General features: G+C 43.7%; 1 protein-coding gene across 1 annotated transcript; it reads left to right on the top strand.

Annotated features, from left to right (window-relative positions):
* The first annotated feature begins 15,147 nt into the window (after positions 1-15,147).
* Parm1 (prostate androgen-regulated mucin-like protein 1) lies at positions 15,148-118,099 on the top strand. The gene is made up of 4 exons (XM_006993507.4): positions 15,148-15,547; positions 82,291-82,989; positions 103,421-103,499; positions 114,329-118,099. Exons 1-4 carry the CDS (start codon positions 15,505-15,507, stop codon positions 114,411-114,413), a joined length of 906 nt encoding a protein of 301 aa, XP_006993569.1. The 5' UTR covers positions 15,148-15,504; the 3' UTR covers positions 114,414-118,099.
* The last annotated feature ends 26,080 nt before the right edge of the window (positions 118,100-144,179 follow it).

Consider the following 144,179-nt stretch of genomic DNA (forward strand, 5'->3'; position numbering starts at 1 on the left):
CTTTGGTCCCTGCTACTGTCTCTGGAGACGTGATATTTAACTTTTCCTTGAGTTTGAGTCACTTATACCTTTCAAAAGAATTCATTTCCTTGCTTGAATTAACTAGAATCAGTTCCTGTGGTTTGAAACACGAGAACCTAACAAAAGAAGACTTTAAAATTTGTGATCAAATAGTCACCCAGATGTGAGAATTCTGAAATACTATAATGTGATTTCTTTTCACTTTTAATAGTTGAACAAGTTTGCCAAACAGACAACTCTGAAATCAGATCAGTCAAGTATAAAGTCACATTAAATGGCAAAGAAATGCCCAATTCAGTCAAACTGCTTTGCACAGAACCAGAGATAGTGAAAGGTGCTAGTCATGGTTAATGATCAATCTGTATGCATTCTATTCTCTGGTAGCTATGATTCAAGTAAGAAAGTAGATGTGGAAGCTTTCCCAAACTCATCATTTCTACAGAATGTCATAGCTCAGTAAACTGGACCAACTGGAAGTCATATTCCCTGTCCCTCGATGATACCTCATGCCATCAGCAAGCAATCCTGGTGCTTTTGCTCTCAAAGAGTATCTCAGATTCTTTTTCCTTTCTCTCTTGACAGTCATTCCTCTGCGGAAACTCTATCAACCTCTTCAGAACCATCACCTTCCAAACATGGAGAAGATATAGTAAGAGATTTGTCTTTTTGAAAACATTATTACGTTTCTTCCTGACCACATTTATTTCTCATTACCCGCCTGAATGAGAAAGAACAAGAGAACAATACATCAGAGACAACGCTGAAAATGTCTGTCAACCTTCCAGGCCTTTGTTTGTAAAGACCTGATCCCTAAAGCCCAAAGATTAGGGTGCAGACATGGTATCTATGCCAGAATCATGAGAAGAACATAATATCCCCAAAACAAGGAAATTCCTGAGGTTAGGAGAGTAGGTTGAATAATAAACAGAGACAGTCTGAGGGTCTAAATAGAGAGGGGATCTGGGATCTACTTCCTAGGCAGATCCCCTAGAATAGTTGAAGTCCTTCAGTAAGGAAATGACTATCTTTGCAGGGATTTTGACACCCCAACCATTGCAGACAGCCCCGGGATCTAAAGACTCATATGGAAAATAATGGCCAATTTTCTGTGCTAACCTGGGATTGAGATGGAGCAGATGACTCAACAGTTAGGTGGTTTCATTCATACTCAAAAGCTTAGCATCATACAAGATCCTAGGACCATTGACAAAAAAAAAAAAAAGAAAGAAAGAAACAGAAAGATAAGAGTGACTAATGTTAAAATTTTCTACCAGCCTAAGAAGATAGGAAGCGTAAATTAGATGTGAGCTTGAGAAGGTAAAGGAAATAGTAGAAAAGGGGGGAAAATATAAAGAAAGTATAAAGGACATCCACTTCCTTAAGTGCAGAATTTCTAAAAACCCACCTGCTGCTACAAACTGTCCTTAAAACGCTGGAAAACTACTATAATCTTTTCATAAACATACAGTCTGGTCTAAAGAAAGCAAGGGAAAACCACAGGGGTCCAAAAAAAGGAGGAAATGGAACTGTAATTAGAGTGTCAGCAGCTGTTAAAGTTGTAGATGCCCTGGGTTTAATGGTCACCTGGGAGACAGGAGATAAGAACTTGGCCTGTGTGAACTGAAGTAATAGAGTTGTATTCCTTGTCTAGCACTAAGGCCTGTGCATTAAGAGAACTTCAGTGAAAAGGTAGGCTATAAAAATATAAATATACATAACGCAAAAGATGACACACAACATAATTGTAAACATCTCAACTCAGCTCCATGTGCAAAACAAAGTATATTGGCTGTAACAAAATTTCCGAGACTGGGTGATGGGCAAGGCATGAAAGGAGGTTTAAGGCAGGCGGTGGTGATACATGCCTTTATAATCCCAGCACTCAGAAGGTAGAGGCAGGTGAATCGCTGTGAGATCTACAGAGCAAGTTCCAGGACAGCTAGGGTCGTTACAAAGAGAAACCCTATCTGGAAAAACCAAAACAAACAAACAAACAAAAAAGAGTTCATGGTTTGGAAGGCTAAACATTCTGGCCCTATTTGTTCAGCACCCTTGATTGAGACACATCATGAAGATGACATCACCATGGGACCTCAAGCATGAGAAAGAGATCACACAACAAGACCGGAAGTCAGAAAGACTCAGGCACACTTGTTGTAATGACTCGGTTTCATAGAATTCTAATCTTTTCTGAAGGTAACCCCACCAGCAGCAGCAGCCTAGCCATCCTCCTCTAGACCCTACTGTGCCAAGATTTTCCCACCTGCAAACCACCACACTGAGAGGCAAGTCTTTAATGCCTGAATCAAGGTAGGAAAACTGCATCCACACCCCAAGAGAGCATGAACAGAGAAAACAGACTTCCTTATGTCAGGACCCGAGCCCTAACTGCACAATGATCTGGAGTTGGAATTTGTCGTTACCTACTTTAGAAAACCATTGATCATTGTCGTTACAGGTTCCAACAGATTTGGGCAGAATCTAATGTAAGTTCCCTGAGAACACGGCCTGATAATCTATGTTAATTTATGCAAATTTGTTGCATAAATTCTATGATCTCAGAACCAAAGCACTTTTCATGACACATGAAAATGATGTGAAATTCAGATTTCTGTCTTGAATTAAAGTTTTATTGAAATATCCACTCATTTATGATGGCTGATTTTACCCTGTAACAATAGTGTCAATATGAAGTAGCCGAGACAGACAATATATAATCCTCACTACTTCCAGGTGCACTACACATCACAGTGATAAAGGTGCCAATCGGACTGCTACACTCTCTTGGTCCATTTTGTGCCACTGCCTCCCAAGTGCCAGGATTTCAGGTATGCACCATCATTTGACTTTCTAAAATGACCCTACTCCCATGATCACAGAATTAATCATTCATTCTGCTCTCGTGGCATAATTGTGTCTCATTCAGTCCTACCTCTGAACATTGATGCATTGGGGATTGATTTTCAAACAAACCCCGTTTGGGGACACATTAAAGCCATAGCATAGACCAATTCATCTTATTTTACTTGTTACTGTACACTCTTCATGTAAAAACGGGACAAACAACAAAGAAAATGAATAGAAAACTAGACTTTATCACACTTCTAAGGTAGAATGGAAAGTGGATTATTTGTTACCTAAACTGAAAAACATTGTTTTATATCCTTTAATATATTGCTGCTCTGTTAAAAGAATAGAATATATATTCACAGAATAAGACTAAATGTCACAGTCTGCATAATATGCAGTATTTTCAAAGTTATAAAGTTTAGAAATTTAATCCTACTAGGGAATAATTTATCCCAATGATTAATTAATCAACTAAATTAATTCTCCAAGTGTTTAGCAGGTGTTTGACTATGAACTGACCCCCACAGGTTTATTATTTGAACACTTGGTCATCAGCTGATGGCATTGCTTTGGAGGGCTTTGGAATTCTTTGGGCATGGGGCCTGGCAGTAGATAGAGGGCCAAGGGGGTGGGGGCTAATGGTCCTGGGCTAGGTGCTGCTTGTTGACCTGCTGGCTTTTAACAGGCCATGCTGCAGACTCCTGCCATCACTGACAGAACTCCAGCAGTCAAGCCTCCTAGCCACAAAAGTATGAGCCAAGATAGACCCCTCCTCCCTCAAGCTTCTTCTTCTCGAGTATTTGATTACAGCAACAAGAAAAATAACTAATACACCAAATAGGAAAATCTATTTACCATGTGTGACTTAATTAAAGTAGCCAAACAAAGGATACTGCGAGAAAGTAAACGCCGTTTAGATAATTAGCATCCATCTGAGAATAGTTGCCATAGGTTAAGAAGATAAAAAAGAAACATCACAGTGAAATTAAGATACAAGCAATTAATTGTCAGTACTTTCCCTGAGTCGATGGCATTACCAATACTGTTTGGTTATTGATTGCCTTAGTTGGGAGTACTTTTGCAATGATGAAACACTCTGACCAAAACAAGCTGGGGAGGAAAAAGTTTATTTGAGTTACACTTCCATATTGCTGTTCATCATCAGAATGAAGTCAAGACAGGGACTCAAACAGGGCAGGAACTCAGAGGAGGAGCTGATGCAGAGGTCATGGAGGGGTGCTGCTTACTGGTTTGCTCATCATGGCTTGCTCAGCCTGCTTTCTTATAGAACCCAGGACCAGCAGCCCAGGGGTGGCACCACCCACAGTGGACTGGGCCCTCACCCATCCATCACCAGTTAAGAAGAATGCCCTACAGGCTTGTGTATAGCCCTTACGGAGTCAGATCTTATGGATGGATTTTCTTAATTGAGGTTCTCCCCTATCAAATGACTTTAGCTTGGGTTAAGTTGATGTAAAACTATTCCAGCACATTGTTGTTTGGGAATATAATACTAAATGTTTTAAGAGACTGAAAAATCAGCCTCTGTGAATTTTCTGATTAATGCTACAGTTAAGAACACTGAAAGTTGAGAAACCAGGAAGTCTGTCCAACTGGAAGTAGAATTTACTAAGGAATGTACAACTTGTGGTTAAAATGTACAAAACAAAATAAGACAAAACAAGACAAAAAGAAGCATGTCCAAGGGAGATGGCTCAGCAGGTCGAGGGGACAGCTCAGGGCCTTGATGACCTGAGCGCTGTCCCTGGATCCGTATGGTGAGGGGGGGAGAACCAAATCCTGAGAAGAGTCCTCTGACCTTCCTGTGCATGCTGTGGGACGTGCACATAGATATACCTGATTTGTAAGCTCAAAATAGTTTTTATGCTAAGATAGTATTTAATATTTTTATGTTGTCTTTTTCTTTATTTTCCTTAGAGCAAACGAAAGCAATGAAAGGAAGCTATCCTAGTAACCACCGAGTGTTCTAACCGAGTGTTACTAACCACAGAGTGTTCCCAGTTTCAAGGGAAAAACAGTCAGTTTCATGTTTTAATAACCTTGCTTCAGAAGAACAGGTCACTGATTTTATTAAATATTCTTGATACTTTATGTTAAAAGTTGGGAAATAAGGCTGGGCGGTGGTGACGCATAACTTTAATCCCAGCACTCAGGAGGCAGAGCCAGGCGGATCTCTGTGAGTTTGAGGCCAGCCTGGTCTACACAGTGAGATCCAGGAAAGGCACCAAAACTACACTAAGAAATCTCTTGAAAACAACAACTACAACAAAAAAAAAGTTGGGAAATATGGATATAATACAACAGTAATTTTGTAAATACCATTGTGTGCTGACTTTCAAGGTATAGTGATTGCTTTTTTTCATGAAATACATTGGTTTTACTTGGAAGAAAAAGTCATAAACTATGATTATTTAGACACGGGGATCTGTGAGATACTTTCCCATGAACTTAGCTTGTCATGTCAGAGAAAGCAGTTGGCAGTATTTGCAGCACTGGGAAGACTCCGTATTTCAGGGAGAAATTAAAACTTGAAGAGACAAGTATCATTTATCAATAGATTCATAGTTTCCTAACACTTACTTTCTGGTGGTGTGGCTTAAAATTTTACAAATGCTTTATACCTTTCAAATGTGGTGTTTTTGATAATGTATAATAAAATGCTTTAAATGTTTGGATAATCTGTAAAACTCAGTGAGCCAATGTTTTTCATGTGGCCAAAGCTTAATATATATGTGTGCGCGCGCGCGCGTGTGTGTGTGTGTGTGTGTGTGTGTGTGTGTGTGTGTGTGTGTAAACCCTGTGTAGATGAAAAACATATTCAAAATATAGAGAAGTCTAATGGACTTTAATGTGTCACAGTATGAAAATGGCATTAACATGCTCTTAGGTTCCACACTGTGGCTAACTCTTAAGAAGCCTTGCCTTGTTGAACACACGGATGCGGCAGAAAAGAAGAAACTCTGCAGTTACCTGAAGGGCTATGAAGATGCTGTTCTTACATAGACATTTCAGAGTTCTTATAGGTTTCAGCAGTGCCAAGGGTCCTGAGACCACAATGTTTGGGAAACCCTGCCATGAGCTGTGCCTGTGTAGACTTAGGGGGACAAATGCCACTGCCAGTGGCTTTGGGTAGCAGTGAGTCTAATTTGTCTAAACACTGTCATGATGTTTGTCAGGATTTCACTATTGATCCTACTTTTTCATCAACATCATCATTGTCATCATCATCATCATCATCATCATCATCATCATCATGTTTTAGCCTACACAAGCCTCGTTTGCTGAAATTCTTTGTCTAGGCTCAGTCATAACATTTTCTGTGCACTTACACCCATCTGGAGTACAGTCTGCAGATGGAAAACTGCAAGTTCAAAGGTTAACGACTTTCTTTTGGCCACACATCCTTCAGTCTCATTCACACTATCCCTCACTCTTCCGCTGTCAATCTGTCGCTGCTCTGCCCATGGTGGCACCTGCTGGTCATATTTACCAAAAAGCAGCTAACCAATTTAAATGGCCTGCACGTGTAAAAGCCTAAAATCTACAATGGGATGCAAAGGATGACAAGAATGTGAACTAGCTCGATATATTTACGTTTGGTATCTGTTGTTATGATAACTAACTAAGACATCTTGGGCCAGGTAAAATATATTCTACAATAAATCCTGGTTCTTTCTTTTCCTTTTGAGAAATGTGATGTGGGCTGGAGCTGAAGCTCAGTAGTGTAGTGGGTGCCAGCATGTGCAAGGCTCTGGGTTCCAGTCCAGTGCTAAAATGAGAGAGACAGAGAGAGAGAGAGAGAGAGAGAGAGAGAGAGAGAGAGAGAGAGAGAGAGAGAGAGAGAGAGAGAAACAGAAAAAGAGTATTAAATGAAGCTACTCAAAAAGTTTAAGATATGCATGTGGCCAGGCCAGTATTTTATTTTTATTGGACGGCACACACCAGTCTAGCGTATTAACTCAATTAAGTTTTAACTAGTTTGAATAAATGGTTCCATTGTGTGCATAGCCTCCAAGCAGCCAGCTTCTTCCTTCTTGAGATATTTAAAGAGTTTTAATCCTTAATTAAAAATTACTGACACATGGTTTATTGTTCTCAGCGCGATCATGCAGCTTCCAACGCTGCTGTTTAAGTCAGGTCAACAACCGCGCTTCATCCTGCCCTTTCAAAACTGCCCCGTTCAGGCACTCACTTCTCAGCGAAGTTCTACAACCGTGCCATCGCTTTTCATCTATTTTGTCCTTAGTCTTAAATGCCAAAGAACTATAGTTCAAAAGGGAAAGCAAAGCTTTGGGGACGAGTGATGTAGACCCAGAGGAAATGTGTTTGCCGTTCAGCTTGTGGAGAGGAAGTGAAGCAAAACTAAAATATAGCGAGGTCTCGAGGCTGCTGCCTCCCTGCCTTGGAATAGCAGCAAGGGCGGAAAGGGGGCTCTAAGAGGCAGGAGAGCCTTCCATGCTGTTTATTTGCAGCACTAACCATTACCCCTCCCAGAGGTCCCGTCCGACCGCTGTCTATGACCGCAACCATTGCAGCGGGCAGTAAGGGGTTCTCACTGCCCAGTGGCTCCCCAAATGTTTTTGTATGAACTCTAAAGTTTCTTCTCCAGACATTTACTGGCCCTCAGATTGTGGCAAGCCTTTCATGTATAGTATGTGTTCTGTCCTTGGGATGAGGTTTAGAGGAAGCTCCCCCAAGTCTTCCCTATCTTGTGCTTTGAAAGCACATCACTGTTGGTTTCTCAGTGAGAAAGTAATTGGACTCAGGATGACTCACATCTTGGGTCTTCATCATACCTGATTTAGATGACAGATGAGAACTTGGATGTGGAGCTGGTGCTACAACAGCTTAAGACTCTTGGATCTGTTGGGGGTGGGGTAATGTATTTTGCATGGGAGAGAAAATAAGATGGGATTTATGGACTAAGTAAGTGCTCCATGGCGGGTGGTCATGTCAGAGGAGCTGAGCATGGCAATTGAATTCAGCAGATTGGCCCACTAGGAAACAAAACCCTGACAGGCAAGGCCCGGCGGCCTCGGCCCCAGAATGTCTCTTGCTACTGCTGTGTCTTTGCAGGTTTGCCGCTGCTGTTTTCCTCTGGTATCTGGCACAGTGTGAATGGTATGGGGAGATCCCCACTGCCCTTAATGTAGTGTGATCATCTCTTGGAAATATCCCATTCTACTGGGCATTTTTACCTGTGGATTATTATGAAGATGATTTCCTCCTAAGCTATACTGTTTAACTGAAGCAATGATTTTATACAATAGTAGTGTTAGTTTAAATAGGATTTTGATGATTGGGGTTTTTTTAAATAAATATAGTAAGGAATTGTGATAGGGGTTAGTGGAAAAATCAACATAGGTAAAGGTGGGATAAAATGTTGCCCCTGCCTCTGATAAAGCAGAGGATAAAAAATAAAACAAGGAAGTGTCACACAGCTAGAACACATGAGCTTCTATTGAGGAGCTGTATAGACTGTGGCTTAGGTTAATGATTAAGAAGAACAACTGAGTCCCAGTAGCCCAGCTAGTTGAAATTCTTTTAATCTTAATTTGGGGAGATGTGTTCACATGTTATGGCGTACATCATAGCTGAAACAAAGCTTTGAACATAACTTAAGTTTAGACAAAGAATTTTTTTGTCAAATAACTTTGAGGTGAAAAACCCCTAGAAAACAATCTAAAATTCACAAGGAGACATAGCTGAGTGATGGATTCATTAAACTTAGACAGAAAAACCTAAGCAGCCCAATTATTATTAGTTGACATACCTTCCTTGCTAGGATTGGTTAGTGATCAAGGATGATGATTAATTCCTTGTACCCATTTCTGCCCTCAATCTCCTGATATATGAAACTATTGATGAGTGGGTATGCACCCTAAAGATTTAAAGTAGAGCTGACTGGTTGTTTTTCATATATAAATGTTTAGGTTTGTGATTCTTTTAAGATTTCTTATAAGATTATCTTTCAAGATAGGTAACAAAGTGATTGATCCTTTGTGACTGCAACATGCAGCCTGCCAGTAAAAGAACTGGCTGAGAAAAAAATGCCCTGCTTACTCACATTCTTTTATAGATCTATAACAAGCTGCTTAGATGTAATGTATATGAGTTCTTGGGATAACTTTGTTTTAATCATGTAAGGGAAATGGAAAATGTACTTTTACCTGTATTCATTATAATCATTTCACTTGAAAAATAGAATGTAACCACATTGTAATTTTTATATTGCCTCAAAGATTTTGTTGGGGTATATAAGCTGTAGAGGAAAAATAGTCATAAAAAGACAGAGTACAGTAGAAGGAAACCATCATGAGAATGCATGTGTGTCTTTTCCATTACCCCCTCAGATTAAAAAAGTCTTAGTACACCGAATCTGTGCATCCCCTTTGAGGCCCGCACTGCTGGAGGCTGGTCCTCATGGCAGCAGAACTCCACACACATTTCAGATTCATACATTGAAGCTTTGACTGCCAGTGTGACTTCCGAGTTTGAAGATAGCATTTTTAAGGAGGTAATTAAGGATAAATTAGGTTATAATAGTGGCACCCCAATCCAGTAGGACTGGCGCCCTTATAAAGGAATAAAACCCATGAATATACCACAGATAAAAGGTCATATGAGACTATAATCCAGAGTATAGGCATTGTCAAACCAAGGGGAGAAAAACAAACAATCACAAATCAACTCTGCAGCACTTTTGTCATAGTAGTCAACTTCTGTAATTTTGGAAAATAAAATTTGCTGGACCTGGTTGTGTAGATCTGTAATCCCAGCTACTTGGAAGGCTGAAGCAGGAGAATAACAAGGCCACCATGGGCTACAGAGAAAGTCTAAGCCTAGCATGAGCAACTTAGCAAAACCCTGCCTTAAATAGAGAGTAAAAAGACAGCTGTGAATGCTGCTCTGTGGAAGAGCAATTACCTAGAATACCTAAGGCAATTCACTCTTTAGTACTCTGCCACTGGTGTAAAAGCCTCCAAAACCTTAGCACAACTGGCACCATGTTATAGGCTCTAATCTGACCTTAGAATCCAGCACACAGGCCCCAACACCTGCCAAAATGAGAACAAATACCTAATCTATCAAAGACCTAGTCTGTAGATGAAAGTTTTTCTGTGTCCAGCCCAGTTCTGGACATAGCCGCTCAGATCCAAGCAAACACACAGAGGCTTATATCAATTGCAAATTGCATGGCCATGGCCTATGGCTCAAGCTTCTTGCTAGCTAGTTCTTATAACTAAACTCAGCCCATTTCTATTAATATATATGTCACCACATGTTCCATGGCTTTACCTGTGTGCCATTACATGCTGCTCCCTGGATGGCAGGATGGTGTCTCCTCTGCCTCTGCCTTTCTTCTTCCTGTCTCTCTCTTGGATTTATTGCCTGGCTATATCCTGACTCACCATAGGCTAAAGCAGCTTCTTTATTAACCAATCATAGCAACACATATTCAAAGCATACAGAAAGACATCCCACAACATTAGTCCATAGTTCCAGGATCTGGGAAAGTGCCTAACTGGACTAACCTTGCTTTTTGACCTCTGTAGCTTCACCTCTCCCTAACTTTTCTTGCTAATTGAAGTGTGTCAACCAGATGTAGTTTTTGTGTATATAAGGCAAGGAATGGTGAGGCTCGGGGCTGCATGATTTAGGCAAGTTCCCCATGCAGTCACCACCCAGCAATACAAACTTTCTATTCGGCTTTAAGAGTGTCCATGTGTTCTCTGGTGGAATTACCTTACAACACTGGGATAGAATTGAAAGGAAGGGAGGGAGGGAGGGACAGAGGAAGGAAGGAGGAAAATACTCTGCTTCTTAAGACATTCAATGTATAGTGTATCATTATGGCAGACTTAGAACACTAATACAGAATCTGACAGGTACCAAGAGAGTAGAGTCCTTATTTGGCCAGTGGTAGAGAGGAGATGCGGACCACATCTCCAGTCACTATTACATTATCTCACACAGCTCTATCGGCCAAATTATTTACTCTTTCCTTAACCATGAGACTAAAGTTCTCGAGATAATATTTCTATGAGTCTGGCATATCTCACCTAACATTGTCTATAAAGTACAATACATCCAGGATGTCTAAAGCTCAGCCAGTCAAGGGTAATGTTTTTGCAAAATGTTGAAAGTCAGTAACACTAGAAATTCATTCTAACAATGATCAAAATGGAATGAAGTCAATAAACAGCTGATTTTTATCCCACTGGAACACTATAAAAGGATCAAGAGAAATCTCTGAAGAAATCTACTTTGGATATAAAGGCACAAATAAACAGTTACATGAACATTTCATCCCTGACCCCACTGACCACGATGTGTTCCCTGATATTATACAGCATAGCATCCTTCAGTTTCCTTCAACTCCAAATGTCTTAGTTCCTTTACTTTCAAATAGAGGATAGTAGTATCATAGAAGAGAAAAATTAGTTTTGACTTTATTAAAAAGAAGGTCTTAGCTTGGGCTCCCTGTAATGAATTATATGGCATATTAATATGAGAAAAAAGTTTAAGATGTGTAAGTGTTACAGCTCTGGAGGGTAAGGTATCCTGGCTGTCAGAAGCCAGCCTTTACCTACAGCTCAGAAGGGGAAGGTATCCTGATTGTTGGAAGCCAGGTTCTATATATAGCTCTGTTCTGGTGGGGGATGGTTTCCCCACGGGAATGTAGCAATCTTGCTCCTGCTCCAATGAATATTGTTACTTCTCTAGTCTCTGCTAAGGGGTGTTCCTCTACACACACACACACACACACACACACACACACACACACACACACACACACAACACAACACAACACAGAAATGTAGCATGAATTGTTAGAAGGTCTTGTTAATAAAATCAAACCCAGAGCCAGGTATTGGGGTGAATACTGGAAGATCAGAGAGACAGAACAAGCCACCTCACCTCACCAGTTCCTCAGCTGATCCTGTTTCCTCAGACTGGAAGCCTCTGTGTCCTCTTTCAAATGGATCTCAGCTGAACTGCTGCTAGAAGCCTAAAAGCGTAACCAGCTAAAAGCTTCTAGTTTCGGGTCTTCACGCCTTATATACCTTTCTGCTTTCTGCCATCACTACCTGGGATTAAAGGCTCACTTTCTGGGATTAAAGGCATGATGAGTCACCATGCTTGGCTGTATCCTTGAACACACAGAGCTCCAGGTAGATCTCTGCCTCTGGAATGCTAGGATTAAAGGTGTGTGCTACCACTGCCTATCCTCTATGTTTAATACTGTGGCTGTTCTGTTCTCTGACTCTAGATAAGTTTATTAGCATGCACAATATTTCGGGGAACACAATACCACCACACAGAAATGTAGCAGTTTGCTCTTACTCTGGCAAAAGTTATTACCTCTCTGCTCTGCTTCACTCTGGCAAAAGAAGGTCTTCACCCAGAATTTGTTCAACAGATTTATTGGAAGGGAGGAATCCAGGAGAGTGGCTGCCTCTGCCAGGGTGAAAAGGCGGCTCCCAACTGAACAGGTACAGGGCCTGTATAGGAATTCTTAGGGATGGAGTTTTTCCAGGATGAAGATTTTCAGGGTAGGATTAGGTCAGTTTTCAATTCCTGAGTTTGGATAAACTCAGAGATTGGCTGGATTTTGTGCTCAGGGATTGGCTGGTTTTCATGCTGAGTTGGTCAGGGGCAGAGTGTGTTTTTTTGGCTCTGGTTTCACGGCCAAAGTGTGTTTCTTTCACTGGCTTTGTTTTCAGGGTCAGGTGTATTTCTTTGACTGGCCCTTTGGCCTTACAACATGCACAGACAATATATACATGGGAGATGTTCATTAAATGAGTAACTCTCAAAGGGGAGGATTTAGTTTAGGCTGAACAGCCATCTTCAAGCGAATAAGTTGATGATAATATAATAATAATAATTAATAATAATAATAATAATAACAATGCTGTTGGGGAAAGCAGCCAGCAAAAGCTTGGGAAAGCAGTATAAAGTTTTTTATATAGACTTATACCCTCTGCTCTCCCACCGATCAATGTGTCTAGTAATTTAGTCATCTTTTTTCTCTTAATACTGACATAGAGACATCCTTACAAATGGGCATGTCCTTTACAAATTCCCCTCTACAGGAGAGTAACTTCTACTCTTCTCCTATTTCTCCCCATTTCTCAAAGTAATTATTATTCCAGAGAGGTATATTTTGGGATGGCATATCTGGTCTCCCCCAGTACCTACCTCATAGTGCAAACAAATGCATGTTTTCTTGCTGCTCACATGGAGTTTTCTCCTCTTATAGAAACATAATGGTTTAATTACAGAAAACAGACTTTCAATATTTTCCTACGGTTAATTCTTCAGTACACAAACAGCAAGTTGTATATGTTTGGCTTGTATTCAAATGTTTGTTTTCTTTTTAAATTGCTGTTAGAGTTTCTGGATAGTTTCCTTAAAATATCATTAAATGAATTTTGGCATGGAACAGAATCTCCAACAATGTTTCAAGTGGTCCTACACATCAAATGGTTCTGCCGTTTTGTGCTGTGTGTTTGTGTGAAAGGTGTTTTCACCGAAGGGTTACAGCAGGAGGAGGAGAGGGGGTGAGATAGGGCATGAGAAGGACTAAAACCCATTACCTACGTGTATGACTCATAAACAATAAAAGGTACCGGTCCACTCTGAAATGCTGGAGGTATTCTGCAACTTGCAGGAACAGTGACAGTTTGATTTTTTTTTCAGGAAAAAAAAAAAAACTATGTTATTTGTATGCAACCTTACTTAAATCAGCCCGTATAAAGAGAAAGGCACCAGCAGTGCCTCCAAGAGTGTCGCTGTCAGGTTCCACCTGTGTGTGGCTGCAGACTCCATGACAGTCAAAGCCCAGATGTCGAAACGCTTCACAATCACACAGGTCAGGTAGACACCGGAAGGACTGAAGACCAGAAGGCTTAAGAGAAGTGTTTAAGACATTGAATTTGACAGTATTTCTGGCCAGGGAGGCAGGAAAGGGGTTCAGTGCTGACTTGCATTATCTTTTGCTTCATATCCCAACAGGAGTCATTACATTTGTGAAGACAAAGGACGATTACGAGTCCTGTGTAATCTATTGTCCAGCCGAGATCTGCAAGTGGTGACGGTGAGGTGAGGCATAGAATTGACCTGACCACAGCTAAAGTGATGAACCCTGACTGAGAAAGAGGAGTCCCTGGCACGAGGAAACGACAGAGCAAATGACAGGAAATCGGTGCTGTAGATGGCACCAAGCTCTTCAAGTCCCTGTAAAGGTTCCTTTGCTCTCCGACTCTCCATTCTAGTTAGCGACTGAGGGGCTACCAGGCTCACACTGTACCAAACTGAAAAGGGAGTGGCATGTAACCGGTATGAGAACTAGGCAAGGCTGGGGGGGGGCGGGGCTAGGTGAAAGGTCAGTTTTGACCCCTCTTTGGAGAAGCCCTGATCTTTGGAGAGGCATTCAAGTACACAGACGGAGCCCATGGAAACATCTGATTACCCTTTGGTAACTGTGAGGCCTGGGCAAGCAAATACATTTATTTCCTACCCCCCAAATGAGGATACAATGTACCCACCTGGGATGATTGTAATGGGAAGTGAATGACTTGACTTGGGTCGTATGTGAATGGACATTGTCCATTGCCTAGCCTATGCCAGTTCTCAAGAAATGTCAACTATTATTATTATATAACAATATAGGATTATATTGTGGTTATGGGCCTGCTGTACAAAGCATTCTTAAACAAGCTATATAAACATAGCGCGTTCCTTAATCTCTCATGCCTTTAGTTTCTTATCTGAGAAATAATTTCATGTCTTTGGGTTAGTACAAGGAACTTCAGCGCAGTAACTAGTCAGACACCTGGTTTCAGTTACCCAGCGATCACGTCACCAGACAGTGGCATTTCTTCTGGTGTGAAGCTGAATAGGGTAGCTCAGGCACCAGGAAGTGCCGCGGGAGTGCGGGGCTGGTGAGGATTTAACGTACACAGAAGGTTGTTTGCAGAAATGAAGGGGAAGGTCTTCATCCCATACTTGGAAAGAAGTGTGTTGATTCTCTGAGGTGACCTCTTAGTCACCTCTCTAAAGGTAATGCGTTTTCGTAGGCAAAACTGAGTTGGATTCCTGAGGGCAGGGACCCATTAGCACTTCATTTTGCCTTGGCTTCTGGAACAGTGCAAGGATCTCTGAGCGGCGGCTGAAGCCACTGAAAACTCGGGCTTAGCGCCCACTGTCCAGCAGAGGCCGCCCTGGGCCGGGACTCCTGGGACTAGTGCGCAGGGAGGGGGAAGGCCAGTGGGTGGCCCTGTCCTCGCAGGAGGGCCAGGTGGGAGGGGTTTGGCGACGGTACAGGCGGGCCCTGGGCTCCGGCAGCTGGGATGGAGCAGAAGTGTGCCTGGCGCCGCAGGGCACACAGCTGACTCTGCGCACCGCCACCGCTTCGCCTAGCGCCGCCAGACACCAAAGCTGCCACCGAAGCTGCCTGGACTGATCGCGCCGGGCGGTCAGCTCCACCCGCTCCTCCCGCAGCCCACCAGGCCAAAGAGGAGCTGCCCGTGACCAACGCACTTGGTCAGCCCCAGGAAACTCTTCCCTAGCCGCGTCCAGCTCGGTACCGAGCGCCGGAGTAACATGGTCTGCAAGGCGCTCATCGCTCTCTGCATCTTCACCGCAGGTACTTGGCGCGCTCCGCGGAAGAGCCAGGCGTGGGGAAGCCGGCACCAGTCTCCGGCTCCGGGAGTTGGGGGGAGGGGGTCGGCGAAATCGAGAAATAAGTCTCCACTGGAAGGTGGTGGGTCTGCAGGGGTGTGCGCACTTAGATTTGAGATGTGCGGTTTTGGTCGTCCTGGAGGGGAGAAAAGACGGGGTCTTTGTGGCGGCAGCCTGTGCCCCCCACAAATTCAGTCTTTGTGAAACAGGTGGCTGGTTAGCTGGCGCGTTAGAACACCGAACCCCGCAAGGAGAGGACTGCTCTCTGCGGCTTCTCTTCTTCGCTGGGGGTCTCAGAGCGCACCTGCCACAGTCCCAGACATCACTTCCTGCCGTGGTTTGTCCTGCCATGGGATACAGAGCCAGGGCAGGGGTCTGATAAAGCCGCTGCTGAGAGGGTTTCAGCATCATGTGCGCTCAACCGGGCTGATTGGCGCTCCAGGACTTAGAGGTCTCTGGAACTCCCGCGTCTCTTTTTACTTAGGCTTAGGATGATGATGCGGCACAGTCTTTGGGGCAGCGGCCCAGGCTGGGGTCAAGCTTGCGATCACTGCTGGCGAACTGCCGGTCTACTGTGGCCAAGAGCCTTTAAAAGATGTGCTCCCTGAATGAAACTAGTAACTTGTCTAAAAGTAAGACACACACCCCCTTCTGCCTGTGCCCTATCCCCAAATATCGCTCTCCGGCTCCACTAAGCAAGCCCCGGATGGTCTAGGGACTTCTAGCAGCCACGACCTTGGGCCGACAACCCAAACCAGCCCGCGGACTGCAAAGATGAAATCAGGCACCACCGTCTCGGGTTGGAAACTTAGATTTTTATCCAGAAAAAGTGTAGCCCAATAAAGGACTATGGATAAGGGACAAGGCACGCGGGGGTGGGGGTGGGGGAGTGTGGGGAGGGGGGAGTAACCCAAGAGTCTGGTCTGTTTAAGAACAGATCCAAAGCCGCATACAAGCCGATTCAAGATTCAAGCGTTAGTTCAAGTGTTTCCCCTCTTGAATTGCTTGGGTTCCTGTAAATATGCCTCCCCACCCCCACCTCCACCCCCACCCCGCCCGAAAGAAGTCACAACTCCTTGAGAAGAATCTGGAAGCTTCCCTGCGGCTCTCAGAGGATAATATGGATTTAGGGGAAAGTTCCCCAGCTTGAGCCAATGGCGTGCCATTTTCTCTACATGCTAACGTCTGGGAGAGCCTTTCATCTGCAAGGTCTAGAGACCTGCTTGCAGATCTTTCCGGAACAGTCAGGCAGCTTCCGTGGCAGTGCTCCGGGGAGAGGAGCGCTTAGACCTGAAAGTGGAATAGCCTTCCCAGCTGGACTGCCTCCAAAGGTAGATCCCTGGTCCACAAAGGGGAGATGAGGACGGGATGAAACGGGAAGGGAACCCATTTAAGAAGCTTAAGAAACCTGCAGTGGGCTAGGATAGATTTTGTTTGCTAAACTGATTTTGCACCTTTATCCTTTATTTATTATTTATTTATTTGTGTACTTAATATTTTTTTGAACAGCTCTGACAGTTGGCAAAACAAAAACAAAAATGGATTAACAAGGAGCTCGGATAAGATGGTTTACTGATGGATTGATGATTGATTGATTGATTGATGTCACTAGTGTTAACTGTTCAGCTGTGCTCTGCTGAGAGAAAAATATTGCCCATTGCCATTCCCCTCCCCCAGAGCCAGGTGGCTGGTGTTTCAGAGACTGGCTGAGCAGCCTCAGCTCTATGCCCTCCAGGCTTCTGCTGGGATCAGGGCCATCAGGTCACAGGTTCCGGAGGCCTAGGAAGATATATTGCCTCCTAATTCATGTTGCTATCCCATACAGGCAGCCATGAGTCTGAGGGCAGCTTTCTCTGGAGTTTGTAAATCTGAATGAATCTTTCCATGGACAGTTTGTTAATAAAACTGCTTACCATAAATAGGCTGGAAAATAATGTCAAAATTATCATAAATACCTCACGAGAGTCTCCGCATTCCAAAGTAAAGCATTTTCAGATTGACATATTTTTCTAGAAGGTTCTGGATAATGGCAGGCATGTTCCGGCAGCTTGTGCTGGAGCTTCTCTGGCAAGCTATTCACCAAAGGATGGCTTCTTTTTTTCCTGTTCTATTTTCTCTCCAGCTTTAGAGGCTTCAGAAAAACTTGAACAAACTCTTAAAGTGATACTTGATTGAGTCAGAGACAGTGTCCAGTAGGGCTTTAATTTTTAGCTTCACAAATCCTCCTGATATATGCGTAGTGTTTATATATATATATATAAAATATATATATTATGTATTATATATATAATATGTATTATATATATATAATGGACACCTGAAAATATGCTTGCATTAATGGCATTCTTGACAGGAGACAGCTCAATATTTGTTCCCTGAATTACCGTTGAAGGGATGTATAGGAGTGCCCCAGTCCTGAGTCTCCAAGGTTTGGCACAGGAACTATGCAGGGAGCGGGGACAGAGACCACTGAGTAACTTTTGCCTCCTCCATCCATTGTCATTGCTGCCCCTTGGGGCTGGGTGGCACCATTCATTTCAAAAACCCCTCAGTGAGATAGATATATAAGATATATAGAAGCATTCAAATGGTCTTTTTAAACACTAAAGAAGACAAAAGAAATTCATTACATAAGAGTAGTCCATATATATATGGAGCCTGTGATCTGGCTTCTCTTGCTCTGGGTTTGCCCTGCCTACCCCAGCACGGGATCAGGAAAAATACAGTGCACCCCATTCCCAGGCACACCCGGGAACACTCATTGGTCCTCTGGTAAGCAAGACCAAGAGAGTTAAAATTTCATCAGCAAGGGATCTGTGTGTGTATGTAGGTGTGGGTGTGTGCGCGTGTGTATACGTGTGTTCTGGACCCATCAGCTCTCTCTTCTCTGCATAACTAACATTGGCCACTGCTCTTAGCCTATGCAAGTCCTCATGTGTGGCAGGCAGGTCAGTGGCTGTATCACAAGCATACTGCAAAAATAGCAGCCCTTTTCCAGGAACGTGTGTGTATCGGAGTGCCAAGGGAGAGCTGCCCGCGTTCCTTTCGCCTGAAATCTGTGGTCCCGGTGAAAGACATGGCATCTTCCTTTGTATGAAGAGACCTGAAAATTGCAAGCTCTTTATATTGTCTTCTGATGCATTCACAGAGGCAAGGAGAAGCAGGTAGATTCTGCAGCCTGACTATTCACAGTACCCAGCCGAGTTCAGACCAAGTACCCTAACCACCCTGCATTTTCTCCTGTTGAAAATTAGAGGAGGGGGTCATCTCATGGGGTTGGTGAAAATGCTAACTGACTGAGCATGCCTACCAGTATGCAGTGCTGGGGACGTGGACAATGCTCAGTAATGTTAGCGCTTGCTGCTCTTAAGCTTACTAAAGATGACCAGACCCGGCACTGAACACACAGGCCACCCTCTCCAAATGCAGAGCGTGTGTTTGCACTTAGACTCTGCAGATCACAGACTGCAGCTCACATGCCAAGGCTGACTGTTCCAGCAAACTCAGTATGCAAATTAGGAAGACAGTCAGTCGGCTGAGCCACTAAAGGCCTAATTTAAAAGGTTAAGACTGTGTTGGTTCAGCCATAGCGCAATGACCAGGAAAGGAAAAAAAAGGATTTAGTTACAATTAAAGTAAAATGAAGTCCTCACCAAGGATTTTTGCAAACTGGTGTATTTAGAAAGCCCAATTCAGCTAAATCTAAAAGGTCAGATCCCCAGAGCAACACATTTGGGGATAATTCAGAGTAAATGGGTCATTTTATCTGATGGTTCTGAGTGACTTTCTCCAGCACCCAGAGTCCTCAATAATGGCCAGATCTCCAAATGAACCTTAGCACTTGGGCATGTCTAATGTGCTAGTGTTTATATGGAGAAAATACTGGTCCAATATTCATACCGTCTAAGACAGCTGTCTAAAGCAATCATTTCACTCAAGGATCGGGGAGCATAGCACCTACAAAAACACACAGAGTGGCATTTTAAAAAATATGTATTGCCTGGCAGTGGTGGTGCACACCTTTAATCCCAGCACTCAGGAGGCAGAGGCAGGCAGATGGCTGCAAGTTCAAGGCCAGCCTGGGCTACAGAGTGAGTTCCAGGAAAGGCTCCAAAGCTACACAGAGAAACCCTGTCTCAAAACAAAACAAAACAAACAAAAAACATTTATCACTTCAGTGGGACTCATGGCAAAGGAAAGATCCTTATGAGAGCAGTCAGAACTCAACTCGTCTCAAGAGTATCTGTCTCTAAATCAGTGTTGGGAAGTCAGCTATTTGCCTTGCTCATGAACTATCAAGTGAAAAGTTAATGTTTCCTGGAGAAGACAATACCAGCTCTAAGAAGTAGACGGGTCGTGTCTGCCTCACCCTATGGTGGTTTTGTCATAGGAAATGTGGAGTCAATAGGTTATCACCCGGTTAAAACAGCGTGACTACAAAGCCAGACTCAGGGTGCATGCAGTTTATCACATCTTAAATGATTTAAATGACAGGAACTGATGTAACATTTTTCTAGCACATGTACCTTTAAATATTTTATAATCCTTCACACCAGCACAGCCCATTTCTTTTAATGATACGTTTTTAACATTGCTTACAGATCTTGAAAACTTTATCATTTTTATAAGTAATAAGAACCGTTAAATGAAGTGGAGAAGTATAGCATCCTGCCCACGGATGCTTTCACTAGGTGTAGGTACAGTGCCGATGGAAAGCATATCATCTTAATTTTCCTTTGCCTCATGTTGTCACATTTAGCAAATAAACACTCAAGCTGTCCGGTCACACTTGAATTTCAAGTAAACAGTGATTCTAAATATATCCCGTGTGATATTAAAATTCAAGTTCACCAGGGAATGCTGTATTTTATCTGGCAATTCTACTCTGGCCTTGTCTCCAGACCACCTATGCACGGGGCCGCTGTAGAATGACCTTCAGTTTAAGCCTTGTTTCCTGGGGCCTTAGCTGACCAGCGCCTCTTCAGTCAGACTGTAAGTGGGAAGGAAACACATGGAGATTTAACAGCAGCTCTCTTTGCACAGATTAGGATGCAGGAGCAGTCTGCGTTCCAGTGAGATATTTGGACTGTTTCCACACCTATCAACTGTGCAGGGTTTTGTGTTTCTGACCAACAGATGGCATTTCCATGGCTTCTTTAACCCATTTTAATGAACCTTTCTGACCCTTCCTTTTAAAAAGAAATAGTATATTTCTAATAGTTAGCCATGTTTTTGCCTAGTGCTGGATTTAGAAACTGTCTGGAATATAGCTGGCAGCTGATTCAAAGGGAACATTATAGAATAGCTTTGGATTTCAGCACCCATTTTCTCGCCAAGATCTTAAGACAGCTTACAAATATTAATTATATAAGTTTTATATAATTCCTGCTGGATAGATGTATTGGTATCACTTAAAAAGCTGTAGCTATACAGATCCTAAGGCAACACATTAGACAGAATTTTAAGGTAGATATTAAAAAGTCTTTTAAGCTATTTAGCTTTGGGAGAAATTTGCACTCTTTATTCCCAGGGAGAAATCTGTGACTAGCTAACTGTTAAGTAAGGGAAATTGTGGAAAATTACCAGGTGTGATATTTAGAAAACATGTCTATTTGATGTGAAAAGTAAGTAATGGAATTACTTACTTAACCTCTACTTACATTCTAAATTCTGGTTTTTCTCTTCCATAAGCAAGAAAATGAAGATATAATGTTCAATATGGGTGTTGATCTTGAAAGGAATTAGGTGGGAGAGGGAATGTTTTTTCTACCTGTGGTTGTAAATTTGGGACTACCAAATTTAGATCATATTGTATTTCCTAATATATAATTAATAAAATATATGCTATCCTTTACAATTGCGATAGTCTTCTCTGCTTTGTATAGCTCCAAAGCGTAACCTCATCATTGTGTTCAATTACCCATCACTGCATCCTTGATGGAAAACTACTAATGGGTCTAAGATCTTAATCCTCTCATTTGGTTATAATTGGGGAACTTCTGAATAAGTATCTATTTCTCAGAAACTCTAGAGGTTGAGTCAACGATCTAGGTGCTAGTGGGTTCTGCATCTTGAGAGTATATGGAGCCTTCTTTTTGTGTAACTGCATGGTAGGTGACGCAAGGCAGCCCCTGGCAACATTTTATAGACACTATTCCATTCATGATGGCTTCACCATCATGATCTAACCACCTCCCAGAGCCTCTGCCTCCTAATACTCTCTTTGGGAATTACAATTTTTTAACACACAAATTTGGGGGGACTGGAGGACCAGGGAGATGGATCAGTAGGTAAAATCTTTGCCATGCAAGTGTGAGGACTTAGGTTCAAATTCTTGGTACCCAGGGGCAGAGACACAGGTCTGTTACAGAGAGGAGGGGCTAAGATGGAGAATGTGAGGGACTTGTATGCCACTTGCTTGTCAAAGAATCATGACAAAGTCTGGGAAACTGAGGACCTCTTTCTTGGCCTAGTAAGGAGGCAAGGCTTTGGTAGGTGGGATGCATGTCTGTCATGGGTGTTCTTGTGTCCATGTACCCATGAGAAGCAGCAGCAAAGCATGCCAAATAAGAAGGAATCCTGGTTGTTTTGACTTAAAATTTGCAGCGTTGATGGAGGTGATGTTTAGAGGAAAGCCCCGAAATTCTCCTTCTTTGAAGCACTGATCAACTATACCTGAGCAGGGACAAATATCAACTTTCAAGAATGAATGATCACTCGTTATTTATCTTCTGGGAAATGCTTGCAAGGGAAGTGTGTGTGATGTGAAATTACATATGGAAACCGGTCAGGTGTGATGTGAACAGGAAACAGGGTTAGGGGATGGGAAGAGCTATTCAGAACTTTACTAGATGACTTGGGCATGGCAAGAGGCACCGAGCTGAAAGAAAGTAAGAAGATTATCAGATGTTTGAAAGATAGGAGTAGATAATGTAGATTTAGAACTAACCAAGGCCTTTTTTCTCTCAATACTCTTCATCAGTCCTTCAAGACAATGTGTTTTATTTTCCTTTAAGTATTATGCCAAGTTCAAACACAGTCTAGCACTTTCATTGCTCTGGTCCTGAGCAGAGCCGCTACCATCTTTTCTCTGGAGTACTGCAAGGGCCTCCCAGATGTCAGTCTCCAGACTTCTCTTCCTGAGATCTGCTTTGCACAGGGAAATGTCACTGGCTCTGTTGGAAATGCATCAGGAGTGTCACTGCTCTGTGCTAAGTCCCAACCCCATTGCACCCAACTGAAGGTCAAATCCTTAAAGAGCTAGTCAAGATCTGCCCAAGGGGTCCATGTGCTCTTGACCTGGGTGTTCTCCCCGGAGTCCACTTGCTCACTGTGCCCAGCCACCCTTCCTTCTTGCTGCATGCTGTGGTTGGCTCCTCTATCTGGAGCAACCTTTCTTCAAGGGGTCACCTAGCCAATGTTGTCTGACCTTCTCTAAACTGCCATTGTTGGTCACCTTTCCAAAACTGTCCCAAACACTTAAGATAATTGAGAGAGCAAGAGAGTGCTTGATTCCTTTCGACTCAGTTTGGCAGGTTTTAATTCCCAAATAATTGACTTTGGGCCTGTGTTGGGACAGTACTTCATGGTATGGACACAGAGTATCAGAAACCTGTTTACCCTCTCACTGAGCATAGGAGAAGGAGAGGAAGGAGACACTGTCCCATCATCCCCTTGGAGGGCATTCCTCCAGTGGTCTAAAATCTCTTACGAGGCCACTTCTTACCATCCCACCAACACTCACCAGCAAGGAACTGGGGACCAAACCTTTAACAAGTGAACCACTGGGGGACATTGCAGGGCCCAAAGGTAGCACACTTGCCTGACTTTCACTTCTCAATAAACCCTACCCTAACCAACATGCTAAAATCACAGCACAGTCTCCCTGCCAAGTCTGTGCCCCTGGGGTACTGACCTGAGCCTGGCCTGTTCTTACTTCACTGCCCGTATCCCTCCATCCCTTACTGCCTCATCTCACTACAGTACAGCCTCACACAGGGGCTTTTTGTCTCTCCTCCTTGTTCTGGCAGTCCTCAGTGAAAGAATATTTTGTGGCACACAGTAGGTGGTCAAAATACATTTGCAATATTGGCAAAATACTGAGTCGAAAATTTCCCGTAGGTCACCTGAAAATGAGACATTGCAAGCTAGCTGACCATCAGCGCTTATGTCTGGTGCAGTGCTTACACACGGTGTTTTAGAAAGACAGTAGTCAGACCTTTGGTCCTTACGTTACAGGAAACAGACCAGCAAACAGAAACCCAGCTAAGCCTTAAGATCCGCTCTTTGATAGCTAGCTGTACACATACGGAATTCTGAAACTCTTCTTCTAAACTGTGGTGTCTCCCCCTCTCCCCCAACACTATGAACATCATTTTGGAAAAGTTGAAACTTAACTCTGTGGCCAATTAAGAAAATGTCACCTTTGAGCTCAGCTAGGACGGATGAAGATACGATAGAGCACTATAATTTGAACCATTTTGAGAATTTTCTCAATAACTAAAAATAGCTTGTTGATGAAACGTGGTTTGAGTCTAAAGGAAACACAACTGGCAATTTCCCAGTGAAGCTTGAAAAAGTTAGGTAAATTCAGACCCTGAGCGTTGACAATGTAAAAAATGTAAGTCAGTCACTAATGTGCTCGAGGATATAATAGGGGATTTTCTTGGCCTTAGAGACTATGCATTATAGCTTTCTTAATGAGTCTGAAACAGGAGCTATGTTTAGTCCAAGCAGTAGCTAGAGATGATGCTGAAGTTCCAGCTAAAATCAAACCTATATCCTAGAACAGAGAGGAAAGATGGGAGGGTGCTTGTTATTTATCCTGCAGTAGATACACTCCTTGACTCGGTTGGTGTTAAATTTACCCAGCATGGCACATGCCTCAGCTTTATCATACCCCCCCCCCCAAAAAAAAATCTGGTACTTTCTTTCTTATTCAAAATAGAAATGATTGTTTATGTGGTGGCTGCCAGCAAGAACATGATCTTTATAATACAAGCATCCTGATCTTGATGATATCAACTTGGAGAAGCAATTTATAAGTGAGGGAAAGATAATGCTTCATTTCAAACATTAGACTTACTTATTTTATAAGTTCTATTTGTCCATTCTTGAGAAAGGTACACTCAGTGCCATCAACGTTCAGCAGCCTTGACTGTGGAACAGAGAGGTATCAAACTCACGTGACCCTGGGCTTGCCCTGCAGCGTCTGCCAGGATGTGTGGTGTTGAGACCCTGGCATTGCAATAGAGGTGACACTCCCCCCCCACCCCCACCCCCTGCCTCCCAGAGCAACGTGTGGAAAGCAGGTGAAATGTGTAAGATGAGAAGCAGGGCCTAATACCTTACTGGGAGGAAAAAGATCACACAGCATGAAGAGAAGGTTGGGGGACCCCAAATCTCAAAATCAAGTGTGGCTGCAGATGGAGTGAAGTTCTGTCAGAGACCAGAACTGGTCAGTGACGCCACCCTGTGCTCAGCATTCATCCTGAACGGTAACTGCGTTCAAGAGTGAGCTGGCTACACCACTGTACCAGCATGGCTACCGTTTATAGTTGCCAATCTATGGGGAAAAAAGCTATAGGATTTGTGCGTTCCTGCATAAAATGGGATTGGAGGGATGCAGGGAGTCGCGCCCTCCTCCCCCCCCCAACCCCGCCCCACTTCTCTCAATTTTCAGTAACATATTATTTCAAGTCCATCTTTTGCAGCAGTTCACGTAGTCTAGTAACGGCTAGACAGCTGTTGCAACTCTCAGCATAGTTGACTTAAAAGTCCTTCTGACAGGACCTCAAAAATAAAATCATAGAGAAGCAAGTTACCTCAGAAAGGTTTGCCAGGCAGCACTGATGTTATGGGCGAAAGTTCCAACAACAAAAAAACGACTTAACATAATAATGTTATATTTTCTAAAACTCAAGTGTTGTATAAGGTGTCGCTTAGAACTGCCATCTTGCATCATTTTTAAGTGACGCTGAGCTACCAGATCAATACTTAAGACACAATGTTATAATTCTCTTCTAAAACCTAAAATCTCCTCAGCATTTGTTACCATGGGGTCTACTTTTTTTTAAAAAACACATCCTAAGTTTCTCAAAATGAAAGTTGTTAACTTAGATAGCAAATAAGAAAAATACCCTTCAGAAGACTATATTATTTCTTTCCTTTGGCAACATTCAATATATGATATCATATTTTCAACAAAGTAATCGATAAAATGTGGTTTAGAAAGATGTTGGAGGAGCCATTATTAATCCTCTGCAGCATTTTCAGAGAACAATGCAGGTGTGCTGGGGACACTGCTGAACAGGCAGATGGGGCAGGGAGAAGCTGAGCTCCGACTGATTCCAGCCAAGCCCTTCCGTTTGGACAAAACTGTGCACTTTGCTGGGGACCAGCCTGTTACCCTTTTAGCTCTACGGGGTACCACCACAGATCACTCTGTGTGCTTCCTCTACATCATCATCTGCTCCTCCAGTAGCCTTGGGAGGGATGCAATACTGTTTGCACTTTGCAGTTGAGGTCACAGGGTTTCGAGAGTTAGGTCGTACATCATTCACGTGTAGTTGGTAAGCAACAGAGCTACGATTTGAACTGACAACCTTTATCTTTACCCATTTCAACCCTCACTGTCGTCAGCTGTCCAGATGGCTGCTCAATCAGTTCGTGTTCCCAACTTTGATTCTCATCTCCGTCCCACACAGTCCAGCTTTGGTTGAGAATCTGCCTTGCATCAATCTTTCTTTAAGCTGCAATGCTTAAGTGGTCTCTTTCTTCACACAGGATCATCTATCAGGACCTATTTAGGCCTATTCCCATAGTAAGAAAGGTAAATGGACCCAAATCTGCTTAAGACTCTCCCAGTGTTCATAGCATGGTGCGGGGGTGAGGGGCTAGGTTCCATTTTCACTAACAGAATGACAGGTCCTTGTGGAGGAAGCTAATTCCAGGCAGGACTGATTAGATGACTACAGTATTATATCAGACCAGAAAGTAAAGACCTTCTCATGACGTCAGAGGACTCACAGATCCTTAATGAAACTCTAACTGGCTAAAGATGGTGCAATTTAATTATCAATGGGAATAATAATTGGAATAGACTGAAACTTACTAAATATGTTTGCTCATGAGTACAAAATAATTTTGAAACCACAACAGTGAAATAATACAGATGTCATTATTCTTCACTAGAAGATGCGAATAAACTAACAGATTATTTTGAAAAGTAATACATAACTACGGAGAATCAAGTCTTGTTTATTGATTGATTTTCAAGTCTCGCTGCCTTTATATTGTGAGTGTACCACTGTGTGGTGGAACATTTGATGAAGAGCTGATTGGTTGTCTCTGCAGAAGTATTGTAGCTAGTAAGTCTAGAAATGCATAGAAACAGTTACTTTAATGCATAGGCTTGGGAGTTAGTGACATTCGATCATCAGTGGCTACCTTCTTCTTGAAGTGTGGCAGTGTGGCATAACCAGATACTTGTCCCTCTCACACGATCCCTTTTGATACAATCCTGCCACATTCAAAGGGAACCTACATCCCACTGAACTTCTTCAGCCAACTGGGAAAGGCAATAGTGAATCCCATGGGAATGAAGTCAGAAAGCTCCAGAAAACAAAAGAGTCAATAGGATCAACTGCCTGGTTTCTTCAATACGTAGATTTTTAGGGAATAAAGAAAGAAGGCAAGAGAAAGATGTGCAGAGGAAGGAGAAATCTGCAGACTGAAAGGAGACTTGAGAACAGAGTAACCAAACCCTACCACACAACTTATTCAGGTTCTGACCAAGCCAAACTCTAAATTAAATAATGACATTCATGACACATTTGAGAATAAGAAGATTGACTTACTCTTTAATGAGGCTGAGGTTTTGTTTATTTTAACCATGATAATGATATACACATTATTTTCCAACAATCTTACCCTTTAGAGGCCCTTAGGATTATAGTTACCAAAAAAAGTGCTATTGTTTCTAAGATTTGCTTCAAAATAATATGTGAGCAGGAAAATAGGTTGGGATATTATCTGAAGAAATGGTTTTCAGTTAGTAATTGTTGAAATTAAGTAAAGAGAACAGGGGGATTCACTGCACTCTTCCATTTAGTGGATGATTCCATTTTTGTTGCAAAAGGTTTTTAGAAAAGATCCTCATCCTAACCATAGCCTATGTCCAATTGATAATCACTCACAAAGGAAAAATTAGTTTTCTCTGATGAAGTTTCACTGGGTATGCAAACCACACTGACGGGCAGGCCCCATACCCAACAGTAGATGGCCAATACACAATGAACTCGGTGGTATTTTTGGAGATTTATTTTGTCTCACAGTGCTGGGCATTTTTTTTTCACCATATAGCTCTTTTGCTTATATATTATGGTTTCCAGTTTTGCATCTTTATGGGATTTCTGTGTGTGGGGGTGTATGTGTCTCTGTGTCTCTGTGTGTTAATTGTGCTTTTTCCTTGTTTCTTTCTCCTTTTTTTTTCCTGTTTGTTTGTTTTGTCTTATTCTGGCTGGTTAGTTTGCTTTAGTTACCTGTTTGTTTTCTATTAAGAGAGAAAGACAGAAAGGGTGTGGATTTGGGTGGGTGGGGAGGTGGGGAGGATCTTAGGGGAACTGGTGATATGGGGAATGATCAGAATATATTGTATGAAAAAAATCTATTTTCAATAAAAATTAAAATTATTTTTAAAAGGCTTTTAGAAATGAAGTTTGTCAGACCTCACTGTTGGGTACAGACGGAAGCCCCAACCATTTAAACAAGTGCCTTGGAATCCTACTCGAGGACAAGGCGGTATGGGTGAGCATGTCAATGGGAGCTATAGAAGCACATGCATCATCCTTGGTGAGTCAGCCTCAAGAAAGGAAGGCCTGTTGTGTCCCTTCGGAACCCTCTGGCCTTGCTGGTGCCATTCCCCCACTCCTGTACACTAATCTCCACTGTCCTCTACCAACCCAAATTCTCCAGCTTGCAAGCTCACATTTGAGTTGTTTGGGCGTGTGAGCCTCTGGAGAGCAGGGGCCATGTCTTGACTTCATACCCCTCCATTCCGTGCATGAACTCATGGGGCAAATGCTCAATGCTTGTCCAGTTGAACTAAAGAAACTGAAGCTTAGAGATGTGGAGTCCAAGGTCTCACAGTTGTTGATGGATGAATGTAAACTCATGTTTTCATGTAAACATTAAGTTCCCTGGCTTCAGGGAACCAAAGCCCATTCAACTTTGCCCTTTTCTCCTTAGGAGGTAAGACTTGAAGGCTTACTCGGTTAGAGAAGTGACATATTAACATGGAACAACAGAGAGATACTAATCTACTGCCGCTCACAGGAATGTAGATGAGCACAGAGCCCAGCAGGACTAACTGGTGGGGAAAATAATCTCTTCCTAGAAGAGAACAGCCCAGGATATACAATACCACATGAATTGGGAGTTGCTCAGAGATGGGTACCATAAGGACCTAGAGAGAGCACAAAGGACAGATGGGAGGCTGGGCAGAGCCCAGTGGCCTGCTTCATCTGATGACACAGGAGCAAATGATATAGAAAGGAATTGTAATTGCTTTCCAGAGAAGCTTGTTATGTTTGGGCAGTCACACCACCAGCACATTCTTATGAAAGGAAATTCTGCTCTTTCTATTCATGTGAAGGCAGCAAGGATTGTCTTGTAAAGACTCTAGGAGTTGAACTAGGGCTATCCACTCTGGAGAGTTTTAGAGAAAGGAGGCAATCCAAGAGCATCCTCTGAAAATTACATTCGTCAGGAAAAAGGGGAAAAGGCCTAAGTTGTGTTTCTGTATGGGTGTGTGTTCTTGTTTAAACACCAGATTGTTCTTGCAATTCACAGTCCAACCTTTGAAATGTGTCATCAAAACAGCCTATAAACACCGCCTGGAATTCCAGCACTCAGGAGGAGAGTGGGGTGGGGGGTACTCAAGGCTCCTCAGCTACCGAGTGAGTTCAAGACCAGCCTGGGGTGTAGAAGACTCTGTCTCAAAACAAAATAAAACGCACACACAAACACACTAGTTGAAGATGATACTGTTTTAAAATACAATTATAAAGAAACTGTATCTCAAATGCTAAAGATAAACCAAAACTCCCAGAACCTACAGAGGCCAGCAAACAGCTTCTAACAGCAGGTACCCCTGTGGAAATGAAGGAGGGTTTCAAACCTAGTGCTTGTCTGTGGCTGGCCCCCTTTCCCTTCTCACCTTCACCTGCATCTGCGGTATAAAGGATTTGTTAAAGAAGGGAGCGCTTTCCTTTCTTGGTTTTTAATGGCACTAGAAAGACATTTCTTTCCTTTGAACTCGGGACACCGGGGATCTATCCTGGCGTCATCAACCAACACTGGAGAGATCCAGGAGGATGTGCGCCCTCCTGGGACACATTCCCCTATTTTCTTCATTACCCAGCAGCTGAGGTTGCCAAACGTCCGTCTTGCCCCTGCGAACTGTTGGGAGCTTCTTGTCCCCCTGAGCCATGCCAACTGCCAAGCCTGGTATAAATATAGATTAGCTATTGTCTCAGTTTCCTAAGGCTCCGTAATAAATCACCACAAAATTGTACGGCTTAAAACAGCAGCCGTTTATCCTCTCGCAGGTCCGAAAACTCAAGTCTGGGATCAAGGGTCCTGCTCTCTCTTGCTCTTCCTCCCTCCCTCCCTCCCTCCCTCCCTCCCTCCCTCCCTCCCTCCCTCCCTCCCTCCCTCTCTCTCTCTCTCTCTCTCTCTCTCTCTCTCTCTCTCTCTCTCTCTCTCAGAAGCTCCGGGGAAGTGCCCTTTCTTTCCTCTCCCAGCTTCTGGTAACCCCAGGCTTTCCTTGGCTCTGCTCCCTGCCTCTGACTTTATGGAAACTCCCCGCCCCCCCATGCTGCCTGTGTGAATTCTCTCTGATAAGGACATTGAGCCAATGGTCCGTCATAAGGGCTAGCACCCACCTTCATTCAGTGTGACTTCATCTTAACTTGAGTCATCTACAGAGACAGTATTCCAAGCATGGCCACATTCACCATTCTAGGAGTTTGGGTGACTAAATATGCTTGCTTGCTTCCTTTTCTTTTCTTTCTTTCTTTACTTTTCTTTCCTTTCTTTTTTTTTATTTTTTATTTTTTGTTATAATAGCAAGGTGGGATTTTTTTTATTATTCTTATTCTTATTTACTTATTCCTCTTGATTGAGATGGCTTAGATCAGATGTTTCTCAGTTCGGTGGGGATTAGAAAAGGATATTTCTTTACCACACAGAGACACCCTACCTACCCCCTGACCACTAAATAACAGCAGCACACTGTGCATTGTGACAAACAATAGAAAAATTAGGAAAAAGAACCAGGAAGGAAATGTCTTTATACATTTCTAAAATATGAGACTTACTGGAAACCAGCAGTCTAAATTAATGAGGTTTTCAATGCCTCTCATTTCAGCTCCACACAGATGAGTGAATTGTGCTAAACAATAGCAGCTCTGATTGGCCAGGCATCCTGCCAAGTGTGAGAGGTCGTAAGGTGATTCTAGAACTTTCTGATTTGGACAAGGCCATAGCAACAGCATGTGTGCTATTTTGGATGCCTATGGAAGATTTTGCACAGCATTTCACTTTTTCTCTGTGGCTTTTAAATGCAATGTTGCCATCTACAGCTGAGAAGGGGGCTGCAGGAGGTGAAAATTGGCCTTCTGCTGGTTCTCAGTGTAGCTCATCGCTGTGTAGAACCGTACCTGCACTCTGTGTGGGACAGAATCTATTTCTAAAAGCAGCATCCTTTTCTCAGCCCTACACAGTGTATTGTGAGATGTGGGGACGTAAGAGGTCAGGAGAATCCTTTCTGGAAAAAAAATGCATAAATTGTGATACTTTAGGAGAATGGATACCTGTTTGCCATTGTAAACTCTATGTGTGTGTGTGTGTGTGTGTGTCTGTGTGTCTGTGTGTATCTGTGTCTGTGTCTGTGTCTGTCTGTGAGTGTATGTGTGTGGGTGTGAGAGGGTATGTATGTGTGTGCCTGTGAGTGTGTGTGTGTGTGTGTGTGCCTGTTAGTGTGTGTTTATGTGTGTGTGTGGATGTGAGAGGGTATGTATGTGTGTGCCTGTGAGTGTGTGGGAGGGTGTGGGGGTGTGCCTGTTGGTGTGTGTGTGTCTGTGTGTGTCTGTATCTGTCTGTCTGTGAGTGTATGTGTGTGGGTGTGAGAGGATATGTATGTGTGTGCCTGTGAGTGTGGGGGGGTGTGCCTGTTAGCGTGTGTATATGTGTGTGTGTGGGGTGAGTGTGGGGGTGTGGGTGTGGATGTGAGAGGGTATGTATGTGTGTGCCTGTGAGTGTGTGGGAGGGTGTGGGGTGTGCCTGTTGGTGTGTGTGTGTGTGTGTGTGTGTGTGTGTGTGTGTGTGTGTGTGTGTCTGTGTCTGTGTCTGTGTCTGTGTGTCTGTATGTCTGTGTGTGTGTCTGTGTGTGAACCGGGGTCGGAGAGAGGTATGATATGTATGATGTACTGTCTCCTTTCATCTTCCTCCCTGCTAAAATAATTAGAATTTTCTAAAGGTTATCAAGTAACAGAAGAATGTCTTATTACATAAAATTAATATTCAAAGGACTCATTTATTTCTAGAGAATCTAAAATTTACTTTCCCGTCCATAGACAGGTAAAACCTGTATAAGACCCATAATCATACCTGTCTCTCCTGAGTAACAACTAAGATGCTGTTCTACAAACATGAATATTTATTTGGCTCTGAACCTATGCACTTGAGGACCTTTTGTAATTACAGCTATTCAGAATGAAAACTAACACTTGAAACTCCTCGAAAGTGCAGTGAGATTTAGGGACTTACAGCGTTCACCTGTGTAGGTAAGAGAAGCAAGGGGTCAAGCTCTGGGTCTATAAACGAACCTCTTTGAGGAGAAGCTGGTTCATGCCCAGATGAGGAGTTACAAAGTAAGAGAACTGTGTCATTGTATTTTTAAGATCTCAGAGAGAGTCATTGAGCCACCGAAACAACACACAAAGAGCCTCGTAGCCAGCGCCGGTGCCTGAAAGACTAGGAGTACAGAGTTTAGAAGCTTTCAGTGTTTGGTTTGGTTTGGTTTGCTTTGCTTTGCTTTCTGAAACAACTAAAATGAGAAGAGTTAATCAGGAGATCTATGGTTACCCAAGGGTGAGCAGGTCAGATGGCTCATATATCTGGTTTGGGGCACATGTTTGGGATGACCAAACTTTTCCATGGAAGATTGTACCGGATGATAACTCATAGAACAGAAGAAATGATGAGAAACATTGAAGTCTGAAAGTGAGCTTTTCTGCTACTGACATCTGAGGACATCCTGGCTTCTCCAGGGTCATGTGACCAAGGGGGTGAAGCAGAGAAGCTGGCTGGGGTCCCTCCAGCCCTAGAGGGCCTGAGGAGGCTGGAAGTGGGTCACAGCTGGCGAGGGAGGCTCTGTCTCTCTTGGCAAACCAAGACTTCGAGTTTACTAGCTCCACTCCCCCAGCCCCACCCCCCATGGTTGGGCTGGCTACCTTTTCAGAGGTAGCATCCCTGACAGCTTGAGAGCTGACTTGAAACTTCTGAAACAGGAGCAGGTCCCGAATACACCCCCAAAGCTCCAGGCTCAACAGCCACAAGGAATTCCTCTAGAAATGATTAAAATGGAAACATCCACTGTTCAAACAAGAACTACCCAAGAAGCACCAAGAGCCTGACATGGTTGGAGTTTTAGGGAAAATAACTAATGTCTCCTTGACAACCAGCTTGGGTTTTGGGTTTCTGAGTAGGTGCAGAAAACTTGAACTAGAGAGTCAAGTTGGTATTTAATGTTTTCTTTCTTTCTTTCTTTCTTTCTTTCTTTCTTTCTTTCTTTCTTTCTTTCTTTCTTTCTTTCTTTCTTTACTTTCTTTCTTTTTTCCTTCCTTCCTTCCTTCCTTACTTACTTTCTTTCTTTCTTTCTTTTTGGTTTGTTTGCTGTTGTTGTTTATTTTTTATTTCTGTTTTTATTCTGGTCTTTTATCTATCTTGGTCAGGCTTTACAAAGAGCAGTAGTTTGGATTTGGAAAGGTGCCTAAATTCTTTGTTACATTATCGATGCAAGTTGTCCTCTTATTATTGCTGTTGTTTGACTTTTAACAGAGTGTCTCAGATATCACAGACTGGCCTCCATCTCTCTATATAGTCAAGGGTAACCTTGAATTTCTGATCCTCCTGCCTCCACCTGAGTGTTGGGATGACAGGCATGTGTTCACCATGCCCAGTTTATATGGTGCTGGGGATCCAACCCAGGGCTTTGTGCATTCTAATCATACTCTCTACCAATTGAGTTACATCCTCAACCCAACTTCAATATTTGTAATCACCCTGATCTGACCTATGCTTGACTAAATGACTCCATGCTCCCAAATGCAGCTCCAGCCTTAGAATTATAAGAACAATACAAAGCTCTGCCCTGGTTATATTGATAGGACTAAATAGTCCTATCAATGCAGATGACCGACCCTAGTATGTTCAGAAGACACCCACCAATCCTGCACCTACAGAAAAGCAATTTCCTCTGGCTGTGATCACAGAGGAGAGGTTGTGGGTCTTGGCTCCCATCTACAATAGTGATGCTGGCCCTCACTGTGTTTCTGAATGCACATATTATACTGTTTGTATATTTTTTTTTTATTTTATTTTCATAAAAATGTTTTTTAACATCACACCTAAGTAATGCTTAATTTCTTTTTCTTTGTGATAAGGAATTTGGCAGAACACAGGCAATTAGCTGAGAGCTGTGTAAATTCAGGTGACCTAATTAACAGATCAAAATCTATCTGAGAAATTTAGGCTGAAGCCATGTAAATTTACCTTCTAACAGTGTTAGGCCATATGGCTTTCAAAGAATACTGGATTAACTCAGTCAATGCTTTCTCCTTGTATGGCACCATTTTGAAGTAAAAACATAGCTTCTACTGTGGAAAATTATTAAGATCCACAAAGGCTTAATTTAACATAGATTATAAATGACAGGTTCTGGTGACTGCAATTAAGTCCAACAAACAATCTTACTTCTGTATGTTTGCATGTTTTGAAAAATGGAAAGAAAAACTTTATTTTAAAATGTATTGCACAGTTATAATAAGGTCACTAAGAGGAACCATACCTCCATTGCCATTCATTAAATAAAAGGATTATGTGGTCATTTTGGGTCTCTCTTGTTTGTGATCTAAAATGACTTCTTAACCTGAGGTTTTTCCAAACACAGTTGACTCATACATGAACACCTGGAAGCCCATGAATTGTATAAATCATATCAAACATGGTGTGTTTTCTTATGGGCACTAATTTTCTTGGGAGAAGACCTGTAGATGTTCCCCACTACCTAGGTTCTATACTTCCAAGGAAGCTAAGAATATCTGATATTTATTCTGTGATCAATTTGACCATTAAATGATTTAGACATAAAAAAATACAAACTCATTAACCTCCTTAGGATGTTTTAATAATATTCCAGTTTGCTTGGGCTATGGCTTCTACCACATCCATTCATTTTGCCCTCAGATCACCCTCAAAGGCAGAGGTTGACCTTTCAAGTTGTTGATCAGAAAGTGGAGAAGGCAAAATGGCTCAGAGACATGCCATTCAGCATAGGAGTCAGTCATGGCTGTTTGGGCCTGTGAGCTTTTCACCAGAGTCCAATATAAAGAGTATCTCAAAAGACCTAATTTAAGGGTAGAGAGTGTGGTAGAGAGCTTGCTTACCATAGTGAAGTCTTGAGTTTAATCCTCAGCTCAAAAAAAACAACAAAACACCCTCCTCTCCCACACACAAAGCTCAACAACTTAGAAACCACTTTGACTAATAGAGTTCTTCAGTTGATGGCAGGGGAACACAATTGAGGGACACCCATCACCACACTGTCTCCAACAACAGCCTGAGGACCTCTTTTCAGAGTTCGTTTCTATGCAGGTGAAGCCAAGATTCTTGATTCCACTGCAGGAAAGAATTTCTGAACAAGTCAGTATGAAACAAAGTTGGAGTTTATTGAAAAGCTTCTTTAACATAGATGTAAGGAGAGTTGAGAGATAGGCTGTTCTAGTACACTTTCTATGGCTATGAGAAAACATTGACCAAGACCAACTTGGGGAGGAAAGGATTTATTTGGCTTATATGTTAGTGTCCATCATCAGAGAAAGTCAGGACAAGAACTCAGGCAGAGACCATGGAGGAATAACTGCTTACTGGCTCTCTCCTTCTGGCTTCTCAGCTTGCTTTCTTACACGCCCCATGACCAACTGTCCAAGGGTAGCACTGCCTGCCATGGGCTGGGCCCTTCCTCATCAGTCATCAGTCAAGAAATGCTCCACAGCCTTCCCCACAGGTCAGTCCGGTAGGAAGCATTTTCTCAACTGAGGTTCCCTTTTCTTGGGTGAAATTCTCTTTTCTCAGAGAGGTTGTGTCAGTTTGACAAAAAAAAAAAAACTAACCAATGAAATTGACCAAAACACACACACACACACACACACACACACACACACACACACACAAACAACAAACAGGTGCTGAGGAAAAGGGAAGTACACACCCACAGGCATGGTTGGAGGCGTCTCAAGAGTGAGGCATGCTTAATTGTCTCTACAGCAACCATACATACCATTTGGGAGGCTTCTGGTATTGTATCGCACAGAGTTGCTTAGGAACCTGGATGAGATCACAGGTGATTACTAAGGTAGGAAAACAGCTGATAAGGAAAGACTATGGGTCACAAGGTTCTAAAAAGGGAGAGATAACACCACCGTGTTACCAGAAACCAAGTTTAGAGTCTCATTTATGGGAGTCCTCAGAAATTTCAGGTTCACATCTGAGAAAGGAGCAAGAGTGCACTCAAGGGTCATCTATGCTTAGGCCTTGAGCGTGTCTCATTGCTATTTTAATATTCCTGTTTGAAATACCTCACCGTAGAAGGAAGATTGTCTCTGGGGAGCAATCTTCATAGTAAATTTTGTTAACTCTGCTGCAATTCTTGACTCTTGACTAGCAAAAGACTTCATCCAGACTCCAGCCCCCTCTGTTCCCCTGCTTCTTACTGTTCCCTGCCTTTTCATCCGGCCTCAAACCAAAAGAAACCCGACCGGGATAAAGCATGAATTTATAACTACAACTGTTCCACAGCAAACAGAGTTCTTCAGGCTCTTTCTCTCTAAATTCTAATAAGAAAAAAAAAATATCATAAGATACCGTATGGCTTCCTCAGAGCATCGGGGTACAATGTGCCGGTTCTCACAAGATTCTGATTATCAACCAGTGCTCCCGTTACAGACACGAGAGAAAGCGGGACACAGAACTGAGATGACATGTACATAGGCTACAGAGCCAGGACTGCACATTGATCTTATGACTGTAGCTTGTGCTCGCTCGCTCACTGCGTGACAACTGTCTCTGTGGTGCTCTGAGGGCATCAGGCAGAAGGGAGGTTGGGGACACAGGTGGCCTTTATCCTCTGGGACCATCTTTAGAGAACTGTGTTGGAGAGAGCTGCTTACAAAAGACATTCCTGGTGAAAGTAAACAGGCCAATGCCGAGAGTTTAAACTGGAAGGGCGTTTCTAAGAGTACAGAATGTTTCTCCACACACACCAAGCAAGAAGAGACTAACCAGACCTGTGACGAGCCAGAGAAGGCCTGAGCGTGACATCTTCTCAACCTGAAGGTGCAGCCTATGACTTTTAGGAGACATATTTTGTGTGTGTGTGTTGGGGGTGGGGATGGGGCTTGCATTTACTTTTCCTTCCAGAAGCAAACTCAACCTAAAAAAAACAAGAGAAAGAAAAAGGACAGCAAGACAGATGAAGCATCCCTGTGTCCTCATTGGCTTTTTGCGAAATCTCATAGAAATTAAAGCACAGTAATTATTATTATTTCTAATGTTAAATCTTTTTTATTAGATGGGACCTTGATATTAAGTAAATGGAAGAGACAGGGTCTCTATGGCAGTAGTTCTCAACCTGTGGGCTATGACCCCCACAAGGGTTGTTTATCAGATATTCATTACAATTCACAACAGTAGCAAAATTATAGTTATAAAGTAGCAATGGAATAATTTTATGGTTGGGTGTCAGCACAACATGAACTACTGTATTAAAGGGTTGCATCACTAGGAAGGTTGAGAACCTCTGTTCTATATAGTCCTGGCTGTCCTGAAGCCCTCTATGTATGGCTATAAAACTGGCCCCCGACTCACAGTGATCCATGATCTGCCTGCCTCTGTCTCCTGAGTCCTAGGGTTACAGGTGTATGCTACCATGCCTGGCAAGATTTTTTTATGGTGTATCTATTCATTTATTTAATCTTATCTTTTATTTTAAAAACTGTCCAGTTCCCTCACATTGTTTTTATTGGCAAATATTAATTATCCATAATAAGTGGCTTCATTATGACATGCTCATACATGTACATAATGTAATATTTAAAATTCCTTTCTAAAATTATTTCTTTTAAATAAAGTGTATTCCTAAGTGTTACTTTTTCCATCTGCATTATGTTACTTGTCTGTTTTTATGGCTGACCATTGGCAATGAATAACCAGCTAGTGTGCTGTTCCCTAGGGAAGACTGTCTCTTCTGCTCTCAGCATTCCTTAGTTGTCTGTGGTTCTCCATATAGGGCTAAGGCCTTATATTCTTTCCCCATCCACTTTATCATGTCTCTTGTTTTCCTTCCTTGTTCAGCTCATGTTTAGTGTCCTGTTGGTGAGACTTCATGGGTGTGGCTCTGATATTAGCAGAAGGCATCGTCTCACAGAAAACTCCCTGGTCCTTTTGCTCTTCCCGTCCCTCCTTTGAAAGGATCCCTGAGCCTTAGGTGAGGGAATCGTGTTGTAGATGTATCCCTTGGGATCAGGGCCCCACAGCTCTGCATTCTGATTGGCTGTGGTTTTCTGTAATAGTCTCGGTCTGTTGCAAGGAGACGTTTCTCTGATAAGAGGTGAGGATTAAGTTATCTGTGGGTATAAGGACAAATATTTAGAAACAGTTAGGAATACGACGGTTTAGTAACGTGGTGATTGTATGTTCTCCTCCAAGAGCCATGACCTCACTAGCCCAGGGTAGGCATATCACTACTGCACCCTTAGACTTTTCATGCCATGCTAGTAGTTGTGGTTCATAGGCATCATCGTCGGTTAAACAAACTCCACTAAGTGCTAAGAGAGCAAAGAAGGAAAGACTAGAATAGGCTTTTTCGTAAATGAAGTTTGTTGCAGTAGTGACAGCCGTACCTTGGCAGTAACCAACAGCTCTCTGACTGGACTTAAGACGAGATCAACAAGAGAGAAACGATGCCTGGTACTGGAAACCTCACCGAGTGTTGGTTGCTCACCTCCTTCAGAGGCTTGCTTGGAGATATTTTTACAACCAGGCTCTACTGGAGCTTCACATTTCAAAATCCACTGAGAAATGCCTGGTTCAAGGGTCTCAATTTTATCTTCTATAAAAGATAAAGTGATGGAGAATGGTCTCCTGACACGAGGGATTGTTCAAGTCTTCAGTCTGACTGGGAGCTCCAGTGACGGGGGAACCTCTCAGACAGGACCCTATTACAGATGTTCAAAGGATGTGGGCTTGAGGGCCCTGGCTCTGCTTTAAATTCCAACTCTTCTATATCCCAGAGAAGGAAAGAGGTGCCTAATGCTTATTAAACATGACAAAGTGCCACCTGCTGTGTTGGGCACATTAAACACATTGTCATATTTGCATCATCTCTGAAAGGTTGGTGCCACTGGTCTCTGTCTGCAGGTGAGAAAACAGATTACATAGGGCACAATAATCTGTCCTCAACTATAACCAAACACAGTGCACTCAGCCTTTGGTGAGTGCAAGCCCAGTGAGCAAATACAGGCGATGACGAGTAATGAGACACTTTACAAGTCATGCCATAAGGGGATGACTTCTAAAGCAAGTTCTTCTCAAACAAAAGGAAGTAAAGGACTGGTATCATGCTGCATGTCTGCAGTCCCAGTTCTGGAGAGACTGAGAGGCAAAGGCTGGTGTCATGGTGCATATCTGCAGTCCTGTCTCTGGAGAGACTGTGAGGCAAAGGCTGGTGTGATGATGCATGTCTGCAGTCCCAGTTCTGGAGAGACTGAGAGGCAAGGGCTGGCTGGAGTCATGGTGCATGTCTCTACAATCCCAGTACTTTGAGAGACTGAGAGGCGGGGGGGGGGGGGGGGGGTACCTATGTTAAAGACTCTACAAGGCTACCTAACTGATTATAACTTCTGTGATTATGGTGAGTTGGAATGTTGGAAATCCATAGCCAAATTACCATGCTGTCTTTAGTCCCTTAATAGTGGCCATTCATTGCTTGTCACTATATCTGACTTGACATCAATGTGACAATTATATGAAACCTTTTGGGTATTGACAGATCACCAGCTTCCACCAACCCCAGAGCCAAGATTGTTGTCAGATAGCAGTTGAAACCTATTCTACTTTGTGGAAAACCTAATGTTTCTACCAGTGTTTTTAAAAATGTGCTAAGTTATAACTTTCTTTTGTTCTATAATTATAGAAATTTCATGAAACTACTACCATGCTGGGAAAAATGGTATTTTAGATAGTCTGAATGCATGTTCCAAGGCTATGATGACTCATATTTAGCTATAGAATAAACTACCTCTAATTCTGTTTGAGGTACAAGGCCTGTGTTTTTGCATCAACACTAATAGGATCCAGGCCAGCCTGGGCTAGAAAGTGAGCCTGTCACAAAAACAAGAACAAAAAAAGAAGGAAACTGAGGGAGGAGAGAGAAAGGAGAGTGTGAAAGAATGAGGAGAGAGAGAGAGAGAGAGAGAGAGATAAACAGCAAGAGAGAGAGAGAGAGAGAGAGAGAGAGAGAGAGAGAGAGAGAGAGAGAGAGAGAGAGAGAACGAGAACACAGGGGGTCTTCATTGAGGTAACTCATGCTGGTCATATGGAAAAAGCTCATCATGACCAGTAAAGGTGAAAACATTCCTGAGCATGCTCAGTTTAATATTATTCCTCTTCAAAAACAACAGACAGGACACTGGGCAGAGAATGTAGCATTAATATAAAAGTATAATGATCATATGTTACTCTGGACCACCCACTAGCATACATCAGTGACTGGGGATACTTTTTCCTGCTGTTCTCTAGGGGTCCTTTTATGAAACAAAATGAATAATTTTTATTTTCCCCCAACTCCCATATACAAGCATAGTAACCTCCCCACAGAAGTTCCTGCCTTGCTGTTTACAAAACCATAGGGCTAGTGGTTACCATGTTTAAACTGGTATCTCTCTACCATCAAACTTGTGCTTTTCCTATTTATCTATGTTTTGTCTTTGTCTTTTAAGAGGCAAACATCAAAATCTCCATGTGGACTGTTGGATGATGGGAGATTAATTTACCCACAATAATCCTGATATGCAGGGATAGTTCCATAAATAAATCCCCCCTTCCTACACTTCATGTTGGTAGTGGCATGATTTTGCCACTTAATTTGCTTACTGGGTTGGTGGATTAGAAAGCTATTTGAGTATTTGAGTCTGCTCAGCTTTTTTTTTTCTAAAATGCAGAAGCTAAAAGAAAACTCCAAGTAGAGGTTCCCATATAAATGTGGGGACAGGGACGGCCAGAATAACACTTTATTCTTCAGCCATTTGTCTCAAGTGAGGATCTACAAGAGAGCTATGGCGCAGAGAATTGTGTGGCGCTGATATACTCCTGAGAGACTGTGGGTGGCTGCCAGGCGTCTGGAACAGTGTTCCAAAGTGCGATGAACAGCTATGGTCCATTGTTTTAGGAGAAATGGAAGAAAGACAACAACCAAGCTACATCCAAACAGGCCTGTAGTACTTCCAATGGGCTCAGCCATTGCAGGCAGGAGGCCCAGAGTGCTGTCCAAGCCTGGGATGTGGTAGATAATGTGGGCAGAATATCATCCAAATTGCTAGGAGCTGACAGTATCTCAGTGCTTTAAGTGACAAGCTGCTTTCAAAAAAATCGTAGAAAAGACTCTTCACAGAAACGCTTGTTTTTATTTGGCTCTTCGTTTGGTTTACATTACTCCATCGCTTGCAAATAATTGAGTGATATCTAAACCACCCGGTATGAGAACAGTAGCAAGCATTCTGATAAGCTGGAGTGGTGGGAAAATGTGTCATAAAAATGAGAAATAGTTCCTACCTCAAAGGGATGTGAGGATTAAGTCAAAATGGCCTTTAGCACATTCTAACATGCAGTCACACTCAATAAATGTCACCTCCTGGTAGTATTCACGACAGCAAGAGTTAGCTCTGCAATAAAATCAATAGCAGTGAATACATAAGTAGTATCCACATGAAACGTCTCAAGATTTTCTTTTAAAGAAAAGGTCTACAACAGGGATGGGCCATAAAACTGTCTATGATGTTGGAAATCATCCCCCTCTCTGTTTCCTACTCAGCAAGCCATGGGCTGCACCTGACTACTGAGCATTTGAAGTGCAGCTAGTACACATGAGAAACCTAAAGTCTTGCTTAGCTATACCCAACAAGTCACTTCTGTATCACACAGTGGAGGTCTAGCATTATGAAGTCATATAGTGTTTCACTTATAAGAGACTGTAGCCAGAACAGGTCTACCTTGGGTCTTTTGTATATATATTATGGCTTCCAGTTTAGTGTTTTATGGGATTCCTAAGTGTGGAAAGAAAGAAAGAAAGAAAGAAAGAAAGAAAGAAAGAAAGAAAGAAAGAAAGAAAGAAAGAAAGAAAGAAAGAAAGAAGGAAGGAAGGAAGGAAGGAAGGAAGGAAGGAAGGAAGGAAGGAAGGAAGGAAGAAAGAAAGAAAGAAAGAAAGAAAGAAAGAAAGAAAGAAAGAAAGAAAGAAAGAGAGAGAAAGAGAGAGAGAGAAGAGAGAGAGAGAGAGAGAGAGAGAGAGAGAGAGAGAGAGAAAGAAAGAAAGAAAGAAAGAAAGAGGGAGGGAAGAAGGAAGGAAGGAAAGAGGGAGGGAAGAAGGAAGGAAGGAAAGAAGGAAGGGAGGGAGGGAGGGAAGAGAGGGAGGGAAGAGAGGGAGGGAGGAAGGAAGGAAGGAAGGAAGGAAGGAAGGAAGGAAGGAAGGAAGGAAGGAAGGAAGGAAGGAGAGAGGAAGAGAGTTTAAAGTTTTCACTTTACCTGGCCTTAACCATTGTACAGATGTGCCTGACACACTCAGTGGGAAATAGACTTGACCAGGGTCATATAGTAAGTAAAGGACTAACCTGGCACTAGGGCCCAGCATTTCTGGCTCCTGGGAGAAAAGTTGACATTATTCACAACTGAAATCCAATTGGATTATCTTGCACTTCAGAAAGCGCCTGTTGCCCAAGCATCATGAGCTTCAATGTCCTCATTATCCCCCTTCCCACTCCAGGCACGGTTCTGTTCCTTTGGTACCTGTTAGGACACACCTGCTGTTTCCAGTAGGTCTCGAGTCATCCATCACTCATTAACAAGTATCTATTCTCTTACTTGGACACTAGCTAATTGTAACAGAACGAATCCCTGCACTTGGTCTACTACAGTGATCGGCATCGCTGTTCTCACAACTAGTCCTTCATATCGTTACCTTTCCTGAATACTAAACTTCTACCAGAAAAAAAAAAACCACTGATCTTCTTAGCTATTTATAAAACAGGAGATCAGATGCTTCATCCTTGAAAAGTTGAAGATGTCACACTATGTAATCAGGTCATTAGTTGAGAAGTGGCCATCAGGGAGGTCTGGGGTGGTAGAAAAGAGGGAAATGTCAAGAGTCAATCCCCCCACATAGACAGTCATCACACTGGCAAAATATGTCTCCAAATGCTGGAGTCCATTAGAAGGATTTCAACTTCCAGGAGTATGATTGGTTGGTAAACTCTGGGGAGTTCCAGTTGATTCCAGTACCTAGGTACTGAGGAGCAGCTCTCCAAAGCACCTGGCGGGCAGCAGAGGAGCCTCAGGGAGCCAAAGGGATTCATTCTGTCTTCCAAAAATTAAGGATTCATAACCTGATTGCTACTTCTGCCTTCTGACCTTCAAGGGCAGCTTTGCTGACATTGCTAAGGTAACTTCCAGGGAGTCTAAAGGACACACATCCTATTCTTTCCCCACCCACTTCTCTTCTTTTTTCTAGTTTTCCTCTATCGGGAGACACATATTTAAAGTCTAGGACATTTGAAAGCAACTGTATATATGGGGAATTCAAAAATACAACCAGGAAAAGGCACAGAACAAAGAAATCTACTTGTTCAGGCTAACAGCCAGCACAGAAAAGGCCTGCCCAGTTCAGAAGTCAAAAACAACTGCACAAACCTGGAGGAAGAAAAGGTATACTTTCTAGAGTCGCTGCATGACTAGATTCAAACGTCTGATTCTTACCTAAAGAAAATGTACTCATCTACAAATAAGTGGGAAGCCATGGCCATTAAAGGGATGAAGTAAGACAATGAAAACTGCCCGTGAAAATGACCCTGGTTGAGGCTCTACTTAACAAATACTTCAAAGTAGTCGTCTTAGAGACATTCAAAGAACTCAGCCGGGCGGTGGAGTTCAAGGCCAGTCTGGACTACCAAGTGAGTTCCAGGAAAGGCTCAAAGCTGCACAGAAAAACCCTGTCTCAAAAAACCAAAAAAAAAAAAAAAAAAAAAAAAAGAAAGAAAGAAAAAAAAAAAACCTCAAGGGAATGTGGAGAAAGTTAAGGAAATTAAAAACACAGTATAACTGTCAATAAAGAGATGGAAAGCCAGAAAGAAACACAAATTCTGGAGCTGGAAGGTGTAGTAGCTGAGGTGAAAAGTCCCATAGACTGACTCAAAGGTGCATTGAGGCTGACTAGAAATGACCAGTGATTCGAAAGTAGAACAATCAAAATTATTCATCTGAAAAAATTACCAAAGGACTTTGAACAGAGTGTGAGGGATTGGTGGGGGCAGGAGAAAAAAAGGGGGGGATTAGGGGAAAATTACCTACTAGACCAGCATATATGTCATGGAAAGCCCAGAAGGAGAAGAGAAGGAGAAATGAGCAGGGAGATTAGTCAAAGAAAAAAATGCTCCTAAACTACCCAAATTTGGTATCAAGTGTGAGTACAAATATTTAAGAGGCTCTAGAGAGGATGAGCTTAAAAAAATAAAAATAAAACACCCGTGCCAAGACACATTTCTAATCAAACTGTTACAGGACAGACATAAAGAGAATCTTGAAAGCAGCAAGAGAGAAGTGACTCATTATACAAGCAATCCTTAATACAATGATTATAAGAAATCCCAGAGGTCAGGAGGCAGGGTGATACATACAAGGTGATGAAAAGAATACTGAATTCTGTACTGGGGAAAAAAAAACTGCTGCAAATATACAGAAGAAAAACATTCCCACACAAACATATGAGAGGAAGTTCACTAAGGCTTGATCTTCGTTGCAAGCCTGGGGATGCCCTTTATGGGCAGACTTTCAATGACCAAAGGACCCGTGAAAAGAGCTCTTTCAGACTGATGTGAAATGACCCTAGGCAGTAACATGAACCCTATGAAGAAATGGAGCTCACAATAAAGGTAAATGCATGGCTATATTAGTGACCATTATCTAGAGGAACAGAGCTGATATAATGAATATATGCACATATATGTTCATGAATATTCATATATATGAAAATATATACTTGGGATTTATTAGAGTAGCTTACAGGCTGTGGTCTAGCTAGTCCAACAATGGCTGTCTATCAATGGAAAGACCAAAAAATCCATAGTTGTTCAAAGAGGCAGGCTGTTTCAGCTGGTCTTCAGTCTACCGTACATGTGAGAATCCCAAAGAAGTAGACTCTAATGTCAGTAAAGGAATGAACTTGTTAGCAAGAGCAAGCAAAGAGAGCAAGCTTCCTTCTTCCATGTCCTTTAAATAGACTGCAACCAGAAAGTGTGGCCCAGATTAAAGGTGGATCTTCCCACCTCAAAAGATCAAAATTAAAAGTAGGTTTTCCCACTTCAAACAGTTTAATTAAAAAAAAAATCCTTCACAGATGTACCCAACAGCTTGGGTTTTAGTTAATTCCAGATGTAGTCCAGTTGACAACCAAGGACAGCCATCACAATGAGCAGTTGTAAAAGCAATGTTTTAGCTTTGGTGTGTAGCTTTATTTTTCGTGTTCTCTCTGGTTTAAGAGAATAATGTCTTTTTAAAAATCATGCATTAGTCAGCTTTCCATTGATATAACAACATAGCAGAGTCACCCCACTTATTAAAAGATAAGACTTATTTTGGATGATGTTCCTAAAGGTTGCAATTCAAGATCCAATGCTCCTTTGTTTGGAGCTCCTAGAAGAGAAAGGGCCCCACATTCCCTTGAGGGCTGTGTTAGTCAGGTCATCTAAGGAAGGAGAGCTGACAGAATGGCTACATATGTTAAAAGGATTTATTAGAACGCTAATAGGACGCAGTCTGGATAGTCCAACAATGGCTGTCTCCCACTGGAGAAATCAAGTCCAGTAACTGCTTGGTCCACAAGGCTGTATGTCTCTGCATTTCCACTCTGGTGCTGGAGGCCTGGAGGATTCATGGAGAACAGCTGGTCCCCAGTGCACATTTGAAATCTAGAGAAGCCAGTTCTAATGACAGCGAAGGAATACTCCAGAAACAGGACACGTGGACTTGCCAGCAAGTGTGAAGGCAAGCAGCCAAAGGCACAGTTTCCTTCTTCCATGCCCTTTCCCCCAGGCTCCCACCAGAAGGTCCTGCCTCACAGGTAGTGTGGGTGTTCTCAGTCCTGTGGAATTCTTTTTCAAAGCCTCTCAACTCTGTCCCATTCTGAGAAAAGCACTGGAAGAACTCACACTGGAAACATTCTACCAGAGAGCTGGCTATTTTTCTCCAGACTACCAAAGTGGCACAAAAAAGGAAGGCCATAAACCAGGGAAGGCTGATAATGAATGGCAGCTGAGAGCCGTGCGGTGCCTAATCAAACCCTAGATCAGAGAGGAGATGGCAATGGAGAAACAGGTGAAATCCAAATAAAATCTGGAATTTCACTTAATGGCAATGCACTGATGGTGTTAAAAAAGAAGCTTGTCAACAATGTCAATAAGAGAGGATGCTGGTAAAGAGTGGATGGCAAGTCTGCATTATTGCTACAAAGTTTCCGCAAATCTAAACTTATTACAAAATAAGTAGATAACATAAGGGTTGTAACACAACTTCTAATAGGTTCTTTAATTAAAAAAAAAAAAACCTGAGCTAGATATTGGGGTAAATACTGAAAGATCAGAGAGACAAAGGAACAAGCCACTGCCATGTCTCACCTCTAGGACTCCTCAGCTTGAAAAAAATGTCCCAGTTCCTGTCTCATCACACCTTATATATGTTTCTCCACCCAGCCAGCCATCATGTCCTGGCATTAAAGGTATGTGTGCTTCCCAAGCAAAGACATGAGATCTCAAGTGCTGGGATTAAAAGTGTGTGCCACCACTGCCTGGCTCTGTTGCCTCTCCTAGACTGAGTCAATCTCATGTAGTCCAGGGTGGCTTTAAACTCACAGAGATCCAGACAGATCTCTGCCTCCCAAGTGCTAAGGTTAAAGATGTGTGCCACCACTGCCTGGCATCTATGTTTAATCTAGTGGCTTGTTCTGTTCTCTGATCTTTAGGCAGATTTTATTGGGGGCACACAATATATCACCACAAGTGTAGCCTCAAAGCTTAATTTGGCTCCTTGTTAAGGGAAGCAAATAAATAAATGGTTTAAAGAGTTCAAGATGGCCAGGATCAGGGTGGAGGGATTCCAGTGCTCAACTGACCTTCCCTTTTCCCCTTTCCGTTCAATCCAGAACTCACCCAAGGGATAGAGACACCCACATTGAGAGTACATGTCTCAGTTAACTCTCTCTGGATGCACCTTCATAGACACTCCCAAAGGTCTGCCTCATTACTATCCAAGGTGTTTCTTAATCTAATCACACTGGTGAAGTCAGCCAACAAAGAATAAAGCCAAGCATACCGAGTCAATCCCAGGTATAGCGCTATGAAAGAGTAGGGATTTATAACCAGTGTGCAGAGAGAGGGAGTCAGTGGGAAGAAAATCACAGGGAAGAGACATCAAACATGGAAGGATTCCTGCCAACTCATTTTAATAGGATTTCCCTTCAAAGCTGGCCAAATGCTGGCACAGCAAAGGTGGGGAGTGGAGAACGTGAACGGCTATACATGGCAGGAGTCTCACTAACCTGATGTGGGAGGATTCTCCTTAAGACTGGGCCAAGCAGACCAAAGACAGGACAAGGTCCCAAGAGAAGGCCTGTCTGTGACTGTGGCTCAGAGGGGCTTCGTGGAGGTTGGGTGGAAGAGAACATCTGTACCGCCACCAGTCGCTGTAATGTCGTTTGATTCCAATCTGAGTGGCTCCTGCGGTGCCAGCGTTTGGAGCGCAGCTTGACTCCTCTCCGAGTGATTAGTTGTATCTGTTGAGTTGGCAGGGAGGGAGCCTGGGCATAGGTCCACCTGTGATTTCATGTCCAGCACCTGAATCTTGGCCTTGGCATTACCAGCATTGGTCAATTTCCTCTCAAATTGATTGGCATGTGGGTCTGAAGACAGCAAGCTTTGGCATTTTGCATGTGATTTGGCAAATAATCTGGTACCTACACTCCACCAGGCAGTTCCTTCTCTCACAGTTAAAGGCCTTGGAACTGTCTTTCTAGCCAAAAAATGGTTACACAGATGGAAGAACTTTATAAACTTGAATCCCATGAGCCTACCAATGTAGGTCAGGAGGATTAACAATAATAAGACTTTATATTCTTGTGCATTCTAGTACAGCATGCATACACCCGGGTGTAGAGTGCTTCACAAAGCCTATAAGCCCAGTTTCTACTCTTGGTGCAGGATGTCACATTTGTTTGACATTTGGGTTATTTCTGGAGTGATGTCCTCCATGCAAAGCCATCTAATGTAATGAAGCAACCTCAGATAGAACAAGTTCTGGGTTTGGGCCCAATTCTGACCTAAAATGGTTTGCACAATAGGCCCATTTCTCCAGGTTTTGGCCATGGAGACATCTAAGAATTCTGTCTGCAGGGAGACAGATTGTATCACAAGGAGTGTTAATGCAGAGGGATTGTCAGGGGGAACCCAGCAGAAGTTGACATTGGCGTGGAGGCTGAGCTGTTGAAAACTCAAGTTCAAAGTTTTCTGGGTATTTTTCTTCCAGTGGCTTAAGTTCCAAAAAAAATTTCATAGGCTAACATATCCTGACTCTCCCAATTCCATAAATATCCTGAAGAGACATGGAAAAGGTCTTAAAATCCAGCTAAATACATGTCTGCCTCTAAGGTCTTCTTGTTCTGCAGTCGTTTGACTGGTGACTTCCCCGAGGAATATTTTGATATATGGAGGAGGTAAAACGGTGGCTAGAGTCTTGGGCAGAATGCAGCCATTATTCACAGCACAGACAGATTGTCAGCCAACACCCCAGTGCTTAGATGAGTTCCTTGGTGAGGCTGCAAGCACAGAATTCTGTAGCCTGCCCAGAAAACATGATACGTGTTTCATTATTTCTGAAATATTAAAGGTTTCTCCCTCCTTTCACTCTCGATCCTTACAAAGTCCTTTAATTTTAACACCAGCTCCTAGCCAACGTTCACAGTGAAATTAATGTGTGCTATGACTTCATTTCTTTTCAGCAGTTTATGATATTTAAGAGCAGGCCAACCATAATTTATTTATAGAGTTTGATCCTGTTTCTGCTCCTCCATTTCCTCTCCTGGAAAGCAGAAGGTAAGAACTGTAAATATATCAAAGAAATTAGACATTGAACTTTACTTTCCCCCAACTGCTGCACATAAAATTAAAGCATTTGTCTCAAGACGAAATTAAGAGAAAAGAACATTGTATCATCTAAAAATCAGATTACAAAAGCATCAGGTCTACATAATGATCTTTGTACAGGTCAGGAAATGCAGAAGTTGATTTATGCTGGTTTTGAGCCCCACTAACTTTCTGCGTCTACTAGACTCCATAATAAGCCCCTTTCCCCTTCCTGGATCCTGCACCATGTCATCTTCAAACAAGACGTGGAAACTTTTACATTTCTCATCCTGATTATTTGTTACTGTGCACAGAATGAGGAAGAGGGGAGAAAAAAATAACACTGCAGCTCTGCTCATTAATTAAACCAGAAATTAAGTGCACGGTCAGCCTCGATCCCTTGATGCTGTCCTGGTAACTGCAGAGGAGGGGCGATTTGAGCTCCACTGTATACTGTGCATTCTTTTGCCATCAATCATCCCTCTGTCCATACATCCATATATCCACCAGAAGGAACTTTTCCTTTTGGTCATTTACTTCTGTTTCTCCTATGCCCCAAACCGCCAAAGTACGTGATATAATGTGTTTAAAAATAATTAATAAAATCTGAAGGCTATTTGGTTTCTAGTCATTCTGAGAGTATGGTTCTTTCCCACTATGAAGAAATGCTTCAAGAGACAAAAAGCAAATTATAGATTTCTGTTCATGATCAAAATTAGCAATAGTTTTCCTGACAGAGAACCTACCAAACTAGACTGAACGGAAGCACGCAGGAAGCCAGGTTTGGGCTGCTAGTCATGCTTTGCTTAGTGGCTACTGGGAAGGTGGCCAAGGCACACATCTAGAGCTTCTCCTGAAGCTGAGGGGAGGGAAGAACAACTGATGTCTTCCTGCTGTTTCCTCTCAGTTCCAGAAATGCCATGGATCACAGGACATTGGCAGTGTGTCTTAGTTGCTGTTCTGTTACTGTGAGGAGACATGATGACCAAGGTGACTTATAAAGAAATATTTCATTGGGGCTTGCTTACAGTTTTAGAGCATGAATCAATGACCGTGATGGCAGGGAATATGGCAGCAGGCAGGTAGGCATGGCACGAGAGCAGTAGCTAAGAGCATATGTCTAATCCACAAGCCTGAGGCAGAAAGAAAGAGAATGAATTGAGAATGACTTGGGATTTTGAAAACTCAAAGTCCACCCCCAGTGACACACTTCCCCTCAACAAGGCCACACCTCCTAATCCTTCCCAAACAGTTCCACCAGCTGGGGACCAATGATTCACACACACACGAGATTCTCATTCAAACCACCACACAGTTATATATTGGGGGATCCAAACCCACTTCCTGAACTCATTAGGTAGTACATCTGTTGCTTTTATTGTTGCGATGACCAAATATTTGACAGAAATAATTTTTAAAAGGAAGTTTTTATCTTGGTTCATGGATGCCTGGTCACATGAGCTTGACATATGCAGGAACATCTGGCAGAGGCTAGCTGCTCAGTTCATAGCAGATAGGAAGTGGAAAGAATGACTACAGAAAGAAGTCAGGGTAGGATACATCTCCCACCAAAAGACACACCTTCAGTGACCCACTTCCTCCAAGCAGGCCACCTCCCGCCTTTCTGAATCTCCTTATGAATTATTATAGTGTTATAAACTAATTTGGGGGAGGGGAATCTACTCATTAGATTTGAGCCAAGGAACCAAGGCTCTTAGAGACTCCATCACAGACACACCCGGAGGTGTGTTTCTTTAACCTTCTCAACACAATCAACTTGACAGCTCACTCTAACCGTCACAGACCATATCACCTTCAGATTCTAAAGAGTTTACAGACATTCAGGGAGGAAGCACAAACTTGAGCAGCTACACCAGGGCTCCAGTATCAGGGAGTGCTGAGCCACACCCAGAATGCCATCTTGCTCAAGCCGAGTGCAGTTACCACCATTTTATCCTGTGTGACATGTGTGTCTCCCCGCCCCCAGCCCCCCAGATCCACACAACGGCCTTGAGCGGTCAGAGGATGGCAGTGAGGGTGCACAGGCCCTCACATTTCATCACAAGAGTTAAAGTCTCCATCTGGCTGTAAAAACAACCACGTCTCCAGAGGAATAGGGTGTTTGAAAGCACTGGGTCAGAAGGCAAGGCTTCTTTGGGACTGCTCCTCCTGTCCTCAAGCAGTAAAAGCTAAGAAAGGAAAGGTCACCAGGTAGAACATGGTGTGATAGAATCGATTCCCTCCTGGGAAGGCAGTGCCCGACACCTTCTCTTTCAGCTGCTCCTCTATCCAGCAGCCAGAGCTTTGTTTCTGAGAGAGGTCGTAGAAACTGATAGTTTACTGTACTTTCATCTTGAGATGTATCAGCTGAGCTCCTGGGCCTCCCAGGGGCTGGAGGAGCCTGGCTGCATCTTTGGTTATTGTCAAAGTCTTCGGTTCACTCAGAAAGTCAGGGCAGTTCACGGCCGGATGCCCAGCCTAGGCGCAGAGATAATGTTTGCAATATTCTCACTGACATGTATTCCAGCCACTATTCTGGGTTGTAAAACTCAAGTCAAAAAGAAACTTCTCTCAGTACGAAGTTTCCACAGTTAAACTTAAAAGTGACAATCTGTGGACAGGGGTCAGAGTATCCAGAGGTTTCTAAGGCCTCAACCATACTAGACATTCCAGATGATTCTTTCCAAACCTTATTTTGCCTGGAGCCATCCGAGTGTTGTCCTGTCACTCTTCTCAGGTGTGAGGGAGTCTCTAGGTGCTGGGGACAGAAGATGTCACATGTCAGTCACCAGCAGTTAGATTTGGGCACGGTAGACCTTGCCTCCTAAGCAGGGCACAACTGGTACAAAGGAAGCTCAGTGCTCCCACCGAGCAGTGGGAGGAAAAACTAGACCAGGAAAAAGAACACCATTCTCATGCCTGCCCCTGACTCCATTAGGTGTAGATCCAGTAGGCATCCAGTCCAACTGTGACGGAGCTGTTCAGTCACCTGGCAGGTGCACTACCTGCTTTGGAATTTACAGAGCATGATCATTCTAGAGACCCTCTCTTCCCCAATGGCAGAAGTCTAGCCATGCTGCTCCCAACCTGTCTGCATGTACTGGGGCAGCAATTAGATTTCTGTGTTGTCACAAGTAAAACCTGATCCGGAGCCAAATGCTTGGCCTCGTCATTTGCTTCTATTTTCCAGAGCCAAAGATAAACCCTTGGGGTGAGAGACCATGCCTTAGGAGGCAGCATTCAGGAATCAGAAGCCTGTTCTGAGCTCTTCCTCCGCTGCCAGTCCTTAGCTCTGTGACTTGAGTGGGTCATTCAACCTCTGGACGTAAGGTTTTGCATCTGCAGTGAACAGTGGGATACAGAGATCTCAGAATTGAGTACTGGACTTTTAGGGGCAAGATACTTACTATAGCTTACCAATTCTAAAATAGTCTTTCCAAAAATTCTTTCATTTTTTTTTTACATTTAGCACATATGAAGGATGTGTCTCAACTAATACATCATAAGTTATCATCAGCATGTTGCCTCTCCTTTTCATTATAGTTTTTTTTTTATTTTTTGAAACTATAATGTATCATTTCCCTTCTTCCTCTTCCTCCCTCTGAATCCTTTGATATACTCCCTTTCAAATTCATGGCCTCTTTTTCTTTGTTGTTACATATGTAGGTATGTATGTATTTATGTATGTATGTATGTATATATATATATATAAATACATTACATATATATTAAATGTATAAATACAACTCACTTGGTCTTAATAATGCTACTTGTATGTATATTTTCAGTCTGATCATTAGGTACTGGATAACCAATTCCGTGCTCCTCCATGAGGAAGGCTGTTTCTCCTGCTCTCAGCTCTCCTTAGTTGCCTGTTCTTTGTTGACACCTCCTGAGCTTTCTCTCTTTCATATTAGCATGTCTGTTGGTATTGTTCTTACTCAGGTCTTACTGGTGAGACTTCATCGATGTAGCTTCTCTGACATTTCTAGAACACAGTCTCACAACAAACCTCTAGTTCCTCTGGCTCTTACAATCTTTCCATCCCCTCTTCTGGAATGATCCCTGAGCCTTAAATATAGGAGCTGTGCTGTAGATGAATTGTCAGTTGGGAGCCACAACTCCACATTTTGATCAGTTGTGGTTTTCTGTAATGGTCTCTGTCTGTTGCAAATAGACATTTCCTTGATGTTGCCTCTTCTCCACAACACATGGAAAGAAGATTCGTCTGAGAGCTGTACTTTCTAGATTTGGTTCCTAGACTGAGAGTGTTTATCAGGAAACATCTCAGGCTAGTCAGGCCAGTTCTCAGGCATCCTCCTTCTCAGACGTTCTGAGTTCTGCTTTGTGGGATTGTCTGTTCCACACCTTCCTCCATAGCAGGGTAAATGAGGAGCTGGCTTGGCCTTCAAGCACCCTTGTCTGTAATCCTAATATTCCTCCAGCCTAGTCTAGACTCTTCTTTCCAGGAGAAAATCCTTAAGGTTTCTGAGGAGTCTGAGCTATTACAGCACATTTGCTGGATGGTGCCTGTCCCTCTCAGAGCCACGGGACACCTTGTACAGCCACAGCACAATGATTTTATGTCATCGGTATTTTTCTGTTCCTATAGAGTTCCTTGGGGTCACTGGTAGTGACGTTGTCTCTAGGGGTTGTGCAAGGGTGAGCAAGAATATGGAATGAGTGTCCTGAATGTGAGCAGGACAGAGGTGAAAACGTAAGAATCCCTGAGTCATGCCTGGTGGAGCAATGCTGTCTGCTCCTTGTGGCCAGCCAGAGGCAGACGGAGCAACTACTCAGGCATCTCTATAGCCTTGCTCTGCTGTTGGAGAAATCCTTGCTTTTTGCATTAAGCAATGGATGCATCCAATTTTGCTTTTAACAATGTAAAAAAAAAAATGTCTGTGACAACACTTTCCCTTTCAACCATATCCATTCACTTGATTTAGACTTCTGTGTGTTGCCTCCATAATTTCCCCCATTTAGCACTGAGTTTTGTATTTGTGTGTGCCATAGCAAGACGGTGACTTCAGAAAGAAACACAAATCTAACTTAAAAAGTTTCTGAACACTCTGCCTTTTACACACTCACCGACGAACCTGGATGTTCCCAGAAAGTCTGCCACTGTAAATCATTCTTCCTGACATTCTGTAAAGATCTTCTCAGGGTCCAGAGCCATCTCTGAGAGACTTGTCATTTATTTAATGTCCTTATAGAAAATCCCCCAGTTAATAAACAACATAACAGTCCACTTCCTCTTCCCTTGATCTGCAGAGGCTCCACCGAAGAATAACTACTTTCTCTGGGTTCTTTTATTTGAAATGTTAAGTTCTTGACAATGTAATCTAGATGGTTCCCTCCTGGATCCAGACAGGGAGACAACATGAAAACTGACAATTTGGAGACAAGGACTCAAGGACAGCTGGAAGGTGGCTCAGTGGTGTCAGGCATGAGCTTCAATAGAATTACAGTTGAAATCACGGACTCTGCTGCACATCATCTGCCTTATGAGCTTTAGGAGATCATTTTGATCTTAGGAGATCATTTTCCTCATTTGCAGATAGTAAGACCATCATACTATTTGTGTGACTTTTCCTGAGAGGAGACACAAATAAGTGCTGACTCATCCCCAAATAGAACCCTGACAACAGACCAAGGAAAGTAAGACCAACTCGCTGAACCAGTGGGCTTCTTGGGTTTGCTTACAGAAGAGTGGGGTTACTTGCAGAAGTATTTACAGGTGCGTGATGACTCATAGGCAGCTGTATCACTGAAAAGCACACCCCAGGTGCCTCCCTGGACCCCCTGCATGATTTGTGGGCAGCTGGAAAGGTCAGGGGGTCTCTTACCTGAAGTTGTTAACTGTTTACATAACCTTGGAGAGGAGCCTTAAGGATGTTATATTTCAGTAGCTTCCTACGATTTAGGATCGTTCCTGAGCCTTGTATATTTTCTGCGTTGGGAAGAATCTCTGTGTTGCTATTTGGAGGCAATTTCCATACCTCAGTACTGCACAGTGTTATTCTGAAGATTAAAACAATGTAAGAGTGTATTCTCTATAATTACATCATATTTAGGTACTTAAAATGATCACTTTCCACTTCCACACTGCTTTTAAGGGCCTTGTTTAATATTTTTGTTTGGATTTCAACATTTGTTTTTTAATCAATGACTGGTTTCATAAATTCACAGTGTATGGATCATCAACTTGAAATTAAAAAAAAAATTAATGAAACCTGCCATCTAGGCAATACTGGAGAACATGTTGAAGAGAGACTCATTTCCCTCTATTAAATACAAGTAGGCTTTCAAAGTATTTCTGTTTCCTCCATAAAGGGTTCAGTATATTGAAAACGACCAAGAACAACAGAGAAAGAAGAGTGAGAGGAGAGAAAGAGAGACAGAGACACAAGAGAGAGACAGAGATGGGGAGAGAGAAAGATAGAGACAGGGACAGAGAGGGAGAGAAGACACAGAGAGAGAGAGGTGGAGAGAGAGAGAGAGAGAGAGAGAGAGAGAGAGAGAGAGAGGGAGAGAGAGAGAGGGAGGGAGGGAGGGAGGGAGGGAGGGAGGGAGGGAGGGAGGGAGGGAGGGAGGGAGAGGCTGATAAAGTACAGCTAAGGTACACTGGGATAGAGCTGAGGACACTGTCTTCTGGATTCTGATAGTCAGGTTCTTCATCTGTATCTTTGCCTTCAAAAAGCAGCCAAGATAAGCAGAAAGTCCTGTCCCCAAGGATCTGAACAACCTACACCCTCCCCTCCTTATAGTCTGTGGTAGTACAGGCTTCAAGATAGCCAGGAAATTTCAATGATAGAAAATACAGCATGTCTACAAGATGCAGATTCAGGGCATCCATTTTAACAATTTCCTGTTTTCCTTTTTTAAATATTGCTGTTTGCTGAGGCAGTCCAATGAACTGAAGACATTGGAATGTTTCCAAGGTGCACAGTCCCTGAGGACCACAAGGAAGGGTCCAGCTTCTGAATTTATGAATGAGGGGTGGAGTCTTGATCTCACTGGGGCCTCCAAATGTTAATCCCAAAGATGGGAGAAGAAAGGCCACCAACCCAAATCATCATGGTCAACTTAATTAAAGCAAGATTTTTTATTTGTGTATATGAGCTGCCTCCCCCTACGGCAGTGTTTGGTAAGTCAGCTTTGGATGTGAGAAAGACAAGGCTTTTATAGAGCTCAGGGGAGGAGGTTTCCAAATGGGAGATCTGTCAGGCAAAATAGGCGGGGTTACAAGAGCAGAGCACAAGCCTACAAATTAGTCCCTCCCGAAACAATGACATGGTTGCAAGGTGGGCATAACAAGGTAGTCACTGGTGGTCATAGAACCTTATGAAACAAATGTAGGTTTGTGAGATGGTTATAAACAACCTTTTGAAGCAAAGACATGATTGCCATTCCTGGAATATGCAGTGCAGAACCATTTGTAGTTAAGGTTATAGGGGGGACATAGTCCAGTCCTTGAGAAACACAGGTTTAATCATAAACAGGAATGAGCCTAGTTTGTCTTTACTATGGGATGGCTTTAAGCCTGAGGTGGAGGTAGGCTGGTTCTTCGGCAGCAAGCTCTGAGCAATTCAGCCTCCTTTCCCTGCAGAGTTAGTCGTACTGGGGCAGTCTCCTTGTGTCACTGTGACAGGCTTCATTATCTATGTGACTAGCCACGTAAATGGCTCAGCGTTGGAAGACACTGGGGTACACTTTAGCAAAGATGCACACCGACACTTGGCCCATTGCCAACAGTGAGTTGTCTTCTTCATCTTCAGCACAATCCTGGGAAGGAGGTACTGTTGTTATCCCATCTTACAGCTGAAGAGTCTGAGGCTGTGAAAGAGGAAAGCCAAGTGACCTACCCAAGGTCACAAGTCATGTGCCTGAGGCTCAGAACCAGGATGTGAACAGTGATTTCACCTCCCTCCGCCTAAATGCAGCACAAACACAGTCATATAATTCAGCAGAAGCCAAACCCCACAAAGAATAGACCCAAGAAAACCGTCCTTTGTTCTTAGCCTCTTCTTTAATAACAATAACGCTTGAAAGATGGCATTTTTACAATGCATAGGACCTGCGATGCATAATAACCCATTTTAAGATTTATGTGTGCTTGGATGCCAGCAAAGCCTGCCAAAAATACTTTCCTGGTTTAAAAAAATAAATGGATTTGGCTAGCTTTCACCTTTCCCAGTGGTTTTGAAAAGTTTCTTTTGCAGTTTGAAAGACAAAATACAGATTTAATTATCTTTTTTCTAGATAATGTTCTAACTGCCTAATTACACTGAAAGCATTAATTGTAGATATTATGAACAGCGGTGCACGATAAAACATTTCCTCATGATTTAACCGAGCTCACCAATCAAATAAAGTCCTGAACATCTTCCCCCAAACCCTTATTATCTCTACACTCTCGCAGACAAGTAGCTCATTTGCATGGAACCTGTAGCAGCAGGTGCAAGATGTGCTATACCTGGGCTTGTGTTGGGGGGGAAACTGAAATAAACAGCAGAGGAAGAGGCTAAAAGGGGGAATGTAAGCATACATCTACACATGCAGGTCAATGGTGATGGCCATTTGCTGTGAGTGCATGCACACACAAGCGTGTGTGTGTGTGTGTGTGTGTGTGTGTGTGTGTGTGTGTGTGTGTCCACATATGCATGCACACATACAGATACATACATAGCCTGGAGTGAAAGGAGTAGAGCGGTTGCCTATGACTTCAGATTGTGGGTAACCAGCACCTCTGGAAGTGTTAAGCAAAGGGACACAAACAGTCAAAGAGCTAGATCCTGCCATTCTACCTGTGAACAGAACGGTGGCCTGTGGTGTCAGAGGTGTCACTTCTCGGCCACCTCCACTCAGCGCTCATCACTTCCATTTCCTTGGCTATCAATGCCTGGGTTGGTTGAGTTCTTTAAGACAAGAAAGCCCACCTGATTGATCCATACCGAATGCCCAGTTGTGCTTCCCCTTCCCGTTGGTTTCATTCTTTTCCATCCACGGATTAATTTCCCTCTGTTCTTTCTTCACAATTAAAACATTAATTCCAACAGCCTCTCCAGAGTTCTAATCCCCAGTACAATTACTTGAAACAGGAATGGAATCGGTCCGACTTGGGTAAGGTCTACCCTATTCACCAGCTGTGGCTGGAGAATGGGAACCCAGCATCTGGGTGTGACCATGGATCCCATTCCTTTGTAGGTTGGGGGGGGTGTTTTTAGGAAAGGGGTGTAGTACTGTCATAACAGTTTTGAAATAACTACAAACATTAATAGTTGTAAAGAAGTTATATCAATGCCGGGCGGTGGTGGCGCATGCCTTTAATCCCAGAAGTTATATCAAATGTTTTAATACTCCTCATTAAAAACAGTAGTTACTTTAAGGAGAGTGTAAGACAAACTATTGTCAGTGGCATTCAATAAGTTCATAAAGTAAAATCACTTGAAAGATTCCTTTTAAGTTTGAAATAATAGATACATTGGATATTTGGTTTCTTATAGGAAATGGAAATTTTTGAAATTTATTTTCTACTATAAGTTGTGTCAATGTCAGGAGGTAAAATTGAGAAGTTGTAAAGTTTGCTGCTCAGTCTCTGACCAGTTCTTGAAGAAACTAAACTTGAAAGATTCTGTGGTGCTTTCTGGTGGATGCTCAGTAGGGACAGCATTATTCTCTGTTTTGAAAAGGATTAAAGTCCAAAGAAATGAGCCAGTCTCTTCTGGGGATAACAAATGATTTTAGTCTTCCTTTCAATTATTTAAAACATAAGCAGATCATCAGTGTCCTTCCATGGAATCAGGAGGAGTGTGAGATGTGGTTAGTTCATTGAAAAACTTGATTATAGGAGAGATGGCTCTGCATACACCTGACACATTTACCCGATGGAGAAATGAATGGCCAAGATCACAGTCTGTATGTTTATGCTGGGGGAGAAATGTCCAAGTATAGTGTATACAGAGCACACTCAACTATGGGGGAGGCTGGCCACATACACATTCACATGAGTGTGGAAGAGATGACTTCAAAAGATGTTCCTGTTCGTATTTAGGCAAAACTCTTACCGTGAAGTTTTCACACAACTATGGAAGATATGTACAAGTATACAGTGGACACAGCTGCATGACTGTGGAAGAGGTCCGCACATATACAATGTAAAACAACCATGGGCAGCTGACCAGATATGGAGTGACCAGATATGTAATGCAAACAACGGTAGGACCAATGACTTGGTATGTGAGAGGTGAAGTCATCAATGAAATAACTCAATAGCATGGAGTCTTGCACCCTGTGGATGCTTGCCCAGTTCTTGTTGAACAAATGGACGAAGTAGTACACCTAAGCAGAATCAGAAAAGTGCTATCACATGCTATCTGACAAATACAAAATGCTACAAAAAATATAAGAAGATAAAGGTCATTTGACCACTAATTAAATACTTCCTGTGGCAGGGTGGCATGCCTTTAATCCCAGCACTTGGGAGGCAGAGCCTGGCAGATCTCTGCGGGTTCGAGGCCAGCCTGGTCTACAGAGCAAGATCCAGGACAGGCACCAAAGCTACCCAGAGAAGCCCTGTCTCGAAAAACCAAAAAAATAAACAAACAAACAAAAAAACTTCCTGTGGACCTACCACTTACCAGAGTCTGCTTTAAACAAAACCATATGGCCATTACCTCTGATTTGAAACAATCCCATTCAGGGGATGGCTTATGTACTGCCTTTCAAAGCTGAGACTTCTGGCTGTGAGACGGCCAACGTGAGTTTGAAGGAACTTCAAGAGAGGGTTAAAGTTCAGTTTGGTATGCGAAGAAGAATGGCAGGTAAGCTTATAAACACAGACTAACCTAAAGTCACTGAGGAAAAGGTCCTCCATGCTGGAGGGCTGGTTTGAGCTCCGTGTCTTAGTTACTGTTCTAGTACTGTGAAGAGAGTCTAGACCAAGACAACGTATAAAGGCAGCCGTCTAATTGTGGGCTTGGTCACAGTGTCGGGGGTCAGTCCATGACTGTCGCAGTAGGACTCATGGCAGCAGGCAGGCAAGCGTGGCTCTGGAACAGTAGCCAAGAACTTACATCTTCATCTGTAGGTGGCGGCGGCGGCGGCAGGTGGGGGGGTAGGGAGGTAGGGGTGAAGCTGATGTGGGCTTCTGAAACCTTAAAGTCCATCTCCAGTGACACGCCTCCTCCAACAAAGCCACACACACCTCCTAATCCTTCATGAACCTTTCCACCAACTGGGAACCAAACATTCAAATAGATGACGGGGGGGGGGGGGGGGGGGGGGGGGGGAGGTTCTCATTCAAACCACCACACTTGGCTTTGGAGACGGTAGTGAAGTGTTGACACTTTTGACGTCCTATCAAGAGGTTGCCTTTTGGAAGGTCTGAGCACAGAGGGGAAGACAAAGTGTTTTCCTCTTCTCCCTATTGCTCGGTATAATGATACAAGATTTCTCCACCCCATCCGCACCAGCAGCCAGAGAGTCTTCCTCAGGAACTGGTCAGTACCAACTGAGTATCCTCATTCCATGCAATCCAGTTCAATTCTGACACCATCTACTTGGAAGAAGCATCAGGTTCCACAAGTCTCAAGAGCTTAGCCACACAAGACTACCTTATACTTCAGATGCCCGCTGTAAACACAGGGAGGCACACTTCTAACCAACTGCTATAAATTGGAGTTCCCACAGGCACCTCTTCGAATCTGGTTAACTTGTTAGCATGTCTCACAAAACTCAGAAATGCGTTTACTAGTTTGCTGTAAGGGCTATTACAAAGGATACAGCTAAATAGACAATGGAACAGGGGCATGGAACAAGGCATGGGGGAGGGGGCCCAGAGATCCCCAGCCCTCTTTGGGCATACCTACTCTCTTCAAGAATCCCCAGTTGTTCGTTTATCAGTACGTTCCCCAAGCCCCACCCCTTTGGTGAGGGCTTCCTTATGTGAGCATGGTCAATTAAATCACTGAACACTGGTAATCAGCTCAGTCAGCTCAGGTTAATGGTCAGGTAACACAATAGGAAGTCCCACCTCTCTGGTAACTTTCTGGTGACCAGTGCTCACCCTCCTGCTCTTTGGGGTTTCCAGCTAGCAATCATCTCCCTAGCATTAGAAAGATGGTCACATTCCTTTGGAGAGTCCCAACGTTTTAGAAACTATATGTCAGAAAAGACCAATTGTGTCTTCCTAATGTCACAGGAGAGTCACCTGGTAATGGATGGATCAGTGAAGCTAGAAGCAATGGCACCAAGGATGAGGCCTTAGTAACAAGGCAGTGATAACGGGAACATTAAAAAAAAATATATGAGTAGGAATAACGTCGGAGGATTGGAATTCATAGCAAACAAGAGACCTCGTACATATGATGCTGCTGTAGGATTGGGCGGGTAGAGCCTGTTAGAATTAATGGAAATAATAGAAGATCGAGATGTCAAAGATGACTTCTGTTACCCATTAGGAAATCGAAAGTACTAACTAAATGGGAACTGTCACTAATGAAAATCAATCACAGGAGAAAGGTCAAAGAAAAAAATCACGTTGTTGTTGCTGGCCTTGAAGTGCAAGCGGAGTATAATAGAGCAATGTGCAGCATGCCCGCCTGATAGGGGTTCCCACCTGAGCACTTAAGACCCAGGGCCACTGCAATGTGTCCCGAGAGCGGAGTCTTTCATCTGTGCAAGTAATTCCTTCAGTAGCTTCCCCTACAGGACCAGTTTTTCTGGTTGGAAAGAGGAAGAGTTTTGCAGCTGAGGTATAAATAGGGATTAGTGAGTTTCTTCAGAATGCTTTTGGCCTCAGCACAGCACAGATCTGGCCAGACATGAAACTCAGTTATGCCGAAACAGTATCAGAGACAGTGGAAAAACCTGGAGCCACTGTTGATGATCCAAGAGGCATGAAGTTACAATCATCTAGACAAAGTCTTCAAAAGTTACACATCAGCACCGGCCAAGATAGAGACAAAGATCATCTAGCAGAGAGTGGAAGGCTGAGATGGGAAGGCCGGGGTGGGGCTGGAGGTGGAGGGTAGACACAACAGTGACTGCCCATCAAACTTAGTACTGTAATTAGGTAATCAGACTAATTTGGCCAGATGGCAGGAATTTTCACCTGGATTCACTTTTGAAACGCTTGTCATGTAAATGACAGTTGAAGGCCCGCCATCGGGTCAGGTGATGGTGCAAAGGGAACCCCCATGTTGTGGATTCATTCCAGGAGCTACAGAGATAACAGGGGCTGATGGGATGGATGCACTAGTTCCAAAGCCATAGGAGCAGGCTTCACAGCCAACTTTTCTGAAATGCCATGTAAACAGTAAGTCTCCAGGGGCACTTTTCATGGGCATACGGGCTATTTGAGACATTATTGGACTGTTACAGATTATTGAAGCTAATATGGCCGGGCGGTGGTGGTGCACACCTTTAATCCCAGCACTCAGGAGGCAGAGGCAGGCAAATCTCTGCGAGTTCGAGGCCAGCCTGGACAACAGAGTGAGTTCCAAGAAAGGCTCAAAGCTATACAGAGAAACCCTGTCTCGAAAAACCAAAATAAATTAATATAATATAATATAATATAATATAATATAATATAATATAATATAATATAATAAATATAATATAATATAATATGTGAGATTTCCACACTATGCACACATCTGAATTACACACATATACATTGCACTCGTACATGTATACATACCCCCCACACACACACACACACTTTTTTTTTAATACTGAAGAGTTCTACCTAGACAGGAAAGCAGGCAAGGCCAAGCAGTTCCCTGAGTCAAATATGCAGTGTTGAGGGGTTGAGGGAGGACAAAGCTGCTTCTTGAGACAGAACATTAGCTCTAAACCTGCAGAGTATTCGTTTTCAATCCAAGCTAGGTTCTGACAAGTAGATATCTATGTGCAGAATTCTTGAAGTTGAAGACAGAATCATTAGAAATGAGTTGACAAACCAATTTATGACACTCATTCTGACTGAAAATAACCCATGTCCCCATGAGATGGGAGAAAACCTTCTACTACATGGGACATTCAGTTAGAAAGGCTAAATTAATAAAGATTGTTGTGGTCCCCACATCACAGAGCTTAAATACAAGCTAAGAGGATAAAAAATTTTCCAAGTAATTTAATTCATGTCCCAAGACAAAGTTCAAAACAATGAGAGGGATACAAATAAGTCAATAAATAACCCAACCGCATAGATAATTATAATGCCTACACCCTAATCAAAAATCATCAGACACTTACATAAGCACTAAGTTGGGAATCATACGGAGAAGAAAAGCCAGTCAATGGGATCTGACCCAAAAGTGGTACAGATAACAACACTGATAGTAAAGAACATTAAAATAACCAGGGTAAAGGCACTGCATGTGGTTAAGAAAATGGAAGTAAGCAACGATGTGGGTTAAGCAGGAAAGGGGTGGGAAATTCCAGTAGAGGCAGACCAAATAGCAAGAAAGGACTTATAACATCTGGTGTGAAAACATTAATGCATTAATATACATTCATTAGAATAATTTATGAGTTTAAGTACAATGGTTGCAGCATTTTTAAATTAAAATGGGGGAACAATAACTAAACTCACAGAAAGACAGTAGGTTTGGAAACAACTTCTAATTGGCTTAATGCAAGGAACACAGGGAAACTTTGAGGGCAGTGGGTCTGTGCATTATCTTGATTGAGGTGATGGTTCATAGGATATACAGGTATGAAATCATCAATTAGAAGCACTTAAAATACATGTTATTGTGCATCAATTGTACTTCACAAACATAAGTAGGGGCTGGGGAGAAGCCATCGTCATGTTAACTTTGAAGACCTGGGTTCAATCACCAGTACCAGTGTAAAATAAAAGGTGTGGTAGCATACACTTGTGGTCCTAGTAATGGAGAAGTGTGCATTGGTGGATTCTCTGGCCAGCCAACCCTACTGAATTAATAAGCTCCAAGTCTATGAGAGACCCTATTAAAAAATAAGATGGACAGCTCCGGAGAAAAGACACCTAAGGCTGTCCTCTGACCTCTATATGCACATGTACCATCCCACATGTACACCAGCATGCACACACACACACACACACACACACACACACACACACACACACACGAAAGATAAAAGCATAAAGAACAGACAGAATCTTAAAAGAGAGAATGTTCAATATGAATAGTCATCATTAAAGAAGACTTCCCAGAAGTCAAAAGAACCTAGAATCAGGCCTTGCTCAAGTGGCTGAAGAAACTCAGGGAGGTATTTAGGCAGAGGACAGAAGACTGAAAGCTGAGAAGCAGGAATTTGTTTGCTGGGCAGAAGGGAAGAGCAAATCAAAGAGCAGAGCACACAGTCTTTCTCCATTTTCAAGGGTAATTTCTTCTTGAAACCCTGATGAAGCAAATTCCTGTATGTCTAAAACATAATTGCTGCTCATTCCAAGAGATGCCAATGTATCCTGAAAGCCAGTTAAACCACTGATGCTAAAAGAACACCAAATTGTTTTTGGATATTATCATGTCAGTGGAGGACACTAGTCCTAGTCATTGTAGTATGTCCTTTCTGCATTAATTATTCTGTGACAAGACTGGATGTCTCAGTTCAGTTTGTTAATGGCAAATGAGTTCCATGTACTTAAACCATTTTAGCTCCCCTCCATAGTAAATAAATCAATAAAAAACAATGCAGATAATGTATAGATTGCCATTTGTAACACAGTGACATAAACTTGCAAAGCAGAAATACTAGGGATATAGCATCACTGGGAAGATGACCTCACAAAGCCAATTGTTTCCTGATGATAGATCAGGAGTTTCCTAAGGACAGACTTGGTGTGCTGGGTAAAACTGTGAAGGGGCATGAAGAATCTTCATGAACAATCTGCTCAATATAGCTTTTAGGAAAGTATATATAATCCAAGATAGCCCCCATAGACATGGATAAGATACACCACAAGTCAACACAGATAGTGCATGAAATTTTGAAAATTTGCATTCTTGCAGACCCAAAAGGCATACTGAGAGGTAAGCTAAGGGAAAAGTAAGTAAGAGCAGTTAAGGGAGTCATTTAAATGATAGGTTTGAGATTTGAACTTAATCAGGAAACTTACAAGATCTAGAAAAGTGACCTTGTAAAAGATGTCTTGAAGATTAGCCAATTCTATGTGCAGAATAGAATTAGGCAGACAGGGAATGACATGGGAAACATATTTAAGATGTCATCATGGGGTCAACTGGAAGATGGGATGTGATTGTGAATTTAAAGAAGTGACAATTCCAAACACATTTAATACAAATAAGTAATATGCAGTGGTGCTTCTGATGTACCTGACATTATGTGTATCCTATAATATTATGGAACCTGCACCATTGCTATCCATGTTTCACATTTGAGAAACCAAAGGAACCAAGAGAGCCAATGACTGTGGTCTCAAGAACTAGTGAAGAGCTGAATCAAGGTTTGAACCAGTCAGTTTGGCTGCGCAGGTCCATAGTTCTCTGCTGCCCTCCAGCATTTACTTGACAGATCATGACATGGCTACTGGGAAGATCGCTAAAGGAGCCAAGGCCAAGGATGATTCTGAGTATGTCTGTAGGTGAACTTTTCTTTTCTGCCAGCCAATTCCCAAATAACCACACAGAGACTTAATATTAATTATAAATGCTCAGCCAATAGCTTAGGCTTGTTTTTAGCTAGCTCTTATAACTTAAATTAACCCATTCCCATTCATCTATGCTGCCCCGAGGCTCATTTACCTCATGTACATACTTCCCATCCTACTCACTCTGCATCTCATGGCATCTCCCCAGACTCTGCCTTTCTCTGCAGCATTCTCTCTGCCCTGAAAATTCTGCATAGCCATCAGCCAATCAGCTTTTTATTAACAATGAGAGCAACACATCTTCACAGTGTACAGCAGGATTATTCCACAGCATGTGTCCATTTCTCCCCATGCTCACTCCCATAGCCCAGGACAGTCTTCTCTCCACAATGACCCTAGTTGCTTTCTCCATTTCCAAAGACGCTACCCCTCCAGTCATTCTGCTCTCCAGTCACATCTCTACTCTCACCAGAGTGATCTTTCAGAAGCATGATCACATAACCCTTTGTTCAAAGCTCCTCTATGGTCTGGCACCTCCAACCTTGTCTCGTTCCTCAATTGTGTTTTAGGTTCCAAACATGAGGCTTAGTGCTCTCTCACTTCTAAGACTTCAATGTTCTTTTAGTTGAGAATTCACTTTTCCTTCTGTCCAGCCTCCTGTTCCCCCGAACCTACTTCTACAAGGCTACTTCTTCAAGGAAATCTGCTGTAATCTCCTGGCCAACATTTGCTCCAAGTTTCCTCCAGTGTTTGTAGACACAAGTCCCTCCCACCTTTGGCACCACTAATTACACTGCATTCTAAACCCCTGCTTACTGAGTGGCCACTCTGGAGCTCCATGGAGGCAGTGATTATTGGTTATTTTATTCCCAGCACTCAGCACAATACACTGCAAGGGGCCTGGCTGAATTCTTCCAGTTGAAATATAAGTGAATATTGACAGAACGTAGAAAAGAAATCCAACTTTCTCTGAACACCTTCAACCTAACTAGTACTATTTGGCAGAATTGGGAAGCATTTAGGAAATTTGTTTTTGGAGGTGGTTAGCAGAGAGATATTCAGTTGACATGTTGAATTTGGTGATGAAATGACATCCAAGAAGAAATGTCCTGTGTGCTGCTGTGGCACAACAGGGCGTGGGCTCACTTGGGGATGAGGCTGGAGAGTCAGCCTTGCTCATGATCATTTTAGAGAATGTTTCTCCCATTGCCTTGCTCAGTAGTCCTTCCCTAGGCTGACTATTGCTTTATTACAGTGAAACAGAAACCAAATTGATACCAGGCATATTCCGTACATCAAGGGAGACCCGATTTCCTCTGCACCTTTAAGAAAGTTTGTTTGTGTCTTATGTACTTTGCTGTTTCTCACTTGGATAGAGGGGCAGGGAGTGGGTTTCAGAGATAGGAGCCAAAACTGAAGTGTTCCTGATTCAATTACACAGCAAATAGAAATGCTATTTCTGATCTTGCAAAGAATAATTTTGGCTTTTTTATACATCATTATTTGATAAGGACTTTAAAAAAGGTAGCCTTTCTGGATGAAGATCTGTGAATGCAATTACAGCTTCAACTGTACCCAGCCACGGTTCTCCTGCTTCAGCTTGCAGGGGCTGGGCCTGACTAAGGACTAGGAAGTACTTTTTGCATAAGATGGGGATCTGTCTGAAACAGCCTCCGGACATGTTTTGGTAGTCTGGCTATCAGAAAGTCCCTTCTAGAGGACCTGTGAACATCTATCCCACGATCTAAAAGAAAACCAGTCATTTACCTCTGAGCACCGATATGAGGAATTCCTATGTCTGGGCTGGATCCAAATATTTCTTCTTTTCTGATAAATCATTTAGAGAGAGAAGAAGAGAGAGGGAGGGAGGACAGAGAGGGAGATATTGATTTATTTCACTCTCCTGCAAAGGATTTCTCTTAATAACTCATATCTATAGAAACAGGATCCTCTTCACTAAAGACGTCAGTGGAAGTCATACACTTCTGGATGCAAACCCCAGCTTGGCCTCTTGCAAGCTATTTAACTTTGGATTAGAACTTGAATAAAGGGGAAGGAGGATGGCCAAACCAAGTCGAGCTCAGGGGAACTGGTTTGGGTATCAATGTAGACTTCTGGAAGGCAACAGGGAACACAGGATGGGTGCTTAGACCATTTTACACAAACCCACCCCAGATTTATGTGGAACTCTGCCGCAGAATATTTGTTTACACTGTGAAGCTGTGTCTTTGCCAAGACACCTTCTGACTGGTTTAATCAAGAGCTGAATGGCCCATAGCTAGGCAGGAAGAGGCTAGGCAACACTTCCAAGGACAGAGAGGACTCTGGGAAGAAGAAATACAGAGTCGCCAGCCAGACTTAGAGGGAGCAGGATGGGCAGTATGGCGGTGAGATAACGCCACATGGCAGAATGTAGACTAATATAAATGGGTTGATTTAAGTTATAAAAGCTAGTTGAGAACAAGCCTAAGCTAAGGCCAAGCTATCATAATTGGTAATAAGTCTCTGTGTCGTTATTTGTGAACTGCTAGTCCCAATGAGAAAGTACTGCCACAAAACTCTACCTCAGATTACACATGGATTAGTGTCACCTCAGAGTGTCACCAGTGCCAGAGGGGGCATGAGAATACATAAAGTGAAGTGACGCAGAAGACTGAATACAGCCAGATGGGTTTTTGGGGTTGAGCTTTTTTTTTTTTTTTATGTTTTTTTTTTTTCCCCTAAGCTGCAGTACTTAGAAATTCTAAGCAAGCATGCCCAAAGCAGCATCATTCTTTGGGTTGAGCTATGAACCGAACAAACTTATATACAGCTTCCAAAATTTTCCCAACTTAGCTCATGGTGCCAGACTCTGCGCGTCCAGACTGATGTGTCTAATAGCATGTGTCAGCAACGGATGGAGAGGAACATTGTGATGGGTCCCAGAGACGTCCATCAGATAGGCCACACTCCAGCACCAGCACGGTGACACCTCCCCAGCTGGCGAGGCTCAGGTTTTCATGAGCAGAGAAACCTGCTGCAGCACTTGAGAAACGCTGAAGGTGGCAGCAGTTGGGGTCTCCTTAACAAGTGGAGCCTGGGAGAATAGAGAGCTAGCCCAGTGGGTACAGTGCAAGTCTATGAGAATCATGAGGACCCCAGTTCAAGACCTAGAACCTAAGATGCTGGCTGTAGTGGTCTGTGCTTATAACTCCAGAGCTGGGGAAGTAGATATTTGGGGATATCTGGCCAGCCAGCCTTGGCTAATGGGCAAGCTCCAGATTCAGTGAGTGACCCTGCCTCAAAAAAGAAAAATAGTTTATCTCCTGAGGAAGGACACCTAAGGTTGACTTCTTGCATGTATCTCACACATGTATACACCCACGTGCATGTGCACACACAAATGGAGCACACAGACGCTGTTTGTGTGGTTATGTGTGCCCAAGAAGTGGCCAAAGTTATTTTGAGCAAAAATGCAAACTCTGAGGAAGGAACTGTGATCTCTCTGGGCTCATGGGTGTGTTAGGGAATGAAGGCAGAAGAGAGGCTGGGAATTTTAGGCAAATTAAAAATCTGAACGCTTCTGCCACAGGTAACAAATTGGGAGGTAATTAACCACATTAAATGAGAATTTGTCACGGAGTGTCTTCAAACAGCCCATTTCCCTTGTCACTTCAAGTATTTGATGAAAATTCATTACCCACGGCATCGCTTACATAAAGCATGATCTCGCCTATTGATCGCAGCTGATTTACTTCATTATGGACAACGTTTCTCAGATGAGATTCACCCCCTACAATATTAATAGGCAACCTTAACAACACCTTATCTTAATCGGCTTTGTGCCACTGCCACAGAATAATACCACAGCCTGGATCATTTATAAAGAGTCAGTGTTTTGCTTCTGATCAGGAGGCTGGAGAGGCCACAGTGGAGGGGCTGGCATCTGAGGGAGGGTCACCCCCTGGGTGGAGTGGGGCAGGGTGATAGAGCATGCGCACATGTACCCATGTGCACACACGTGCAGGTACATGCTTGAGAGGTCATGATAGGACTACAGCCCAACTAGTCTACCTCATTCAGAACCCACTCCCACCATCACTAACCCACTCTTGAAATAACAATATCAAAGGTCCCACCTCCCAACACCATCACACCAGGGAGTAATTTTCTAGCACATGGACTTTAGGACATGCATTGAAAGCATAGTAGAATTGGAAATAATGTTTGTCTCACTTAAGTTTTCTGCTAGTCACAACTTCGTGCAAGCTGTAAGCATGCACATGTTTTTGTCGCCTTGCAATGACTGAGTTTCCATTCTTTATCCAGGGACCGAATGGTAGCATAGTTCCTGCTTCCTGTGGGTGGCCTGCATATCTGTGACATGTGGGGACATGGAAAGGTTCCATGGGGGACAAAATGAAACAAGGGCTCTCTTGGACCCTGGTGACAAGTTGGGTTGTGCTGTACATGGTGGTTCAATCCACAACCTCCAGTCTGCCCTCAGCCCTAGCTTGGAAAAATCTGGTTGTCATGAGAGTATTGCAGTATTGAAGATCCCTGGTCAGAAAGAAGGTTAATAATTTGGGGAACTGAGTCTCAGCAAGGAGAATCAGCTTACTTGGCAGCTCTGGCCTTGCTGTTCTCACAGGCAGGGTCCTCTGAGCTCTAAATGCTGCTCCTATATGTCCAGCCAGGAACAGACAAGCCAGTGACAAGCCTTGTTCTCATGGAGATGTCGTTCAGGTTCTAAGCACTGCAGCCCAGTGCTCTCTTACAGCCTGCAGCTTCGGGGACAGTTTAAGAGGCAGGAAGAAAACTAAAGGGCGACACCATAAGGCACTCAGGAGGCAGAGGCAGGAAGATTTCTGTGAGTTCAAGGCTGCCTGGTCTACATTGTTTCAGGCCAAGCCTGGGCTACATAGTGAGACCCTGTCTAAATAATAAATAATAATAAACAATACTATAATAAAATATAATATAAATATAATAATAAATAATTAGTGGTTTATCTTGGCATTTCACTTGCCCCTTTTCTAAATGATTTGGCCTGTTTGCTTAACCAAGTCTCCAGCATATTTGGCAAAATAGACAATGCACATGAAGCAGAGCTGGCTGTACTAATAGCAGAGGATTTCACCCAAGCGAGGTCAAGTGGGGACGTCGACACATAGGAGGGAAAGCGATCTGAATTGTAGCAGTCAGTGGAAAGATCTTGATTGTAAAGACATTCTCTCCCCCCCTCCCCTCTCCTTTCTTTTTCTCTTGATGTCCTCCTCCATATTGTTTTGATACCTGGGAGCCCTACTTAATAGCAGGCACTCTAAACACCATTGCTGAATTAGACAAGCCAAAGGTAACCTGCTAAATGATGCTTAAAATTTGAAATTGATAGTATGGTGGTGACTCTTGATTGTGAACTTGATTGGGTTAAGAAATAACAAGGGTATTAGTGAGGCACACCATTGTAGGGAATGAGAGCATTTCTAGAGAGGATTAATTGAGGGCAGAAGACCCACCTTGAATGTAGCCAAGAGCATTGCCCCTTCTTACATATTCCTTTTATAAAGGGGCAGAGAATTTTCTAGCAGTCCCATAGCCTCTGTTACATGTATTTCTTTGACCAGCACTGGAACACATTGATAGCCATTAGCAGCTCAGGAAACTAGGAAGGCAATGGGCAGCACTTATCCTCTTTGGGAAGAAAGGAAATAAGGGATTAAGACTAGCTACTGGATTAGCCAAGCAGCAGTGTCTACTTTCCATGAAGTATCAATTAATCCTGACTATAAACCCTTTGAATGCAAGAGCTGGTGGCATCCCTAGTTTGTAATAAGGGGATGGAATGAATAAGACAATTATCCAAAGTCACCCAGCAAAGAAGTGGCCTGGCTTATCATTTGAACCATTACGGGCAGCTTCATATAATAGCATGGTAGTTACAAGAGCAAGAGGCACGAGGAAAGACTGTTTGCTCAAGTCTGAACACAAGATGTGCTGCTCCCTACCTAAGAGCACACTAACAACCCAACTGAGTTCCACTGTGGATGAACAATTTCAAATATACAAGTTTGCCCCCAGCATGACTCCATTGGTGTGAAGTTCAAATGCAAGCAGCATGAGTCTAAAGGGCACAAGATGCGATAGGAACTCCTTTGATGGAGTCATGTGATGAGAGGACACGAGGGAAGTTTCCAGAAGCTGGAAGGGCTCAGATGCTCTTTGGCTACGAAAACAGTGACATAACTATGTCTGGTAGCCCAAGCCACTGAGGACAGTGTACACCCAACAGAAAGAGATTTGGTCTTAAAGCAGGACAATTTATGGGCTTTGCTAACTTCTGTTCTGATGTTTCCAGGCCCATAGGAATGAAAAATGGCTTGCTTGTGACTTTGGCCCATTGGAGGTGGGGGAAAAAACAAAAACAAAAAACACTTGGCCACTCCTTAGCCAGGCAAAAGACCTTTGCATTTTATAAACACCCGGACAAAAAGATTTCTTTTTAATCCCTTAACAGGAGATGACAGAGAACTGGACTTAGCTTGTAAGTCTAAGAGTGTGGCCTGCCAGCACAGGATAAGGGTACACAGGGAGAATCCCAGCTCGGTTTTTGGAAGCCTATCTCTAGTAAATCACCTAAAGTGGTGCCTGCTTGTTCTCTTTGACTTCTGCTTAGTCTGGAAAATGTCAGAAAAGTGAGGTGTGCCAAAAGAGATACTGTCCACCAAGGCTGCCTGGGCACTGCATTCAAGCCAGGCTCTGTCCCAGGCACTACCTCAGACCATCTAAATCCCATTCACCCAGGGATCAATAAAGGGGTACCCTACGAGTTGGCTTTAGAGCCCTTGGGGAAACACAGGCTGACTACAAAGACATCTTCATTTCTAACACTGGAACATTTTAAGTCAACATTTTCTGTGTAGAAATGTGGCAGAGTTGTCCAGAGTCCCACAAATGTTAGTATTGAACCTATGGAAGGGAAGTACTAAAAAAATGACACTTCCCCTAAAAACATCTCCTGATAATCAAAAGAGGTCTTAAAGCTACTTTTTCTCTTTTGATACTGCCTACTGTGTGGTGGATGATGGCCACATTCAACCCAAAATGATCCAAGAGAAGGTGCACTACTTCCTGTGTCCATGTTCCTTCTTCCCACTATCCTCTGAAGAGCATCACTATGCCTTTAACCTTTGAAGCATCTGTCAATCATCTGACGGTATCCTTTCTCAGTAGTTCCTCCTGAGACTGAGTACTTCAGGCCTTCTCAACCCAGAGGAAATGAGTTTTGGTGGAATCTTGACTGACAAAAGATGTTAAAAAAATAAAAATAGGGCCGGGCGGTGGTGGCGCACGCCTTTAATCCCAGCACTTGGGAGGCAGAGCCAAGCGGATCTCTGTGAGTTCAAGGCCAGCCTGGGCTACCAAGTGAGTTCCAGGAAAAGGCGCAAAGCTACACAGAGAAACCCTGTCTCGAAAAACAAAAAAAACAAAACCAAAAAAAAAAAAACAAAAAAAAAATGAAAATAGGATTTTTTTCCCCAAGAGGTACAACATTCTTTATAAATGTTATTTTCTCATTAGCATATTAACATGCATAGCAGGGACAGAGAGCTGATGATGTCAGCTGAGTGTGTGGATGAAGAAGTTGAGTCATATAGCATGTCGGTAGACTCTGATTTAGTGCTGATGTGGCAGGTGCTCTCTGCCCACTTTTTGGACCACATGGTGTCTCATTTCCATAAGCAATGCACTCGAGGCAATGTGGCTTTTCTCGTAAAACCAAGTGTCTTCTAAAACAGAGTTCGATGGCTCAGGGGCACACACATTCTGTCCAGACATATGACAGTTTTTAAATGCCATATGGTTAGACCACACTCCAATTAGCAATGAGTTTACAGATGCTACATGAAACTTCTAGAGCATTGGGTGCCCCGAGGAACCCCAACCAAAGATAGCATGGGTAACAGTTGTGAGTTAGTTTTACTCACCCTAAAGAATATAAAGACCCAGCTTAGAAACTGAAGGAAAACTCAATCTCTCCCCATTCCCTAGTAGCTCCTGATGTTCAGTCTATTTAAGGTGGTGATATTAAGACAGGCTTGTCATTAAGCCAAGTCATAAGGTAGTATTTCAAGAGCTGATGGCTCTGACCTCTATCATTATTATGGGGAAGAAATCCCAGACTGGAAATGTAAGTAGCTAAGTTGATAGATTGTTTCTCTAACATAAACAGTGACCTGGGTTCAATCTCTAACACTATACAAAACCATAAAGCTGGACATGGGGGCTCATGCCTGAAATCCTAGCACTCAGAAGGTAGAGGCAGGACAAAGGACAATCAGATGTTCAAGATCACCCTCAGCTTTATAGTGAATGTAAGCCCAGCCTAGGCTACAAGAAAACGTCTCAAAAGAAAAAAAAAGTCCTCAATCTCCAAAAATAAGTCAGTAGAAGTAACAAATACCTGCTTAAAGCCCATCTGAAATTTCATGTTAACTATTCATTTTTATGGAACTTCTAAACGAGAGAGAGAGAGAGAGAGAGAGAGAGAGAGAGAGAGAGAGAGAGAGAGAGAGATTTCTAGTAAGACCCAGCTATTAAATCAGAAAGCATTTCTATCTTCAAGGATAGAAAATCCCGATTTTTCTCCATCTTTATTGAGCATGTTCTCTGTATCAGGCACTAACACATCAAGGATGAGTTTCAGTCCTGTCAGCTCGGTGGGAGGAAGCAGAAAAGAAATGATTGACAGTAGAGTGTGCACTACAGTCCCACTCATATGAAGCCTGAACAAAGGCATTTTGTAGTTCGAGTGTATTTCACAGAAGATGTCAGGCTCCCTTTCTTAGAACTGGAGTGGCAGACTAGAATCAGAGAGGATAGAGTCAGACTAGAAATACCAGGAGCCAAAGAAGGGAGGCAGCCAGGCGGTCCTGGGCACATCAGGAACTCACAGTGGTTCTGCGCCAGAGTCCAGGATCTATACTGAAGACACCATGGAGACTGTGGGAGCACTGAAGCTAAGAAGAAGGGCCCATAGAATCATATACCATGTTTAAGAGCATCCTAATGGCCCACACTAGACAGTATATCTAGGGAGAGAAGAGGAAAAAATTTTCAAACATGGGATCAACAATTCCCAAATGCCCCTGCATTTTCCAACCATAGAGCAGCTAAAAGGCCAGGCTTGAGCAAGATGGTGTAGGTTCAAGTTTCATCTTAGAAAACTTAGTTTCCTATTGAGTCTGGCTCTAGTCATTTGTGAAACTTGAGACAGAAGATGCCAACCCTGTGAGGGTCATATGAAAGTCAAAGGATGTGATGCATAGAAAGTGTTCAACCTAGGCCTTGCCCACAACACTCACACATTCCCTCAATGTGAATGTGTGTGTGTGTGTATGAGTGTGTGTGTGAGTGTATGAGTGTGTGCATGAGTATGTGTGTATGAGTGTGTGTGTATGTGTGTGTGTGTATGAGTGTTTGTGTGAATGTATGAGTGTGTGCATGAGTGTGTGTGTGTGTGTGTGTGTGTGTGTGTGTGTGTGTGTGTGAGAGAGAGAGAGAGAGAGAGAGAGAGAGAGAGAGAGAGAGAATATGTGTGTGTGCATGCACGTGTGTGTAAACACACCACGGGCTCCTCAGAGGCCGAGCTAGTGCTGTGTAGAGTGACTGTCGGTGACTGTAAACACTTAACACACAGCCCTTGTGCAGTCCAGGCCTCCGCCAGGACACCCCAGCCAGAACTGCAAACTAACTTGGCAACCGCAGAAGAGGACTGACTGTACCTGTTTTAAGTTTCACCAAATTTGCCAAAGCTTTGTCCTATCTTTTCTCAGGTACCTGAAAAGCTGGGGGCAAGGAGGGACAAGGAGAAAACAAGGAATGGGCAGTCATGAAACCAAGCTGCATGAGACTCTGGTAGCAGCTGAGGTTGCGGCCCTGGGAGTTTAGGGACAGGGACAGAGGTTAGGATGGTGAAGCATTGATGGGTCAGAACACTCTCTAGTCTACAGTGCCTCATCACCCCTCCCAATAGTAGGAGAATATGCCTGAATGTCCCATCCATCAATCCCAAACCCCTCTTCTTCTCATGGTAGGAAACCAGGGATCAAGCCAAATGCCCAGTCTTTCCAATATCAAAGAGCTATAAACAGAAATACTGATATCCCACTCAGGACAATGCATATGGGGACAAGGACACTGATAACCCATTTAAGACAATGTACGTGGGGGCAAGTCACTGTCTCTCCAATGAAGAATCTGCTTTGTTTTTTCCATGTCATCCATCTGTCACATCTTGCAACATGGAAGCCTAAGTCTGACCAAGCCAGGACCAGGCGCTGCTTGTAAATACTCACGGAGTAACAAGATTAAGTTGACCTTGTGCCCGTGTACCCCACGTCTGATCTAAGTGGGGTCAGTCCACTTGACGCATGGGGGCACTACACTGCCCAGGCAGTTCATACCATGTCTGCTAATGTCACTCTGTCTTTAAGCAATGTGGGCTCATCTCTAAGAGAGAGGTCACTGGATTTAATGTCTTCATTTTAGTAGCTTCCATTTTCTCAAGGAAATACTGAAACTCCTTTGGTTTTCCAGAGTAAAATGGCTCTGCTGTGGAGGGAAATGGGACAGAGCATGATGCTTTTCTAACCTTCTCTGATGTCTCCTGGGGGCTCCTGCTTGCTTATTCTGTAATGGCGGCTGATAGAGCGACGTCTTCCATCCGTTTGAGGATGTAGCACTGTATGCCTGGAAGGTACAGACATCACATGCTCAAGGTCTGACTCTGTCTTCAGAGACACTGCCCAGTTCTTGCTCTTGGAGTTGAAAGGTGGATCGTGTGACTTTCCCTGCCTGGACCTGTTCCCTTGTTTGCAGATGAGAGGTTATGCTCACTCTTCAGCCCTGACTATTTTCTTCAAATACTCAGAAAGTGTGCATTCCCACCTGTCAGACTTCTTCAGTTTGGTGTGCTTATGAGAAAACAAGCCGTCCATATGAAAAAAGCAGAAACCATAAGCCACAGAGGTTCTGAATAATGAAACTTTAGCCCCTAAATGTAATGATGCTTAGAGACGGGCCTTTGGGAGCTAATTAAGGTTAGGTGTGGTCATGAGAGAGTGGGATCTTACTGATGGGATTCGAGTCCTTATAAAAGACATCATAGCGCTCAGGAAGATGAGACAGAAACACAGTCCACAAGTTCAAGATCAGCCTGGGGGATATAATGAGTTCTAGGCAGCTTGGGCTGCAAAGGGAGACCTGATCTCAAAAGGAAAAAAGATACAGGAGTAAAAAGAAGAGAGAGAGAGAAAGAGATGCTAGCTCTCCCCACTCCACTCTCCACCCAGATTCCTAGAGGAAGGGCATGTGAGCATATCTAGTTAATGGCCATCTATAAGCCAGGAAGTGTGTCCCCACCACAAACTGAATTGCCTAGCACAGTGATATTGGGCTTCCCGTCTTCTATAACTGAGGTACATTGTGTTAAGCACCCAGTCTGTGGTATTTAGTTATACCCACCACCACCACCACCCAGGAAACAAATGCAGGCGGCATTCTCTAAGATAGTCATGGTATGTTTGTCTGTCCTTATGCTAGAAGAAGATCGGCGGGCAGGGCAATGGGATACAGACAATACAGCAAAGCTGAGATTCTTAATGCCTTATGCAAGTGATGGTAACCAACATTGTCACACAATTTTGTGCATTGTTGCTTGGTTAGGAGGAGAAATTGCCTGAACTGGACGGTAAAGTGCTTTAAAGAAGTACGCAGTAGGTAGTTATGGGAAGTAAATGGCCACCTCCAGACCTCTTTGGAAGCAGGCAGGATGGGAGCAGAAAAGTATATTAGTAAGAATCGCACAAGGAAGTGGAAGTCTCCAGCAATAAACAAGCACTTAGAGAAGTCATTTTTGGACCTATAACAATGGAAGAGAATAGCTTTTGGCTCTGCTGGATATAACAATGCAAGTGTCATCCTGAACAACACGTATCTTAGGTGGCGTCATGTACATTCTTATCCTTTTAGAAACAGCTCAAATGTCATCTTTTCCGTGACTTTCCTAAATGTCGATAGAAAATGACATTTGTGTATTTTTACATCCTGTAGTGCAGACTTTCTTAATCTTTCTTTGAGGCTTCAAATGAAACTTGGTTTTGCTTTTATAAAGCACTTACCACATCATGTTACAGGAAGTTGGGTATGGTTTCTGTCCTGCTAAACAGTGAACTCTAAAGGCAAAACTGTGGACAGAGAAACTACTCAACAAACATTGGAAAGAATGAGTGAGTGAATTGTGAATGAATGAGGTGAGTGATAAGTGAAAGAATGAATAATGAATTAATTAATGAGTTAATGATGAATGAATGAATGAATCTGTGCTTTTTGTGAGTCTTCAGTCTTCTAGAGATTTCTTGACCCTACTTCTAGACTGAGGCTGACTGTTGCCATCTGCCCATATATGAAGCTCTGAAATGTATTTAAGTATTGCCATGATTTCACCCTCAGAGTCTTCAGTCAGCCATGGGAGCTGCCATAATATGGAGGCAGTACACTTCAGAGCAACATACAAATATTCCATACTTTACTAATATCTGTCTCACTGTTGCCTTGCCATATTTTAAAGATTCCTCAGCTACTAAAAGACACCATAACAGCCTGGACCACAGTGTAGCCTAAGTTTAGAGGTCTGTCCTCTTGTTTCCTAAGGAAGTCATTGTCTCATCATCCACATTCATAACCAACTCCTTTAAAAAAAATATTCCCTCGCCAGTCATTGAACGTGGGGCTTCCTGCGTACTCGTCTAGCCTCTGACTGATGCTTTTAAAATAAAGTTAAACCGGGCTGGGTGGCAGATCTCTGTGAGTTCAAGGCCAGCCTGGTCTACAGAGTGAGTTCCAGAAAAGGCTCCAAAGCTACACAGAGAAACCCTGTCTCAAAAACAAAACAAAACAAAAACAAAAAAAGTTAAACCGGTTGTTTTTAAGGAAATCCAAATGTTAAGTTTGGAGTAGGCGCTGTAGTACATATTCCATTAGGCCCTGAATCTGTCACATGACATCAGACAAAGGGATAAATCCTCTCCTGATCCCGGAATGCCTCCCCTGGGGTCTTTTCTCCCTTTCTCTGCTGGTATCTGGCCCATGCGCTGTTCTTTCAGAACACTGTTTAGGCCAGTCCTCACCATTGTGAATTCTCAAGTGGAGACTGACTCCTCAGGGATGTAGGGTCGGATACTTGAGGACCTAACACATGTCATAGGCATACATTACGGGAGAGAGACAGCGTGAAGCAAAGATGTTACCCTCAAATAATACCGGACAGGCAGTTGTCCTGACAGAGCCGTGGTGGACACAGCTAACAGCAAATGACATGAAGAATAGATGAGGTGATGATGTTAGAGTAGTCAGGAAGAAAGGCTTTTATTTTATCTTTTACTTTTTATGTCTATGGCTGTTTTTGCCTGCATGTATGTCTGAGCACCACATGCATTCAGTGCCTGTGGGGCCCAGAAGACAGCATCAGATCCTCTTGAAACTGGACTTACAGGGAGTTATGAGCTGCCACTTGGGTGGTAGAAATCAAACCTGGGTCCTCTGGAAGAACGGTCACTGCTCTGAGCCATATCTCCAGTCCTTTGGGAAGGAAGGTTTTAAGTATTTGGTTTTCTTTTCCTTCTTTGCTGCCTGACTTCTACAAGTACTTATTTAATATTTACTGTGACTTGGACACTGTCCTTGAGAAAACAACAATGAATAATGTCATGTCTTTGTGTCCTTACTAAGCTTACATTTTGGTACAAATGAAATTATGGAACTCCAAAAAGAGATACAAGTATGTAAAAAAAAAAATTTAGGTAAAAAAGTAGGTCAGTTCCTCCAAAAGTTAAGCAGGATTACCCTATGACCCCGCAATCTCATTCTTGGGTAGATGCCCAAAGAAACTGCAAGAAGGGAGACAGCAGACATCTATGCACTTGTGTCCATGGCAACAGTCTTCTCAATGGCCCAAATGTCCATGAATGAGGAGGTGACAAACACAAGGTGGGATAGATAGATAGATAGATAGATAGATAGATAGATAGATAGATAGATAGATAGATAGATAGATAGATAGATATAGGCAGGTAGGCAGACAGACAGATAGACAGGTAAGTATGTAGATGATAGATAGATAGATAGATAGATAGATAGATAGATAGATAGATAGATAGATAGATAGATAGATAGATAGAAGATAGATAGATACATACATACATACATACATACATACATAATAGACAGATAGATGATAGACAGACAGTTAGACAATAGGTGGGGCATTCTAACACATACCATTGCATGGGTGAGATTTGAAGACTTTAAGATAAGTGAAATAAACATGTATTAAAGGGAACAAGTCTATATGATTCAACTTTCGTGAGGCCCTTAGATGATCAATTTCACACAGAATATAAAAAGACCCTTTGCAGGAGCTGCCAAGAGTGAGGAGGGAGGAGCTGCTTACTGAGACCATGAGCTTGACAAAATGAAAAGGTTGCAGAGATGGATGGTGACACCCCCGAGACAATGTTAATAAACTCAGTGCCACTGAGCGGCCCAGGAAGATGGTTAAGATGGTAAACATTAGCTGTGATTTTCACCACAGATGTCTGGAGTGGGGATGATTTTAATTAGAATCGTCTGAGAAGGGCTTCCAAGGTGATTTCGAGTAGAAGCTAATCACAATGAGAAAAACATAAGATGACATGGGATATTTCTGATTTCGTTCTAAATACAACAGAATGCTTTTGAAGCATTTGGATCAGTTGAAAAATGAAGCCATACGTGGTCACACACACCCTTAAATCTCAGTGCTCAGGAGGCAGAGGTGGGTGGACCTCTGGAGTTCCAGGCCATCTCAAACAAAAAGAAATGAGAAGCAACAACACCTTAAAAGATTCTAAGATTAACTTAAAAGATTTTCTCCGTTATGTGTGAAAAGCACAACCGAGCATTCTTCTGGGAAAAAGTCAGGAGCCAGGAGGTCCTTTAAGAGACCCCTGTCGTCACCCAAATAGTTAACTCAGGGATGTTGAGATGATTGCAATGAAAAGTGAGGTTGTCAGGTTAGAGTGTAGGGGAGTGACTGACTGAAGAACTTGATTTGGGTATGAGGGGCAAAGGGTGGCATCTCTATTTTTAGCTGAAAACGTTGCAAATGGGAATTCCATAGACTGAGAGGGAAATGACCAGAGGTAAAGCTGGTTGGCCGATGAAGGGTAGAGAGAAGCCATCGAAAGACATGTTATGCAAAGAGCAGAGGCAAAGCTGCTTGGCGGATGATGAAGGGTAGAGAGAAGCCATCGAGAGGCGTGTTACACAGACAGTGGAATGACGGGCCCAGTGTCTGCCAGATACCAGCACCAATTCAAAGAAGTCGTTGGTTAAACTTAACTAATGAATAATAAAAGTGAATGGAGGCTCGGAGCGAGGGAAAAAGTGAATGATTCCGTGGAGGCTAGGATCAAGGGAAAGTGGATGAGGGAAGAATGACCTCTAACCTTTACAAAATATGAAGGAGAAGATTTGGCAAAATCATGATTGTAAAAATGCCAGTCTAGAATTCCAGTGATACTCCCAAACCACAGCTGAGGGTTTTATTCTGAAACTCCTCTTCCTCCCATAGGAATGTGCTTATAAAGCCACCAAGCCCTGCCTCACAGTGCGGAAATGCAGAAGGGACAGAGGGAGGAGGCGGGCTCTCCATGGCCCTTCCGGCTTTGAAATCAGAGCAGGGCCACCGAGGCCCCTCTGAAAACTCTACCCCATTCCTGCCGGTCACCAGGCACAGATTTCACCGTCCATTCTGTGCGCGCGCACACACATACACACACACACACACACACACACACACACACACACACACACACACACACACCCTTGGCATCCCCAGTGTGCTGGTGTTTGTTACGCAATGACACTCAGTCATGCAAGCAAATGCCAGAAGTTTCGGGAGAGCGCCTCACCCTCGAAGGACAGCGATTTAAACCCACAGGAGACAGGGTTATTTCTTTCCACCTGTGGCTGGTCTTGAGTTGACGGATCCACTGCCTGCTCTTATGGGACTTCAGGCCAGTTCCTACTGGGAGTCACAAGTCAAGGAGAGAAATTAGTGAGAAGAGCAGATTTTAAAAGTCACTTTCACAATTCAATGTCTGCCTGCACAGCGGGGGGGGGGGGGGGGGGGGGGGGGGGGATACCTGGCATTACACTGTAAAACAGCTGTGCGGTTGACCACCTCTGTACCATATATGATGTTCATGCAGTTAACTTTGTTTGTCCTGACTCTTTCTTTCGTAGGACTGAGGGTCCAGGGTACAACGACATCAACCCCCTCGCCTGTGTCTCTTATGACAAAAATTACCCCACCTCCAGCCACCTGGACTACCTCTGCACAAAGCACAGCTATGGCCACCACCCCCGTAGCCAGTGGCACTCACAATGCCTCTGTTATCCCCACTACTGCTACACCGCTGACATCTCAGCTTCCCAAGGACAATTCCACTGACCCCAGAGAGGAGGCTGTCACCAGCCCGGCTTCCAAGAGGAATAACAGCAACACAGACTCTTCACCTACCGGCTTCTCCTCAACGAGCAGCAGTGTCCACTTGACACCCACACCCATGGAACAGAGTCCTGGCAGTCCTGAAGCAAGCGTGCCAGCCACTGCGTCACCGTCCCCCACGCTCATTTCTTCTCAGGCTCCAACCTCCACATCCACATCCCAGGCCACTTCCCCACCTGAGTCTCTTTCTGCCTCTGTTACCTCTAATCACAGCTCCACTGTGACCAGCACCCAGCCCACAGGAGCTCCAATGGCACCTGCGTCCCCAACAGAGGGGCACAGCTCTCGTCCCACGCCCACTTCCCATGTCACAGCAGAGCCAGCACCCAAGGAGAAGGTGCCCCAAGATACTGAGCCTGGCAAAGTGATCTGTGAGTCTGAGACCACCACCCCCTTCCTGATCATGCAAGAAGTGGAGAACGCCTTAAGTTCAGGTGAGTCCCTCTCAAGATGAGACTAGTGATCTTGATTATGCTAAGGTCAATCACCCCTCCCATGGGAGGCAGCTGGAACGCGCAATACCTGAGGGTAATTATAAGGCTCAATAATTTCAACAAGAATGCAAGTTTTCAGTCACTCAATATTTGGCATTCTTTGTAGTCAGTTGACATCTGTCTGATGTGGCTGTACAGAATGTCACAGGGATTGTACAGATGAAGTGAGGCCGTGGGGTAAAAGAATTGGGTCAAGCTTGCCTAGGTTTTGCTCCCAACAACTTCCTAGCCCCCTCTCAAAAAATGGAGGAGAGCCCCCCACAGCGGGCTCTTTTTTCTTTGGGTATCACAAAGCCAAAGGGAAAAACCAAAGCTGAGCACCAGGGGTCCACATCTATTTATGGCAGAGAATGGAGAACTGGGAGTCTAAGCTCAGAAGTCAATGTTTACCTTGTTTGAAGTGGAAATATCATACATACAGGGTTTTAAAAAATAATGAGTCTAATAAAAGGAAGGAATATTCATGACTTTTCCTTTAACACGGGAAGATTCTCTCCTACGGTGTGGTGTTTCCTGTCATGGCGGCGGGTGGGCGTGTCACCAATATCAACATTTTAGCTTATAAAGAAGTTCAAGGTTGTCTGGCCATCACTCTGGAAGCACCTTAGAGCCAACTAGTGTGGGGTAGCCTGGCTGAAGAGGATGTTCTGGCCTCCAAAGACAAGATTAAGGCTAAGTCAAAATCCAGCTGGGTCCCTGGGTGGCGGTGGCGGCTCTGAGTCCTGACCTGGACCACGTTCCTTCCCCCATGCCCTTCTTTTCCTTCATCTATATTGTCTTGCCACACACTGGCCTCGTGGAGCTCAGCTGGCAAACACGGTGCTTAGGGGAGTTCCTGGCACAGAGTAAGTGCTCAGGAAGCTGCAGTTTGGCTCAGAGTTCTAATGAAATGTTGGCCTTAGAAGCTGGTCACGGCAGGGCACAGGCCGAGAAGGCTTGTTCAGTGTCACTTCGGCTCCTCGTGGAAAACAGCGTGAATTTTACGGAACACTGCATTCATTTTTATTCTCTCAGGAACCCTGTAAAGTTAATGTCATGTTAGCCTCATTTTACCTTCTTGGAAATTATGGTGTATATTCAGAATCTTTTCTAAAGCCACCCATACCAGACACCAATGTGAAACTATAAACTTCCAGACCCTGAGAAGAAAAAGCTTCCATGAAAACAGTTGTCCACGTGGTGAAGAACCAGCGAGGCAAGAATGGCCAGAATGTGATGTGGAAATGGACCCAAACCTTCCCCTGGGTGGTCACGGGACAGGCAAGCCTTGAGAATAGACTATTCTGGTCAGATCATGTATGACAAGCTAGGGCCAACAGAAAGCTGTCAGTGGTGAAAAATAGACATCTGTGAGTGAAAACAAACAAATGGGAATGGACACAGTTCTAGAGAATGGTAGGAAAAGAGAAATCTAAGATTAACGAAGGAGTAACTGCTAGGAAGAGCCCATGGGCTAATCAGGCAAACCATCTCAGAAAAATGAGTAGTAGACACTGTAGAAACATGTGGAACTTTCAAAGGATATATATATTTCAAATCTTATTTCAAAAGGCTGGGGGCATACCAGTGAGGAGAACAAGAATGAAAGAAATGAAGGAATCCACGACAGAGGCCTGGCTGAGGTACAGGAGGTGTGCTAAGGGCCACGCCTGGGACAGGAGAGAGCTGAAACCGGAAGTCAGGACCAAGCCCTGTGGAAAGACCACCTCCATGACAGCAGAGACTCTCGCTTGAAGGGAAATCCCCTGCTCCCCTAGCCTCCCTCCCTCTGACATGCAGCAGAAACCAAGACAAGCAGAGCTAGTGGTGTAGTGGAGAGCCAGGTGGGGAAGGGTGGAGGGCAAGCCTGCAGAGGAGGAGGGGGACCTATTCGTAGCCCATTGACACCCTGTTCACAACTCCAGGCCGGAACTCAACAAGCTGTCCTTGGATTTATGCCTCTGTTACTGTCTCACCCTGACTTCCTGCCCGAGTATAGAGAAGGTACCTAAAGCAGAGTGGGTTTTGTAAACTCCATCCTTCAGAAAGGGGCCATCCAAGTACAAGCCTGTGGGCATTTTCCTTTTCCTTCCTTTTCCACCTTTTCCTTCCCGTTTTTGGTCTCTGAGCACCATTGTCTGTATATACTACTTCCCTTTGCTCCTCCCTCCAGAATTCCCTAGACAGGACAGTTTAATACTCCAGAGTACAGAGCCTAAACTTGGTGAAAATGAATCTCCAGGATCTGATATATCTACCCCTTCCTAAAACCTCCTAGTTCCTCTACTGGAACTTTCAGGAACGTTCTGGTGTGTTGGCTTGGTCTTTGGATCACATATCTTCTTTTCTTCAACCCAGCAGGGCTAAAGGTTCAAAATTAGTGGCACAGTTGGGTCATGGTCCTTTGTAGTTCAAGAGACTATAAACACACAGGAACTCTGTGTGAAGAGAAGCATGAATGGATGGAGAGAGAGAAGAGCGGCAGGGAAGGGTGATTATCAAGTCCGGGCCAGGGTCCATTCATAGAACACAGAGAATTTGTCCCGTAAGATCTCTTTAATACAAAAATACTTACTGTGCACCTGCCAGGACCCACTGTCTGTCCTTTGAGAGTCAAGCAGAGAGAAAGAACACAAGTAACTTCTGATTCCACTTCTCACTTCTAACCCAAGAACAAACCAAGACAGGGGATGAGCACGGGGGCCGTGAGATTCAGTCTGGTCATTGCATAGGTGAGGAGACTATTTCCCGGAGGAGTGATATGCCTTGCTCAAGGTCATGCCTCTCTCAGAAGCAGCGCTGGGCCCAAAGTGATCTGGCTCTGGGCCAGCCCAGCGTTGCTGATGCACCTCATCAGCCCTTGGCTCCCCTGAGTTTCTGTTTCCAGACAGCTGCGTGAGGATGCTCTTGTTCAGAGATTTGTGTGCTGCCGGTGATAAGACCGCACTTTGTATGACAGTTGGGTCTTATTCTAGGTGAATTTACATAGAATATTGCTATTCATCTATCTGTTCAACAAATACTTAGACCTAGTCCACTGACTTATTTGGAAACAAAGCAAATGTTAGGTGAGTTCAAATCAACCAGAGAAAGCGTGATACTCCATGGTGAAGGGATCTAGGAACTGCAGAAAATAAAGGTGGTCTGAGCAAATGTGTCGAGGGGAGGGTCCAGATGCACTGCAGGTGATGCTCAGGAGAGCCTGCTGCAGCTGTAGGACCACCTGCTCTCAATGAGGAACCCAGTACCCTCCCCGCCTCCTGCTCCTTTGGCTAGGTCTCAGGCCTGGGTTGACCTGACCACTGTAGAGCTGTTGATCTTGATGGCCATGGTCAGTCCCTCATCTCTAAGGCACCGTCTCTGCCTGACCTCCAGGGCAATTTCTCTCTCCTTTCTCTACTTGTTCAGTCGGTGCCTCCCTCACAGACCACCGACACTCCAGGTAATACTGAGCACTGCAAGACCACCCCACCCTCTTTCTGCCCCCGTTGTTCCGGCTCCTAGCCTTCCTCTCTTCTGTTGGAGAGGATCACATCCTGATAACACTGAGACACACAAGTCTACCCCCATCGTGTTTTATGGAACTGAGCATGTGTCTATCCACTGTCGGCCGACTGGAGACCTTCCCGGGGGCAACCCATGAGCATCTCACACTGCAGATGTTTGAGAGGGATTATTAAATCCCTCAGTTGGTGATCTTTGGGGCTCCTTTTCCCCATCCTCCACATCCAATCAATCCATCGATCAGGCCTGTAGCCTCTCCTCGCTTCCTCTCCCTCTCAGGTTGCTACAGTATTCCTGAAAGTGACCTCATCACTCATCACACCCTTCCAGAGAGCCGTTTTTAGGATTTGAGTCTTGGGTCCTCTGGATTGTGTTGTCCCATTCATTCAGCCCTGATGACTGACACTTACCTAGTCAACTGAAAACCTCAGAGTCAAACACCCCTTAGGCCTTGCCCTTTTCTGGGTATGGATATAGGCTGGCGATTCTTTTAGCCTTCACCTCTGACCTTGAGGAAGTCATAAGTGTTAGACTGGTCCTCATACCTCCAATAGAGTAGTCAGGAGCCAAATTTGGCCTCTAAACCCTGGAACTGTGGCTGTTCCAAACAGAGATAGTCTGTAACTAAAAATGTACTCGCTGGGTTTCAAAGACCCAGTGCAGAAAAGAACAGGAAGTAAACAACTTTATATTGTTTGCAGGATGAGGTGGTAGTATTTTAGATATATTGAGTTAAATAAAAATGATTATTATTTTTGTAATGAAGCAGCAGCAGCTCCAAGTAGATCTCATGATGCTGTGGCTCTCATGGTCTCATTGCTTCCCCTCTGAACCAAAATGAAAGGCCAGGGTTTAGGTCACGCCCACAGAGTTCAGCATGCCCTGAACCTGTAGAGACTCTCGTCTCTCTTTTGTTTTGTTTTGTGTTTTGGTTTTGGTTTTTTTATATATACCCTCAAGCCCCCTGGCAACCTTCCTATTAGCTGACCACAGATACTCCTCCAGCCTCAGGGTCTTTGCACTCACAGTTCCTGTGCCTGAAAGATTCACCCTCCTCTTCTTAATGGATCAGTCCCGTTCCTTGTCCAGACTCGATTCACCTGCCATCTCTTGAGCAGACCTCGGCTCTGCTAAGTGGAGTGATGAGTGCCGTCAGTGTGGGCCCCTTTACCGTTCTTCACTTGTCTTGTTATTGCTTGACATTCTCTGACAGCATCTCCCTTTATCAGGAGACTGCCTGCTTCCTACTGCTAGGCTAAAGGAAGGACCCTGATCACAGAGAAGAAGGGGGAGGTTACGTCTCCAGCCCTCTGGGGTGGCAGACCCTCAGCAGCGTTCATTGAATAAATGAAAGTGTCCATCAGCCAGCACCAGGGAAGTTGCGGCATTTATCCGAGACCCATTTTTATCAATAAGATGGAGTAAGAAGAACACCTGTAGGATGCAGCTCTTAGAAGGTTTAGGTAACATGTACACTTAGCTATTGAACAGTGCCCCAAAGAATGGCTTTGGTTGTTGTTTTACTATTATTTGCTATCTTATTAACTTGTTGATGTTGCAACTATCATCATCTTTATTATCATATTTGCCATAGTGAAGGATGCCCACAGTCTTCAACAAGCATTTCTTAAGCTAGGTATCTGGCTCTATACTAAGGATACATGTAACTATGGATAATACAAGGTAGCATATGTATGGCCTAGAAAGTAATATAGAGTCCCAAAATGCCTAGACAGGTACATCACCAATGAAGGAGGAAGGAACTTCAGGGGGGTGCCAGAGGTCATGAGATAAGGTTGTTGGATGTACGGGTAGTCACTGAAGGGAAGGACAGTCTAAGAATTACACTTAAGCAGTATTCAATAGCAGGAGAAATGTGCATGGTTAAGATGTAAACAGTTGAGGACCAAAAGGAAATACCAGTTCATACCTGGTTTCTGGTTGCTCGTCATCAATGACAGATAGGTCATGTTATTCAACTACTCTACCATTAGGGTTTTTCACTAAAAACTGAATACAGGAGAGGCTATCTTAAAGTCCTCTGTGCTTGTCACACTACGACAACTGTTTACTGCATTGACCCAATGCCTAAGAAAAGAGATCCTTGTTTGTGGGAGGCTGTCTTGGAGACTGGGCTGTTCCCCAACACAGGCTCCCCTCACTCAATCCTCAGAATACGCCCATGAGGCCAGATCAGCTGTAGCCATTCTAAATGTGAAAACTATGTACACAGACACAGACTTACTCAAACCTCATGTGAGTGACAGGGCCAGGGTTCAAACTCCGTTCTCCAGACAGATCCTAAGCCAAGACTTCCTGCCACTGAACCCACATGTCTGGCGTAATGGAAACACAGAGTCAGGGGAGCTAACCGTCACCAGCACACATGAATAGGCTGCATGGGATACTGTCTGAGCTCACCACCTGGGTCACCAGCGGGAGGAGAAGCAGGTGGTGTTGGCAGCCAGCGTCAGTCAGTCAGTCAGTCGAGCAGAAGGCAAGTGTTCTGATTTGCAGCTTTTGTCTAACTGGTGGGAAAGAAAAGGAGCAACTTGTGTTAAATTTCAGTCATACTGTGGTATTAAACCAGAGCTCCTCGTGTGTAAATACTATGATATATTTTTCATTCCCTAAGCAAAGTCAGTGCAATGCACAGCTCAGGACACAGGGAGGGAGGGAGGGAGGGAGGGAGGGAGGGAGGGAGGGAGGGAGGGAGGGAGGGAGGAAGGGAGGGAGGGAGGGAGGAAGGGAGGGAGGGAGGGAGGGAAGGGCTGAGGTGCAGAGCAAGTTACACTCACAGTGTCGCCGGGCGATGCACATACTCTACAGTTAATGCTCGCTTTGCTCCTTACAGTGTAGAATCCACATGTCCACTGGGATTGTGATGCCTTGCATTTTCCACTACAGTGAGGAGGACATGGCTGTGAACATCGGGGTGGCATTCTCTGACCTGTAAATTGCTGGTTTGAAGTCTAGCTTTTATTCAGTAGAAACTCTGCTAATCAACACCCTTAAAGGGCAGTAGCGCAGAGATTCTGGACACCTCTGTGTCTCCAGCTCCAGGAATTTTCTGTGTAGAATACAACCATACCTTTGAGATGAATGTAGACTTGGGGGAAAAAAAGAATTAATGATAGGAAGGATAAAAGAATCATTCAAAAATATACCTAGGAAAGTTTTAGGAGTGAAAAACTATATGCTGTAATAAGTTAATGACCATATTTCAAAAACATTAAAAGTCGGTTAAAGGATTTAACATTGATTTAATATAAAAATGTATGTATGAGAAGAGCATATGAAAGGAATTTTAGCCTTCCTTAACATATTTTTAGAATGCTCAAAAATGTATTAGAAAGCAATACTCCTGAAGAGTAAGTTATGCAGCATTTAGTTTACAAACACATCACCCATGCTCAAGCCTGGACCTCTTCAGTGAGTGGCACTACCCATCTTCCTGTTCCCTTCCTCCCACTTCCTATGTCTTCTCCATCGCCAGGTATTCTTATCCTTAATTAATTATTTATTTTTATGTTCATGAGTGTTTTGTCTTCACATAAGTCTGTAAACCATGTGTGTGCAATACCCTCAGAAGTTAGAAGAAGAGATTCATTTTCTAGACCTAGAGTTACTGACAGCTGTGAGCTTCCATTTGGGTGCTAGGAACAGAACCCAAGTCCTCTGGAAGAACAGCCCAAGCTCTTAATCACTGAGCCATCTTTCCAGCCCCACCAAGTATCGCAGACATTGAACTATGAGCAGCTCCTAAACTCATCCACATCTCCTCATGCTCATTCTCCAGTCAGGGCTCTCAGGGCCCACAGCAGGGGCCTCCAAGCCCACCTCTCCACTGCCCCATGTCCCAGACGTTGCTTATTCACCACAGAGCGGTCAGAATGGGAATTAAATCAGATAGAACTCATATCACCAACTTCCACCAATCTCTCAGCCTTCAACGCAAAGCTCTCAAGCTTGCACCTTATGTGGCCTCTACCTGCCACTCCTGTGACAACCAAACACCTGCCCCTCACTCTCAGCATCTCCATGACTAGCTGAACCTCAGGTTCTTAAGTCTGCTGGTCTTCCTTGTGACTTAGAGTCATCATCTATGCAACGCTTCTTTCTGGAACCTTCTCCAACACTTCATTCCAATTCCATCTTCAAGTCTCAGCTCCAACATCGTTTGTTACGGTTGTTTCCTGTGTGACTTCCAGTCCATCCAGTTACAACTGATCACAACCCAGTTGCATCCCTTCTCCACAGGAGGATGATATACTTAGCTGTGTAGCTCTTCGGTCTTTGCCGTCACTGCTTCTCAAGGTACATGGGGGTAGGGAGAAACTGTCTGTTTTGACTCCAAAATATATTCCTAGCACCTCACTGTGCCTGGCTCAGTGTAGGTGTTCAATAAATACTTAATAAATGGACATTTTTTGTTTCATATAGAAACCCACACATTTTCTTAACTCTGTAAATTCTGAGTTTTGAGTTGAAAATGGAAAAAAAAATATTGAACACCCTCACCTCTGATATCCTCTCAAGACAACAGACTATCTCAAGGGCTTTCTGCTGTCATGATGGGTCTCCACCCTCTTCCACCCCGACACACCTCTTTCTGCCCACATCCTGATGTCCACTTAGCATTGGCTGCTATGACTGTTCATAGGAACTGCAGTCACACTTCCTTTTATAGGCTAGATTCTTTTTGCTAACCTTCAAACCTTGCTAATCCCAATGGACTCTCATTATTAGATGCTATTTCGTTTATACACAATCATCTATTTCTCCTTTGACTTACCATCATGACTTAAACCTTAATCTGATTTTGAAGTATTTCTAAGATGCCCTTTAAGAATATATGTCAAGGTAATAAAACTAGCTATTTACCATTTATGTCGTCATCCAGGAGCAAGACAACCATCGCATATCTTAATTGCCCCAATGTCATCTTCTATTATATTTGGAGAATATCTGTCTCCATGGAACAATTTTTCTTTTCTGTTTCATATTTGACTTTCACCAGTGATAGGTGAAAGGTGGTTTTGAAAATGCTTTACTGAGAAAATGAGAGTTATCAATATAAACCCAGATAATGCTGTTAAGGAACCTACAGCCTGCTGGCTCATTTTGGAGATATGGATGAGGATTAGCCCAATCTCATCTCCACACAGAACCGTTAGAATGGTCTAACTCAGGAGAGCATGCCTTTTTGCTACAGAGTGACTAGTCAGGAAATGGAGGGTAGGTCATCATCTACCCATCAGCTTTGTCAGAAAAGAGTCTAAAGATCTCACTCCAGGGGACTGAGTTGGGACTATTGTGTCAGCAAAACATATAAGTGATGCTGAATTGATATTGTCCTTAAATGTGCCTGCTTCCTCAATCCTAGGAAAAATCATATTGGCCCTAAAAGATGGCATTTTTTACAGTGTTTTACACTCATGGCTAGATGGATGGCCTTCAAGGACTAGACCACTGGCTTAAAGACAAAGGTGAATTTTAAGCTAAAATGAAGACATCACACTAGTAGGTGGAAGTGAACCCTCAGACACTCTACAGCAGGTTTCCATTTAGAGATGGTGTGGGGTAACCTAAAAGGTGGACCGCAGAAAAGCAAGGGGGACGATGATGGTACAAACTCCACCATCAGACTGTCAGACTCAGATCTCTCCAGCGCCTTTCGCTACATGAGAGACCCTGGGGTAAGTTTGTCTATCACTGGACATCATCTTCAAGACGAGGTCACACGCAGAACTGTATCTATTCTGTGAAACTCTTATTAAGACTAAATGAGACAACCGCACGAAGTTCTTCTAATACAGCTAACAGTAAATGATGTCAGCTGTTATTATTGCAGTTGGATTCTTAATTTTGGGGGTGGCTACTGCTGGCTCAGGCGCTTTTAGACTAGTTCTCTTTGCTTGAAAACTTAGAATGTTTATAAAATATTTTAAGACTCCCAAAGGGACACTTACAGTGAGTACTGGGTAATAAAAGCCTGTGTAAGTACCTGTCTTTAGTACAATACAGAAAAGGATAATCCAAACGGTGTGAAGGAGATTAACCGCTCCCTTCTGAAACAGAAACACTTTTCACTTGGGGAACCAGAGGGGGTGGGCTAAAGAATGAAACAGCTAGAGTTTTCTGGCCGAGAAAAGCAGCCTTGGGGTGCTGGGGGAACAGCAGTGAGCAACAAGAAGAGGCACACCAGTGAGGAGCCAAGGCAGTGCCCTCCACTAACTCGCACCCCAGTTGGGAAATCAGTGTTCTTTCCAGTGTTTTTAACTGGAAAACCTCAGAGGCCTAAGTCTGGGAAAATTTAAACTTGGTAAATGCAGTGTCTGAAAGAAGGCCCTGTGGGGCCTTGGTGATTAATTACACAGGGACAAGGCCGAATTTAACTAATGGTTCTTAGGAGAGCTCAGATTCCTCGGGATTACCATAATTACGTTGATGTCACTGCCCTCCCCCAAAGCTGTTGGGACAAGTGACCCAGGGAATAAATGACCTGAAACAGTAATAATTAAAGACAATAAACATGCACACTGCTTGGCAAAAGGGGAGGACCGTGCCTCAGGCTCTGACAGCGGCCTTGCCATCTTGCTTATATCCTGTGAACAGGGAGACTTCCAGAGTGGAAGGTTGTGCTGGCACTGGCCTGCCCTAAAGGGAAAGTTGGCCTTCACCTGGCAGAGCAGATGAGTCCAACTGGAGACCTCTGCCAACTTTTCCGTCTTATCATCTCCCCCAGGATTGTTTTTTTCCCCCCCATGGCCAGGCTTCATGTTTATTATTAAACTACTAAACAGAGTAGAGATCGCAACAATGGCACAACCCTCGTCTCTCAGAGTTCCTGGAGACAGGGTGGCATCCTTCCTGTAATATCTATCATCCCTCGGGCAGTATTCAAAGAATATAAGACACTATACATTTCTCATTGGGAGCTGAGAAACCCAAGCTGGTCCTTAATAATCCTTCTTCCCTGCAGACTAGGTGTGGAACTCACCCTCTGGCCAACTGAATGTGAGCCATGCTCCCGACAACCCCGGAGTTGCTGGGTGGCAATCAGCTTAGACAGCACTATGCTGTGGGGAAAGGGATAAGCAAGATGGGTGCTATTCTTGGAAACCCCAGGTAGCTCGCGTTACAGATGTCAACGGAGAGCTGCGACTGGGCAATCTAAACAGGTAGTTAAAATAAATTCCAAGTAAGGAGGAGGTCTCATTTGTGTTGGAAAAGACCGTAATTGGAAGTGAAGTGAAGAAACTTTAAAACCATGGTAACGGAGAACCGCCAGAAACGGTGTCATTAATTGCAATCCTGCGCTCCATGCTTCCTTGCCGTGAGTGCAGTGCGGTGTCCCCAGGAGAGCAGAAAGCTGAGAGGAAATGGCACCTGGATGTGAAGTTCATGACATTTATTATCTGGACCAAGATTAGCCTTTCCACTGTTCATTTTTAGCTGTATGCTTTATGAAGCCAAGAGTTTATTATTTATCTGTGTGATCTATGTGTGTACATGCTCGTGTCTGTACATGGAGAGGGTGTACATGCATGTGTGTGCACATTGTGTGTAGAAACTGGAGGTGAGAGTCGGGTGTCTTTCTCGGTCACTCTCCGTCTTGGTTTTCATGACAGGGCTTCTTACGGAACCTGACGTTCACCTATTTGGCTGCGGTGGTTGGCAGTGAACCAGGGACACACCCATTTTCCGCCTTCCCGGCACTGAGATTAGAGGTGTGCCCAGGCTTTTATGTGGGTGCCAAGGATCCAAACTCAAGTCTTCATACTTGTGTGGCAAGGTCTTAACCTACTGAACCATCTCCCTGGCCCACGACAGTACTTTTAGGTCAAAGGATAATTGGTCTCCAAACCAGGTCTTCAAAATTTGGGAAGTGTAACAGTACAGTTGTGCTCCTGGCCCAAGCCTGAAGCCAATCTGCAAGCTCACCCAGTTGCCTACTAACTAGTTGTTAGGTACAAGTAGAAAGGAAGGGAAACACTCCCGATGGGTAACAGTTGCCTGATTTCAGTCAGTTGCCTTCTTACCCTGTGTTTGAGGAAATGACTATAGAAAATCAATGATTTAAAGGTTTAGGAAGGGCTTGGTAGAGAAAAGAAAGAACGTGCGGAGACAAGCTCAGGTGATCTTCACTGAAACACTTCTGTAGGTTTGCATGCAAAGCATATTATGATAAAGAGCTTTCTTCCTCACACCGTAAGTACTAACCAAGTGTGATTGAACCAGCTCTGAGGCTGCAGAGATGCCTCCATGGGGAAAGGGCTTGGGTACGAGCATAAGGATCTGAGTCTAGGCCCGAACACTCACCTAAAACAAAGGGCTTTGTTTGTAATCTCAGTGCCAGGGGGAGAGGGACAGGCAGGTCCCTGGGGCTCCCTGGCCAGCTAGCCTCATCTAGTTAGTGCACCCCATGTCCAAGTGAGAGATACTGTCTCACAAAGCAAGGTGGACGCCTCCTGAGGAGCCATATCCAGAGTTGTCCTGGGACTTCCACATGCACACGTGAGTGCATACACATACATATACATATGCACACATCCCCATGCATACTCCAAAAATTATTCATTTTAATTAACTAATAATAAATCAGCTATATTTCAGAGAAAATCAGAATTGTTTTATAATTTCTTATTTTAGGCCTAGACAAATAAAGAAACATGGTTTGGTATTCTTGGCTTGCAGAGACTTCCAAATGAGAGCAGACAGGATCTGAACACTTGACTCATCAGCATGGCAGTACATCCCATGTCCAGACCTTGGGTGTAAATATGCATAACTAACCATAGCTACAGACGCAGTATCAGTTATGCCAGAGAAAAAGAAGATATCTAGAAAAATGGGGTTTGAGGTCGATCTACCCTTTGAGATTGGACGTGAGAAGGTTCTCGGGAAAACAAAAAACTGTGTACCTCTTCCCAGAATGCTTCTAGGGGTCCCTCACCTTCCCACACTGTTAAAAATCAAATGTCATCCCTGACCTTCAGAATTCTCTGTGACTTGGTCCTGAGTACATAGACCTTTTCATGACCCTTTTTCATTTCCACTATACCTTCTTGTGTCCACAGGGTTCATTTCTGTGAATCATGTGACCTTGGCAAAGTCACATGGTCTCCTAGTTCAGGAAGTGAAGAGACAGGCTACAAAGATCTTGGTGTTTTGTGAACTAGCACAAAACACTTCCTTCTGTCTGTTCTTCCCCAGGGCTTTAAAGGCAGAAGACAAGGATTAGCTCCTTTTTAGATAAGACGTTCAGTCAGGGTCCTTCTGCGTGCAGCCCGGTGCTGACCCAGAAATGTTAGCTGCCTGCCCCCTTCCTAGCTGGCTCCTACCTCATGCCTCCACTGCTGTCTCTGCGAATCCTGCCCACCCAGAGAAATGATTCATTCTCACCTCTTCTCAAGACCTGTTCCAACTTTTCCAGACCCACCTCTCTCAGTTCCAGGCAGAAATACCAAGTCTGGCATTGCCTACCTTCCTGCTTACCTTCCTGTCTGTCGGTCCAAACCTGGACTCCCCTGTGTGGTTCCCAGACACTGATGCTTGCCTCGGCAAGCCTCTGGCACAAGTTTCTCAGTAGTCCACATTCCTAGATCAAGAGGAAGGCAGGACTCTGTCCAAAAAAGCCTTTGAGACCAGGGAGTTCATTGAAAACAGCCTTGCGAGATTGTAGAACGATGGAGGAGATAAATTTAGCTACCCACAACATGGAGTAGAATAAGGGAGGTAAAGGGTGAGAGTCAAGCAGGATCCATGGCCGGAAGTCAACATGACCTTCAGGAGCACAAAGAAACCATCCATTTACATGGTTCTATATGAGGGACAAGGGCATCACTCCCTCATCTCATCCACTCAGAACACACATTCCATCATTATCACCTCCACCACCAAACTGTTGGCATAGATCCCTGGCTATAGTCAACTTTCAGCCTTCTTTATCCACTCACCCTCTATCAGAAAGTTTTGAACCACAAAGGAGTCTGTATTGAACATGTACAAATATTTTTCCTGTCATTTCCCCCCTAAAAAGTATAGTCCAGTGACTATTTACATAACCTATAACTTGACTGGTTATACTAAGTAATCCAAAGGCAATTACAGTCTATGGAAAACGTGCATGGACTATATGCACATACTCTTTCATTTTCTGTGAGGAACTTGAATACCTTGGATTTTTCAATCTGCAGGGGATTATAATAACAGTCCCTCATGGGTGCTGTGGGGTGACTGTAACACAAATTGCTAAATGGTCTTATTAAAAAAAACCCAGAGCAAGATATTGGGGTGAAAACTGAAGAGATCAGAGGAATAGAACAAGTCAGCCACAAGTTCTAACTGCTAGGAAATCCTCAGCCCAAGAGAGAGCTACTTCCTGTATGCTCACACCTTTATATACCTTCCTGTGCCCTGCCATCTTACTTCCTCTCTCTGCCCAGCTATATCACTTCCTCTTTCTGTGCAGCTCTATCACTTCCTATCTGTCTGTACAGACCTCCAGACCTCTATGGTTAACTAGTGCTGGGATTAAAGGCGTGTGCCACCACACCTAGCTCTATTCCCAGTGTGGCCTTGAACTCACAGAGGTCCAGATGGATCTCTGCCTCCCGAATGCCAGGATTAAAGGCATGTGCTACCACTGCCTGACCTCTGTGTTTAATACAGTGGCTGGCTTTGTCCTCTGATCCCCAGGCAAGCTTTATTTGTTAGAGCACAAATAAAATGTCACCACAGATGACCACCACACTGCACATTTGGCAGCAATCTGAGCAGTTCTTTTGGGACGGACACACATACACATATATACATGCACATACAGGCGCTCAAAAACAGGGCCATGGATCCTCGTATCTTACGTTGCTGCCCTGTGCCTTGTGGCTGCTTCTAATTAGTCATCTTCCCGACACACCCATCCCCACCAGAGACATGTCAGTTACCATGTATACAGGGGTATTTAATATCCAGTTGTCACTGCGCTTTGACTCATCTTCACAGTGCCTAGAGGAGGACCCAAACTTCTACACAGTCTTGAATTAGACCCTGACTCCGGACAGCCAATAGAAAGCAGACAAGACGTCCAGAGCGAAGGCTTGATCTAATGCCTGGCCCAGTTCCAGCACAGCAGTGAAGGTGGCAGAGGCAGTTAGTGGACAGCAGCATGGATTCCAGGCCAGCCATGTCCTTTGCAGCAGGCCCTTCTAGTTACCAGCAGTCTGCGGGCCTACACCTCTGTCATCAGTTTCTCCATCTGTAAAAGTGGAGAGAGCAAAAGCATTTAGTGTACAGAGCTCTTGCGAGGGAGAGATGTTCTGAAATACTGAAGCTTACCCAGTTAAGAGCAGGAAAGCAGCGTTAGTTGCTATTGTCTGTACTATCATTGCTTGTTACTATTATTATCATTGATATTAGGAGGAAGGATATCACTTCTGCGAAGATGGAAGAGCCTTCCTAATAAATGGAAATCCAGGCACGCACTATTCTGGTACTCAACCCCTCCCCCAACACACCCACAGACAGGCACTTTGAGAGAGAAAGAACTCAAGGCTAAGTGCCCCTAGGGTCCTGATGACCTTGAATGAAGGAGCTGTTACACACTCTGAAGTGGCCACCCGTTCCTGTCTATTTCTCCCTGACTTTATGAACCAGGAAGTAGGAAGGAAAGTATGGTAATACTGAAGAACAGTTGAGAGAGTTGTTAATGAGTCTTCTTAAGTACAGCAGGAGTGTGTGCACACACCCAGGACCTGGGTCAGTTGCTCACACTCTCCTTAAATACAGCAGGAGTGTGTGCACACACCCAGGACCTGGGTCAAGTGCTCACACTCTCCTTAAATACAGCAGGAGTGTGTGTGCACATACCCAGGACCTGGGTCAGTTGCCCACACTCTCCTTAAATACAGCAGGAGAGTGTGCACACACACCCAGGACCTGGGTCAAGTGTCCACACTCTCCTTAAATACAGTAGGAGTGTGTGTACACACCCAGGACCTGGGTCAAGTGCTCACACTCTCCTTAAATACAGCAGGAGTGTGTGCACACACCCAGGACCTGGGTCAAGTGCTCACACATATGAACTAAATTCTCTGGCTGGCTGCATGGCTCGTGTGTCTACACAATGGGCAGGAGCCGAGCACTCTCCTGTTCCTCATCCTTGGACACTCCTCCATTGCCTGTTCCACCCACCCTCACCCATCCCTCCCCCCCCCCCCCCCCCGCGCGCCCCCCCCCCCCCCCCCCCCCCCCGTGCTCTCAAGCAATTCACAGGAAGTTTAGATCCACCCTATCATGTCCCAGCATTTTCATCCTGGGTGCATTTGGCAAATATCCCCAACAAAAACTTCCAATGAAATGCTTCTTTCATTTAATTGGGGTGGGGAGTGCACTCAAGGAGAAAATTCTACAAGTGGGAACTTTAAGGGTAAGTGACACAGGTAATAGCGCTGACATGGGCAGGGCCCTTGAGTTTGAGACAACGAGAAAGCCCACACATCTGTGGGTTAGAGGTGAGCATGGAGAGAGGGGGGGGGCCTTAAAATGTTGGTTCCAGGACTGCCTCTGGTCATCGACAAAGGTGCTCCCTCCAGCAGTGGATGGCCATTCTCAGCAGGGGCATGTCCTGTTAGGAGTTTACTATGGCTGTCGCGCAGGTCTAGCCAGTTATTACTAAAGTAATTCTCTTCCAGCCAACCCCTATGGCCATCCATTAAATAGTGTGGAGGGTGAAGGTCTAGGGCAGGGCAGGAGGAGTCCTAGAGGTAGGTGCTTGGATAAGACCTAGACCAGAAGATGCCAGCTAGGAAATCTGGCTGCAAAGCCTGTGTTCAAGAATTTCCTTGGTGTAGTGACTGGGGTCAAACCTTCTGGTTATCATGTTGCCTGCCAATATTACAATGAGTGATTCAACACTGAAGGAAAGAGTTAAGTACCCACTGTGGGCTAGAGACAGTGCCTGGTACTAAAAGGATGCGAAGGATGGGAGAGGATGCAGGAGGCTATGACTCGAATCTGTCTACGGAAGCTCAAAAACACAATCCAGTGTTTGAAAAAGGAGACAGTTACCTCAGAGCGTCAGTCAGGAAAGCGTCTCAGAAGCCTTGCTGTTCAGTTATGTCATAAAGAAAAAAGACAAGAACAAAGCAAACAATGAACCGAGAAGATGAGAGCTGAGGAGTTCAAGGAATGGGCTCCAGGAAGGAACTAGCCTGATGATGATCACAATGCAAAAGGCTGGTGAAATAACCCTGGGGTTCAGATGTTAGTTAGCGCCATGGTTTACCAAACGTAAAACTTTGATCAAGATTTTACTTTTTCCGAAGCCTTGACTTCCTCATCTATAAAATGGGAGTGTGTCCATTCAGCTCAGAAAGAGAATTAAAGAAGTGTAATCTTCTTAGTCGAGGGCTGGCCCAAAGTAATCACCTGCAGAAGACAGGAGATATGGTTATCCTTGAGCCCATTATTCTCATTCTGGGCCAGTATGAAAGTGACAAAAGGGTACTCTGAGAAATCCCAGGCTCTGGGGTGGCATGGTTTCTGGATCTTCACGAGCTCTTTAGTTAGGCAGAACATGTTGGCACAGTACAATGTGCTGACACAGAGGGATGTCTTGTATTGGCTTACACAATGTACAGATGTGTTTCCTCCAGTTCTCCAATATCTGCCCATCCCACAGCTTCACGGCATGAGTCACACCTGGTATGTAAACAATGGACCAAGGAGGAAGAATTAAAACGCCACAAACTTGCCCACACCCCTTCCCAGCACACAGCCCTCGAGGGTCTATATATTTCTTGTTGGCAAAGCTGTCTCCACAACCAAATCGTCCTCCTAGTTCTTCTCCCTGTCCCATCTTGAAAAAAAAAAAAGGAGAATAAGATGACAAGGGGAATTCCAGGTTAGTTTAAACAAAAGTTGGGGGAACAGCATTTGTTTGCACAAGGGGAAAAAAAGCCTTTTCAGTTGCCACAGAAAACAGTGCTCACAGGAACTTAGCAGCTCTCTCTCTCTCTCTCTCTCTCTCTCTCTCTCTCTCTCTCTCTCTCTCTCTCTCTCTCTCTCTCACACACACACACACACACACACACACACACACACACACACACACACACAACTGAGCCCTCCACCACATGGGCCTTCCCAGGACAGACACAGCTGCTGAGGGAAGACTCAGAACACAAAATCTTCTGGGCTCAGGATAATCAAGATCTCCTTCCAGAAGACTCCACCTTCTGGGGTGGGAGTTGGGGGTGGGGATGGGGTGGGGATGGTGTACCACTCCCTTCAAGCAGCCAGTGGGTAACAGAATCGCTCATGAAAAGGTCCCAAACTTCAGCACAAACCATTTTACTTTATATTCTTTGCTTCATATTGGTAGAACCAACTCTCTAAAGGGCACTTTACCCAGCATCTCCCAGGAGACTACCAGGTAAAATGTCACCTGTATTCTCCATCTCTGGTAATAAGGATGATGTCACCTGTGGCCATAGAAGGGTGGCTTGAAGATCGGAACTGCTCCTGGAGCTGGATGGCCACGGTGACGTGGAGAAGAAGCAGGATAGTCTGTCACTTGCTGTCTCCACACAAAAACGAACAGCGCTTGAGATGGGGGAACTGCCTGATTTATTTTAAAAGGAGGTGGTATATAAATAAACAGGGTAAATGGCGGGGTTGGAGGAGGTCCAGCTGCTTAGAGTTAGGGAAAACCCTGAAGAAGGTCAGACCTACAACATCCTGCATTAAACCATCCTTAGGGTGCTTTAAGAGTCTTTCAGGGGAGGCAGCTATATTCCTTTCCCTTCTTTTTTTGGAGGGGGGTAAAATAAAGGTCAGTTTTTTTCAGCTGCTCCTATTTGCAGTGATTGCATCTTTTTTAATTGTCAAATGCCCCCCCTCAGCTTACCTTGTGGTTACAGCCCTCCCTTTGAAAGCTCACAGCAGAGCTTTTAAGAGGCTCCCGTGAACTTTGAATTGTTCTAATTTCAGCACAGTTTGGAGGCCAAGAAGCTAAGAGCTGCCTTTCAAAACAGGAGTGGAGATTTTTCATAAGAGGATCTGACCTCGGGCTTTCTCCACTTGACCAGATCTGTACATTTCAGCAATCGGCACCATGATCTACCGAATGCTGTATAAAGGGAGAGATAACCACACCGATGATTATGCTCATCTGGCTCAAAAGCCTTCTAAAAGCAAAGAGATGGACGTATGAGTCGTCCTGGAATATGCAGGCTCTGAAATGGTTGATATAGCCAGTCTCCATGGAAACACCAAGCTCTTCGTGTTGTCTTCATGTTAGCAATGACCCCTGGCTCTCTCCTGTAACCACTGGGAATGTAGACGCCTGATGTAGCCTTTCACCTAAAACTTCAGGGGAATTGCTGAAGCGTTAAGAAGTAGCTTTGCTTCTTGACTGTGCCCTGCTTCTTCTGGTAGAGGGATGATGGGAGAAACAATAAGCACAAGCCATTCATGGCAGGAAGGTGGAAAGAAAGGAGACGCCAAATGATTGACAGTAGATAAATCTATTTAAGAATGTGGGGAAGATTCATGTGCAAGAGATAGGAAATGGACCGGGATCATGCACTGAACAATTAAGATTGGTGTGTGTGCCATCTCATTTACCTGTATTAAAATCACGTAAGATGAGTAGAACATATAAGCCAACCTAGTTGACTAAATAGCTCCTGGTCATACAGCTAATCATGGTTACACACACACACACACACACACACACACACACACACACACACACACACACACACGAGCGCGCGCGCGTGCGCATGCTCGCAGATCTACATATTTCACTCCAGATCTCTCAGCTTTTCCCCAGGCATTTAAGAACAGCTCCATTCACTTGTTAAAGCAATAAGTGGTGTACTAAAAGAGTCAACAGGTGTATTACACCAAAAGTCTTCTGAAATACTTCGGGACAAGAGTCTAATTGATCATTGCCACTTCTAAGGTAGAATAAAAGAAAAGTACATAAATTATTAGCCCAAAAGTTATACAGAAAGAGTGCTGTACTCCAAAGATAACATTCAGAGGCAGGACGGTTATTTTTATATGGTCACATGCCTAAAGGGCTGGTCTCTCTGTCTGTTTACCTTCCCATTTATACTGCTTTAGGAACCAAAGTTCAAGCTACAGCATGGAGCATTTGTGTTCCTTTATAACAATGTTACTACATCAATAAAAAGTGTTACCTGAACAATTGACTTTGTTCTGCAAACCACACTTGACTTGATTCTCTAGAACCCAAATTTACTGTTTAAACATGGAAGCTGGCCATACTTCCCAAAGAGAAGCACTGTCTTTCCAATGCTTTGATCTGATGACATCCATGAAATTCGCACATCTCCTTACCAAAGTGACCCCTTTGAAGTGGGCGCTACTGAAACAGCTGTTAGGTTCCAGTTTATTAGAAATTCAGCAGCATCACTTCATAGTGGACCTTGAGTAGGACACCTTTCTCCCAACAAGTCACAGGGGACCCAACCAAACAGGAAAAGGAAGACATTGAGAAGCTTAAAACAACAGCGCTGCCTGCCGACCGACCACCATCATTCTTCAGAGGACCATGAGATTTTACTGTTATGAGATACTAATGGTCTGCCCTTCGTGTTCCGGAGTATCCAACACGTCGTGATAAATGCCATAAGAAATATCGACCATTTACTGAACCTCACTTTGTAATTTTTTTTTCTTAAGTTCAATAACAGAATTGAAGTCCTGGCTTTTGTTCTGGTTCTAACTTCCATCAGAATGGTCTGAGACAGATAGCTTTTTCCTCTTCCAGAGGAGACAAGGTTAGGTGCTGTGCACTCGATGATCACCGAACTAGCTCCCTCACGGTCTTTTCTGGGCCTTTCCTCCTTTACAGGCAGTATCGCCGCCATCACCGTGACGGTCATCGCCGTGGTGTTGTTGGTGTTCGGAGCTGCGGCATACCTAAAGATCAGGTGAGACACTCCTTCCTCCCTGAAAAAAAAAAAAAACAAGACGCCACTTGTGAGGCTCCAGGCTGAAGCCACAGGCTTCTTTTGTGGTGGGCATCTCATCCCTCAGAAATACTGGCAGGGAAGTGACTGTGGCCAGAAAACTAACCCCACACTAGACAGGCCAGACAGTTTGTAGAAGAAAATGCCGAGTATATAACATGATGATGTCATAGGACAAGGTTTACCTGGAGTCCCTCTGTGGGCATCTCTGCCCTGAAATCATTTCATCGCTCCAGGGAAGCCACACACCTCTGGGAACTAAGGCTTCCTCATTGGTGGGCTGGGGCAAAGGCAGAATCAGTGATTCCTAAATTCCTGTTGTTCTGTACACTCATCGGTTGGTTGGCAATCAATCTGTTCATTAGTTCATTAGTTCATATGACCAAATATATGAACACTGAAAGGAAAATGTAGGATTTTCTAGAAAACTGGGCTTCGGCACCCAATTATGTCCCTATACTGTTAGCTTTGAAAACACTTTCTCCTATAAAATGAAGGTGAACGTAGAGGGTAGCTGAGATTTTGTATTCCTTAGCCAGAGAGTTACAATACTCTTTGAAGCCCTATCCTTGTTTCCTGTCACTCTGTAAAATCCAAAAGCCCTCAAAGTCACCTGACTCACACCGAGTGTCCGTTCTTCCAGTTGTAAATACAGATGGGACATGGCCGTCTCATTCACCAGCCTGTACTGTGTAGTAACAAAGGACAGAAGGGCGTGTTCTTCCATAATGAACATGGCCTCCTTGACCTCCAGTGCACTGGCGTTCTAGCAGCTGGTACCATCTCTTTTGAAATTCCTCCAACCCCATCATCCCGACCTGGCTCTTGCCCTCCTGTTCTCAGTCCAGACTCAGGCTCCCCTTCAGTTCTCAGAGCATGCCAACCCCGCCCCCCAGGCCCTTGGTCTTCCATGCACTCCCACCCCACTGCTGTGTTTGACACTCTGCCCTGTGCGTTGTCTGTGAACATGCATCTCTTTCCTCATGAAGATTTCCTTTCCAGTTTCGGGCCCGTCAGTCATCCTTTTTGCTCTTTACTACTTTCATCCCTGATGCTATCAATGTTTATTTTCCATATATTTGTTTGCTTGGTTATTGTCTCTTTTCCACATAAATATATGAGTTTCATGAGCCTAGCTCTCATGTTTAAGCTCAATAATAGACATAGAGGTGACACTTGGTAAAGTAAGTGACAAAGGTCAGAGTACAGGTCACATGGCACTGTGTGTGTGTGCGCGCGCGCACACACACACACATACACCATATACACATATCTACACACACACACACACCATATACACATATCTACACACATACACACATACACCATATACACATATCTACACACACACACATATACCATATACACATATCTACACACACACACATACACCATATACACATATCTACACACACACATACACCATATACACATATCTACACACACACACACATACACCATATACACATATCTATACAGATCAGGCACACACACACACACACCAGATACACACACCATGCAAATACATATACACAGACACACATACATTAGACATAAACACATGACACACACATACATACACAAATACACACACACACACACACACACGACATACACAATATATACATATGTACACAGATCAGACACACACATACATACACAAATACACACACACATGCATTAAACACACACACACATGCATTACACACACACACACACACACACACACACACCTGTCTTACTTCTGTTCATCAAAGCTGTGTCCCTTCCTCACAGAGCATCTGCTGCCTCCACCTCATCCCCCGTGCCTGTTCCCTTGAAGGACGCATCCCCTCATCATCCCCTCATCTGTGGTCACCCTAGTGACGCACCCACCAGGGAATGCACCCCTCCTCCTTCCCTTATGTTGCCCCATCTTTGGTTATCACGTGACATCACATCAACCTAATGATGGTATCGAGCATGCGAGGGCTTCAGAGCATCACCTCCATCTAGGGTACAAAGACAGAAAAGGACAGTTCTCGAGGGGAAATGGAAACAAAAAGCCTGAGTCACTCAAGTCCAAAAGCCTTTGTAGAAACAGACATTTCCTTTGGATTTAAAAACAAAAACCTCCGTCTTCATCAAGTCTGAATTTCTTTGAACATCAGACATAATTTTATAGATCACATGGTGTGAGTGGGACTCTCCACTCTAGTTTAACTTCTGGTTTACTGCTGTAGATACCCTGTGTTTATGAGTTAAGTAGCTTCGTTGCTACTTTGTAACAAAGAGTATGCTAAAAACACATCCCTGCCCCAGCCAAAGGAACTTATAGAGAAATTATAATCATTTTTCAAATCACCAGTGGTGATATTCTGCAGAACTATAACACCAAAAAACATGACCGTGGCACGAATGTCCTCCTACTTACTGTATTCTCCATACACACATTCAAAAAGATGCCAAGACCAGCTAAAGGACTCTGCTCTTTGTTTTGTTTTGTTTTTACTTTAAGCAAGAATTCAGTTTTACCATTCAAACAAACACTGCCTATCTGCAGGCCTGAACAGTAATTAAATATTCAGGTTCTAGATGCTGGGAGATGTTAGTTCAAGTCCCAGCTCCAGCATTTTCCAGCAGCCTGTGCATGCTATGACAAACCATTAGCCCTCACTCCCCCACCTGGAAGAATGGTGATTTTAACAACCTGGTGGGCATATGGGGAGAGAGAATGGATACTGTGCGCCAAGAACAAAGCCTTCCTCCTGCCATCATCATCAATACGGTGAGCTAGAAATAATCTTGGTAACACAGTCATACGAACATACATACATACCCATGTAGATAAACACACACATGCATACATACCCATGTAGATAAACACACAAACATTTATTGATCACCAGCCATGTGGCAGGCATCTTTCTCAATGGTGGGACCATTTCAGTGATGCAACAGAGTCCTTGCCATCATAGGATGTACCACACTTAGAAAACTAGCATTCCATTAAAAATTGTTCTGTGTGCTGATGAACAATGTATAAAAATGCTATTTTTAAACTATATTCCTCTCCAGCCCTAACCCCGGATAAAGTTGGGGGTGAAATTGAATGAATTTCTGCTTTTCTTCCCAATGTCTCTCTTTTCCCAATGTAGATGGCCCACAGTGGTGTGAGCGTAAGGGTGATACTTACATGTTAATCTACCCACATTTGGCACCTAAGGACAAGGTAGTCACACCCATGCACTAGAAAACCCCCAAGGAAAACCCCTTTCTACTTCTCCGTTACATTTATGGAGGGAAATGGTGATATAAATAGGTTAATTGTTTTCATGGGTCTTGGGCCACGCTTCCCCTTCAAGTGTTACCTTGCCAGATTCGTGGAAAATACTTCTAATTGATCCTTCATCAAAAATATAGTCAGCTCCATTGATGTCTGCCCCTCTGTGTGTGTGTGTGTGTGTGTGTGTGTGTGTGTGTGTATGTGTCTATATGTGCGTATGTATCTGTATGTGTGTATGTTGTGTATGTGTGTACTATATTTGTATGTGTATGTGTCTGTGTGTGTATGTATATATGTACATGAATGTGTGTAACATTAGGTTTCACCTAGCCTAGAACTTTGTTTTGCTTCTATCAGGTCATATTTCTAAGAATGATAGCACATCAGTATTCTCTTATCTGGTGGACTCTTATCACTTGGCTACTAACTGAAATCTCAGGTCATAAGGGAGCTGTTAACTTATGGCCTTTACCCACAGGCTTCAGCTCTGGCACAGCCAATGTCCCTGTGAGTGCAAAGCCACTGGAAAAGGCCACCTCACCTCCCAAACACAGTGCACCTTGCAAGCTCTGCTGACAGGGCTCCGTGCCTTTACCTCTCTCCCCAAGCGCTCCTTTCCTCCAGCGGCATCGGTAAACTCATTAGCCAGCGGTTTTCACACTTCCATTCTCCAGTGGCTATGACCTCCAGGCTCATCACAGTGTCTGCTGCCTGGAGAACTGTGTCTTTTAATAACCTGAGCCAATATGGGATGTGGCTTATAAAATTGACCTGCCTGAACTTCTTAGCGCTCTCCTGTGATGGACTCACCTTGACCAGCAGCAGATTCATGTGAGAGGGCAGACCAGGAGCTCTGCATTCACATCCAGCACCACACTGGCCTACTTATGGTGGCTGTCAAGCCTGGTTTGAGGGTAAAATGATGAGTGCCGAGTGCCCAAAGAGACCACAGCAGGGGAGTAAGCACAGGATCTATGCAGCAGTGTCTCAATCGGTCTATACTGTCTTCCTTTGTGAAATGGGACTATAATAAAACACTTAACTCCAGAGCGTTGGGGGATCAAATCAGGATGCCTGTACATGTTCAGTGGGGAGGCTGAGGGGAGCTGCTGGGGGAGGCTGAATGCTGTGACATCCATCGTTCTCAGAACTGGGCATGTCATGTGATGCCCAGTGAGATAGCAGGTTCCAACATGAGGCTGGAAGAGTGACTGTGTCCCTGGCATTCCCGCTGATGGACACAAAGGATTCCTAAAAGAAAGAGGAAGGGGGGAGAAGAGGGTGATGCGGCAGCTGGGTAGTGTGGCGGTGTGTTGTGTGGCAGCCTTCTTGTGATGCTGTTCGCCCGTGAGGTTGCATCTGTGTTAGACCTTCACAAGCAGAAATAGTCTCAGGCCGCCTCTACTCCAAAGCTCATTTGCAAATTTAATGGGAAGCAAAAGCCCTCCCCCCCACCTCTTGCAGAACGGCGTCTTTAATTAGTGATGACTGAAGCGTGGTGTAAGTCAGCTCTGTTTTGTGGAAACTGCTCCAATCTGCTCAGCTAGGAGGTAATCTCCCCACACGAGGGCCCACATCTGCAGAAGTGGGCGGAGCTATGATGAGGTGTGCTGGCAACCCTTCACAAAAATACACGTGGTCTTGAAGTTTAGAGTCCTCGGGGCTGGGCTCTTCAGATGTCTTTGTTAGAGGCTAGCTGTCCTGCTCTGTGTCTCACGGTGGCTGCAGATGGCTTCTGCTTGTTCTTGGGTTTAATGACTAGCCCTGGCCAGCTGTGAAGGCCAGGGTCTTTTAGAATTTGTTGCCCACATGCTGAATATTTTCAGATTAGCTTTTGGAGTTCTGAATGTCTAGCTTATTTGATTCCCACCTCCGTGGCTTTCTAGAATCCACTGAATAAAATTGCCAGAGGGGGCAGGGGCATATTCCAAACCATTTCCAGTTCATTCTGATCCTGATTCTGATTTGGTAGGTCTGGGTGGGGGTCCTTACATCTGCATTTCTAGCTAGCTCAGCGAGGATACCAAAGCTGATGGTCCAAGAACCATAGTTTGAATAATTCTGCTTTATCCTTATATCCTGACACTTATAAGAGACACAGTACTGTGGAGGTCCCCAGATGGACAGCCCTGTCCCTTCATGCCTCTGTGACTTTGAACAAACTAAGGGGTGTTTGGTTCATCCAGTTTTTTAATTCCCAAGTGTCTGGCTCTAAGTAGGCCTACTCTTGGATCTTTCTACTCACCCTCTCCATACCGAGTTCCTGGATGTACCTTCCTGCTGTCTTCCACTTGCTTTCCAAGAAGTCATGATGTGTCCCAGCCTCTTCCACTGGAGCCATAGAAAGCCTCTGCCCCCAACACCACCCCCATCCAAGTACAACATGAAAGTTTTAAAGTAGAACCAACTGCAAGGGCCTAAATTTGGTCTTAGTTCACCTGTAGGGGTGTAGGGGTGAGGAAGTGGGAGCCACTTGTGTCTGTTAAGACACACAGACTTTCACTGATGACCACTCCATGCTGGATCTATTGACAGGGGCAAGGCCTCCAGCCCTCACCTGTGGTGATGGTCTGACAGTGGTATGGCGTCCCACAGAGACACACATATAACTAACACAGAGATAACGAACTGGAAAAAAAAAAATGAAAGAAGTAAATGTGAAAGTGTGAAGGTGATCGGCTATTGGAAGATATGTTTGAAAATAATAGCTTTGAAAAAAAAAAAACAGACTATGAAAGGAGATTTTGGAAATGTGCCTATCATTGAGATTTTGGCGGAAAGAGGCTGCAGTGATAAGACCCTCAGCTGTGATACTCAGCCACTAACTTGCTGTAGTAACTGTGGCTGACTAAGCCTGGCTTCCGTGGCCTCAGTTTTCTTAGCTTTAAGACCGTGTCCCAGAGCATTAATGTCCTACCTTGGACAGATAGTTACACAAAGCACTGACATTAGATGATGCTGTGTGAAGGACTGACGGACACCACTGTCTCTGCTGCCTGCAATTTTGCTGTGAATTGAAACATTCAATTTGAAAATTTGATTTTATTTTTACTAGGGACCTGGTGGATGCTACACAGATGGGTGGTGTGTTCCTGTCCCCAAGACCTTTGCCCTCTTTCCCACCTCTGTCTTTAATGTGTTTCAGACATCCACAGGACTCATCCCTCATCTCCTCGGGCGTCTGCTCAAATGATGCCTTCATGAGACCTTCTCTGGGCACCGTTCCAAATGTCAATCCCCACCTCCCACTGGGAATTCCTCATTCTTTGCTCCCCCCCCCCTTAAACTTACCACCACCTACCGCATAAGTATTTGTAACGTATCTATTATGCCCCCATCTCAGAATGTAAGGTCCCTAAGGACAGGTATTTAAGTGTATTTCACTGGTCATGGTGTCCCTAAGTTTCCAAAACAGGGTCCCTAAGACTAAGTTTTCAATGAACAATTCAATGAAAGGAGCCAGGCAGGGATGTAACGGTCAGAGACAGGGGCCCCTGGTGTGAAGGGACAGAGAAGACAGGGACAGCTGCACCGGACATCTTTGCTAATGGAAGTCAGAGTCTGATGCTTCATTACCAATGGCTAATGACCACAGCATTTCCCCGAACCAAGTCCTGTCTTAATGTCTGTGTTTCCTTCCTGCTTAGCTCATGATAAGCACTAATGATTGAAAGTGGGTCTCCCCTGCCAAAAGAGAGAACTGGGGGTGTATGTATTCATCAACACAGGTGGAGGCTTTGTCAAGAGCTGGGGTGCACCCTTGGAAAAACAGCAGGGGTTTTCTAAAATACGCTTTGTTTAAACTCAAAGAAAGGGAAACCCCACACTCATTGTCAAGACAAGAAGATAAAATAAGAGACATGTTCATAGTTTCCGTCTCAGGTCCAGGAGGAGTACAGATGAGAAGGGTATTGCCATTGGTCGGAGCACAGTGGGTACTGAGCTAAGTGCTGTAAAGTCACAACATGCTCTGGGGGCTGGCTGCAATTCTCCTCCTCCTTCCTCCCTTTAAGTCAAGTGGACCCTTTCACCTCCAGCATTCTTTATTGAGATTTTTTTCCTCACTGTGCCAACTTCGTATAACACTGCCACAAGCCTTAAGACCCGGTTCTACTATTGACCGAGTTAACATCTGCACAATTTCTATGCTACTAGATGTAAACTGTCACCTTCAAATATTTGCACTATAACCCCAGCACCAAGCTTAACACATTAAGTGTACAGATAGTTAAGGTGGTGCATTTAAGAGGAACCGATTCACGACAAATGGAAAACATGGGGCAGGTACCAATCTGTATTGAGAAATAACATCAACGAAATTGCCTTTGCCCAACAACAACGTCACTCAGACTGACTGCTCTTCAGATGGAAGTTAGATAAAGAATGTTGTCCTACAGAGTCAAGAGAAGGTTTTGTTATTGGGTCTCCCGTTAAATGATATTGACAGGGCCATCTAAATCCCTGGAGTCCTGCCTCCCTGATGTCGCAGTATGAGGATGCTTCCTCCTTTACTCCTTAGCGTCTGCTTGCACATACCCATCTGGAAAGCTCCCTGTGTTTAATCAAGATGTGCTGTGTGGCTTAAGAAGTCCTGGCCCAGAAAGAAAGGTTTAAATGCTCACTAACTCTTCCCCCCTTATCACATCCCCACAGCTGTGCTTCTGTCCACAAAATCACCAGATCTACCCAAGGCCAGCTTGAACCCCAGCATATCCAACTCTTGGTCCAGCCCCTGAATGCATGCGTTCAGAGCAAACCCTGTGGGTTCAAAGCATGTCTCATTGTTCTCTCTTTATGTCCCCGCTTCTGGTTTCTCCATATCCCTTGCACGTCTTTCCCCGCTCGGCAGCACTCACTGCTCAAATGGAAAGGTGAAGAAAAGTGAAAGACAAGACTGGTGCTTCTCCTCATCTCCTCGTGTCTGCACAGTAGACACCTCCTTCGATACAGCAAACTCAGGGGTAGCATTGACCCAAGTGTCCAGATTAACCACAGTCTGCAAAACCTGGTGGCCAGAGGAGTCTTAATCCTTTGGCCTCACTTTGCTATAGTAATATTTTAGAACATTCTAATGACAATATCAGAAACCGGATTTATTATTTTGCCTGGAGCATGGCTTTGGCACTTCAGCGCTCTGTTTCACTGTTTGCAGATTTCGCATGGGCTTGTATGAGTTTCATTATAATAAAAGTTACGAAGCAGCGCTGGCCAATATTTATTGTGTGCCAAGCCTTTAAAATGCATTACCTCGGTGAATCCTTCTAACAACTTGAATGCCTTTTTCAACTCTCCATTTTAGAAGTGAAGGGACAAGGGGGTCAAAACCTACTCAGGCCATACATCTCTTGACCAAATGGACAGTTTATGAGAATAAAATTATATCAAAGAGATTCAAGTGCCACAAGAAGCTAAATTACCTTCAAGGGGAAACAGGGGCTCCCTGTTGATGAAGGTGTGGGGTTGATTAGGAACATGTTTGCCAAACTCACAGCAGCAAAGCCATGCTGAAATAGAGGGTGGGCTCTGGTGTTCTAATGCCTGGGGCTTTATCTTCTCGTGGGGCTGCTCCATTTCTCACTCATCCTACTAGTGGTTGGTTGGAACAGGGGGCTTTAAGTAAGTGGAGGGTTGGCCATGGCTGGCTCGTGATCTTCACCTACAAAACTGGCCTCTGCTCTTCCCGAATATTGAAAAGGCAGTAGTGTGTCTAGGTTGCTACTTGTGTTCTCTCTCTTTCTCACCCCCCCACCCCGACACACACACGATTGTGGGATGGTAGTGTCAACAGATTCTTTTGTGGGGCATTTTCAAGTTTCCAGGAAGAGAGATAGGTCCACTGAGTCAGCTTGCAGGAGCAATTCTGCAACTCTGAATGAGTAGAGCAAGGGCCTGGCTCTGGCAAAACGTCATCTCTTTGCCAACCCCTGGCTGATGTCAGTAAGCGGCAGGAGAGAAGAGCAGTTGTTTTAGGAGCTGAAGGAAGTGGAGCAAATGTCTTTTGTGTCCCCCGGGTTGTGTTTCTCTTTTGCTGACTATTCCCCTCTGGCTGAGAGAAGACTGTGTGGACCGGGCATGGTTTTCTGCACTGTATTGAGCATCCATGATTTCCAGTCCGATCTCAGCCCCCTGGATCTAAATTCAGCTCTTGCCCCTCGGCTTCGCAGAGTCTGACTGTCACACTGGCCCAGCAAAGAGTGCAGTCTGCCCAGGCTCTGATGGGGCATTGGCGTTGTGGGAGGCTCTGACACATGTAAGAATCCACATGCTAGCATGAACCTCAGAGGCACTGAGTGCTTGCTAATGCTGTTCTTTAATCCGGTCACTCATTTCAGTCCCTAAATGGCCATGCCATTCCCAGGGAAGCACCCATCTTTGTGAACAGACTCACTTTTGTGATAACTCAAGATGTGTCTTTTTCAGTTCCTGTGTCTTCCACAGACAATTATGGATGACTTCCTGTGTGCTGAATATTCTAGAAGCTAGAAATAGAACCATGGTAAACATAACAGGCAAATTATGTCTACCCTCATGAAACATATAGTTTAGTTAAAGAAGAGAAGTAATAATAAAGCAATTATAAAAGTCATGTAGTATTTTGGAAGATATATGAGCTAGGAAACAGTACATGCAAAGGCCCTGAGGCAACGGAGCTGGGCATGGGAGACAGAAAAAAAAAGGCAGTACATTTGAGCTGAGAGCAATTAATTTTCTTGGAAAAGTAGAAGGCCCAGAGCCTTTGTGACTTTGGGAACCACTCTAAAGACGTTGGCTTATACACTTACATGAGCAACCCATTCAGCGGTCTTCAAAAAAGTGATAGCAATCTGATTTCAGTTTCTTACAGAAGTCATAAATGTGTTACAGCCTCCCAGAATACCAGCACAGCTTTGTTAGGCCATGTTTCCATTGGACTAAAGGGTAATCAGACTCAGGGGAACCTGAACTCTGATGGCTCCATTTTTAGGTCGAGGTGGGGATTTGACACACAGCTCAGCTGGATGGTTTGGGGCATATCAGTTACACTTCCTGAAGGCCATTTTCCTCACCAGAGAAACACTTCTTCCTCCCAGTCTTGATGTTGAGGATCTACTAAAAACTGAATATAGACATGCTTTATAAATGACAATAAAACACCAAGAGCCATGGTGGCAGCAATAGTGTCTGTGGTTGTGTGGATATTACGTTAGGGAAAATTTGCCCCGGGACGTACATCAAGACGCCGGGCCCCAAGCTTCCCTTCCCTTCCTTTCTTACTGGGCAGCTGTGGAAATGGAGGCCCTGCTCCCTTCTCCTGCACTGGAGGTGAAGGAGAAAAAGACCCAGCAGATCTCAGCAGAAAGGGCCAGGCCGGCTCCTAGGCAGATGTTGATAACTGGGGCCCACCTACATAGTCCAGGGGTACCCTGCTGGACTGTGTCGGACCGTTCGCACGGACCCATGAGCCTCCTGGGTTCGGGCTACAGGGTATTAACTTGTCCTCAGATGGCACAGCGACAAGTAACCTCTCCTTCTTCTTCCTACACAGGCATTCCTCCTACGGAAGGCTGCTGGATGATCACGACTACGGGTCCTGGGGGAACTACAACAACCCGCTCTATGACGACTCCTAACCAAGGAAGGTGGCTGGGGACAAGAAATAGCTGTCCTTTATTTATAAGTGCTTATCCAGTAGAATTAATAACAAGTACCTGATGCTCATTGAACGACAATCGCAAGCCCTGTTTTGTTGGTATGGTTGGGTTTTTTTGTTGTTGTTGTTTTGTTTTGTTTTTCCTCCCTCTCCTCTGGCTGCTACCACCACATCCCCCTTCTGGTACAAAAGAACCATGTTGTAAAGGCCAGTGGAGGCCGATTTGCAGCTGACATGGCCATCTCTGCACTGACCAGGGCAGACACCATGAGGTGGAGGCTGCAGCCCCCACCACTGGAACCATTTTGGAAGGATTTGAGGAAAGGGCTCCGGTTGCCTTCTTGGGGATTTAGTTTTAGGGGAACTTTTGGTCTGGGTTAGTTCTTAAACCTCTCTAGAGGCAATTACATGAAGTATCTATCAGTGGGGAGAAAAGGGATGTGTCCCTGGAGGCTACTACCCTGTGTGGAGGAAGCAAGGGATTCTTGATTTCTTTCTAATTCCTGGCTGTTTGCCTGGCTGTATCTGACAGGACGCCTACTTGGTCCTACAAGCAGAGAGACGACGCTTAGCTGCCTAATTAAGGAAAGATGAAAGAGGGCTGTGCCCAGGGGGAGAGCAGCAGGCCAGAGCAAAGTAGTATGGCGGGCTGCTGTCAATCCCCATCCAGGCCACCGGAAGGCAATGGGAAGCCCCGCCCACTGGCTTTCAGAAAAGTTATAATACAGTTCCAAAAGAGAAAGAAGCTGGGAGGGGAGCTTGCAGAACGGAAAGGGAGAGGCATGTGGGGTATCAGGGTAAGGGAAGAGGGAGGGACAAAAGCTCACATGGACCCTCTTGAAGCAAGTCGGAGCCAGCTCTCCATAGTAGTGGGAGATATCTAAATCTTGGAGGAGCCCATAGAGCAATGGTTCACTGCCTTGCTGTCTATATTGGGTAATGGCTATATGCTATTTAAAAAAAAAATGTTAAAAGAGGCAGTTAATCTTCCATAGGAAGGAGACACATGGACACCTCTGGGTCTCCGGTCTCAAATCCTGTACAACAAATTTTGAGAAACAGTCATTTTTCTTGACCGACATCCATTTAGTTCACATATTACCCATCAGGAAGTGATTTTGTGTTCTTCTCCCAGGGACATTTGAAAATGTCTAGTGGCAATTTTTGACTGCTACTACTTATCTGGGAGCACCACTAAGGGGTAGAGACCCTGGATCCTACTAAATCCTCCACTTTTCCCAAGACAACCTGCCACCACAAAGAGCCTCCTAGTCGGAAACATCAAAGGCTGACATTGAGACTGAGATTTATTGTGATGTCCTTGTGATGTAGAAAGACACTCACACATCAGTAAAACCCTTTCATTTTCAGCAAAGTGAAACATCATTTTTTTTTTCTTCAAAGTGTTTCGTTTGTTGACTGATAGGTTGATTCCTGGCATGTGCGGTTGCCTTATATTTGTTTGTGTTTCTGGAGAGCTTTATTACAGGGCTACACCGCTGTCCTTCTGCAACATCTGATATCGGCACCCAGTGTCTCATGTCCTGACTTCATGTAGTAGGAAGCATACATCTTAAAATAGGTTACATTGTCCTATGATGTCACAGAGAAGAAACCATCAGTTAACTCCTCGGACGGGCCCTGCCCCATGACTTTGATGAAGAAAACACTCTATAGTGCTATCCTGAACCCCTCTGGTGTGGAGACCACGGGCCGGGGTACTTCCCACAACCTGCCATCCAGACTCTGAGGGAAATTCTTCCTAAATCCCAGAGGTGCCAAACGGAAAGCACAATCATCAAAGGTAGTCTGGAAGCAGAGTGGTTAGCAAGGAGGGGGTTTGCAGAAATTAAGATATTCCTGAATATGCACCTCCAGACACACACACACACACACACACACACACACACACACACACACACACGGACCTCCTCATAAAAACTGCAAGGGTATGCCCTCAGGCCATACTTGACCTAAACAACTGTCCCTTGTTACTACCCTGACCCCTTCACGGGTCTCCAGTTAGGCAAAAGACAAGCCAGTACAAACAGGGCATTCTACATCTCATTTTCCTCCACCAGCCAAAAACATTTTTGACACATGACACAAAGCCCTCCACGAAACACTTTAGGAGAATGTGCTTCAGATATCACTTCTGGGGTCAGTCCTAGGCCAGAGGAACCAGCTTCCTCCCGAGAACCCTCACCTGTTAGAAACCAAGGGCACAGCAAGAGTATTTTCACACCAAAAGATGCTATTGTGTGTGAACGTGTGATTGCTTTTGCTCTGCTTAATTTCCAATTGCTCTCAGCAAAACACAGGGCAGTCATATCCACCAAGGTGACAGCTCCCCCTCAAAACTCAAGAACGACCCTTGCTATGCTTGTTAGTATAAAATGTGTACATGTGAGAACTTACTTTGCCGAATATATTTCTCCTCTGTTGAATTGGCCAAGGGCTTTCAGCATCTTTATTCTACAAATGTTGCTACACACACACACACACACACACACACACACACACACACACACGCACGCACGCACGCACGCACGCGCACACACACACACACCCCTCTGATATACATGCCAATAATTGATGTCCTTTACCTCAGGGAGAGTTAGTTCAAGTCTACACAAGGGAAGTCAGTGGCCCTAGTAGATTTAAACAGTCACACCCCATCGTGGATAGGACTGGCTGTAATGTTTTGGAGAAAGAAGTCAGAGCAGAAAGCAAGCTAGGAGCCCCTTCTCAATGGACTGCACATGATCAGAGAATGGTATGCAACTCCGCTTTCCTTTCCTGTGGCCCCCGTGGGGACCCCTTGTCCTCCTTACACAGCTGTGTCTTCATTTATAAAATGGGGGTGATGCTTTCATAGGGGCCTCGGCCCTTCCTACCTCACAGACATTCTGTGAGGATTTATGAAATTGTGTCTACAGTGTTTTCAGTTTCTGGAGAAAAACTATTTATGGACATTTCAAGTATTATATAGATATATAAGTGATCTCAGTTTCTTATTTGCTATTATATTGGTGTGTTGTTTTTACTTATTCTATAAAATGACGGTTAATATCATAGTCACATCAGACAGCTATCAGAGCTCTGAACTTCCCTCCCATGTACCTGACTGATGCAGGGTTAACTGTTCTGGGATCAGAAAGAATGATCTCCCTTCTGACTGAAAAGGTGGCCCAGGACACAGGTCTCACAGAGGTGCATCAGGATCTAGGTTAGGATGACACACAATGGATGCCTGAGCACTGATAGCAGAAGACCTCTGACCTTCACACCCTGAGGTCTCGGAGGAGTAGATTATGGTCTAATGTGATCTGTTTGCCCTTCATCTTGCTTGCAAGGGTGCATGGTTTGATCCTATGCATCTTGAAAATTTGTGAATGGTCCAGATGCTAATTTGCACGTCGATTCACCTTTGCCTTTAACCTTCTTTTGAGGGCAAATGGATGTACCATTTCAACTTTGATCTCGGAAATGTTATTTGATATTGGCTCGTTGCCACATTTCTCTCTTGGAGTAAGTTAGCTGACATTGTTGAGAGATGGAAAGGTGTGCAACTTCTTTGATATTTGATGATGTCATATCTACATTTGATGTAAGACCTATTGCATACCAATTATAATTCTACCAATTAAAGTGGTTAAAAGCTTGCGTCTAGCTGTGGTTGACTCACATTTTGAGATGTTTTGCTCTCCAGGTCACTGGGTTCATTTTTACTGGTCATATTAAGTAGTTCCAACTTGTTCTTAATGAAATTGTATCCCTCATCAATAAATAATATTTTTCTGTAGCACAGGAAGGTCGCTCTGATCTTGAAACAGGCTGGGAAAGTGTTAGTACTGAACACTCCTTCTGAGCAGTGATTTCTCTCGCAAATATTCTGCGTGTTTTACCCAGCAGTGGTACAAGTAAACATTTTGATTCAGTGAGTGAGACGGTAAGCATAATCAAGTCACATTAAAGCACATTGGCATTAGCAGTACATGTGGTGTTTGCTTCGCTCCGTTTCAAAAAATTAAATTCAGCATATTCATCCTTATCTGACAGCTAATTAGCAGGCAATTTCAGCAGTCCAAAGGATAATTTCAACCCCAAGAAGCTAACCAAATATTATTTTGATGTTGATTAGCCACAGCAAATCCCATGCATTTTGCTCCGTACGGGAAGAGGAAAACAGCTGCAAACTAGAAAAAAACAAAGGGTTCTTTCTGTTTTCTTCCCCCGGAGACCTAGCCTAACGAGTCCTGGCAGGCTTTGAACGTACTATGTAGCTCAAGCTAATCTTGAGCTCCAACCCTTCCACCTCCATCTCAGAAGTGCTGGGATTATAGGCATGCACCACCAGGACCACCTAGACATTACTGACTAGATGATGAATGCATACTTAAAATCGGGTTTGGTTCATGTCATTGCCTGGCTACCAGTCACACAGCATTAAAGACATGCTAGGCCATCCTAAGAAATGGAAACCTAACATGGAGTCAGCCCCTCCTATTGGGCTGTTTTCCGTGATGAAATCTGGCTATGTGTCCCTCGAAAGCTCTGGTATTAGAGGTGTGGTCAGCAGTCTGTGGCACTGCTGGTGAGATCTTTGTGAGGTGGGTCCAGGAGGAGGAGGTTAGGTAATTGAGAGCAAATCCTTGAAGGAATTTGTGGACCCTGGACTCTCCTCTGCCTTTTGGTTTTCAGCGACAGGAGGTGAGCAGCTTCCTGGGCTTTCCACTCCCACTGTAGGCCCATGGGAAGCAGGACCTCGGATGACACCTAGGAAAAGCCGAAACCGACCTCCTTAGCAGCTGGTTCATGCTGACAAACAGTTCTCTCTGAGGCCCGCCTTGGGTACAAAAACAACAGAAGATTCCTATCTGATGCTTTCTTAGGCTACGAAGACAACTTTCTAGAGGACATAAGTTCAGTTCCCAGCACCTTTGATAGGTAGTTTACAACTACCCATAATTCCAGCTCCAGGGAACCTGACATCCTCTTCTGGTTTCTTTGGGTACCTGCACTCATCACACACACACACACACACACACACACACACACACACACACACACATACACACACACACAAACGCACGCACACACGCACGCACGCACGCACATATACACACTTTTAAAAAAGATAGCAGTTTCAAAAAACTGTGAAAATAAAAAAGATAACCATTTCATAAAATTAATGATCATAACAATATATAAAACATAAAAAACATAAATAAAACAAATAATTTTTTAATTATTTAAACTTTTAAAAAGCTTGCCTGAATGGAAGTGGTAACAAAGGGCTTGAAATGTAGCAGAAAGCAAAGGCATCACGAGAGCGTGTAGCTAGGGCCGGGGGGTGACTCCACCAGTAAAATACCTGATATGAGAGGATGTGGACCTGAGTTCAGATCCCCAGCAGCCAAGTAAAAGCCATGCATAGCAGTGTGTGGCTGTAACCCTGGCGCTGCAGGTCAGGGACAGGAGGATCCTGATGACATGCTGGCCAGCCAGTCTAATAAAAATGGTTCAGAGAGAGATGGAGAGGGATCTTGTCTCAAAAAGTAAGACAAGGAGTGAGAGATAAAGCACACCTCATAACCACCTCTGGCCTCCTTGTGCATTCAAACACACGTGAACATGCACATGAACACATACACGTTCAAATACCATGCGTTCACACACAAAGCGTGTGTAGCGTTAACACACCCTAAGTTCTTGGGTTCAAATCAGTCTCTTTCCTTATGTTACAATTTGTCAACCTCAAATCATGATCTTTTCAGGTGTTTGGTATCCGATTCAGGACATTTTTCTCATCTACAACTGGATAGTGAATGTTGTGAGCTTTGTCAGAAAGCACTGAATCGAAACTAACTGTTGCAAAGCACTGATCTTGTTGAGGGAAAGCTGTAAGAGGTGACGTTGCTTCCCTTCAGGACCTCATCCTTGGCCAGTGCAGAGCCAACCCTACTCACGTCACCAGGACACGTCACGAGGCACAAAACACCATCAGTTTCCATCAACACGTGCACCCAGTTTCTCTGTGAACCAATAAATTGAATATTTAAAATAAAGTGATTGTAACTCACTGGGGAGCCCCCATGCTGATGGGCCGGTCTGTATTAGAGGTCATTAGAGGGTCATTACACACCCTCTCTACATGCCCTCCCTGCACACAGCTGGGAAACTGAGGCTCTAAGATGTGAGGCTTATTTATCAATACGCTGAATCTGTCCTTACACTCGGTCATGAATAAGATGAACTACATCTCCCAAGAGTTTGAGTCTAGTTGGTGACAGGGTTGGGACTCAAACCAAATCTGTCATCAAAACCCTTTTCACCCAAGAGACCAGTATTCATAAGCCTGACTGTGCCACCTCCCGCTACCATGGGGCTTTCCACCCCTTGCTCAGGCGCCCCTCAGCTATTTTGAGCAACCTCAAGAGTGTCTGGCCTGCAGCCAACAGCAAGCCTGGTCAGCTCCCAGCACACGTTCGCTGCTGGGCACTGTGTCACCTCTGTGCTAACTGCTGCTATCTGCCAAGCCGTGTTCTCTAGGAGGAGACTGCCTGCCCTTCTGTCCTGGGAGGACATCAGCACAGGGCCAAGGGCTCTTGGAATTTCAGTATGAACCTCTCATTTCCCTGATAGCCACAGGAATCAGGTTTGAGTCCCCAGCAGAGTGCTGATGTCCTTGTAGTCACCTTGACTACTCTACCCAAGGGTACATCATTACATCAGCTTGTCTTCCCTTGGAGCAGTGATGACAATGTCTTTTTCTTGCTTAGCACTTACCATGAGCCACATACTGTTTTGAGCACTTGAGATGGCTTAACATCACTGTGAGGCAGGTATTATTTAAATGGCCATTGTATGGATGAAGACGCTAAGGGCTAAAGATGTGGTTTTTAAAATTAAAAAAAAAAAAAAGTAGCCTGTGGTCACAGGTGGTGGGGTAGGAATGAAATGTTGACCGATGGTCTTCAGAATCCATGTTCTGGACCACTTTCAAGCATAATCTTCATTCTATGCCAGAACTTCCTGATACCCGTACTCTGCCAGCCATCCGCCATTCCTATCCATGTGGGACAACCCTCAGCTAGAGTTGGGTACCCAGCACAGAAGCAGGATCCTCCCTATAGTGAGGGTTCTGAAGTGGCCCGCTCCGTGTTTGAATGCCTGCATGGTGACACTTGCTCTTGTTTTTGCTTTTGAAGGCAGCACCGTCCCCTTGGCTGGTCGTGGGACAGTCTCTACGCTGTCTCTGTCTACATTCCATTCTTCTGCTCGAGGTCACTGTATGTTTCTACTTTGTTTTCTCCCAGTAACACAACACCTCCGACTAGGTGAGAAATGCTGGAAGGAGGTTCACTTTGACTCACACTTCCACGGGTAACATGGTCAAGGGGCTGCACCTGGTGATAATCTTTTTATTCGGTCTCATAGTAGTACAAGGAGTTATACGGCAGGAGACCAGGAGTGTGTGTGTGTGTGTGTGTGTGTGTGTGTGTGTGTGTGTGTGTGTGTGTGTCTGTGTGTCTGTCTGTGTCTGTGTCTCTCTGTGTGTGTGTGTGTGTGTGTGTGTGTGTCTGTGTCTGTGTCTATGTTCTGATCTCTTCTTTAAAAGCCAGCAATATTCAGTTGTGAGGGCTTGTCTCCTAATAGTTGCCACTCCTTACGGGGAAATGGGGGCCATTTTAATTCAAACCACCACAGGGCTCCAACTAATGACTTCCTCTAATCCTGGTCACCTCCCACAGGCCCTACATCAAAACATCATAGACAGATTGTTTCTGTTATCTCTATGCATCATCGTGGATATTAAATCTCATCACCATGGATATTAAATGGGTTCTGGAGGACAAATCAAGTTAGGTACAATGGTTTGGCTCTCAAGCGCCCTACAAAGGCTTGCTTGTTAAAGTCTGGCCCCTCAAATGGTCCTAGAAGGAAACAGTAGGACCGTTAGGCGGCAGAGCCTAGCTAGAGGCTACCGGGTCATTAGGACATGCTTTTGAAAGGGGTCATGGGACCTCGGCACCCTCCTCACTCTCAACTGGTTCCGGGCCATGAGGTGAGCAGTTTTGTTCCACCATGTGTTCCTATCATGACGTGTTGCTTCACCACAGGCCGAAGGGAAGGAGGACAACCAGTCATGGCTAAACCTCCACACTGGGAGCAGGAAAAGAAATTCTCTTTATAGGTTAATTTCCTCCTATGTTTCATTGAAGTGATGGAAAGCTGACTGGTATGAACATAACATGAATACTGAACCATCAAGTCACCCTTTTAATCACCACCAGCTCAACATCAGCAGTCCTCAGGCTTCAGGTCCACAAAATCAGTACTGACCAAGTCCAGAACTCCATCTTGTCTCCCTCTTAGTTCCCCCTTGGCAGGTGGACAGAATTGACTCTGACAAACACTGCTGGGTGGAGTGTTGAAAAGCTCACCCAGTCATAAAGCCAGGCGTTGTCAGGAAGTGTGAGAAACAGAAGTTCAGTGCCAGGCCCGGGGCCGGGACAGTCAGCTCTGTGACTGGGGTTATCAGGAAAAGCAAAAACAAGAACACTGCCCTGCAGAGTCCAGGGACTTAGGTTAAAATGTTAACGCAAAGTTGGGTGTTTCATAAAGAACTTAGAGTCTCATCCACGCTTAGAAAAAGCGGGAGGAAGAGAATGGTGAAGGATGCCATCAGCTGGTCACCGTTCAAATTCTAAGGTTTCAGACTGCAAGAAGGAAGGGGGGGCTCTGGGGACCCACCGAGGGCTGCCGCTGAGAGCAATGCTTTCTGAAGAAGGATGGCTCACCCTTCTAAAGCTTCCATTTCTTGTCTGAAAACCTGCCACAAAGGTGAGCTAGAGCTGCATAAGAAAAGGGATCCCAAGATCCCTTTGCAAGAGGTGTCCTACCTGGCTCCTTCGCTTTAGGAAGGAGGTTTTAGAAAAGGTAACCATTCCAAGCCAAAATAATCATGGTTTGGCATGCTTCCTAAGGAGCAAGGCATGACTGTAGGTCACTGTATCTGTAGGCTGATACGTTCCATTCCGAGTTAACACATAGTCTTCCTCTGGTGTCAAATCACAGCACTTTAGCTTACTTTATAGTGGGTAGTAGAAGATGAGGAAGGATGGAGAAAGACCTGAGGGGTGTGTGTGTACACATGTACATACCAAAGCACAGAAGAAAATATGTAGATACTAAACCTTCCTCTTTGCCGGGTCACATAAGCATGTTAGTTTGTACCTTTCACTTCCACTAGCTGTGACATGCTCCCAGTGTCCTCTGTCAACATCGCATGTGCCCATGACTTTTTGAGGCAGGATGACTCAACCTTTCCATCGAAACATCAATAAAACCTGAGACCTGGAAGGAAGAAAGAGAAGTACTGAGCTGGATAATGCTTCTACCACTTAACCGTTTTCCAAGGACAAGTGACCTGAGAAAAAACCTAAGAGAGAAATAGGAAAGAGTGGGGAAATGGGGGCTGCATGTATGTCCACAACGTGCCAAACCTTCTCCCTCCCTGTGTCCACTGATCTTCCTTCTTTCTTCTCCCACTATTTCAACCCACCTCATCTTCCTCACTCAAGAAAGAAAGAAAGTGGAGAATGTGTCCAATCCCATTCTGAGCACTTAGCCTCCTACATTCAAAGTCATGGACCATTCTACATGCCATAGGTCCACCAACTCCTGGCAGCTCCCCCATCTCCATTTGTGGGTCTCTGAGAACTATGCATTCCTCAGAAAGACTAGGGATGGCATAAGAATAAAGATAGAAAAGATGCAGACACACGGACACAGAAAATCTGGGTCAAGTAGACTGTGTGACACCAATACACAGCCACTTTTTGTTTTCTGGTTTGGGTTTTTGTTTTTTGTTTTTGGTTGTTTTTTTTTTGGGGGGGGGGTTGTTGGTTTGTTTTGTTTTGTTTTCTGGTTTTTCAAAACAGAGTTTCTCTGTTTGGTCCTTGATGTCCTAGAACTCACAGACCAGGCTGGCCTTGAACTCAGAGATCCGCCTGATTCTGCCTCCCAAGTGCTGGGATTAAAGGCGTGTGCCACCGCTGCCTGACCACAACCATATTTATTAACCTCACCATATTTAAGTATAGTAGAGGAGTAGGAACTAGCTAGTCTAGGTAGGAGGTGCCTGTCCATAGGAGAGCAGTCTGAGGCTGTAAACCTCCAGGAGAAAGAAGCTGCAGTTGCTAGTTCTACACATACCGCCATCATTTGCACTAAAACCAGAGGAAGACTTTGCCAATTTGCCATGGGTCTGAGGCATTGGTCTTTGATGTGCCCATGCCAAGTCCACAATACACATTTACTCAGAGCTTCTTCAGTAGCCCACGGTTAAGCAGATCCATACCTACTGAAGACTTAAAACAGTCTCTGGCACTGAGCAAGACCTATCAGAGCATGTTCTTGCTTCTCATTTTAGAGATGGAGAAACTGAGGCTACCCAGGTCAAACATATTGCAATGTCTGTTTATAGACCCTCTCTGTAAACATACCAAGCACATGGTATGGGAAGAGACACAGGGCTAGGAGCTTTGCTAACATAAAAATCCTCACAGCCACTCTACCATGGAGACAGTACCATCAGCAAGGGAACCGAGGCTCACACAGTGGGTACCTGTGACTTCTATTTGGTGCTGAATCTAGATTTAGACTCAAGGGTTTGGCCTAAGACCCCAATGCTGTGGTCCCAAAGTTGATACTACATCTACTTCCTTACCTGTCCTTGTTGGTCATTGCTCATGTTCCCAGCTCTGATCTAGACAGAACTTAGCATACAGAGAAGTATGCTTTTTTTTTCCAAATTGCTAATTTTGTACCATGTCTTTTCTTCTTGTTAGATGTTTGGGCAAAGTAACCTCTGAACATGGATCTGTCATTGAGCCTCAGTACTGACGGTAGCTTTGACAGTGTTGGACCTCAGATTCCTCCCTCATCTATAAACCAGAGATGTCAAGGCTTACCTGGCAGAGTCATTACAAAGACTAAAGAAAGCAGCCAGGTGCACACCTGTTATCTCAACACTCACTTGGGAGGCTGTGGAAGCAGGAGTGTGAGTGAGTGAGTGAGTGAGTTCAAGGTCAACCTGGGCAATGTTATGACAACATCTCTCGAATCTAAAACAACAAAAAGACTAGACAAGCTCGTTCTGCCCCGAGCTCCAGCAACACTTATCCCGGTCTCTTGCCTTCTCTTGGTTCTAAGAAGGAACGAGAGAACAGAACTAGAGATGCAGATGCTGTCAGTGGCTGGACAAACAGCTGGAAAAGGACAGCTTTAGAAACCTGGATTCTGAGCCTGAAAACCCTGTTAAAAGAATTAAAGAGTCAAATAATTATGAAAAGAAAACCCTCCACACTTTGGCATGCCTTTTTACATCAAGATTTCATATGTAAAACCAAACACTTATTATAAGTCTACACTTAAGAAAATATTTGGACTAGGAAGTGTGGGTTTTGGCTAATTGACAGGGAAGTGCGTCTGGTGGATTGAAGGAACTTCCTTTTTGCTGGTGGAGTCTTGGGAACAGGAGGTTGTAAAGGCCAGTTTTTGTTTAGACAAAATGGCACTGATAAGGATATAAGTTTGAGCAAGCTAAAACATGGCTGCCACCGGATATCCAAAGAACCCCAAAGTAAATAGTGATGCAATCTACTATATAACTGATTTTTTGACAGACTGCCACTTCTGCGTGGTTCTAGATAAATATAGTCTTGAGGTCAGGGGCCTTCACCCAAGCCTTTGCCCCATTTCTGCCAGCATGCCTATGTCCGTCTATCTTTCTGTGAACAGATATGTGTGCTTGTGCCTGCCTAGGTGTGGCCCATGTGGCCCAAAGTAGGCCTTGGCAAGCTGCCTGACTGGTGACCTTTGCCCAGAGTGAATAAAGCATGGCTTATCTGCCCTAGGTGACTGGAGCGCTTTTCAGCACCCCACCACCACCACACCCCTGCCCCGGCTTCCCGTGACTCTCCATTTTCCTGGCGTCAGAGCATGGACCTCACGTGAGGTCTTGGCAGTTAGAATGGGCAGTTTTCATTGTGCTGAAGATCTGGGTATACCCAACATCTGTGTTGTTGGAGGCAAAGTCTTCTTTGCTAAGGTCATGTACAGGACTAACTAAGGGTCAGAGATGTCTTCCTTCACAGCGGTCTCCTGCTCCCTTTTCAAGAACAGTGAACACCCCCTGGAGCCTTCCACCTTTCACATAAAGTCTTCAGCTACCCAATGGGGCATCCCCTGGCTTCACGTCTGCCTCTCAGCTTCCCCGACATCAGTTTACAGTTGTCAAAGTTCATCCTTTGAACCACACCCCACATTTACTTGATGAGCATTCCCAGGCTTTGTTTTTAGGAGTTTACAAAACCAACAAGAACTCCTTTACCACAACACATCCTTTGGGATCATGGCTTTTGGCCAAGCTTGGATCCTTATCATCACATTTTACACCTCTCACTCCAATACATCATATTATCTTATAATGAATTTACACTGACCCCTAAGGAAGTACTGGCTTCAGATGTGGGGCAATAATAACTGCAAAAATGCTTCCCTTGGGATAAAGTTCTGCTTATAAGAAACCTCCATAAGACTGAGTTTCTCAGCATAAACCATCTTAAGTCAAGTGGTGCCTGTTTCCAAATATACCAGGAATCATGAATGATGTCTCTGCTTAAAATGGGAATTCCTGCCTGTTAACTAATTACACTGACATCAATTCCCTCTGAGATAGAAAAAGATTCCAAGTCTCAGGTGAGCTATTTTTGGCAGAGGTAATTCCATGTCCCAGAGATGAAGTTCTTTGCATAATCAGGTTTCAACATGTCAGGAGCAAATTGGAGTGATATTAAAGTGTTTCTGGCTTTTGAAAGGCTTTCAAATGTCCTTAAATCTGTTCAGTGTTTAATAAGAAGAAAAATAAAGGCTGAACATTTTGTCAATTTAAAGAATATCTTAATACAGGGACACTAGATCCCCATGCTTGGACATTCAGTCCTAAAATATTCAACCTTGTATCAGAAGGAAAAAGAACAGCCTGGAAAAGCTGAAGCCACAAGCTTGAAATGCTTAAACGCTTAAGCAAATAAAGAGGAGTCGTGGAGTATGTTAATAGCCCATTAATTTAAAAAGATAAAAACAATTTATATTTAGCTCATTTCCAAGTCAATATCCAATTTCATTAATTGTCCCCTTATAGGAATTTGAGACATTGAAAGACAGGAATGATGCCTGACATATTGACAGCAAAGTAAAGCAGAATTCTTCAAAAGTTTCATGTGAAATAAGTAGGGAAGGTGGAAAAGAAATAGCCATTGGTCTAGAAGAGAAAAAGTCATTCGTCTAGATGGAAAAGGCCAGACTGAAAAATAACCATACCCACAGACATTTTACAAAAGAAAAGTATAACCCACAGACATGCAAGAAGATTTCCAACCTTGCTAATAATTTTCAAAATTTTAAGTAAGCCAGAGATACCATTTTACATAATAAATTTAGATAAAACATTAACTCCCAACGTTCAAAACCAAAACCAGGAAGGGTCTCAGGAGTCACCCCCTCCCCAACTGAGGGGCTTTTGGCAGTTGATAGCTGCTGGGAGAGACTCATTCTGCTTTGATGGTGTGGCCCACTGTAGGTTGCCCATGCTCCAGCAGCTAGCCACACAACATGCATATATAGTTAGCACTGATTAGATGTAGAAAGTTATATATATATATATATATATATATATATATATATATATATATATATATATTTTTTTTTTAAAGGACATGAAGTCATGTGTTGAGCCATTGGGATGTGTTGACTCATTGGGATGTGTTGAGCCATTGGGATGTGTTGAACCATTAGGATGTGATGACCTACTGGGATGTGTTGACCCATTGGGAAGAATCTGGAGGAAGTTGGAGGGAAGCAGTCAGGGGTGGATATGATCATATGTCATTGTATATATGCAAGAAATTCTCAAAGGATAATTTCTTTGAAGAAGAATAAGGAGTTAAGTCAGAAAATAAAATACAAACCAAGGTACTCAATGCTACTTTTCAAGGAATCCCATTGTATTTCTAGTGGGATATAAATTAGTACAAATCTTCAATAGCTCAGAAGCCTGAGAAGTATACTTCAGAATAGTGTACACTTCAGAGGACTGAATGCAGGAGGCTCACTGGGTAGTGCTGTGAAATATTAGTTGAAGATGTGTTACATTCATTTGTGCTGTGGAATACTTGTTTAATAATGCAAAAATGTGTTGCATTCTTTTGTTGTATTTAACTCTGTGAAGCTGTGTTACTTTACCTGTCTAAAACATCTGGTTGGTCTAACAAAGTGCTGAACGGTCAATAGCTAGGGAGGAGAAATGATAGGCAGGGCTGACAGGCAGAGAGAATAGATGGAAGAGAAGAGGGGGAGTGAGAAAAAGGAGAAGGAGAGGAGGACAACAGGGCCCAGCCATCCAGCAACATAGCCAGCCATGGAATAAGTAGGAAAGAGAAATAGACTAGAGAAAGGTAAAAGCCCAGAGGTAAAATGTAGACAGGATAATTTAAGTTAAGAAAAGCTGGTTAGGGCTTTTTGGAGCCTAGTGCCTATGGTGAGACACTTTGTGCAGCCTTGATGCAGGGGGAAGGGGCTTGGACCTGCCTGGGCTGAATGTACCAGGCTCTGCTGACTCCCCACGGGAGACCTTGCCTTGAAGGAGGTGGGAATGGGGGGTGGGTTGGGGGAGGAGGTTGGGGGCTGGAGGAGGGAGGACAGGAAAATCTGTAGTTGGTATGTAAAATGAATAGAAAGTCTCTTTAAAAAAAAAAGAAAGTAAAAGCTGGCTAGAAACAAGCCAAGCTAAGGCCAGGCATTCATAAATAAGAATAAGTCTCTATTTATTTGGGAACTGGGTGGCAGGCCCCCAAAGAGTAAAGAGCAAAGAGAAAAAAAAAAGAAACTACTGGGGAGAGATTAGGGGAATAACATTTGGAAAGGAGAGAGGGGAGCTTAGCAAGGAGGACCTGCAACACAGTGGCTACAAAAGTCTCCACCAACCCTCCCAGCATCTCTGGGGTAAAGGGCACTTAGACATTTTCTCAGATCAGTCACTATTGATTCTCCTGCCTCTCCATCTGACAGGACCATAACTTCGGACAAGGCAGCACGCTCCATCCCATAGTAATTCCCAGAAATGGAACCCAGCCGGTGGTAACCAGTTACCAACATGGTCTCCAGCTGGTAAAAAAAAAATGCACAGACCTGAATAGGAATTCCCCTGGAACTCCATGATACTCACTGTACTCAGCTCCTTGTGCCATTCTGTTCTGCTTGCTTCACATAAAAAAAAAAAAAAAAAAAAAAAAAAAAAAAAAAAAAAAAAAAAAAAAAAAAAAAAAAGCTGGAAGATGTTCCTGATGTTCCTCCGGGACTACAGGAGTCATTCATCTTGCCTATCTTCGGCCCCCAATTCTAACGCCTTCAATCTCTGGGCTGCCTTGGTAGCTAGGCCTCTGAGGTGCCACTGACGCATCACCATGAATTCTTCAGGCCATGGCTGCTACGCTTGTCCACATGCTGTTAACCTGGGGAAATGCTCACCCAAACCAAGCTGAGTGGGTCACGGGGTAAGCGTCAATTACTCCTGCCAGAGGAATGACAGCTCACTTTGCCTCCTGCTTCCTTGGTGTAGCCTTTGAAGCAGCCGAGCAGCCATCTTGCATTAGTAAGAGCTTGCTGTGTAACTCAGTAGAAGCCAGAGTCACAGCAAAGGGAAGCATCCGTTTCCTAACAAGGTCACTGGGCCGGTAGCAAGCAAGTTCACTACTTTTTCACCTCTTGCTCCTTGGATCAGATTATGACACCTTTTAAAAACTTATCACCATACAACATTCATTGACTGGACATAAATACTAGAGCATAGTGTCCCGTCTCCATAGGGCACCTTCTTATAGATAGCACCTCAGCCAAAACTTCAAGAGATGAGGTTGTGCTGGTCCAGTGGCTGCTGGATAATGAAGGAACAGTGGCCACCATGAAGATGTATCGACCTCTGCACCTGATTTGCTACAACTGGTCTTTTGTTCCAAAGCACTTTTGTGTGGCATCCCATGCTACAGATCAAAGTCTCTCTGAACTCTTGGTTGACAATATCAGAATCACCCTGAACATAGAAAACATCCTATATTTGTGGTAGGTATCATATACAGTGTAGAATGTGTCCCACAGCCTGACTTCCTACAGACCTTTTCTCTCTTAGGCTCACAAAAATTGACAGTCTTATGTATCAATCAGTATGTGGGTTAAAGCAAATTTCCAAGTGTGCAATATACTGTCTCTATACCTCAGAGATCTCTATCAAGTGTTGATCTCCTTTTTGGTGATAGGAAGTGCAGAGTACTATCACCTCCTTACTCTGGAGACAATGCTCCAGTGTGCCACAGACCATTAGGCTAAAAATTGCATTGTGCTGTAGGCACTGAAATTTTCTGAGGGCTTTTCACCCTACCTGGAGCACATGGTCTTAATTTTCTGTTGTTACATTAAAAGTTAACACAAATTCAGCTTAAAACAATACCCATATATTACCTCATAGCTCTGTCGGTCAGAAGTTCAAGGAGGTTAATCTGGCTTCTCTGTTTAAAATCTTACAAGGCCGCAAAGTGTCAGCTGCACATCGTCCAGTTTACGACAGAAGCATGTTTTACAGTTCCAGCCACCACACACATACAACAGCCTAGCTGTGTCCCAGGTAGCATTAGGAAATGCTATTGCTTCCAAGTTTTTAAAATAATGCTTGAACATGAAACGCTCAGTCACACTAGCTGTGCCACAACCTTCACTACTTCTCAAATCAAAGCCTGTGGACTGTGTGCCCACCAACTGCTTTATGCAAATAAAACAGTGAGCGATTTTCATATTTCAATGAAAATTCTTCTACTGCCTGAAATCCATGCCTTCAGCACAAGTTGAATTGAGACCTTTGATATATATTTCTGTATTTCTGTCTACATCACCACTTCCAAAGCCAGCCATTCATTAAGCAAACAAAGATTTCCTATGACAAGAGCTTTCAGGAATAAATTTTTTTAAGTCGCCAAACAATTTTAAGCAAATATAACGTGATCAATATCAGAACTCCGTTTACACTGAATCACAGTGATCCTGTCGCCGCTCAAAGCACTGTGTTTACTATCATCGTGAGCTTTTGGTAACAACTGCCCCCACCACATCCTGCTTCCTTGAGATTGGGTAACACACAAAAGGGCCATTTCAAAAGAAATTTGACCAATTACCTCTAAAGATGACATTCACATTGACTCTGTGATTAATCTATGAAATTGTTATGATTTCTGTGATAAGTATCCTTTTGTCATAGGTAGTGATGCTTCAAAGGATTCATCCTCCACTTTGGTAACTTCCCCACCAGTACCACCAAATTTCTTACCATATGGAAAGCACAGTATTTTACTTTCTTTTGAAAGATGGATCTGCTCTCTTTGGAGGTTACTTTGGAACAAATTGCTACTTGACTATATCCAGTTTCCCCTTCCTCCTCTATTTCAGAAGTTCCTGTTTTAGAGGGACAGTATGATGCTCAGATAAAGACTGCCTATGTGTCATCTGTCACAGAAGAACCATCACATGATTTAGTCTGGTCAATGAGATATTAACTGCTCTGTCTATGGGGGTCACTGGGAAATCTTCTCAGGAGAGCAGCAATATGCTCACCCTTCCTTCTGCTGTTGGTGGAGTGGGATTGTAATGGCTGCTTTACCAGTAGCCATATTTGTAATGAAGTAACTGTAAAGACAAAAGTTAAGAAGATTTCAGAATGAGAAAGGAATCTGTAGCACTGATGGCCCCATGAAGCCCTGTCCCAACACTATCTAGACTCTCTGCTCTCAGACTCGAGAGAAATAAATGAATCCATTGCTTATTCCAGTTATGGTTATTTGAGGATTAGTCTCTCTTCTATATAACTGAAGTTGTTGTTAGTGAGAACTTTGTAAAAAGATTGCATTTAGGAAAAGGTGCAAAAGCTACAATGGTCTCATGCCCATAACTGATGACATTTTACAACAAGTGACAGGCAAGTAAAGACATTTTAAGTTACTGGTCCAATAACACTCAAAGTTCCATTATTTATTGTTACACTTTCTCATACTACCTTTGTGTGTGTGTGTGTGTGTGTGTGTGTGTGTGTGTGTGTGTGTGCATGCAAATTTATTTACCCCAATTCATGTAAGTTCATGGTGTATATTCATTGTACTGACAGTCTATGTTGTGGAATTTTGCTCATGTATTCTGAGTTACAATATATTTTATCATTGTTATTACATTTGCATTTTAATAAATCTGTTAAATCTTGTAATCATTTTAATGAAATTGGAATCTCTTGTGATGACTAAAATAAATATACATGCATACAGGTATGTAACAACAATTAATGATAAAAAAAAAAAAGAGGCCAAGAATTTGAAAGAGAGCAAGGGGAAGCAAAGTAGGAGAGTTTGGAGGTGAAAGGAGGAGGAGGAAATGGTGCATTTGTGCTATAATTTCAAAAATAAAAGAAATCATTATGAAATAACAACTGTAAATCATGATACCAAGAAAACGCAATGGTAGCAAAGAGTTACAGAAAAATGTTCAAATTATGAGGCTTTCTATGTACACTGGTCTGTAATGGCCTCGATTCCAATTTAGGTATTTGGAGATTTGAGGTAGATGGAGAGCCTGTAGGCCTCAGAACTGTAAAGAAAAGGTATCCAAAGGCATCTATGCAAGGAGGCTAAGCTTGCCTGTAAACTACCTAGAATTACGACAAAGAAAGAGTGTAAAATGTTCACCACAAACTGGGCCAAAACAACATACACATACATACATGCATGCTCACACATGTGTACATAACATCCATACATGCATACACAGATGTGTAAAATAAGCAGAAAATACTTGCTGAATTTTATATGAATCGAATGCAGGAGTACAGTTGGAAGCAAATTATCATGGATAGATAGAGGAGAAGAAGGTCATTTTGAAGAGGAATTACCAGCTGAAACTGGAGGGTGGGCCTTCCCTAAGGACCTGTCTGACACATAGATAGACTGAGCACTGTGGGAAGGAAGGAATATCTAAGTATTTAAAGGGACCTTGCCTCTGCCGTTCCTTTCCATTCCTTAGGTAGCTGGGGTGAAATCTGTCACCATTGTCAGCAGTGACTGAGCTCTCTGAGGTTCAAAGCTGATTTGAGTACAGTAATGGAGCTGGGTCAAACACCACACCCAAGCAATGGTCTTTAACTGCTTTAACGTACAAATACCTTGAGAACATTTTGGGTTGTTAGGATTTCTCTTCTAACAAAAATCTGTGAAATCTATTTGACAAAATGGTTGTCTCTTTTCCCTATATTGTACACATGTATGAAATTGTCAAGAGAATAATATATATATATATATATATATATATATATATATATATATATATATTTTACAAAGAAGTAAGACATTTGAGAAGTGATTAGGTCATGGGGATGGAGTCCTCGGGAACTGGATTAGTACTTGTATGAATGCATCCCAGAGGGGTTTCTGGCATGAACAGAGTCTCTGAGAAAAGGTTCTCACTAGAAACTACATTTCTTTTATGTTGAACTTATTCACAACTTTCCAGAGCTGTGAAAAATAAATTTCAATTATTTATGAGCCGTCAGTCTGTTGACCTTTGTCCTGCTGGCCTGAGTGCCTGTAGACTCCAGCCACGGTTTAATAAGGAAAAGAGGGCCTCTGTAAGCTGCAGCAGAGCATTAAAGCAGGCTAGTGGCTGTGGAAACCTTTGGGTCACTGAGGTCCTAAGCGTGAAGGTTTTCAGGGCTACATGGAGATGCAGAATCCTCATCTCCCTGAAGAGCTCACCCTTAGGTAATCACAAAGGTCGCTGTCTTTTGTCTGCTCTCCATACCCTCCGACATCTAGTCCTGTCAGAGACTTCAGCTTGCTAAAGTGAGAACTAAACTCCATTTCTGTGATCCGGGACTGTTAGATGACTGAGGAAATGTTCCAATTTCCTTGAGTCTGCTCTGCTGAAAACAAATACCCGCCCACTTCCCCGGCCTCTAATGAAACCTTAGCCGGCTGACATGTGGAGACATCTCCGAGAGTTTGCCTACCTGGGTTTTTGCCTTTTCCCCAAGAATAAGCCATGGTTTTCTCCAGAATCTAAAATTGTTGATCCATGTTGTCACCCATGCCCCAGACTCACCGGGTTTTAAATTTCTAAAGAACAGTGGCTGCATATGACTGCTTCCCTCCCCCATTGTCTGATGAGAAAGATGATCAATGCTGTGAACTGTGACATCCCGAAGGAAAGCCTGCCATGGCTGGGCTGTAAGCCTGGAGAAAGGGAAGGCAGCTTCAAAAAGAAAATGCTAAGGACTTAGCCTTAAGAATTCCAAAACCTTCACACATAACTTCTCCTAAATAATTTAGTTGTGCTTATTAAGTTGAATCTTTAGCCGCAGTACTCCAAGACCACTAAAGAGATCGCTCTTCAGGCTTGAAAGGGACCAGACTTGAAAAGATTCTGACATTAGTGCCCTCAGGTGCTTAGGGAAGAGGCGGCAGGAGAAACCATTGTCTGTTCTCAAGGAACGGAGAATCCAAGGGAAGGGACATCTAACCAGCAAATTAATAAAGTATGAACAGCCTGAATATGACGAATGCCAGTGTGTGTTTGAATTCAAATATAGATCATGACACACACAGTCGCCCCCTTCTATTTGTAAGGAAGATGGCATTTGATTCTATGACAAGACTTTTCCTTATGTGTGACTGTCTTTTGAGTCTAAAGCACCAGACCCCTTTATATTGTTTTATATAACTCTGAAAACTTAAAATCATAGTTAGAAGTTAATCTTTGGCATTTTTGTGGGGTGAGAAGGAGATTCAATCAAAGCCAAAAGGAGTCAACTGAAAGATGGAAAATATTAGTATGATTGCCTATTCTATCAATTTGGCAAAATGGGAAATACTGGTATGGTTGCCTGTCCTATCAATTTGGTAGTATCTAAATATTCCCTAGAATTCTTATGACAAAATATACCATATGGAAAATTTAATAAAATGGAATTTGCGGCAATGAGCACGGCAAACAAGTATCTGTGGAGTGGGATGTCAAGCCCTTTGGGCATGTGCCAAGGAGGGGTACGTCTGGGCCATATGGTAGATTTATTTTTAGCTTTTGAAGGTCCTACAAACTGATTTCTCTGCTACTCTTATTCCTTCTTCTGATCTCTCTGTTCTGTTTGAACTCTATCAGATCTGTTCCCTGTTTTCCTAATGTGCTGGGAGGTTTTTTTGGGGGGGGAGGTTGTTTGTTTGTTTTGGTGTTTTTGATTCTCTGATTTTTTTTCAGTTCTTCATATTTTGGGGATATTAATCCTCCGTCAGATGTATTGCTCACAAAGATTCTCTCCCGCTCTGCGGCTTCTCCTTCACTTGATTGCTTTTTCTCTTTATTTTATAGGGTTCAGCTTATCCGTTGTTGGCCTTGATTCTTTATCTTGAGCAAACCAAGTCCTGTTCAGAAAGTTCAGAAGTCCTGCCCTTTCCTACAGCTATAGCATGTAGGGTAGAACTTGTGTCTTCTTACGGCAGTTTCAGGGTTTCAGGGTTAGGTCTTTGATCCGTGGGAGGGATTGTAGTGAAGAAAGGGGAAGGAGGTAGTGATGGAATTGTATTTCAATTTCAAAAATTAAAATAAATTTCAAAAATGGATCGTGCATGGAAGACTGAGATGAAGCAGCGACCATGTTTCTCTGACAGTCCTTGTGCTTGGAGAGGATGGCAGGTGCAGGGCCAGCAGGAGCCACCTTGCCACTCACTGCTGTTCAAGGTCGTGCTCGGCTTCCTGACTGCTCCTTCTGCTGTCCAGCAGAGATCCCATGTACATCGATGGATGTGCAGCTGGGAATCCAAGCAGGCCACAGCTTCTATCAATGCCCGCTCTCACCTCTCCCCTCGTTCCCACTCGGGTGGCTGGATGTACCCAGCTCTCAGATCAACTGCTTTCAGCCCCTTCATCAGATCTTCACTTCTCCAGCCTCTCACAACATACTGGGTTTAATTCTTAAAACAAATCCCACACCCATACCTCAGAGAGGTCAGCTTCCTGGTTTACCTGTGATGTTATACTGTATTGAAAAGGGTCATTCCGAGGCTAGAGAGATGGCTCAGACATTAAGAACACAGACTGTTCCTCCAGAGGACCCAAGTTTGGTTCCCAGCACCCACGACAGTAGGCTCACAACCACTTTTAACTCTAGCCCATCCAGGAAATTTAATACCCTCTTCTGGAATCCTTGAGCACCCACACACAAATACACATGAACACACATAACTATAAATAACTGTAAATCTTTAAAAAGCGAAAAGAATTTAAAGGGTCATCCCAGTTCAGTATTAGACCAAGTACCTTTCCCATCTACTATCCTAATTTTATCCTCATGACATCAATGTAAGGTTGGTACCCTGCTTTCAGATAAGAAAACAAAATCGGAAAGAAATGACCCAGCTTACCTAAGAGAATCCAGGTCAATGAGGTTTGAGTGGTACCAAGCATTCCTCTTGGACCCACTTGGTGCATATACACACACCCAGCCAAGAGGCTGCCACATGGGTCCAAGTGCAAGACGGGTAGAAAAGGGAATAGATGGTGTAATGGCTAAGGAAATGGATCCAATAATCAAGTCAGTCTAGGCTAGACTAGAAGTGGGAAGGAGCCAATGTCAGTGACGCTCCACAGATTCTCACAACCACCCACGGTAAGTACAGCTGCTAGCCTGCTTTCATGGATTAAAAAGCAAAGAAAGTAGAAAGGCCCCCAAGTGAGTAAATCAAAATGAAGCCAGTTTGTAGGCATCCTAGCTCTTTGTCACCAGAATTTATAAGCTTATGACTCATAGTTAGTTTCTATTGCTGCAATAAAGTAGACCTGAGATAATCAAACAAAGAAAGGGGTTACTTTAGCTCATAGTTTTGGAGGTTAACTATGGTGGATGGCATATTATTTTGGGGGGCCTGTTGGGAAACAGGACATCAGGATACATGGCAGAACAAAACTGATCACCTCATGGACAGGAAACAAAAGAAACAGGAAGAGTTAAGAGCTGGTGTCCAAAAATCAAAAGAGATCCTGCACAGCCCTACTTCTCCAAAGTTCTGCCCTCTCCCAGTGGTGGCAGTCTGTGGATCAAGTCTTTAGCACACAGACCTTTGAAAGACCTTCAACATCCAAACCATAGGACTGAATCAGAAGGAAGAGGGCGGGAAAATGACAGGAAAATTAAGGAGAAAAGCTGAATTGGGAAGAAGGCAGGAAAAGATGACAGACAATGTTCATGCAACCGAAACTGTTTCCGGGTCGCATTCCGTAGTTTTGGTTCTGTACAGATTATGGGAATATTATGAATGTCTCTTTCTCATCCTCATGCAGCTTACATTCCAAGAAGCAAGACCGACATTAATCTGCGATTTTTATTTTAATGACTACTATATTATCAGCCATTTATTTTAAATTATTATATATAATGTGTGATGTTTGGGTGGGTATTTTAATTTATACCCTAGAGGTGAGGTTAATATCTGAATTACCATAATCAGAGAAGCACAATATGTTCTGTGAGGTAGTTAGTTAGCATTTTAAAGCTAATCAAAGTGCTCCATGGGCAGCTACCCGACAACCATCATCACCTTAATATCAGACCAACAGCAAGGTTGTTAATTAGTGTAATGGATGCTATAGATGATTTTTTTCCTTTGGTCAAATAAATAATCTTCTATTTGAATGGAATAACCAGAAGCATAGACATACTGATCCTTGTGTAAATCAATGTGGGTGTCAGAAAGCCTAAGAGCCTCATACCCTTTGGATCCCTGCTTAGCCTTAATATTTCTTCTGAGTGCACATCCTAACTTGACCCTGCTTAGAAATTTAGCTGAATCCTACTGCCCAGATGTGTATGCATCTGCCTTCACTGAGCCCCTTCATTGATGGCTTTCATTGGTGCACACAAAGACAGAAAGCTTGGATGCAGGGAGGTGACAATACAGGCTGTGGGACAGTTTGTGATTATTTGATGGTATCTGTTGCACAGATTTGAAGTTTGCCTCCGGTATAACATCCACGCTGATAGTGAGATCTGGATTAAATACAATCACAAATGACCAAGGTGGTCTAGTTTATTTCTACAATAGCCATTTAATTTCAAATACAAGTGCCTCAGGAGCATTAGCATCCAGGGTGATATGGAAATGCCTGACATCTATTCCTGCCCTAGTCTCATAACTCACAATTAGAGTTTATGTAATGAAGGGATGTAAGGTACACTGTAGGCAAAAGACCAACAAATCTTGTACCCTTTAAAGATGAAAGGCCACCTGTATAAATGCACTGGCTCAGTAGAGGTGATATCGGCTAAGGCAAGAAGGTGTCAATTCACGTGTGGGCTGGTAGGTAATGACGTTGATTAGCTGGAATTAAAACACACAACCAAATGAGTGCATGAGTGACGCATTCCAAAGGAAACTCCATAGAAATGAACACCGAGTTCAAACACACAAATCTTTTCCATTTGGAACCAAACAAAGCCAAACTAAAATGGTGATGTGTGTGGAAAAGAAGTTTGATCTTGTTCAACTCAGATAAGCCTTCAACCCAATGGAGGAAGAACTCTGCCCACGGCTGATTTGCCCAGGCGTGTTTCCTATGTAGCTGTGTTTTCAGAATATCCTGTAGGCAGTGGGGTGCTTGACCTAAGTGGCAGTTGGTGGGCTTCTTCTGGCATCATTGTGCTTGGCAATGCCAGCTTTTGTACCAATGCCCAATTAGCCCACAACTCCTCAGTGAAAAACAAACCTCATCCATTTGCATAATTGTTTCCTTTGCTGCTTCCTTTATAAAAAATAATGAGCCATTATGCACATCATCAAAGCAAGCGAGGGCCCAGCTGACAAGCATCACATGAGAAGGTCAAGAGAAATGAGCATCAAGGCTGGTCTGCTCTGCAGAAGGCCAATCCAATATGCACTGTCTCCCGGGAGCAGACTCCCTCCCGCATCCACCTTTGGGTTTTCCTGAGCTCAGGCTTCCTGGAGGAAACATGATTCTGCTTCATCCAGCCCTCTCCTTTTCTTCCTGGCTTCTAAATGCTAAGTATCTGGCTTGATATCTGAGCACTTTGCAACAAATCCTCTCACCTCCTTTCCCTGAGTCATTTTCCCAACGAACCTGACCACAAGTAACAATAAAACGCTAATGTAAAGAAGCGAGGCTCTCCAATCCCAAGAAGGTTCATGATGAGCGTCATGGAGACTATTTCCTCTTTGGTCTCCAAGTGGCTGGAGCATGGCAGAAGTTAAGTATCTTTTCCCCCAGTTATTTCTTATCTCTAAGGGTTTTTTTTTTTAATTTTATTTATTTATTTATTTATTTAGTGTGTGTGTGAGAGAGAGAGAGAGAGAGAGAGAGAGAGAGAGAGAGAGAGAGAGAGAGAGAGAGAGCGCTAGGGGATGGAGACACATATGACGTATCACACCTGTGGAGGTCAAAGGTCAATGGAGTGGCTCCATTCTCTCCTTCCACTGTCACGTGACTTCTGGAGATTAAACTAGGCTCACCAAGCTTTCGTGGCAAACACCTTCTGAACCATCTTCTCTACTCTAGAAGTTGACTTTATTATTTGTGTGTGTGTGTGTGTGTGTGTGTGTGTGTGTGTGTGTGTGTGTGTGTATACTGGTACCCACATGCCACAATACAGCTTTCAGGAGCCAATTCTCTCCTTTTCCTGGGCTCCTAGGATTCAAATTCAGGTCTTTAGGTTTGTGTAGTAAGTACTTTTACTGACAGAGCCATCTCTGGGCATTTCCTTCTAAGATCTTCTTCTTTATGGTCCCAGTGGATCCTTCTACCTGGGCATCTTATATGCCTGGGCCATTTCTTCTCCCTCCAGCTGTGTCCCAGTTCCTGGAAGGAGGTCTGAGGAGCAGAGGCTGTTAAAAATGCAGAGTCCTAGGCCTCCACTCCAGACTTACGAACCCGAATAAACATTTTCATAGGATCCCAGGCTACCGCTTTCCACTTTAAAGTGTGAGAAGCAGACATCTAGGGAACTCCTTCAGTTTGGTTTCTTCTCCTATGGTATCCGAGAACCTCCCATTGTACAGCATCGTTTAAAGGATTCCTGTCCTAGAATTACCAGGTGGTCCAGCACAACCCTGGACCCTGGACAGGTAGGATCACAGAGCACAGCAGCTTACCTGCCAGAGATCCTCCCAGTAGGGAAGGAGTGCACTGTACATCTCCAAGGCCCCCGTGGGGTTGTGCTCAGGACAGAGTGAATGACTACGGGCTGTGGGAAGCAGGGTTAGTGGAGAGAGTGAGCTGTTTCTTGCAGGTAGGTATGACCAGATCTTTTTTAATAAATCTGTAGCCACCATAGGCTGGGGCAAAAGCAAATACTGCTCCTGACTTGTTTAAAGGAGGGGTATTTGGTTGGTGGGGCCTCACCAGCAAGAACCACATGGGGAAGAAAACTCACAGTTAGATAGAATATCTGTGGTCACTCAGCCTCCAGTTTTACCAGAGGTCAAGGCCACATTCAGTACTAAACCTTAGTTTAGGCCTTATGTCACATAGCAAAGTCACGTTATAAAAATACATACTGATGCCATGATATAAAATTATAGGCATGTCTCTGGATGGAACTAGAATGTCTCATTCTTTACCTTTGATCTGTCCCTCACTCATGATATTTCCCCAGCATCTAACATGTGACAGGTACAAAATAAATATTTATCGAGTTCATGAAAAAAAATAAAGGCATATAACTAGCAAGCATGGTGTCTAGACTATGAAAGATACTCCTAAGTATTTACAATCTCATCTCTGCTTTACCTTAGTCTTAGTCATATAATAACCAGATCCAAATAAATAGACTAACATAACCCAGAAACTATCTTTAGTGTATTAAAGAATTTAGTCTATGATAAATGAACTATTTTATTCAGTAAGAAATAACATAGTATTTGATTGTTCAATAAAGGTCGGAAGACTTCAACGCAGCCAACATTATTTGAATGACTTGTATGTGCCGGGCACTACTAACTGCTCTCCCATACATGATCTAATTTCGTTCCAATCCTAAGTAGTAATCATTCTCATCCCCATTTCACAGGCCAGGAAATTGAAGAGGCTTTTACCCTGTCAAAACTGGCCCTGCTTATTATATCTAATCATGGCATTCACCAAGGTAACCCATGATCTGTTATTATAATACAATGATAGCCCGGCAGTACAATAGAGCCCTCATAGCAACAGAGGTACCAGTCACAGTTTGGGAGACGCCAACAGTAGAATGTTGAATTTATTGGGCTAGATAATAATAAGAATAGTGAGGAAGACGGACAGGTATAAAATGCTTTGGACTTGGTTTGCTAGACTGATGCAGATAAAATCTGACAGCAACCAGAAGATCATGGGAGAAGCTGACGATAGAAAGAGACAGTTAGGGTACATAGTAGCTATCAATTTTTCTAGCCAACTTTCTTTCTCATTAATTTTAGACCATCCGGAGCCATGCACCAGGACTGTATTTTTCAGTCCTCTGAAGAAAAATGCTCTTGCTGCCCCATGCTAGCAAAAGTATAGCAGAGTGGCTAGGAATACAGACTCTGACTCTAACCTTTCAAAGATCAGGTCTCAGCCTGTTTGCTTTCTGGCCATGGATCTGGGCTGATTATTTAATTTATCTCTGCTTCAGTTTCCATCTGCAAAATATAGATAATAAGAGCTTCTATTCATAGCATTATGGGGATGGGATAAGTTAATATACATGAATTACTTACAACAGTGCCTGGGACAGAGTACCCATGTAATGAGAGGCAGTTATTGTTATGACTCAGGGTTATGTTCCTGACTTACACAAAAGGTCAATAAAATAAAGTGATCATGTGAGACTTATCCAGATGAACAGAGCAGTGTGGCCTAGAACTAACCATCTTTAGTATAGAGAAGAATTTAGTCTATGGTGGAGGATTATAAAAATACTATTTGGTTGTTCAATAAATTTGATCTCACCACATCTTGCCCTCTACCTGGAGTCTGTCTGATGCTGCTCCTGATGATACTTTGAATAATCACTATGACACCACATCCCAAAATTAATAACAATCCCTTACCCCTAACGAGAGAGAAGAAAAAAAGATTAGTTCATTATGTAAGTGAGAAATTCCATCTCAGAATCCCATTTGTGTAGTTGTGTGTTTCCGTTTGACTTGTTTGTTTGGTTTGGTTTTTGTTGAGACAGTGTCTCCTGATGTAGCCCTGGATGGCCTGGAACTCAAGATCATTCTGCCTCGGTCTCCTGAGTGTTGGAATTCAAATGTGTGAATGGTGACTCATTTAGAATTCCCTTTTAAAGCCCCTTTTGTAGATCGTACCACTCATACAACCCATTAGACCAAGCAGGATGCAGGTATGCTGTGGGATGTTTTTCTGTATGCTGTGAATATGTGCGATTCCCATTGGATAATAAATAAAGCCGTTTTGGCCTATGGCAAGAAAGCTTACAGTCAGGTGGGAAGTCCAAGCAGAGATTGAGAGAGAAGAAAGGTGGAGTCCAAGGAGACTCAAGCCTGCCACCTAAGGAGCAAAAAGATGTCAGCAGACTGGTAATGCCACGGCCATGTGGCAAAACATAGATTAATAGGAATGGGTTGAATTAAGTTGAAAGAGCTAGCTAGCAAGAAGCTGAAGCCATAGGCCACACAGTTTGTAATTAATACAAGCCTCTGAGTGATTAATTTATAAGCAGCTGGGGGACCATGGGCCTGGGTGGGACTGGAGACACTTCTGGCTACACAGGTAGCTCACTCTAATAAAATAACAAGCAGTTTAGTTAAGGGATTATTGATAAAATTTATATAAAAAAAACTAATAAGAATGAGAGCTTTCAACAAGAGATCTAATATCCTAGGAAGATCTGAAGGGATTGATTCCTTATCAGAAGGCAGGGAGGCCTGTGACCATCAGATGCTCACCTGGCAGGATCTGTGGCTTCCTGGTTGGGCACAAACAATGCTCACCTGAGCTAGAGTGAGGAAAACAATGAGGTAAGGCTCCACCTCTCTGTATTTTCTCACTCTCTGAACTTCTGAAAATCAGAGAGGAAAAAACCCCAAACCAACCTCACTGTTATGAGTCAGCCTTCCAAAGGATACAGGAGGGTGGGGAAGGGAGGACTCTGTGCCTTAAGAATAAGTAAACAGAATCTAGGAGGATACTATCCACACCTAGGAAGGAAAGAAGTAGTTAGCTGAAATAGGTAAAAGTGAGGGGAGCTATCATCTTGCTGAAGTTTCCTAAGGACCAGGGGCATCTGTCTCAGATCCTATGACATTGTTGAAGAGAGTTTCATTCACAGTTGTTGTGTTAATGATCCCTAACTTTAAAAGAAAAGACCACATGGTCTACTTCTCCTAGAGTCATTTAAACTATTGAGCCCCAAGTTAGCTTAGAATTGATTTTGAAACATGTGACTGTGTTCTCACGCAACTGGAAAACACTTAAGATTGATAGATCCCTTATGCTTTGGATGTATTTCCTGATTAGACGGGCCCGACAGGTGACATCTGGTGGAATTCCTGCTGTGTGGCTTTGGATTTGCCAGCAATGTCACTCCACTCTGCTGAGGTTG

Source organism: Peromyscus maniculatus, chromosome 10 (assembly GCF_049852395.1).
Source record: "Peromyscus maniculatus bairdii isolate BWxNUB_F1_BW_parent chromosome 10, HU_Pman_BW_mat_3.1, whole genome shotgun sequence".
Lineage (NCBI taxonomy): Eukaryota > Metazoa > Chordata > Mammalia > Rodentia > Cricetidae > Peromyscus > Peromyscus maniculatus.

Coding starts and splice junctions, on each gene's coding strand:
- Parm1 (XM_006993507.4), top strand. CDS start 15,505: ATGGTCTGCAAGGCGCTCATCGCTCTCTGCATCTTCACCGCAG. Junction 15,548..82,290: donor TCTCTGCATCTTCACCGCAG/GTACTTGGCGCG, acceptor TTTCTTTCGTAG/GACTGAGGGTCCAGGGTACA. Junction 82,990..103,420: donor GGAGAACGCCTTAAGTTCAG/GTGAGTCCCTCT, acceptor CCTCCTTTACAG/GCAGTATCGCCGCCATCACC.